Source organism: Papaver somniferum, chromosome 1 (genome assembly GCF_003573695.1).
Source record: "Papaver somniferum cultivar HN1 chromosome 1, ASM357369v1, whole genome shotgun sequence".
Taxonomy (NCBI): Eukaryota; Viridiplantae; Streptophyta; class Magnoliopsida; order Ranunculales; family Papaveraceae; genus Papaver; species Papaver somniferum.
This window is the reverse complement of record NC_039358.1, coordinates 34,692,530-34,836,708: the sequence shown is the minus strand read 5'-3', so window position 1 is coordinate 34,836,708 and position 144,179 is coordinate 34,692,530. Positions and strand designations below refer to the sequence as shown.

The 144,179-nt window shown below is 37.3% G+C and overlaps 7 protein-coding genes, 1 long non-coding RNA gene and 1 pseudogene across 11 annotated transcripts; 4 read left to right on the top strand and 5 right to left on the bottom strand.

Annotated features, from left to right (window-relative positions):
- Positions 1 to 18,172: 18,172 nt before the first annotated feature.
- Positions 18,173 to 21,262, top strand: LOC113283208. Its single transcript, XM_026532429.1, has 7 exons — positions 18,173 to 18,853; positions 19,012 to 19,122; positions 19,405 to 19,801; positions 19,972 to 20,029; positions 20,140 to 20,415; positions 20,492 to 20,597; positions 20,876 to 21,262. Exons 1-7 carry the CDS (start codon positions 18,173 to 18,175, stop codon positions 21,260 to 21,262), a joined length of 2,016 nt encoding a protein of 671 aa, XP_026388214.1.
- Positions 21,263 to 28,031: 6,769 nt separating this feature from the next.
- On the bottom strand, positions 28,032 to 30,937 carry LOC113282988 (GDSL esterase/lipase At5g41890-like). 4 transcript variants are annotated; one of them, XM_026532126.1, is made up of 5 exons: positions 30,799 to 30,937; positions 29,533 to 29,625; positions 29,214 to 29,344; positions 28,517 to 29,108; positions 28,032 to 28,430 (listed from the first exon to the last, which is right to left on the bottom strand). In XM_026532126.1, the coding sequence occupies exons 1-5, from the start codon at positions 30,821 to 30,823 to the stop codon at positions 28,192 to 28,194; spliced, it is 1,080 nt and encodes a 359-aa protein (XP_026387911.1). In that variant the 5' UTR covers positions 30,824 to 30,937; the 3' UTR covers positions 28,032 to 28,191. The 4 variants fall into 4 exon arrangements, with proteins under 4 accessions (XP_026387911.1, XP_026387895.1, XP_026387903.1 ...); XM_026532110.1 differs by having other exon boundaries at positions 29,533 to 29,585; positions 30,799 to 30,926; XM_026532118.1 differs by lacking the exon at positions 30,799 to 30,937 and having other exon boundaries at positions 28,517 to 28,775; positions 28,866 to 29,108; positions 29,533 to 30,559.
- LOC113283005 lies at positions 30,706 to 32,199 on the bottom strand. The gene has a single exon (XM_026532135.1). The coding sequence runs from the start codon at positions 32,119 to 32,121 to the stop codon at positions 31,192 to 31,194; it is 930 nt and encodes a 309-aa protein (XP_026387920.1). The 5' UTR covers positions 32,122 to 32,199; the 3' UTR covers positions 30,706 to 31,191.
- Positions 32,200 to 32,720: 521 nt separating this feature from the next.
- On the bottom strand, positions 32,721 to 33,854 carry LOC113283128 (serine/threonine-protein kinase fray2-like). Its single transcript, XM_026532321.1, has one exon. It carries the CDS (start codon positions 33,852 to 33,854, stop codon positions 32,721 to 32,723), a length of 1,134 nt encoding a protein of 377 aa, XP_026388106.1.
- A 21,260-nt stretch (positions 33,855 to 55,114) lies between these two features.
- On the top strand, positions 55,115 to 65,039 carry LOC113282981 (RNA cytidine acetyltransferase 1-like). Its single transcript, XM_026532089.1, has 26 exons — positions 55,115 to 55,384; positions 55,488 to 55,579; positions 56,289 to 56,460; positions 56,565 to 56,687; positions 57,168 to 57,341; positions 57,991 to 58,101; positions 58,245 to 58,378; positions 58,457 to 58,550; positions 59,244 to 59,342; positions 59,623 to 59,759; positions 59,889 to 59,983; positions 60,606 to 60,729; positions 60,808 to 60,895; positions 60,982 to 61,081; positions 61,181 to 61,233; positions 61,782 to 61,958; positions 62,045 to 62,082; positions 62,452 to 62,548; positions 62,880 to 63,059; positions 63,155 to 63,263; positions 63,342 to 63,411; positions 63,488 to 63,629; positions 63,714 to 63,842; positions 64,005 to 64,130; positions 64,276 to 64,341; positions 64,467 to 65,039. Exons 1-26 carry the CDS (start codon positions 55,280 to 55,282, stop codon positions 64,737 to 64,739), a joined length of 3,108 nt encoding a protein of 1,035 aa, XP_026387874.1. The 5' UTR covers positions 55,115 to 55,279; the 3' UTR covers positions 64,740 to 65,039.
- Positions 65,040 to 77,467: 12,428 nt separating this feature from the next.
- LOC113327572 lies at positions 77,468 to 79,432 on the top strand. Its single transcript, XM_026574753.1, has 2 exons — positions 77,468 to 78,323; positions 78,449 to 79,432. Exons 1-2 carry the CDS (start codon positions 77,555 to 77,557, stop codon positions 79,219 to 79,221), a joined length of 1,542 nt encoding a protein of 513 aa, XP_026430538.1. The 5' UTR covers positions 77,468 to 77,554; the 3' UTR covers positions 79,222 to 79,432.
- Positions 79,433 to 94,087: 14,655 nt separating this feature from the next.
- LOC113282974 lies at positions 94,088 to 97,292 on the bottom strand. The gene is made up of 3 exons (XR_003327271.1): positions 97,114 to 97,292; positions 95,009 to 95,093; positions 94,088 to 94,274 (listed from the first exon to the last, which is right to left on the bottom strand). It is a non-coding gene; the product is annotated as an uncharacterized LOC113282974 (long non-coding RNA).
- A 5,519-nt stretch (positions 97,293 to 102,811) lies between these two features.
- On the top strand, positions 102,812 to 104,595 carry LOC113327567 (annotated as a pseudogene).
- Positions 104,596 to 141,513: 36,918 nt separating this feature from the next.
- LOC113327559 lies at positions 141,514 to 142,733 on the bottom strand. Its single transcript, XM_026574738.1, has 2 exons — positions 142,468 to 142,733; positions 141,514 to 142,172 (listed from the first exon to the last, which is right to left on the bottom strand). The coding sequence occupies exons 1-2, from the start codon at positions 142,640 to 142,642 to the stop codon at positions 141,937 to 141,939; spliced, it is 411 nt and encodes a 136-aa protein (XP_026430523.1). The 5' UTR covers positions 142,643 to 142,733; the 3' UTR covers positions 141,514 to 141,936.
- Between the last annotated feature and the right edge of the window lie 1,446 nt (positions 142,734 to 144,179).

The following is a 144,179-nucleotide window of genomic DNA, read 5'->3' as shown; positions in this document are numbered from 1 at the left end:
CTGAATCGAACAGAAGCCCACTACTGCCCAACCCAGCAAGCCCATTTCCTCCTTACCCACACTGGGCTTATCCGGCTACTCCCTGGAACGTTGCTGCACCTGGCCCATATCCGGCTACTCCCTACTGGGCTTCTCCCTGGAATGCTGCTTCACCTGCCAGCCGCGGACGAGGTCGCCAGAACCGTGGTAGAGGACGGGGTCGTGGTCGCCATCCTACTGCCGGTCGATCACCGCAAGCCTACATTGCTCCGACCACAGACTACCTACAACCGTCAGATATCGCCGAAGCCTACAGCTCTATGAGCATTCGGACACCTGATGATGATTTCTATATGGACACCGGAGCAACCTCTCACATCACCTCGGATCCAGGTACATTACAAAAAGTTTTTAATTCTAGTAATGTTCGTTCTATCTTGGTGGGAAATGGCAATAGCATTCCGGTAACTGCTAGTGGCTCTAAGTACATAAATCTTCCAACTCACACCCTTCACCTCAACGACACCCTTGTCGTCCCTTCCATCATCAAAAACTTAATCTCTGTTCGAAAATTTACCACTGATAATCATGTGTCTGTTGAATTTGATCCTTATGGTTTTTCTGTGAAGGACTTGAGTTCGAGGAAGACTATTCTCCGATGTGATAGTTCTGGGGAGCTCTATCCCATCACCACCTCCGCCGTGCAATCCTCTTTTTCGCCACCACCTCACCAATATTCTCTTGCCGTATGCTCACCTACCGTTTGGCATAGTCGCCTCGGCCACCCTGGCAAAGCTGTCCTCGATACTTTACGCACAAAATCTTTTATTCAATGTAATAAGGATAATTCTCCAAATCTTTGTCACTCTTGTCAAATTAGCAAACATGTTCGTCTTCCCTTTTATGACTCTCAGTCTACTAGTATTGCTCCTTTTGATATTATTCATAGTGATTTATGGACGTCTCCGTTGAATATAGATACGGGATTTCGTTATTATCTTCTATTTCTGGATGATTTCACCAATTATTTATGGGTTTTTCCACTAAAATTAAAATCCCAAGTCTTCACCAAATTTTTGGAATTCCAATCTTTTGTTCAAACTCAATTCGAACGCCATATTAAATCATTCCAATGCGACATGGGTCGCGAATTTGACAATTCCACTTTTCACAACTTTTCTAGTAAAAATGGCATGGTTTTTCGCTTCTCGTGTCCTCACACATCATCTCAAAATGGTAAGGCTGAACGCATGATTCGCCGAATCAATGATATCACTCGTACTCTAATGTCTCATGCCTCCGTTCCTCCCAAATATTGGGTTTATTCTCTCCTTATGGATGTCTACCTCCACAACATTCTTCCTACTAGACTCCTCAATTTCCAATCCCCAATGTCCATCTTATATAGACGCCAACCCACATATACTCATCTTCGCATTTTTGGTTGTCTTTGCTACCCTAATCTCTCCTCCACCACACCACACAAACTTGCTCCTCGCTCCACTAAGTGTGTTTTTCTTGGTTTTCCACCCAATCATCGTGGTTATCGTTGTCTTGACATTTCCACAAACAAAATCATTATTTCGAGACATGTCACGTTTGATGAGAACGTATTTCCCTTCTCTATTTCCTCTTGTCCAAGCTCTTCCCATACTCACGACCCACAAACCCATCCTCTCTATTCATTCCTAGATTCCTCCACCTATCCATCACCTGTGCCTTCAAATTCTGTTGAGCCTGTACCCACGCCCAATTCCGCTCCACCTCCTGAACAAGGCCCATCTCCTTCGACCTTGTACACTCCTCCACACCGCAGGCTAGCTTATCCCTCTCAGCCCATTTCCACCCAGCCCACTTCCACTTCTACTCAGCCCACTTCCACTCAGCCCATTTCCACTCAACCCACTTCTCCTCTGCCCACTTCTATACAGCCCATCTCCCTCGACAGCCCAACAACCTCACAAACTCAGCCCATCTCTGTGCCTGCCTCTTCCAGCCCACTTCACCAAGCCACACCTTCCTGCCCACAGCTTCGAGCGGCATCCCGTCCAACCACCAGGGCCTCCCGGGGCATCTTCCGTCCCATCCAAAAACTCAATCTTCATGTCCAATCCACAATTCCCATTTCCCCTCTTCCCCGTTCTCATCTTTATGCACTTAGGGACCCAAACTGGAATGCTGCCATGAAGAACGAATATAATGCTATGATTATGACCAACACTTGGGAGCTGGTTCCCCGCCCTAGTAACGCTCATATCATTCGGTCAATGTGGCTTTTCCGTCACAAGTTTCACGCTGACGGAACTTTGCAACGTTACAAGGCTCGACTAGTGGCCAATGGCAAATCTCAACAGGTTGGAGTTGATTGTTTTGAGACGTTTAGTCCGGTTGTTAAACCAGCGACTATACGCACTGTACTCAGTATCGCAACATCTCGTTCTTGGGGCATTCGTCAACTAGACGTCAAAAATGCCTTTCTTCACGGTGATCTGGCTGAAACAGTATATATGCATCAACCACCAGGTTTTGTTGATTCCGCTCATCCTGATTATGTTTGTCGCCTCCGTAGGTCTCTTTATGGCCTTAAACAAGCCCCTCGAGCATGGTTTCAAAGGTTTGCACAATTTATTACTGGTTGCGGTTTTCGTGGAAGTGTTTGTGATCCGTCACTTTTTGTCTATCACTCTGGTTCGGACACTGCATACTTATTATTATATGTGGATGATATTGTCTTAACCGCTTCTAATGATGCACTTTTAGAGCGTTTCATTGGGTTGATGAAATGTGAATTTGCTATGACTGACCTTGGCGCGTTACATCAATTTCTGGGTATTACTGTGACTCGCTCAGATTCAGGATTATTTCTATCACAGTCCTCATATGCACAAGATATTATTGCTCGTGCATCAATGACGAACTGCAACCCAGTCACTACTCCTGTTGATACACAACCGAAGCTCAGTACTACATCTGGCCCTCCACTCGAGGATCCGACTTTATACAGAAGCTTGGCCGGGGCTCTTCAATACCTGACGTTCACCCGCCCTGATATTTCATATGCCGTGCAGCAGGTTTGTTTATTTATGCATGATCCCAGGGAGATACACATGCAAGCTATTAAGCGTATTCTCAGGTATCTTCAAGGCACTCTTGATCACGGCTTATTTCTCTCCGCTTCCCCTATCACGGGCTTGACTGCATACTCTGATGCTGACTGGGCGGGTTGCCCGGACTCTCGTCGGTCGACATCTGGCTACTGCATCTTTCTTGGAGACAACCTGATTTCTTGGTCGTCCAAACGACAAGCTACTGTATCTCGTTCCAGTGCGGAAGCCGAATACCGAGGAGTTGCCAATGCCGTTGCTGAAACTACTTGGTTACGCAACTTACTTCTCGAGCTTCACATCCCTCTACGTCGTGCCACAATTGTCTACTGTGATAACACTAGTGCTATTTACATGTCATGGGATCCTGTCCAGCACCAACGCACTAAACATGTGGAGATTGATATTCATTTTGTACGAGAGCGTGTACGTATCGGTGAGATTCATGTTTTGCACGTTCCTTCTGACAGTCAATATGCAGACATCTTCACCAAGGGCCTTCCTCGAGTATTGTTTGTTCGTTTTCGTTCTAGTCTTAACGTGTGCTCCTCTCCCGTTATGACTAAGGGGGTGTAATAGACAATATATTTCTGTTACCTTATTTATCTGGGAGAATATACGATATGCAATAAAGTCTCCCAGATTTTCCTGTAACTCTATTTATATGATTTTATGGAATAAGAATAACCAACGGATTGATTAACATCCGATAGTGAAATCTGCTAAAGATATCAACCCATTGACAGCTCCAAAAACGAATGCATTATAAGAAGCAGCTCCTGATATAGCTACTTCGCTTTCAACAGTTCTCCTTCAGACACTAGTACTTCAGCTGAGGTGAAAACATGAAGGCTAGGCCACCTCAGAAAAAGTGAGACACCACCACCAACAGCAAAATTACACGACGTTTTTGATCGCGTGAAGCGCAAATCAATGAAGCTTCGATCTTTATGAATTAAATACTGCCAAAATTTGCATACACACTTGAACCTCATGAGTGGTTTTACAGGAAGTCTACTCAATATCTCGCAGAGTAATGACTCAATACCCATAACAACGTGACTTCTATCACCGTACTGCTTCGTCATCATTCTTCTTCAGCTTTGTTCCTTCATAGCTGTAGCTTCGGTATTGTATCTAGGGTAAGAGTTTTTCTCAGAGAATAGGGCTTAAAAAACTGTCTTTATCAAGGGCAGTGCCGTCCTTTTATATAGCACTGGAATGTTTGGTTCAAAATAAGAACCGGTTCCATATCCGTCCTTAGTACACAAAATTTGGAAGTACAACTATTTTAGAAGTTACAAAAATTATAAAAGGTTGTTCTTGTTTAGTTTACTGCTGCACGACATACATAACATTGATTCAATTCACATTACCTCCGGCCACTGCTAAACCAAGACATCTTAGGAGGATAGATACACTCAGATAACCAATGAATACCGCTACTGCTATTTCAGAAGTTAATCCTTTTGACATCTCTGATGAAGAATTCTCTACCGGAACTAGTACGATTGATACTTTCCTTGAGAATCTTGGATTGAAACTCAGAACGGAATGGTTGGATTTATGTATTTCTGAGTTGAATAACTCAACTCCTGGTTTTGGTAACTTGAGTGTTGCTCAGAAAGGGAAACTCATCATCCAGAAGTTTATGTTTGGATCTAGTTGATCTTGCAGGTCCATATGTTCTTCAGGTTGATGAGATAAATAATGTGTCTCGTCATCCACAAGATAGGCATCATGAACATGAAGTACCTGCAGGGAAAAATAGGTGTCTTAAGTTGTCTATGACGGATGGTGTTCAACGTGTTTATGGTTATGAGAACAGACCTATCAAAAAAGATCTTCAAGTTTTAGCTCCTGGCGGTTTGAAGGTTATCATTCGTAATGTAAATGTTCGGAGAGGGCATCTAGATCTGGTACCTGAAGTCTTTAAAGTACTTGGTGTAATGGCGGCAGATTTGGAAGCTGAACACAAGAAATTAGTAGAAGAAGCGAATAAGCCTCCCGAGGTTAAAAGAATGCGATCATTTTTTGATCCTCCTTTCGCTTCTTGGGGTGATGATGATGACATTGCTCAAAATTCAATTTTGTATGATGCAATTTTCTCTAGATCATCTATCCAAGTAACTCCTTACGCGCCATCTTTTACCAACACCTTTAGTAGGTCAAGAGAAACAACCGAAAGAGACAATATCTAGAGCTGCTGTTGGGGAAATTGCTATAGACAACTCACACAAAAAAATTGGAAATAAACCTTTGACATACTTGGCCAGTTTGTTGTCAGATTGGGCTGCGAAAAAGGATGATGCACCATTCATGCATAGTTACATCAGGACTGGTATAAGACGATTTAAGTTTGGAAATACTAAGTATGAGCTTATAGTTTTTGTTGATCATGGGAGCCGAATGGCCCGGGTTTGCATCCACCACAATATTGTGCAAAGTCGAATAGGTTATTCTCAAGAGGTCAATGCTGCTCTCTCTTCTCCAGACAAGAACATAGCTAGTCAAATGATGGAGACCGTGACGGCATTTGAGACCATGTTGTCCAAATTCAAGGGTACGTTGCTTATAGAGATGAACAAAAACTCTACTGTCCCTGTTGCTCTTGAGATGGACTGTTCGACATTTGATCCCTCGTGGTTTCGGAGAGGACTGCATGGAAGGAAGCCACAACCAGGATACATCTTCGAGCCTGTGTGAGAAAAACTGCTCATTAGGATATATTTATCTTTCGTAGCAAATCGGTCGCAAGGGTCATGTAATTGTAATCATTTTTCTTTCTTCTTGTTTTGGTTGTCCCTCCTCAAACTAAACGGGAAATTAGGCTTCTGCCCAAAAAAATTATTTTTCTTATTGTCAGCCCCAAAATAATTTTCAGCTTCTATAACTGCATGCTATAGATATTTGAAGTTATGAAAACAGAATAATAAGACGCAAATACTCTTAATATTTCTACTTGTATAACAGAGAAATCTTGGATTTTCTCCCTTTTCATTAAAGTGTTTGCATAACGAGTTATGTGTCCTATTTTTTTAAGGATATAATTGGCAAACAAATTTAAATATAACAATCTAAAAAATCATGTCTTGGAATTTTTACAAATTTTATCTCATTGGAAAGCATTTATGGATTTACCCAACAGAGTACAAACAACAATATCAAATTTAGATTTTTAATGAAATAGTCGGAGATAACTTTTTTTCTAGGCACAAATGTTGAAAGTTGGATACCTAACCATTATGTAGCCACCACAAAGGATGCACAACAAATTATGCAGACCCCACAAAGGATGCACTACAGGAAAAACATACTTTGGCAACCCTCCACAAGTGTCATAGTTGATCTACAACGACACTTATCGATGGGTTGCGGAAGGTCCCCGATTAACTGCAACTTCCAGCTAAGAGTCGTAAACCTAGTTGTGGTTCAAGTTTGGACTACCTTGTGGTTCAGTTGTGATTCTCTCTCGATTTTATTTTGGAAGCCTAATACAACTTCTACAAGAGTTGTCAATCCGTGTTTCACTATACCTATAGGAGTTGTATGACATCCTTTCACAACTCCTATTTATATTGTTATACATGCTTTCACAATATTTGATAAGTGTAGTAAAACCCAATAACACAACCTCTATAAATGCTGTGAATAGCACTATTACTATACTCTTGTTATAATGGTTGAAATTTTTTGTACAACTTTAATATGTGTAGTAGAAGTCTATAACACAACTTCTATAAAAGCTGTGAATAGTAGTATTACTACTCTTGTTGTAATGGTTGAAAATTTTTGTACAACTTCTATTATGTGTAGTGCAAGTCCATAACACAACTTCTATAAAAGCTTTGAATGGTAGTATTACTACTCTTGTTATAATGGTTGAAAATTTTATACATCCATTAATATGTATTGTAAAAGTCCATAACACAACCTGTGCCTTGTGTAGTCATAATTTATGATCCAACAAAGGATTTTAGTAGTTGAATATTGACCTACAACCCTTGTTTGGTGTTGTATGCATAAAAAAATTTTGAAAAAAAAAATCATAGCTGAAACCAAATTGCCGAAAGTAATTCACATTCATATTAAACCTGCCAGTGACCCATTACATTCATTCAAGTTCACCTTCTAGTGTTAAACACACAAATTCAAAAAATGGCAGAGATACAGATGTTTGTTACCAAAAGTTAAAAGTTTCTTAAACACACACCAAGTTAAAGATAAGATAAGTTACAAGTTTCTTGAACACTAATCGAACACTATGCGATCCTTGGGCCATGAGATGACACTTCCAACAGCATCAGCAACAAACTTGAACTCTGAAGTTCTCCTGAAGACGAGAGTACCTTCAACATGAGAAATCAACACACACACACTGTAGGCTCCAAAACCTATTGGGTCCCCGTGTATCTCCTTTGACGGATCTTTTCACTAATTTTAGCATCAGCCACCACCTCTCCTTCTTTGTACCAACTTAGTAACCGGCATGGTGTAAATCTTTCTGGCACTTTCACATCACTTGATCTGCTGACAGGACTAGTAGTGGGAGTTGAGGCATTGCAGGGAGCAACTCTGCTAGTACTAGCCACATTGTTGCTTGCAACTGGACTGTCAGTGTGAATGTGGACTTCAGCGCAGACACACTTTGAGCTCTTCTCCTGTAGAAAAAACAAATAGACAGTATGAGGCAAAATTATGTTTGAATTCATCAACTATAAAAAGAAAACCAAAAACCAAACCATGAACAAAATATATTCTCACGTCTAACATCACAAGACGATCATTCATTGCTCTACAGGTTTCCTGACACTCTTGAATGATCAACTTATAATGACTATTGGCTGCAATCTTTTTACGTGTCGCTCCAAACCCCATGCCTTTAAGTATCACCCTTTTATCTTCACCAAGAGCCCGTGTAAGAACATCGTCTGTCAAGGAAGATCCACTGCCAGAACCATATTGTGCTTGAGCTTCTTCAATTTTTTTCTGTATAAGTGTGAAACATATAAGATATTGTTGCATTATTGAAGCACACATAAATTCAAAGACGGAAGAAGAGAAGATTTCTCACAAAAGCACTTAGAACACTAGGATTTGTTTCCTTTCCTTCACTCGGTTTGTGACCTGTTACCCATAAATCAGCTCTATCAATCTGTTCAGTTGTGTTCATTTTTTTTTTGCTGCAAAGAAAATGTGAATCCCAGTTAGTTAATAACTTCCGCAAATGAAGTCAAGTAAATTTTCTTAATTATTGTTTGGACATGCATCAGTATGCAACACTAATAAGTCAAAATTAGAGCACAAAAGAGCAGGCCATGGAACACACAAAATACTCAATCGAGGGTAGAGCATACCATCTTAGCCTCCAGTCGGGCGTAACCTTCTCGTCCAATCGTGTGAGGGGTGTCATGCTTTGAACGAATATCTTGCATTCTGAGCCTTTTGACCTGCAAAGGGAAATTGAGCAGTCAATAGACAAATTTCAAATTTTCAAGCAGAAAATATAATCACTCATTATATTAGAAACACTTACTCTGAATTCAGACGAGCCTACACGTTTCACAAACGTTTCCCACTCATTGACAGACATGCTCGTGGGCATTAGCTTTGCAAGCCTTTTTTCTCTTTCTTCCCCTTGTAGCTGATCCAAAGCCTGGAGTACCAAACCCGCTTTCTTAGATCGAGATTATTTAAGATATGCTCCCATTTTGGAAAAATAGTAGTCTTGGTAATGTTCAGGCACAATGAACCGTTGCTGCAAATAAATGTAGATCATTTTAGTTAGAATTTGCTATATGAGTTAAAGAGTTGTCGACAAGTGAAAAGAGTTGAAGAGTTAACAATTAATCATTTTAATTACCTCGACTATCTTCCATATGTTGGCATTGGCCTGGGGAGGAACAACTCTCCAATAATTGTATGTTAAGGGAATGTTTCGCCGAACTAACACCCCTAGACAACTTGCCAGCTGCACGGATGGATTACCAACTGGATGATCTTTATAGTTGAAGGGAACTTTGTCTTTTGGATCTGTGTTATCCAACCTCATTGCATGCATCTGCGTTGGTCCACGTGGAACAAATCCCACAACCTCCTCTTCCAGCTTATCATCACTACCATTATCATCATTCTCCAATTCCTTCCCCTCACCAGTCTCATCACCATCATCATTATCTTTCCTTCATCAGAATCAACATCAGGCTCTTCCTCTTGCGCGTCTTGGTTAGTATGTAAAATTTCATCATCTTCTTCATCTTCAAAATCAGAATAAGTGTCAGTTGGATTCCTGAGTTGAATAGTTGGACATGGGCCAGTACTTGTGTCCAATTTCCGCTTTACTGTCTTGCATTTGGAATTTGCATCATCTTCTTTAAACTTTGTAGCTGTCAGCACAGTCTTCGTCTTAGAAACTAATTTCTTTCGAGTGTATGAAGTTGGTTGGTCAGTTTCAGGTTGTGCACTTGACGGAGGAGTACTGCGTGTAGTACTATTAGGGTTGGTTGGTTCTGCATCTACTTTGAACCTTGGTGATGATCTCCTCTAACAAGTGTTGGAATCAGTTGGAGATATAGGATCAGTTGGTTCTGCTGACTTGTTCTTTCTGGGTGTTCGGCACTTCGAAGCAAGTGCAACACTTTTTGATGGAGATGCATTAACAGGTTGGGACTGTTGACTCTTCAGTCCCTTCTTCAGCTGCAAAAACCATATATAACTTAGTTAAAATGAGAAGGTAAAGAAATTTGTTATGTTAATATAATGAAATTGAGATGAAAAGAGTTTACCTTGATTGGAAACTGCTTGACATTATTCTTTATTGTTTACTTCTGCATCATTAAATACAAATGCTTCATTAGTATCTATTGACAACTCAAAGCAAATCATTTACATGAACAAGAGCAACTGAATCATAATGAAATCAGTCTTTACCTTATTCTTTCCCATTGCTGTAAGATTTGTTTTCATTAATGAGCTACAAAAACAAGCATTATATTAAACAGAAGCAACCAAGCATCATGTTCTTCTTTACAAACCTAATAAAAGAACAAACCAAGAATCATGTTCTTCTATGAAATACACTAGCAGTTTGGTAGTAATAAAGAACAACATAATAACAACATAACCACCAAGCAACTATTCAACAGATGGTTGGAATAAGGAAGCCCTGCACATTCTCATTTGAGAATGAACCAGGGGTTCCGTATTCCAACCACCCGCAAATAAATATTAACTTGGTAGCTATCAACCAAGCATCAGCCAATCTACTTATATCATTCTCTAAGAAAAATGTTAATAGCATTTAAGTGCAGAAACAAAGTAATTCATGCTACTAAGTACAAAATCATGCCATTGATTCAAGCTCCAATTTAAAAACAATAAAATTAAAAAGAACCCTATAACAAATCAAATCAAATCAGAATACCAGAACAAACATCATCAATTAATTGCATTTTATAAATTAAAAAAAAAAAACCCTAAAATCAAAATCAATGAAATTAAAAAGAACCCTATAACAAATTAAACCAAATCAGAATGCTAGAACAAACATCATCAACTAATTGCATTTTATAAATTAAAAAAAAAAAAAAAACCTAAAATCAAAATCAGTAAAATTAAAAAGAACCCTATAACAATTCAAAACCAAATGATAAATCCTAGAACAAACATCATCAACAATTGCATGTTATTGAAATTTAAAAAAAAAAAAAAAAAAAAAAAAAAAAAAAAAGACCTAAACTGCACTCTCAGAAAAATTGCATGTTAACAAACCAAACCCTAGAACAAAAATCTAAATTCAACCAAATCAAATAAGAGAAAAGAGGGTTCGAGAGATTATTTTTTAACAATCTTTTGAGGGTTGCAGATAGACCTAGTTTTCCGATGAGGGTTTGCAGAAGAATTATTTTCTTGATTTTAGGTGTTTTGTGGATAGTTGGATTTTCTGATTAGGGTTGCAAATGAGAGGATTTGAAGTTAGATGAGACTATTTTTTGGTTTATTTTTAAGGTTTGAGCGAATTAAAAAAAAAATTGCAAAGGTTTTTCTTTCTCTGAGTGAGAACGGAGAGAGAAATAGTTGAATGGAAATGGAGAAGAAGAAGTAAACGAGGGAGACAAATGAGAATGTGTGGTCTCTGAAATTTTCTCTTTTTTTTCCGAAAATTGGAGAGGTGACACGTTGTTGTTTCTAGAAGGTAAGGGAAATTTTGGGCGGGATGTTGGGGGGGAAAATCCTAAATCCGCATGATAGGGATTACAACTGTTAGATTAGATTTAATGCACTCTGATTGGCTAAAAGAATAGGTTACGGATTGAGCAATGTTTATTTTTGTCAAAACCAAACAAGGAATTTTGACCGTTAGATTGATCCTTGTCTTTGTTTTTGCTTAATTCTAGATCATCGGATTAGAAATAAACCCCAAATTGGTCAAGTTCGAGAATGAAAGATTCCATGTAGAAATTCGCCGATACCGTAACCAAACCCTAAATTTCATCAGCTTCAAGAAAGAATCTTGCTCGGAGATCGAAAACTGGACCAATATAGATAAAATTCCTTCGTATGAACGACGAATCTAACAATATGCGTGTAAGATTGCATGTAGATATTCGCCGATACCGTAACCAAACCCTAAATTTCATCATCTTCGAGAAAGAATCTTGCTCGGAGATCGAAAACTGGACCAATATAGATAAGATTCCTTCGTATGAACGACGAATCCAACAGTATGCGTGTAAGATTCCATGTAGATATTCGCCGATACCATACCCAAACACTAAACTTCATCAGCTTCGAGAAAGAATCTTGCTCGGAGATCGAAAACTGGACCAATATAGATAAGATTCCTTCGTATGAACGACGAATCCAATACTATGCGTGTAAGATTCAATGTAGATATTCGCCGATACCGTAACCAAACCCTAAATTTCATCAGCTTCGAGAAGAATTTCTTTCGCGGAGATCGAAAACTGGACCAACATAGATAAGATTCCTTCGTATGAACGACGAGTCCAACAGTATGCGTGTAAGATTCCATGTAGATATTCAACGATACAGTAACCAAACCTTAAATTTCATCATCTTCGAGAAAGAATCTTGCTCAGAGATCGAAAACTGGACCAATATAGATAAGATTCCTTCGTATGAACGACGAATCCAACAGTATGCGTGTAAGATTCCATGTACATATTCGCCGATACCGTAACCAAACCCTAAATTTCTTCAGCTTCGAGAAAGAATCTTGCTCGAAGATCGAAAACTGGACCAATATAGATAAGATTCCTTCGTATGAACGACGAATCCAACAGTATGTGTGTAAGATTCCATGTAGATATTCGCCGATACTGTAACCAAACCTTAAATTTCATCATCTTCGAGAAAGAATCTTGCTCGGAGATCGAAAACTGGACCAATAAAGATAAGATTCCTTCGTATGAACGACGAATCCAACAGTATGCGTGTAAGATTCCATGTAGATATACCGTAACCAAACCCTAAATTTCATCATCTTCGAGAAAGAATCTTGCTCGGAGATGGAAAACTGGACCAATATAGATAGGATTCCTTCGTATGAACGACGAATCCAACAGTGTGCATGTAAGATTCTATGTAGATATTCGCCGATACCGTAACCAAACCTTAAATTTCATCTGCTCCGAGAAAGAATCTTGCTCGAAGATCGAAAACTGGACCAATGTAGATAAGATTCCTTCGTATGAACGACGAATCCAACAGTATGCGTGTAAGATTCCATGTAGATATTCGCCGATACCGTAACCAAACCCTAAATTTCATCAGCTTCGAGAAAGAATCTTGCTCGGAGATCGAAAACTGGACCAATATAGATAAGATTTCTTCGTAAGAACGACGAATCCAACAGTATGCGTGTAAGATTCCATGTAGATATTCACCGATACTGTAAACAAAACCCTAAATTTCATCATCTTCGAGAAAGAATCTTGCTCGGAGATCGAAAACTGGACAAATATAGATAAGATTCCTTCGTATGAACGACGAATCCAATAGTATGCGTGTAAGATTCCATGTAGATATTCGCCGATACCGTAACCAAACCCTAAATTTCATCAGCTTCGAGATAAAATCTTGCTCGGAGATCAAAAACTGGATAAATATAGATAAGATTCCTTCGTATGAAGGACGAATCCAACAGTATGCTTGTAAGATTCCATGTAGATATCCGCCGATACCGTAACCAAACCCTAAATTTCATCATCTTCGAGAAAGAATCTTGCTCGGAGATCGAAAACTGGACCAATATAGATAAGATTCCTTTGTATGAACGACGAATCCAACAGTATGCGTGTAAGAGTCCATGTAAATATTCGCCGATACCGTAACCAAACCCTAAATTTCATCATTTTCGAGAAAGTATCTTGCTCGGAGATCGAAAACTGGACCAATATAGATAAGATTCCTTCGTATGAACGACGAATCCAACAATATGCGTGTAAGATTGCATGTAGCTATTCGCTGATACCGTAACCAAACCCTAAATTTCATCATATTCGAGAAAGAATCTTGTTCGGAGATCAAAAACTGGACCAATATAGATAAGATTCCTTCGTATGAACGACGAATCCAACAGTATGCGTGTAAGATTCCATGTAGATACTCGCCGATACCGTAACCAAACCCTAAATTTCATCAGCTTCGAGAAAGAATCTTGCTCGGAGATCAAAAACTGGACCAATATTGATAAGATTCCTTCGTATGAACGACGAATCCAACAGTATGTGTGTAATATTCCATGTAGATATTCGCTGATACCGTAACCAAACCCTAAATTTCATCATCTTCGAGAAAGAATCTTGCTCGGAGACCGAAAACTGGACCAATATAGATAAGATTCCTTCGTATGAACGACGAATCCAACATTATGTGTGTAAGATTCCATGTAGATATTCGCCGATACCGTAACCAAACCCTAAATTTCATCATCTTCGAGAAAGAATCTTGCTCGGAGATCGATAAGTGGACCAATATAGATAAGATTCCTTTCTATGAACGACGAATCCAACAGTATGCGTGCAAGATTCCATGTAGATATTCGCCGATACCGTAACCAAACCCTAAATTTCATCAGCTTCGAGAAAGAATCTTGCTCGAAGATCGAAAACTTGACCAATATAGATAAGATTCCATTGTATGAACGATGAATCCAACAGTATGCGTGTAAGATTCCGTATAGATATTCGCCGATACCGTAACCAAACCCTAAATTTCATCATCTTCGAGAAAGAATCTTGCTCGGAGATCGAAAACAAGACCAATATAGATAAGATTCCTTCGTATGAACGACGAATCCGACAGTATGCGTGTAAGATTCCATGTAGATATTCGCCGATACCGTAACCAAACCCTAAATTTCATCATATTCGATAAAGAATCTTGCTCGGAGATCGAAAACTGGACCAATATAGATAAGATTCCTTCGTATGAACGACGAATCCAACAGTATGCGTTTAAGATTCCATGTAGATATTCGCCGATACCATAACCAAACCCTAAATTTCATCAGCTTCGAGAAAGAATCTTGCTCGGAGATCGAAAACTGGACCAATATAGATAAAATTCCTTCGTATGAACGAAGAATCCAACAATACGCGTGTAAGATTGCATGTAGATATTCGCCGATACCGTAACCAAACCCTAAATTTCATCATCTTCGAGAAAGAATCTTGCTCGGAGATCGAAAACTGGACCAATATAGATAAGATTTCTTCGTATGAACGACGAATCCAACAGTATGCGTGTAAGATTCCATGTAGATATTCGCCGATACCGTAACCAAACCCTAAATTTCATCAGCTTCGAGAAAGAATGTTGCTCGGAGATCGAAAACTGGACCAATATAGATAAGATTCCTTCGTATGAACGACGAATCCAACAGTATGCGTGTAAGATTCCATGTATATATTTGCCGATACCGTAACCAAACCCTAAATTTCATCAGCTTCGAGAAAGAATCTTTCTCGGAGATCGAAAACTGAACCAATATAGATAAGATTCCTTCGTATGAACGACGAATCCAACAGTATGCGTGTAAGATTCCATGTAGATATTCGCCAGGAGAGGACTCCTATAAGTAGCAAACTTGGTATGAACGCCATTTTACAAGTTAATATATTCTTCAAAATGCTTAAACACACACAGTTTCCCCAAGTTCGGGAATGAAACTGGCTTCGAGGTCGAAACCGCACCAGAAGAGGACTCCTATAAGTACGGAAAATCTTTTGAGGCATAAAATCACCCTTTTCGTCAAAAAATTAACAGAAGTGAAAAAATTTTAGCATAAGTGAATTTGTTTTAGCAAAATTGAAAAAATTTTAGCAGAACGACAAACGTTTTACGACGACTTCTATAAAGGTTGTGAAAGGGGATGTAGGAAATATTACATCCTAACCATCCATTTCAATCTGTAACCGTCCATTTTTTTTTCATTTTCCCTTAACCTTTCTTATCCACTTCTTTTTTTCATTCTAACATTATCTCATGCTGCTTCCTCCTCCTTCATCACTTTTTTCTCTGTAAAACCACCATCTCCCGCAACCATCAAAACCACCATCTCCCGTAACCATCATCAACAGCTCACCACCATCAAAAACACCCTCATCAACCCAACAAATCGAGGTAGTTGTACGAAGTTTCTACACCAACAGATATAGTTGAAGACTTACAACAATCAACAGATCGAGTTGAAGACTTACAACAATCAACGGATCGACCTAGCTGAAGACTTACCCAGGTCTGTAAATTTGGTTTCTCGATCTCTTTAGGGTTTAATTTTAATTTTGTTTTTGATTCTCGATTTTGGTTTTTAAATTTTTTTCAATCATTGAATTTAATTCGTTTGGATAATTGGGGTCATTTATTTTAGTTAATTTCAATCATTGCATCAAATTCTAGTGGTTGAAATAAAATCAGTTGCATTAATATTTTGAATTAGGGTTTGCATTGAATTCAGGTGAATTAAGTTGCATTTAATTCAAATGATTAGAATTAGGGTTTGCATTGAATTCAGGTGATTTGCATTATATTCATTCAAATTTCAATTCTTTTGCAGGATTTGATTTAATTTTATCATAAGAATTTTGTGTACACATACTTGGCTGAACTGGGAGGGGAATAAAGGTTAATATGAGAGAAGAGTTCAAAGGTATATGTTGTAGATATTTAGAGCATTGTGAACTGATCGTTATACACAGACTTTGGAGCTCTTTGTTTAATGTGTGTGTAGTCAAATGTGGTAGGATTGCATTACTAGCTAGGGACTGAAATTAGCTTCTAATTAGCCATAACACTGAATCAGTCATGGGTGGAGGTGTGAAAGACTCTCCAAGTAGCAGTAATAGTTGCAAAAACAGCAACAGTAAGATGAGAATGAAAAATATACTAACTGAGTGTGCTATGTGTGAACAAGGGAACCATGAAACAAAAGTGTGTCCTTGGCTCTATTCTAGGTGCAAGCATATTCCTTGTAACGGTGTGAGAGCGTTTCTACGATCTAAAACAACTGAAACCTATGGAAAAATGTTCTTCAAGTGCACCATACCTACCTGCACCTATTTTGAATGGTTTAATGATGCTTCTGACCCTTGCAAAGCCAAGGTGTTGTTATTACCATCAGCGAAAAGTTGTAATGCTTGTGGAGAAGATGATCACTCTTTTAAAGATTGTCCACTGCACAATAAGTTTTGTTTCTTTTGAACCTGCAACTGCAAACTCACCCTAAGAATATGCCACAATCAACACAATAAGCACATAACTTACCTTGTATGTGAACAATGTGGAGATTTTACATGGGCTTCAGATGCTATCTTCATTGCTGCAAAAGAAAAAGTTAGAGTTTCTACTAATCAAATAGCTGATCTAGTTACAAAGCTAGGGAAAAGTCTTCATATGTAATAATTTTTAATTTTATGTGTAAGACCATGATTTAAAAGAAATAAAAAGTACTTCGTTTCAGTTACAACTTATAATTTTTATGGTAATTACTTATTAGGATTGTTATAACTTACATGATGAAGTTAATTGCAGGGCTAGATCTCTGTGAGCCTTATTTTAACTCTTCTTTTTTCTGTTGTGCGCAGATTCAAGTTTCATTTTAACATATATATACCGATCGATTGAATTCGTTGTAACTAATGAATAAATATTGGATTCATTGGCCAAGGTTAATATGTTTAACTTAAGGATATATACTAATTATATTATTTACATCAGTTTGCTAGATTTTTTACGTTAATATTACGTACGGTGTTCTGATTTTATCTATCTTTTATGTAGGGGTGATCTTCCATATCAGAATGCATTGAAGAATTTCATAGAGAATGTTTGTCAAAACCTTGGAAATCCTTCTAAGTTCGGTTGTCCTTGTGTTGATTGTAAGAATCTTTCTTTGCTACTTCCTCCGAATATAGTGCATCTTCACTTGCTGAAACGAGGTATGGATCCTACATACACCGAGTGGGTTTTTCATGGGGAACCGGCTATCATTTCTAATGATGTTCACCAAGAGAGAGCGACACATGGTTCAGAACAGATACAAGTAGAGGATAATTTTGAAGGTGATGCACATCAAGATCAGGGCCATGAAATCAGGCAGGACGAGGGGTTGGACAACCAGGTGGATGAGGCGGCTGACATTCCATTATACCCCAATTGTACAACACACACAGTTATCTATCACTGTTGAGTGGTATAGGCACAAGACAGTTAATGGTATATCTAGGAAGGCTCTTGACGAGCTTCTCAAGACAATTGGTTCGCTGTTGCCGCCAAGTCATTGTATTCCTAAAAGCACATATGAAGTGAAGAAGCTGCTGAAATCTTATCAATTGACCTACGAGAAAATACCCATGTGAGAATGATTGTTGCTTGTTTAGAAAATATTTGAAAGATGCAGATGAATGTCCTAAATGTCATTATTTTAGGTGGAAGCAAGACACATCTAACATGGACGACCTCAACGATGCGGACATGATAGACAAGCCCAAAAAGAAGATACCAGTGAAGGTTCTTAGATACTCCCCCTTGTTCCGAGACTGAAGAGATTATATCAATCAACAGAGATGGCTGAGCAGTTGATATGGCACGCGACGAACAAGAGTAAAGATGGGAAAATGCGTCATCCTTCAGATTCTTTGGCTTGGAAGCACATAGACCATAGGTTTCCCGCATTTGCTTCAGATTCGCGTAATTTGCGTCTTGGGCTTGCTGCTGATGGATTCAATCCGTTTGGCGATCTTTCCGCAACCCACAGCTGTTGGCTGGTGATGATCGTGATTTACAATTTGCCTCCCCATGCGTGTATGCAAGCCAAAAACATTATTCTGAGCATGCTGATTCCAGGAAAAAAGCAACCCGGTAAGGACATTGATGTGTACTTGCAGCCATTGATTGATGATCTGATTGAGTTGTGGGAAAACGGCGTGAAAGTGTATGATTCGTTTAGTAAAAAAAAATTTAACTTGAAGGCTTTATTGATGTGGACAATTAATGATTTCCTTGCACATGGAAATCTATCTGGATGTACATATAAAGGGAAGGAAGCCTGTCCTCTTTGTGGTGATAATACTCTTAGCGTCTGGTTGCCATTTAGTCGTAAAACTGTATACATGAATCATAGGAGATTTCTTCGTGATAATCATCCTTTTCGGCAGAAAAAAGACATGTTTAATGGAGAAATTGAGAGGAGAGAAAAACCACCTGTTATGTCTAGTGCTGAGGTGTTTGAACGTCAGAGTAGTATTGTGAATGATTTTGGGAAAGCGGAGAAGAACGAGGAGGAGAAAAGGAAAGAAAAAGAGGAAAAGAAGAAGAAGAATAAGAAGAATAGAAGATGGTAAAGGAAAAGGGTCAGAGTAGTGCGGAAAAACGTGCAAAGTATGGTAATTCTAATTGTGGGAAGCGGAAAAAGGATGTTGTTTCTGATGCGGCTAGATTTGGTGCACCTGACGAGGAAACTGAGTTTCGGGTGTTTAACAAACGGTCGATATTCTTCGACCTGCCTTACTGGAAGGTCAGTTCTAACTTCACATTTACTTGTTAAATAGTTTCGTGCACATGATCATCTATGCTTGAACTCACTATGACCTGATTAGCCCCTGAACTTTCAAATAGCAGTTTTATGAGGTTTTGTCATGTTTGCTTGAACTCAGTATAACTTCATATACATATATATTAGATTGTGAAAATGGCTTTATAGGTAATTATATATGTGTAAAACTTGATTTTCATTGAACATGGACTCATCTTTTTTTTGGGGGAATTACTAATGTTAGGTTTTTTCATGAATTCCTAGGATTTGTTACTACGGCATAATATTGATGTTATGCATACAGAAAAAAATGTTTGTGAGAGCATCATTGGTACTATTTTGAATATAAAGTTCAAAACAAAAGATGGTTTGAATTCCCGTAATGATCTGAAGAGTATGGGAATACGACCAGAATTGCATCCAGAAGTGATAAATGGCAAAACAATTCTTCGAGCAGCACCATACATATTAAGCCACAAGAATAAGGTTATACTTTATAATAGGATGAGGAATATGAAGGTTCCATATAGGTATAGTTTGGATCTTAGGAAGCATTTCTCGAAAGATGGTTGCTTAGGTGTCCTTAAGGCTCATGATTACCATGTTCTTATGCAACAAATATTACCTGTAGCTTTGAGGGGAGTTTTACCTGAGGGGCCAAGTAAGGCGATTTTCAGGTTGTGTTCTTATTTTCACGAAATATGCCAAAGGGTAGTTGATCCGAAAGATTAGTAGAACTTGAAGTAGAAGTTGATGAGACTTTGTGTATGTTGGAGGTGTACTTCCCTCCATCATTTTTTGATGTGATGGTGCACTTGACAATTCACCTAGCTCGAGAAGTGCGTTTATGTGGACCTGTACAATATCGTTGGATGTATCCATTTGAAAGGTGTGTTATGCAACATGTCAGTAGCTTTCCCTTGTAGCTTAGAGTTACTACCTAATATTTAAGTGTTCTAACTGGTATAACTGTTTCATATATATGCTACTTTCGTATAGGTATATAAAGACATTCAAAGAATATGTTAAAAATTACGCACTACCTGAAGCTTGTATAGCAGAGTGTTATCTTGGAATGGAGTGTGTTAGGTGTTGGATTCTCAAGGATCAAGCAGCTGAAATAAGATATAACCCAAGGCCTGATAAAAACGATGGTACCACACCGGCAGCACGTCCTCTTTCTAAAGGTGAACAAGTGTGTATGGATAGTGAAAAGCTAAAGATTGCTCACAGATATGTGTTTTTTAATACAGCAGAAATTGATCCATATTTGACGTAAGTATCACGTTGTTGCTCATTAGAAATGGTTTGTCAGTTAATACGTCATGTTTTGATTTTACTTTTATCTTAGAATGCATATGGATGAGTTAAAATCTTCCGTTGGGAGGTCTGTTACCAATGAAGACCATCTCATTTCCATACAGTCAGAAACATTCGCAGATTGGTTTAAAAAAAATGTACGTTTTTCCCACTTTTAGTCAGATTGTGCACCTTAGTAGCTACTTTAATCACTTATGGCTTTTGAGACTTCAGAAAACACAAATAAAACCATTATCCATGGATGTTCTATATAGATTGTTTGTTTCTGTTTTCATGTATGGGTTCAAGATATTCTGTTTGATTTTGTCACTTAAAACCATCCATTTAGGCACAAAATCGCTATAAATATGTCTTATCATGCTCAGAGATAACCATTTTAGTTATATTTTTATGTTCTGATCGTATGCATTTATAGGTTTATATGCAAATGGAACAAGGCATGTCATTATCAAACACGGTAGAGTGGTTGTCAAAAGGTCCTTTAGAAAACTGCGTGTCATATAAAGGCTTGCTTATGAACGGGTCTAGGTGTCTTACGAAGGATGTTCAAAGAGTCACACAAAACAGTGGTGTCTCAATTGAATCAAAAACTATAGTTGCAGGACGATCAGAAACCACTGGTTTCTATGGTGTTTTAGAAGAAATTCTGGTGTTGGACTACATTACCCTTCAAGTTCCCATATTCAAAAGTGACTCGGCTCACACCTATTTTGGTGTGAAGTTAGAGAAAGGATTCACATTAGTCAACTTAAAGCAGCATAAGAACCAATTTCGTAACGACCCGTTCATTTTAGCATCATAAGCGCGACAAGTTTTTTATTCTTGAGAGTCAGATATATCTAACGGGTATATGATGATAAAACCACCACCTAGGGGTTTCCATGAATTAGAGGTATACAATGAAAATGATGACACAAGTTGCCAACCTGCGGATACTTCAACTCTTGTTTTACAAATGGGTGGCGAGGGCGAGAGCGAGAGTTACGTAAGAGAAGATGTTGAAGCTGTCGTAGAGGTTCCGAGAAAGAAGAAGAACAATAGGAAGAAGAAAAAGAAGTTCATAGGTTAGGTCAGTACGTAGTGTAAGTATTGTGTTTACTGCTATATTTTCTTATTGTCTTCGTCGTTCTCGTTGCTGTCATTGTGTATCTTGTTGTCACAGGATCTTTTGGTTTTCCTTTGCTGATACTATAACTGTTCTTCTGATTGTGATGTTTGATCTTATTATTGTGATTGGGAATGTGATTGTGATGTTTGACCTTAGTTCCGAGTGAACACCCTTTTTTAACTCCGCCAGTGAAAATGATTTTTCATTTCATTGCCGTTCTCAAGCCCGGAAAAAGGAGGTGAGAAGAAGGGAATATGTGATGGTACAGTTATTTACAGTCAGAGAACTAGATATGCACAATTTGTCTTCTTTTTCGTGTTTAGTTACCATTTGGTGCTATGGGTTGTCATTGTTTCTGAAAAATTTCCATTCTTTTTATGTTTTTTGGTGGATTAGAAGAAATTGGGTACTTGAAGTCTTGAACTGTGAAATGAAGTGCCAGGGAACTAGTACATTTGAAATGAGATCCATTATCATGGTAGAATGTATGTGATTGTTTCAGGCAAGGATTGTTTACAGGGAAGGCTTTGCGCTGTTTGCGGCTCAGGCGACTGAGCCTTATTTTTAAACATCATCTTTTGTTTTTGCAACTCTTATAAATGTTGTCAACGGCTGTCATGAAGTTAGTATATATAAAAACCACAGACCTGACAGTGTTGTGACAGTGTATCCATGGTTGATGGTATGGACTTCCACGCATGAGGCTCAGGATCAAATCCCCGCACCCTCTTTTTTTCCAACATCCTATATTTTTGCTTCAACAACACTTATAATGGTTGTTATAAATTTGAATAAAAAAAAGCACTAAAAACCAAAACTTGTGAACTGTAAGGATTGTTGATGGGTTTGAACTAACAAACAGTAGGTTTCAATTTCGAATCCCCTCAACACTATTCCTTTTTTTTCATATTTTGTTTATCTTCAACGACTCTTGCGACTAGTTGTGATAGGATTACGAACTATGTATCTTGAAAACGGTTGTGAATCTAAATGACGTCACAACAGTTTTGCTTAAAGGGTTGTCGTTTGTTTTTTTGTCGCAACCCTTGGGTCTTGGGGATTAGTACTGATGCCCTTCCACGACACTTCCTTTGAAAAAGTTGCAAAACATAGGATATTCTACGACATTTAGCAAAGGGTTGCGAAACTCCAGTTGCGGATGTATATTTTTCCTGTAGTGATGCATATCGCATTATATTCATATTTTGGTTAATGTATCCATTGATTTGGTTATGTAACCACTAAAACGATACTCAAATACATAATTCAATACCACTGCCATTTTTCTCAAACTTTTCTGCTTCCCTCCCTAAGATCAACCTATCTTATTATCCCCGTGACCGAAGCATGACAGAACGGCTGCTATCGTGGTTTAGACATGTCTTGTTCGATTTTAATTTTCGAACCCAAAAAGAAAGTACCACATCGCTGCATTTGTTTTGCCTAAAAGTAACTTTTAGGTACTAACAAAGATGTTTAAGTCAGAAATTATCAGGCTTGCGAAGTACTCGAAGTGGATAGCGAACATTGTGGTAGTTCCGAAGAAAAATAAAGGCATAAGGATTTGTATACATTTTGGTGGCCTAAATAAATCTTTGCCCAAATGATAGTTCTTCATTACCAGACATACCATAGGGTAGAATCAACCATTAATATGGAAAGCATTTTAGGTAGATTTTGGCTTCCTACTTTTTGTGGGACTAATGATTCTTCACTTCAACTGAGATTGAAACCCACTAGTCCAATATTCTTTTTAGTCATGTCAACCAAAAGCAAAGCTTCTAAATTGAACTCAATAGGTCTCTGATGAAAAGGCGGGATCAGCTAGAATATGGAAGGGTTCCAAAAGAAAAAGATCTGCAAATTATAGAAATTAGAATTCTCTATTCAAGAACCACCATAAACCACTGATCTGCCAACTGAACTAATGCAAATAGCAATTGAACTAATGCAAGTATTGTTCTACTGTCTACAAGAAAATCTACCTATTGCTACACTATATATTACCACACCTTCAATATAGGTGTTGCAAAAGCAAATATCTAGTCACAGTACTTTTCAGCTGCGGCTAAAAGCTATAATTTACTACTGTAAAATGAAACTTTTGGCGCACCACTGTGGCAATAATATGAAAAGAGTGTAACGAAAAAGTATAATATCTTGCTGCAGTAACAAAGATTAGATGCTGCAATAGACTTCTTGCTACATCATTGTCTCTACCTTACCGGGTCGTCTCCCCGGTTTTCATGGTGGGAAGTTTTTATCCGAGGCGTATAATACCATTCGCGTTGCTCGTCAGCTCGGTTTTGATCAAGGGGTTCCTTATAATCCCCCTCCCCTTCCTCATCTGAGGAGATGGAGATCCGGGAGAGCTTTAATCGCTTCATTTTTAAAGATATGTCTTCGGATGAGTGATCGTCAGTGTCATTTTGATTTCTGTCAACCTCAATCTCAGCGGCCAGTCAGCGTCACCAGTGAATGGCTCGGGTATCGCAATGGCGCCAATAGGAACGTGATAAACCTTCTTCTCAAGGATCCATACGCTCCTACGGCTCTAATCACGGAGGATTTCAAGGAAATGCATGCATCAGGTCGCTTAAAGATGAGTGATGAGGTCGCCAACAAATACAAACTTTCCTCGGGTAACAAAGGTCGCCCTCTCCATTCGCTCGTTACCAGCTGGGATCCCCTTCCGGGTAATGAGTCTCCTCAGAAGGATGGAAAGGTGGTTCTTTACCTCCTTCTTCGAGTTCTAAGAAAATAAGGCGTCCTCCAGCGGTAAAGCCCTTGGAAATCCCTCTTGTCATGTCTCCTCCTGCTAAGGTATCCTTTCTTTCCTTCTCTTCCTTTGCTTCCAGTCGAATCCTGCCTTAGTTTCTTTTATATTCGTTTGTTTCATATTCTTTTAGAACTCCCCGTCTATTGGCTGGAAGCCTAGGGGCCTCCTCTTTGAAGAATACATTAATCTACCTCTCCACGAATGGAGGGCTGATCGGCTGGCTAAGAAGATGAAGCGAGACGCTGGTGTGCTACCTATTCCGCAGTTACCTTCCATTCGCTATGTTAATACTTCCCCTCCATTTTCTCCGCAGGCTCCGAAAATGGGGTCACCTTCCACGAGTTCATTCATTAAACGTGTTGAACTTCAGCTAGGCCGATCGATCAGTAAAAGCGTTCCTGAAGTGATTTCTCCTCGTATGACTCTACACTCTACCCGCCCTCTAATCGTGATTTCCGGTTCCTAATCACCCTTTTCATACTCCTTCAAATATGCTAGGTTCGGCGAGCAAATCTGGGTCAGATCATTTTGTTCATGATTATTCCCAGGAGGACAGTGAGCCTAAAGGCGGCGCCGAAAATCAGAGCTCTTCCTCTTCTAAGTCTTATGAGTATACTGTACTACCTCTTGTTGGTTTTTATGCACTGACACGTGCCAGTCAAAATATTCTGTTGTTATTATTAAATGCACCTGGTGATCTATATATGCCATGTTTATCAAGGAAAGAATAGTTCGAAACTTATGGAGGAATCAATCAGTGCATTGTCTTCATTCCTTAGAATACAGCACGCCACTGTTGCTGGGAATGCTCGACTTGTACACAATTGTGAAGATATGTTTGAGGCGAGTTAGACACAATATTTTGACGCAATGGATTATATGTGGATCGGCTGAGTGCTTATCGAGTCGATCCTTCAACAGAAAGGGCTATGGCCTCTGCCGAGGCATCCGAAATATTTTTAAATGCTCGTGTCCGGATGGAATATCAAGAAAATGAGACGGATTATTGAGTTACAGAAGGAAAACAACATATTAATATTATAGGTGTACAGTTCACGGATATTAACGGGAGAAACATTACTTTCATCTCCATAGAGAAACCTTTTCGCAATAATTAGATTTGTAGCTTGTGTGGGATGATATGCATCCCGAAATACGTATTTTGGCCGATCCTCGCATAACACTGAGCTCATATTTGCACTATCTATCTACCTCCATTGAAGCAAGTAAATGGTGGAAAATTGCCGCCGCAACATGGATCGTCCACATTTTGGAATCCTCAAAATTCCATTACCGCACAAATAGTAGTACAGTAAATGATTAATCAGGTAAACATTAGGTCTATAGTTACTCATATTACAGGCACAAAAAATCTTCTTTCTCCAATCGTATAAATAGAAAGTCGAACGGCCGTCTCCTTCAGATCTAATGATGAGTAAGTCTGTACCTGGAACAGCTTGAATGGAATCAAACATTAGACGGCTCCAGTCGAAAGGCGGCAGCATGAAGGTCTCTTCAATCCAGTAGAAATCACCACTATTGCTAACAGTACTGCTAGCTGAACTGCTTGTAGATATCACGATATTGTCCTTCGATTTCTTGTCATATAACACACACATCTTCATTGATGCAAGGTTTGTCGTCGTAGCTAAACGTCCATCAATTTGTATCAACTTACAAACATAAGGATGACGAATTTCTTCAGTGATGTAGTTGGGAATTGAAATTACTCTAAACTTTTCGCTCCCAACATTAAATTCCACAATCAGTGGTTCTGTGACAGGACGCAGCCAATAAATGGAACCATTTGTGTGAAGAGAACAAGTGAATTCTGACGGTAAAATTGTTGGCGGGAGCGAGAACTCGTCATCGATCCTTCTCCATGATAGATTGTTGTTGTTGTGTTGTCTGCCGTCAACTGTCATGACCTCACATATGTTTTCAAAACGTACAAATCCTCTAAACCGGTCGTATATTTCCTTTATCCAAAATACAACCACTTTGTGTTCAGGATCATAGCCAAAGTAATACCAATTAGAATTGACATACTGAATCAGATGAGTTCTGCAATCACCATGTTCATCTATCACTTGTATTTCCTCATATACATGTTTAATCATGGATTGTATCCAAGGTGTTGATTGTCGGGTGCTCGGGTTAAATATACACACAGAACGCATCTGGCGGTTTACTAAAGAAATTAACCCATTGACAACTCCGAAAACATCTGCGACAGAAGCTCCAGGTATAGCTACGTCCCTTTGAGGAGCCGCTGCTCCTCCTTCAAAGAGTAGTAATTCAACCGAGGAGAAATCAAGCCTATGCACCTAGGCCGCCTAATAAAAAGTGAGATACCACCAACATTAAAATTACACGAAGTTTTTGATCGCGTGAAGTGCACATCAATGAAGCTTCGATCTCTCTGAATCAAAGACTGCCGTTGTTTGCATACACACTTGAATCTCATGAGTGATTTCACAGGAAGTCTACTCAAAATCTCGCAAAGTAATAACTCAATACCCATAACAACGCCGCCACCACCGCCACTATCACCATCGATGCCACCACCACTATCACCGCCACCACCACCATCACCGCCACCACCACCGCCACTATCACCATCGCTGCCACCACCAATACCGCCGCACCACCACCTGAATCCTGAACCCCAAACCCTGAATTTTAAACACTAAACCTTGAATTATGAAAACGTATCCTGAAAGGACAATTTCGACTACTTAACTCTCTTTAACATAAAATCTAACGTAATGGGATATTCTAATCTTTTCCCTAATGCTCGGGGCATTTTCACAACCTTGGTGTCCATTTTGGAAATTTTATCAACAATCATATTACGGTAGAGAGCGTTGAAAACCCCAAACTCTATGTACGTAGTTAAAAGTAATCACTTCCAATGGGCATGTCCTCTTTTGTAATGCAAAGCCAGCAGCAATTCACTTCGGTAACTTGATCCGAGAACATATTTTTTCTCCATTGTGATAACATGATTCATGTGGGAAGACTTGGCAATGGGTTGGGGCTTTCTTAAGTTCATAAACAAACTCTCAAATTCAGCCCATTACAGTGCGTGATGTTCTCCTCCAGTCCTGTCAAAAGCACGTGCAAAAGAGAAGAATTTAGTCCCACATCACTCAAAAATGAAAAGCATACTTCATATTTAGAGCTCAAGATTGGAGAAATGAGCATCGAGCTTGGTCGCGCGAGCTTGTAACCCGAGTGGGGACATTAAGATGACCGAACACTGGTCGGGGTTACACTCGGTAGATGCTGGTGCGCACGCTGTGTTGACTCGCCTACTCCAAGTTGGGAGTTGGCCCCACTGCCTGCGCGTAGGCTTGGGCTTGGGCTTCACAGAGCAACGAACACCTCCCTTCACAGAGCAACGAACACCTCCCGCTCTCGACAGTGGAAGGATCACGGGGTCGATGTGCCCCAGTACCAGTTGAACAACCATCTTTTTGGACTTTTTCTTCTATGCCACAGCAGCATTTATTCCCCAGGGCCTTATTGCAACTTCCAGCTTCCTCATGGCCTGGGCGAAAAATTGTAGCACAGTTGCTGTTCACATATCAAAACAGCATACTTGATTTTACTACTTTTACTAAATTTCAATGTTTCAGATACAGAAATAAACATACTAGTAACTAGGGAAGACTACAGAAATAAATAAGTTTACTACTTTTACTAAATTTCAATGTTCAGGTACACATTAAAATTTTCATTGATCCTGCATAAACTTGCAGAACTGGGGAATCATAAGTTTGGGTGATTTTAATGACTGATTGATCATTCAATTCAATTACAGAAATAAACATACTAGTAACTAGAGATTATAGTTGTACAGTTCACGGACATTAACGGGAGAAACAATACTTTCATCTCCGTAAAGAAACTTTTTCGCAATAATAAGATTTGCAGCTTCTGTGGGATGATAGGCATCCCAAAACACGTATTTTGACCGATCCTTGCATAACACTGAGCTTATATTTGCACCACCTCTCTTTAAGCAAGTAAATGGTGGAAAATTGCCGCCGCAACATGGATCCTCCACATTTTCGAATCCTGAAATGTAACCAAATGCATTACCACACAAACAATAGTACAGTAACTGATTAATAAATTAGCTAGACATAGGGAATAGTACCAACCATATTTGCGATATCTTTTTACAATCCCCATAACAATGTCATAGGAATTTGCATAGACAAAAATAGTTTCAGGCCCTAAATTTTTATTTAGAGTATCAATCGACTTCTTAAGTTTTCTATTGTATCCCTGAATCAATTCATTTGCTTCTGACGAGCATCTCCCAGCTGGCATTAGCTTGATGGCACGAACAAATGGTATACATCCCAAAGGACCAACATCGATGACTAGAAACTTTCGACCTCCCATTTCATAGAGTCGCTTAGCGAAATAACAAGGATAACGTACGTAATTAGCCATAACCATTCTCAACAAGTGTATTGACAAAAAAAAGATAAGGGTGGCTAATACCTTAAGTTGTAGGGTTAAGTTCGAAACCATAAAATCTTGTAGCATTGCAGGAGAAACTTTGTCTTCTTTGAAAAATGGTATAGAAGGTTGAAGGTAATTCAAGAGATCATTCGAACCGGAGGTAATAGAGAAAACAACCTGCTTGAGAAAATCTGTAGTACCGTTCTCGCCAAGCATACTCGTCATTGTAGCTCGACTCTGCTCGAAATCATTGATTTGTTTTCTTAATGGTACTCTTTCTACCTGCACATGAAGATGGATCTTCCAGAACTTATACAGGTGAAGTCGATATATTCAATAATTAGGAAATAGTTTGGTCAAATTAATTGTTTTGTTATGTGGACTTACGAAAACAGATCCTGTCTTATCCAAGATGCCTGATGATCCAGAGGCATAATTGACGCCTTTGAAAATAGCCTGGCCGCGAGTAGTAGGAGCTAGAAATGGCGGAGGAAATGACTTTGAGCCCAAAGCTTGCACTGATCAAACATGTAAAGATGAATTAACACAATGTTTAAGTATCAATCCAACTCTATCATACACAGTCCTAAAAGCCTGGAAATGAATATGCTTCTGAATTTTGAACAAATTCTTAATAGAATTCTTAGAAAAAGATGTTATAATGAAATTTATTCAACAGCACTAGCAAGAAATTTAATTGGTATACCTATAATATCGGAAACAGTTCGGCCATTTGTAAATCTTCCAGTGGGCTGCCCTCTGGAGGGAATAAAATCGATGCCGTATGGTGGAGAATCAGCTTTAGATAAGGTGATAAGATAATCATTGTTTCCAGCATCAACGAGAGAATCACCAAACAAGAAAGAAGTGTAACAAAAACAGCTCCAAGCATGTATAAATAAGATCAAAATGACAATGCCAACCATGATTATTAACATTGGTATCAACTATCAACTTGCTTCATATGTATAGGAAGCAGCTAGCTAGAACCTAAACTCAGATCCTACAAGCATAGATCTGATTATTCAAGCCATTTACCACCTGTAGTTTCAATATATGTGTGGGATTGACTGATTCAATGTCACTGTACTAGCTAGTATTTGGTAATAGTACTGGTGATGTAGCAGGAATAATGATGATCTTTTTGAATACTTCTCACGGAATTGGTCTACCTAGATTACTTGAGTGGACATTAAATTGAGATCTATGGCCACCAAGAGATACTTCTCATGGATTTTCATATTTAACTAGTGTTTGTGGTCCAGAGACCACAACACTAGACGTCTCCCTGGATCCTGGCATGGACAGACTTGGGAGGAATTGGATCTCTATGCATCACATGTTATAACAAGTCTGAGCTTTCATTGCAAATGGGACATAACTGCATGACAAAAAGACATAGCAGTTGGGAGGTGAAGTAAGATTTATGCACCCAGTGAGCACTGCTGTTTGCAGTGTCCCTATTCTAGATTCGGAAAAATCCTGAATTGTCTGTGGATTCTTGGTGTGCATATGTTAACCCTGAATCAGGCACTGACAATATAGTCTCCTTGCCCCGGGCAATTCTTTTGTGATGAAAGGGACAATAAAATCAAGTCTTTGCCCTAAGCATTTTTTGAAAGAACTGAAGTGACAAGGAGATGCTGAGTAGCACCACCAAATCTCCAATCTCTTGGTTTAAATGTCGTAGTTGGTATAAAAACTATTGTCAGCAGAACTCACTCCTCATATATGTATCTTGCGTTCAATTATGCAATATATTTCAGTCATGGTAGGTCGGTATATGTCTAGTTTCCTAAAAATACATGCACAAATTTGAACTCTAATAACTCTGTGACCAAAGAACAGAAAGTATAAAGGAGTCTTCACAAATTTCTAATCTCTACTTGGTTTTATAACGATATAAATACAAATTCAGCATAGTGAGGGAACAAATCAAGATTCAAATCAACCTAGATACATAAGACATTACCTTCTAGCTGAGTAGGTTCTGGCATTGTGCACCTCGTTTCCACTTCTTATCTCAGTTGTCACTTTGAACCGTCCTCTTTGCTGGACAACCACTTGATCTTTGCCCAGCATAACCCGGAAGGCGTAAAGAGAAAGAACAGAACCAGCTCCATAAATTTTGTAAATAGTGCTTTTGACAAAATAGCTGCACTTCTTTGCAATTCTTTGTGGATGAATTCTACATTTGACTCTTCACTCGCTGGTAAATCAACTATGTCTCCCTTATCCTCTGTAAATCAAGCTTTTGACCAAATAGTTGCACTTTATTTCTTGCCATTAGTTACTGCAATCTCAAATTGGACCTTAAAAATATAGACATCCAATAAAAATTTGGGGTTTACAAACAAGGGATTCTTCACCGTAGTTGCGAAACTGACTTCCTTTTGACAGGGAAAGGACTCAATAACCTCATCTTAAAGCAAAAATCAAGAGCAACAGAAGCAAACACAAATATTAACAAATTCTCAGCTACATTCACCGCACCATCAACAGCATGCGACAAGAAACTCTGTGAATCTAATTCCAAACGCGGTCCTGCCTCCAGTACAGCGAGGCCTTTAACACAGGCAAATGCGGCAGAAATGCCACTCTTAAGATGAGAATCATCCAAGTCTCTTCTTACCGTGTATCGAAATGTAACGCCGAACAATGCACAGCTAACAAATGTGATCCCCAGAGGGAGTATCAATTCAGTAATATCTGTCACTTGAGATAGCGAAATCGGAATCGCTGCAATCGTTCCAATTACGGCCGCAATAGATGCTGCTTTAACAGACTCCAATCTCTCAGTATTCTTATCAACCTCCACCACATTTTTGTCATTCTCCTCAAAAACATCAGCATCAGCCTCGTCAATGTTTCCAGACAGCGACAGCTCAGCCTCGCGAATCATCGCTTTCGCTTCTAGTATTTCCCTCTGGCATTCTTCAATCTCACTAGTTCTGCTTTCAAGCTGATTAACATAATTCTTCATCTGAACATCTTCCAATTGTTTTTTATCAAATTCAGCTAATTCCTTCTTTGCTAATTCAACCCTTTCATTAGCTTTTGTTAACCCATCCAATAATACCTTGTTTTCTTCTTTGTTTAGAAGTTCTTCAACTCTCTGATCTACTAAACCAGATACAACATCCTTCAAACCCCCATTTTCTGAACTGCTGCATTTTACAACTAGGGTTTTTGATTGTCTCCTCTCCCCAGCTGAAATGAAAGAAAAACAGCAGATTGGAGATACATTTTTAGGGTTCATCCATGGAATTAGGTTTGTGTGGATTAGGGTTTTCATGGTTACAGACAGAGATTTCTGGGGAAAGAGAAGGACCGAAAAAGGGGGTCTCTCAATGTAAAATCCTTATCCCCTGAATCCTTGGATAATATCAGCTCTAGAATATCTGGTCCAAGATAGAGCTTGGGTTTATGCTTGGATAAAAATATGTAGAACCAGTTCAGTATTGGCCCCAAAAAATGTCTAACAGTAACATTTCTGACAGCAGGCCAGGTCCTGGCATGGCCAGACAAAGGAGGGACTGGATCTCTATGCATCATCAGATGTTGTAATTGCTTGCAAGTCTGAGCAGGTGGGAAGTGAAGTAGGATTCGTGCAAGTGCACCATGTTGTTTGCATCATACTTGCAATCTGAGTCAGAGTCAACCCTTGACTCGTCGTGAGTCGGTGTTAGTTTTTTCATTTCAGTCAGATCTGACTCGCTAATTAACTCAGATCTAACAGCAGTAAATTCGGTTCACGGTATTTCTAGTTTCATACAAATAAATACACAAATCTGAAATCTAAATTCTCTAATCTCTCATCGGTTTTAAGAAAATTTATTACATACAAATTCAGCATAGCCAGGAAGCAAATCAAAATTCAATCAAACCTTCTTGTCATTGCCGACTAGTTTCTGGCATTGTGCTCTCCTCTATCTCTGGCGTCACTTTGAACCGTCCTCTTTGCTGGACAACCACTGGGTCTTTGCGAGAGGTCGATGCTTCACCATCCAGAAGCTGCTGTGACGCCCACCATGTCTTTAAATCTTCAACTTCCAAATTCCAAGCAATCCCTTGTTTGTATTCATCTTGTGATATTTTTCTTTTCTTCACAACCATGTCTTCTTGCTTTAATACTATCTCGGTAGCTCGGTCCCCAACGGTAGGTAACCCCCTCAAAATTTTCCGTACAATGTAGTCACCGGACCGAGCATTCTTGAAGAAAGAGTGCTTTAATAAACGCTGCGCAGAAGGACATCCACTAGGGTCTTTAACTAGGCACATTGCAATCATTTTCCTGAACGAATTCGAGAACTTTTTATCCGTCTTGTGGTCAAGACCAGGCGATGCAGCTCGTAAAGTCCTATACAAAACTTCCGATGGAAGAAACTCTGAGAAAGGGGCATGACCATGAGCAAGCTCCAAAGCTGTTATACCGAAAGACCATATGTCAGCCTTGTACCCATAATTTTGCTCCATGATAACCTCCGGTGCCATCCAGCATGGTGTTCCTACAAAATCATTTCTTGAACATTTCCTGTCACCTGCATCAAAAAGGCTTGCAGAAACACCAAAATCTGAAAGCTTTATTTCACCATTTGAATCGACTAGAATATTTCCAGCTTTGACATCTCGGTGTATGTCCCCGTGATGGTGCATGTACTCTAATCCTCTCAAAACACCACGTAATATGGTAGCGATCACCGCCTCCTCGTATCCATTTGGAAAATCGGATTTCATTATACGGAGACAACAACCAGCGGCCATGAACGGCATAACTATCCAGAGATACTGATCGGAAATGAACGAACAATGCGCCTTTTGAAGGTTTGGATGGTCAACCAACATCATGGTTTGTGCTTCATAAGCGATGCTACCTAAATCATTTTGGTCGAGATACAGGATCTTAATTGCAACAGTTTCATGGAGAGGTTTGCAAATTGCACGGAAAACAGTAGAACTGGATCCACGACCTATTTCTTCAACCAGATGATAATTTTCGGATCCTACCGGATAGTTCTTCCTTTCCATTTTTGCACAGTATACCCGGAAAGGGTAAAAAGAAAGAATCCATTAGACTTTGTGCATCGTGCTTCTGACTAAATAGTTGCACTCTTTTGCAATTTTTTGTACTTGGTCAAACTGTGTTTTTGTGGATGAATTCCACATTTGGCTCTTCACGCGCTGGTAAATCAGCTATGTAGCCCTTATCCTCTATGAATCGAGATTTGACCAAATAGTTACAAGTCTTGTGCTTGGTCAAATGGTGTTTCTCCGGCGGAATTCTGCATTTGGCTCTTCAGTCTCTGGTAAATCAGCTGTGCAGCTGTTATCCTCTGTAATTCAAGCTTCTGACCAAATAGTTGCACTCCTTTGCAAGTCTTTGTGCTTGGTCAAATGGTGTTTCTGTTATTGACTTCTAACATCATTTCTTCACTAGTGGTAACAGTTAGATCAGCTGTGTAACCCATATCCCCTGAATATACGTTAGATATCATGTTTATATAACCTTAGAATATTTGGTCCAAAATAGCAAGATTGCTAAAAGGGGTACCGGTTTACCTGGGGGTGTACCAGATTTAATATAAGATAAAACATCTTATACCTTTGGAATGGTACATCCCAAGCAAACTGGTATCTCTGTTAGCAGCTTTGCAATTTGCAAAATAGAATTTAGATCTATACTTGCATAAAATCTTTTTAAGTAGAACCAGTTCCACCTCAAAAGAATATCTAACAAGCATTTGTAGCAACTTGCTAAAAGGGGTGCCGGATTATTAGGGAGTGTACTAAAATCCACATAAAACATAAGACTTTCTAGTTTATCTTATATGAAATTTTGTATTCTTCCCATTAAACTGATATCCCTATTAGTAGCCATGCATTTGTAGCAGCGAGCCTGATCCCACGGAGACCAGAGACAAAACTTTTATTTATTTATTTTTGCAACCATATGGAGTCATGTACAGTATTTCAATTACTAACTAATTAGACCAATTTAAATCTAGATTTCATAAAAATATAAGTTAATCATGCATAGTTAAAACATAATCAAAATTAATAACGCGTTATATTGATTCGACAATTTTATCTTATACAACTTCGTCAAATAATTCGAATTCGAAGTAGGATAACGTAAAAGTTAATAACGTCTATAAAAAACAACAAAAATATTAGGGGATAAAGAAAAGAAATTATAATCTTCTTTACCCATGAAAAAAAAACAAAAAACTAATAAGAAAAAGTATGCATTATAACGTGAATATATGGTTGAAAAATAATTTGGATTTTAGATAAATGTCGAAGTATAGTTTATCTATGGACTTAGTGAATCGAAATAACACTAATCATTAACTTATTATTATTTAGTGTATTGAACTTCCAAAATGAATTCAACCGTTGGTATTATATATTAAGGAATATCATAAACATAATCTAAGGAAGTAGACTTGCGGAATTCTATTTCGTAGTCGAAAGGGGATTCAGGACCAGCCCTAAGTTTAGGATTGATGCCTGGAGAGGACCGATCCTTAATGCTAAGAATTGATCCCTAGATCAACCCTTCTCGTTCATTATGACCGAAGCAAGCCTGGAACGGCCATTTCTTGGTTTAGGCCAGGATTGTACAGATTGATCTCTCGAATCTAAAATACTCCTATGCAGTACATTTGTTTAGGGTTTAGATTCGTTTCTCACTGGGATATCCAATTTTCCATTTGTATCCAGGATCAATTTTTACCCTGCTACAAATTGGCGACCACAGTGGGAGATTAATCTCTCTGTTGCAAAATCAATTTCTCGATTCCCTTATCTTTTTACTCTTAGTTTCTCTAAAACTCACAATGGTTGGTCTTAATAAAGACTCAACGGTTACCAACTTTAATCATGTCGACGGCCCTGTCTCTCTGTTATCGATCATGTCTCTCCTGTTATCAGTGATACAAATGACACTGACGAAGACGTTTCTCATATTCTTTCCAACAGTTCAACAAGAGAAGGCAGAACCACGCGGCTCCAAATTACTATGGAAGAATTGATGAGATCACAAGAACAACTGGCAGGAAAGTTGGCATGCTTAGAAAGTACATTGAATGGCATGTTCACATACTTTCAGAGACTGTTGGATGACTTAGGGCATCGTGGCGTTTTCAGAGACCCAAGATCTCTCGTGCAAGGAGCGAATACTTCAACTGACGATTCCGCTCCTTCACAAATTGGAAGCTTTACTACCAACAAGAGGCCAGTGGACCAGGAAGCAGCTTCCCTGGTGGAGAATTTATGTGAGCTTCTACACCTCTCTAACGATCAACGGGCGGAAACATTTGCGGCAATCAATCAAATAGCTTTAGACACAAACTTGAGTCCTTCGTCTCCAAAAGACTCGAAAGCGTCAGATATGTCTATAAACAACGTTACTTTCACCGAAGATGACATGATGGCTGAAGAGGGTCATAACAGATCCCTGCATGTTACTGCATGCATTAAAGGTTCAGAATCGACACGGGAGCAGCTTCAAATGTTATTTCTCTTAAAACTCTCAAAACAACCAGGGTTCGGCAAAATAAGATTGTACGGCAGCCTTCTGTGATGACGGATTTTGAAGGAAACCAAACCAGCATGTATGGTTACATCTATTTGAACCTATCAGTAGGGCTCGTCCAGTCGAAGGTGAAATTAGAGGTGATAGATAAAGAGTCGGACTACCACATGATACTGGGGAGACCATGGCTTAATGATAATAGGATCATCCCCTCAACATATCACCAGTGCCTGAAGACTATGTTGAATGAAGAAGTTGATCTGCATACCCGCATCTCTGTCTCCTTATGCTCCGATTTGCGGCATTGAACTTTTTGAACCAAAAGAATATCCGCAGGACTCATCAAACAAGGTTTATTACACACTGCTCCCTACCTGGACGTCGATCAAGGAGGAAGACAGGTTGTCATCACTGGGACTGAACCCGGAAAGATGCCTTTGCTGACAGGACACGTCAAATCTTCTTCATCGGGTAAAAACTCGATCCACGCCCATACTAAGAGGGAACGAACTTTATAACAAATCGTGATGCCGAAGGAATGACTTTATATCGGCGCAGATGTTAGAAATTAACAGGGGAGACCACTACGGGGTCTCTCCGCCCAGGAGAATGCCACCACAATGACAAGTTACAAGAAGAAGAGGTACCAGCCGCTCCACGACAACTGCAAGGCGGTACTGACTCCAATACAGACGAGCTTGAAACTATCAATATCGGGACTAAAGAAGCTCCAAGGTATGTCTCCATCAGTTCAGTTGTATGTGCAGAGGAACGTGCAAATCTCATGAATCTTCTCAAGGAGTACCAGGATATATTCGCATGGACTTACGAGGAAATGCCCGGCTTAGATGAAAAGTTGGTTACTCATCACCTGCATATAATACCAGGATCCAAACTAGTCAAACAATCTCCAAGACAATTCAGGCACGATGTTGAGGAACAGATCAAAACTGAGATTCAAAAACTGCTAGCTGCCGGCTTTATAAAGCCTATTCAACATCCTACTTGGTTGGCTAATATGGTTCCTGTAAATAAGAAGAACGGTCAGATCAGGTGTTGTGTCGACTTCAGAAATCTAAACAAGTATTGCCCCAAGGACGACTTCCCTCTTCCAAACATCGACATGCTCGTGGATGCTACCAGTGGACGCGGCATGTTCTCATTCATGGATGGATACAGCGGTTACAACCAGATAAAGATGTACGAACACGATGCATGTAAGACAGCATTTCGAACTCCTCTCAGAAACTTTTATTACACTATAATGTCTTTCGGTTTGAAAAATGCTGGTGCTACCTACCAATGTGCCATGGCTGCAATATGTCACGACATGATGCATAAATAAGTTGCAGGCTACGTGGATAACATAGTAGTCAAGTCAAAAACCCGAGCAGCTCACAGATATGTTTTACGAAAAGTATTTGAAAGATGTCGTGAATATAAACTGAAAATGAATCCCTTGAAATGTGCTTTTGGAGTTTCTTCGGCCAAATTCCTAGGATTCCAGGTAATAGCTGATGGAATCAAGGTTGATCCATCCAAGACCCATGCTATCCTCACCATGTCGCCGCAACAAACAGAGAAGGAACTCTAGAGCTTTATGGGTAAGGTAAAATACATTCAGAGTTTTATACCCGGTCTAGTTCAGCTTATTGCTTCATTCACCCCATTGTTGAAAAAGGGAGCAAGCTTCACCTGGACCACGACGCAGTAAGAATCCTTTCGGAAGATTCAACAAATATTGTCATCGCATGCTGTTATGAAGTCTCCTATACCAGGAAGGTCGTTGTTTCTCTATATTGCTTACAGCGATGTTGTTATTGGAGCCCTCCTAGCTTAAGAAGATGATGAAATAATTGAATGCCTCATATATTAATTCAGTTGTACTCTCAGAGATGCTGAACTCAGATATCCTAAGGCGGAAAGAGCATGTCTAGCCTTAGTCCACGCCATTCAGAAATTCAGGCATTAGTTGTTGTCAAATAAAGTGGTGCTGGTAGCCAAAGCTGACCCTGTCAAATTCCTACTCTCAATACCGACCCTGATAGGTAGGCCAACTAAATGGTTACTCCAAGTGTCAGATCTCGACATAACATGCACTCCTCCAAGAGTTATTAAGGGACAAGCAGCAGCAGACTTGCTAGATGCATTCCCATGAGAAGATACTACTACGCTACATGAAAACATTCCTGAAGAGTTTCCAGAAATTTCTTTTGTCAAAGAATGAGCGTGGTTGTTGTATTTCGACGGTTCTCCTACCCCTAGCAGTAATACTGGAGGAGCTGGTGTAGTTCTGGTATCTTCAACCGGTGAGGTCTTTTCGCATTCGTTCAAGCTGGATTTTCAATGCACTAATAATTCAGCAGAATATGAGGCTTTCCTCCTCATAGGGATGTCACTAGCCAAACAAGAAGGACCAACACAACTGGAAGTGAAAGGAGAATCCAAGTTGTTGGTCAATCAACTGAATGGAGTATAATCGCTCGAAGAGGTAACCCTGTCCCTTATAGAGCTGAAGTACAAAGGCTGTTAAACTACTTTGCTGACGCGATTGTTAGATCATAGCTCAGTTGAACTCACCCAGCGTTGGTATGTCAAGTTTGGTTGTCATATTTTAGTGTATCAAAACTCATCTAAAGTCGCTTGATTATATACTAGAGTCAACTTCGTTTAGGTTAGACTAGATAGTCTAGGAATGTTGAGACATACAAGTATTACTCCGAAGACATGAAGAATGTGAAGAAAAAGTGAACTACAATGACAACATCATCCTTCCTCTTGAGGTCAGTAATATTGACTTGAACTGTTTCATTCCTAACGTATCTTTTAAGTCGTGTTATATTAAAAACATAACTGCGAAGATGTATATATTGTACATATTGTATAATGCTCTAGTGATGTGACATGGTCATATTTGTATGATCATAGTATTAGGAAATTAGACTACGAAGTATAACACTTATCTTTTGAACTTCGTAGATACGACATCGACATAATTTTGTATATACTGTTATGATTATGTGAATGTGTTATGGTGAAGATTTCATCCTAGGAATTAACTTTTTACATTTGTTAAAAGAAAGTACATTTATAAACTTGTTTTATGAATCGAAAGGGAAATCATTAGGCTTATTGGAATGGCTATTCATTGCAAATCTTTGGATTACCAATATGTGTGAGATGGTAGAACCGATCGTAACTTTGTTAGGTATCATGGTATACCTAATCACAATGCCTGACTTATGATTTGGTATGACTAGTTTTTATTAATTGGTGTAGCCGATCCTAAGTAATCACCGTGAGATGGTATGATCGATATTTGTAATTGGTGTGACTGATCCTAGTAATTGGTGTGACCGATCACAGAGTGTGTGTAATTGGTCATTGTAATTGGTAACCAGTCCTGGTAGTTGGTATAACCGATCCTGATAATTAGTGTAACTGATCCTGGTAACTGGTGTGACCAATCACAATCAATACCATGAGAATATGGTAACAGTCCTGGTAACTAATGTAACTGATCCTGGTAATTGATGTAATTGGTCCTGGTAAATTGTGTGACCGATCACAAGTATTTCCATATTGAGGTATAACCAATCCTACTGATTGGTAGAACCGATTGAACCCATGTGTGTTATTTGATATTTATCAATCACATAGTTATCTTGGAATACATGTGAACCAATTCTAAACTTGTTGGAAGTGTGGTATAACCGATTCCAAGAATGTAAATCCATGTGATTATGAATAAGGATTTACAGTGAAAAGATGTCAACATACTTTGAACACAGACAGTAATTTTTTTCATCTTTTGTTCAAAGATATTCCTTTGTACTCAAGGAGATCCTGTGCAAAATAAATTGAGAATCTTTTAATTAAGGTTGTTAGTTTTATATACATTAATTACCAGCAATTAATGTGTAGCTCTAGAAAATAAAAGTTAGTAAATGTGCATTTACTAATTGGAGATTTTCTATTGAGAGATTTCAGAAATATTGGATAAGAATTTATTGGAATTGTGAAAACCAAATCTTTCTACTCATTGCATATCTTGAGAATAATTTCAGTTTTGGAAATTCCTTGGTGTCCAAACATTTTTGGTCTATAAATACCTAAGTTTGTATTTCTAGCAAACTATCCTAAGATCCAGGCAAACTTCATTCGTGTTGTTTCTAGTGGAGCCGTCTATTTGGAAAAGAAAGTATCCTAATTAGGTAAAATCTCTTACGACCGCTTGTTTAAAGACTTCCGTGGGATCAAGAAGCTCTACGAGTAACGTTGGTAGGAAACTAGATAATTATAGTGTTATTAGTTTTTAGATTGATTTGATTGACTAACGGTTATTGAACCTTTGATTGCACCTAGTTTGTTTATTCTTGAGAATCTTCTCTTCTGATATAAGATTCACTCAAACTAGATCAAAGTATCGATGGGATCTTTAGAACTGTTTATAGATCTAAAAACATCTTGTGATAATCCATTGTTAATAGACTCTGTTCTGTGTGTGATTGATCACAAGAGATTGAAGTGGTGTTGTGCAGGTGTATATTGAAGATTAAAGAAGATTTGAAGACGAAGAAGATTTCTGATTAATTCTCATATCTTTGTGTGCACAAACCTTGATCGGCTGGGATCCAACTAGAATCAGATTTATTCGATTGATTAGTTGTGTGAGATCGGTATTCTCAATATATCTCTTTGAGATTTATTTTGATTGAGTGCTAATCTAAACTTAACTACTTTGGTAGTTATTGGATAGATTAATCTAACCAGGAAAAGGAGTTTATTAGATTAAACGGAAGAGCCTTTACGTAAGACTTGAGATATCTTTATCTTGAAAGAATCGAAAGAGTTGTTACCAAACAGATTTGTTGTTCCTTTATTGTTTGGAATACGATCCAAAGGAATTGTTCCGGTGCGTATGCACTCATCGAAGTAGGAAACACAGGGATACTGAGGAAACTAAGTGAACTAGGGGTAGTTTCTTGGTCTCAACTATACGAAGTTGGTGTAGATTTTGTATAACGGCTTAATTCTGAGATTATTCAATTTTGGACTTGGTCCCGGGGTTTTTCTGCATTTGCAGTTTTCCTTGTTAACAAAATCTTGCTGTGTGATTTACTTTTGTTTTCCGCAATTTTATTTGTTTATATAATTTAAAGTAAATTACACAAACTTCTTTAACTCCGCATTACTTGATAGTGATCCTATAGAGTTTTGGTTAAGTCCGAACCTATTATCAAGTAACATACTTATTTGTCGTATTGTCTCGATCTTGTATCCATAGTCAATCACACAAGTTATCTTGTTGTTGTATTGCCTCGATCTTGTATCCATAGATAATCACACGAAGTGTGAACCGATTACTTGTATTGTCTCAACTATGTCCATAGACGATCACTTTCGGTAGAGGACTTATAGGTTGAACCTAAAAGATTGTGGTGTATTTGGGTACCCTCGTCTTTTCAATTGGTACCAGAGTAGGCAAACACGAAAATATCTAACAATCTGTGTTTGGTGCGATCCAACCTATAAGAAATGAACTCGAGTTCACATGAATCGTTTTCAGTTAACGTACCGCCAAGATTTGATGGAACAAACTATCTATGGTGAAAATATGCTATGAGATCTTTTCTTCAATCACGAGACTTTAATACTCGGCTATTAGTCGTTGATGGTTATAATCGCCCAAAAATAGAAGGTTCAGAAACTGAGTTTAAACGCTTAGTGGATTATTCAGGCGAAGAAAAGGTTTTTGCAAAGCAGAATTCATATGGTTTAAATGTTATTATACATGCTGTAAGTCGTGATCTACAACATCATGTATCCACATGCCAAACTTCACAAGAAGCTTGGAATAATCTTCAGATCTTATTCGAAGGAAACTCATCGGAAAATGAAGCTAGACTTCAAACTCTTACTTCTGATTGGGAAAACTTTCGAATGGATGACAACGACACCTTTGAAGAGTTCCATATTAAACTTTCTGAGATAGTTAATGCTTCTTTCTCTCTTGGAAAGACTATTTCTGAAAAAGATATAGTGTGATCAAAATTCTCAGGTCGTTGCCATCTAGATACGAATCTAAGAAGCATGCAATCACAGAAGCAAATGATCTTTCGAATCTTTCACGAAGCACACTTGTTGGAAATTTAAAGATTTTTTTATCATGAATCACAATCTATTCAAGCTAAAGGAATTGCTTTTAAAGATGAAAATTTTCCAAAAGCTCATATGGAGAAAAATAGATTGTCAGATTATTCTGATAAATTGATTGTAGAAGATTCTGATGATGATATTGAACAGTCATTATTCATTAATCACTCGACAGTTTCGATATCTCTTAAAGAAGAGAAATAAGAGATTTATAAAAGATGTTCATCGATCTTCTCGACCCCATGATCGAGTTCCTGTCAAGAAAAAAAAAGGATCAAGAAGAAGTTGATGAATATCAGCCTCAATGCTTTAAGTGTAAAGGTTTTGGTCATATGGATAAAGATTGTCCTAATCTTAGGAAATACACCGGAAGCAAGGCATTAGCTTTAACTCTAGACGAGACCTCTGATTCATATGATTCTGAAGAAGAGGAAACAACTAATATTGTACTAGTTATTAATTTGATTCCCTCTTCCTCCATTAGTGATTTAACCATTTTAAAAATGGACATGTCTTCCGACGTTGAAAAATCATCTAATGGTAAACGGAAAAATAAGACAAAGTATGAAACTGTCTCAAGAACAATAATTGCTAAGAAGTGCTTATGCAACTCCAACCAATCTCAAGAAACTTCGTTAATTCGAGGAAACAAGAGAAGATTTTTTCATACGATACTAGATCAATAACACCCTGTTTGTTTAAAATCCATGATGAGATAAAATCTCATACTAATACCACCTAATCAGTATTAGAATTGCATCCTCACCTTGTGTGCCGATTGTGTGTGTGTGAGGAAGCAAAAAATCAAGGCACATTATGTGTAGATTATGGGAATAAAATCTAGTATTGAAAATATATTTTAAGATTTTCGTATTTATAGGAATCTTATATTTTCGGTAATATGAAAAATGTAAAAGGATCTCTCTGTTTCTCGGGTCCATTCCTTGTTTGAACCATGAGTCAGGATTCGATGTCTTCTCTTGCAAAGGTGCTTGATCTGAAAGATTTCTTTAAGAATAAGTATGCACCATCTCTTGATGCTAAGAAGTCTAAGAGGAAGATCAAAAAGAGAGATTGGCTTAGCAAGAAGGAAAGAGAAAATATGCTGAAGAAAAATCAGTGTATTGAGACATTGATACAATTTTGTGTTCAATCAAAGACATAATTACATGTACTTGCAGAATCCTATACGAAAACACTCAACTGCAAGAAATTATGGACAAGCAACAAGGTTATCTTCTTGAATAAATTCACAAACTCAAGTCTGAAAGTAATAACATGCCTTTCTCTAGTGATATGAAGGATTAAGTTGCTCATGGAATAAAGAATAAGATTAGATTCTTATCAAGAAAATAGACATCAATGTTTTGATTTATTTCAATTATTGTATAGCGTCTATTGTTGAATAAAACTACCATTTATGAATAAATTTTTTTTATAATTTTTCTTGTGATAGTTACCGATTACATAGCCTGTGAATGAATGTATATATTATTGTTATATGTATTTGGTCTATGGGATGTCTGATTTCGGTTTTCATTAACCTTAATATTCGATCTCATATGTTTTGACCCTTATGGTTTGTGTGGCTTTTTGATTTAGCGGGATTAAATTCTAGCCCATGTTGGTAGGCTTTATCAAAGGATCATAAGGTGTTCCGATTGAAACTCATATGTGAAAAGTCATAATATGTTGAATCAATTTATGTTTACATGAGTTGGTGTATAGCATAACATATGTGTTTCGGGTTTACAACTTTTGCTATTGGCACGCATTAGTTAAAACCGATTCAACTTTTCTCTGGTAATGGTTGCTTTTGTTGTTGTCTTTTTATTCTTGCGAGAGGATGACAACATACTTGGGGAGAGTTCTTACTTGAACTTGCGCTTAATGATATATCTTTCTTGTGAGAAGAGGATGCGGGATCTGAGGTAACAAATTTGTTAGTTAATCGTTTTCCTTTTTAAGAAAAGCCTGTTTATATTGCATATATTTTGCTTTGGCTTAACAAAATTTTGGCACAATTGATATACTCTATTATTGTGTATGGACGTGTGTGTATTTATGATTCAATTGTTTCCGGTTAAGAATAACTGTATCAATTTACTTGGCTTTTTATTTCTTATCTTCTTTATTGTTGGGTATCAAGTGTTTTTGCTTAAAGAAATTCGGTGCGATTGCGGTGCTATAATGTCTATGTTTGTTTCCATTGCTTCCGGTTAAGAAAATAATTATGCAAGTCAATTTATTTTGGTTTGTATGTATTGTTTAAGGAGACTTTTGTAGTAGGCACGGAAGGCGTTGGTGCATAAAGATGCTTAATCTGCAAATCTGCCAAAGTATTATTAGATAGAGGAGCTACACCACCAGAATTAAGAACCCTGATAGCAGCTGTATAAGAACCTTGGCTTAACTTCCTTCTACAAAGTCTAAGGTTGACATCTACTTGGTTGTCCTTATGTGCTGAAACTATAGGTTTTGTTGAAGTATCATGCTCTGCTAATAAATCTAGAATAAAAGATATATAACCATCAATGTCACGCCATTTAGCTAAAGCTTGATTTATATAAGCAACTTGTAATCTCTTACGCATACCAGACCTCTCTTCAGCCTTACACTTAGGAATATAATTCCTCAAAATGCATATTGGAAAAAGTAATAACTTAATCTAGCAAGAAGTATCTAAAGGATTAAGTATGACTTTGTCAATTGTTTGTTTGAAAGTCCTAGAGAAACTATAAGCCTACATTTGATAGGAATATGTCTAATAGTGTGGAAACAAACTTGAAAGACCTTATCTAGTAAGTCCAAATCAAGGCACTGTACATTATGAACATCATCATTTATATCGTCATCAATACAAAAACTTACCTCCTCAGGTGGTTTAGGGATGGCATGGATAAGAAAATCCGCACCTCTGCCATCGAAAGGAGCATAAATTACATCACCTTCATGTGACCTGCAACACTTCTTCCAAGATTTAGGATGCATACACTTTGTACACAACCACATCTTAAGTTGTGAAAGAGATGCCTCCCATAAAGCATATACTGCGCCATTATTATGAATTATGTCCCCGCATCTATCATATTTTGCACCATTAACAAGATGCTTATCATTGATGTTCTTAAAAAAAGAACTTCTAACTAAACATCTGCCCTTATGCCATTCTTACAACCATCAAAATCCCGGAAAGGACACCGGAGAAAATTATTAACAGTTTGAGAATCAGAAACCAGATATTGCTCTTGACTAGCACTTGTAACTCTAGGCATGATGTAATGCAGAGAAGAAAAGAAGACCAAGGAAAGTTAATTAGAGTTTTAAAGGATGGTAATTTAAGATTTCAGAACCAATGGAAACTTAAAAAACCATACAACAAAATGTAATTAAAACCATACAATGGAGATGTTGAGGCAAAGGACTAAACCTCAACTACTACCACTTCAACTTCTTTGTCTTTCAGAAAACAGATGGTGATGAACTGGAGAAAACGAAATACAAAACCCAAATATTCCTCCATAATCAACGAAATACACAAATTCAAAAACCTCAATCCTGTCGTCAAACAAGAAAACCCCTCCCTCAAATCCCCGATTGAAAACAAAAAGAAACCCCTTTTTGTGTTAATCGTCTTCTACTACAACTGCTTCTCAAAAAGAAATCGCTTCCGCATCCGACGAAATACACAAACTCAACAAACCCTAATCCAATCCTCAGACACATAAACTACTTCCTCAAAATCTTAATTCGATGAGAAAGAAAACCCTTTTATTACCCTCTTCTGCTCGCGAAAAAGAAATACTCAATTACTATTATATCCACTGTTGTTCTTCTCAGAGAAAATAAGATGATTATTAATTGGAGGAATCGATACCCAATTCCCTAATCTCCAACTGCAGACGACAAAATACACAATATAAAAAAAAAAAAAACCTAACTTGAATCTGTAAAACCCACTGTTCCAAAACCCTATTTTTCTCTCCAATCGACGAACCCATCCACAAAACTTTCCACAAAACCCTAATGAAACGATAAAAAAGATTAACAGAGAAGAAAACCCAAAAACTTTGTTTCCACAATCACCACAAACGCTGAAGAATCAAAGAAGAAGAAAAAATCTTAAGAAGTGAAGGGAAGAGAAGAGAAGAGAAGAGAGAGAAGAAAAATAATTTTTTTTTTATAATCGAAGAAGAAAAATAGTAACCCACTATGCATTATAATAAAAATATATTTCGTATTTTAAATTTTACATGATAAATGATGTCAACCCGCATTGTTATTGTAAAATTTGTTTTAGAAAAGACGAGGGTACCAAGTAGACCACTTATTCTTTTGCTTATAACACCTTATGTAATCTTTTCGAAATCGTAAAGGTCAAACAAACAAATTGACCTTCATAATGATATAAGTTCGACATAGAGAAGATAATAAGATCAACCAATGTATGATTAACGTACAAGTGTAGTTACTTTAATTATTATAAATAATTATAATGCGGAAATATAAAGCTGCAACACAAGACTTTGTTAACAAGGAAAACTGTATGGCAAAAAAGTTCCAGGACCTAATTCAGTTTTGAATACTCCCAAAACTAATCCGCTGCACAAATGCGTACTCGCAACCTCGTGTAATTGAGACGAATAAACTACCTCTACAGTTATTTCTAGTATTTATATACATGAAGTTTAACTTTTTATGATAATAATAAAGTTTCTCTAAAGTTATTTGATTAATCGGTCAATTAGTAAGTTGAACCCATTAACACATGAATGGTTTAATATTCAAATAATGCTAATACTGATAATGAATTCAAATTACAACAAAGATATTTCAATAGGTATTGGTAGGGTTCTCTTTAGATACGACAATGGAAATGGCCCAGTGGCTAGTAACTATCAAGTAGATCATAGAAGATGTCAAATAAAAAAAAATCAAATCAAATCCTCTTACATTTTGATTCATTTCAACAGAAAAATTGCCTATCAACAATCATTTTAGGGCACTGTTTACATGATTGGTCGTTTTTAATACAATTAACACATATATTATACATTATACAGAAATGCTTGCTACAGTAAAACTTTGATAAAGTAATCTACGATAAATTAATAGTTTCCTTAAAATAATATATAACCTTGTCTATTATGGGTTATATATTAAGCAATAGTTATAAGTTAATCAAGTAAAATCAAGTTTTAACAAATCCATTGTTTATTTCATTTTCCAGGTTTTGATTCTTTGTTGTTTCCTATTTTCTTATGTAGTTTCATCACTTAAAACAACAACAACATCAGATTAGGCGAAAACCCTATTCAAATAAATTAAAAAAGTCCTAGACTTTTCTTTTTTTCTTTTCAATATTTAAGACAATTTATCATGCTTAGAAAATCATGGACATTAGTATAGTCGAAAATTATAGATTCATGAGTTAGTTTAATATAACCTAGACTTACATGGAGAAACTTGTATACAATAGATGAAACATGTAATCAATAGATGAAAATGAAACGTCCAATCAATAAAGATTCACTATTATTTCCACATTTAACCATTTTGTCAAATCTATAAAACTATGCCCAAATTTTGGTGAAATCTACTGCAAACCTAAACCAATTAGATATATGATTATCATTAAGTAAAGAAAAAGAAAAAGATACGAAGGTTATTACCTCGTCCCATTCTTCAATGTGATTGAAACACCGTCGCAGATTTGATTGAGAAAAAATGGAGACTAAGGCTACTTAGAGGAGAAAAACTTTTAGATTGCTGAGAGAGGAGTTGGAGATTTGTTTCTCTCTCTCTTGTTACTTATTATTAAAAAGAAAAAACTTTATAACCTTGTCCATTATGGGTACCGAATAACTTCTTTAACAACTTCTTTATCCTTTTTTTCCCTTCTATTCATTCAGTTTTCTTCTTATTTCATTACCCAACACCCCTCTAAATACTATTACCAATTCCAAACAACTAACATCTTTAATTGATTGTATACGACGTTAGTATATTGTAATAACAAATACTATGATATATTCAGTTTCATTAATTTAGTAATGTAACATTCTAGGAAACAAAATGATCATGTGATTACACCCAAGTGTATTCATATGTATAATTTGTGTTAGAGCATTGCTCGATTGAATCCACCAACCGTTGCTATGTTAAGTTTAGTTCCAAAACTTGGAGTCGCTTGAGTTGATTACCAAAGTCAACTTCGTTAGGTTAGACTAGGAACATATAAATGTTGAGACTTTTCCTAGTTACTCATGAAAACCTGAAGACATATAGAAAACAACGAAGACATCATCCTTCAATTTGAGGTTGGTAACTACAAACATGACCTGTTCAATTTCTATTTTTTGTTCTTTCAAGTTTGCATTCTCTGAAAATATAACATTCAAAGTTAAGTTTGTTTATAATGACTTTGGTATTGGTGACTTGGTAATTATATTATAATCCAAAGAATCATTAAGGAATGAGATACAATAATTGTTTCTACAACTTAAGTACACAGAGTTATGTAGTATAGTTAAATCTAATCATTTGTTGTTTCGGGTTACGATACATCGGTGAAACAACTCAGGATAGTAGAATTTGTCTTGGGATTCACGTGCATGAGGTAGATTATTTGTAAGCGCGTGTATATCGAATGAATTGAGAAACAAATGAGTGTTTACTTGGTCCCAATTATACGAAGTTACCATAGTTAACTTGTATAGCCACTTAATTCTAAGAGTACTCAAAATTGGACCAGGTCCCATGATTTTCTTCCAGGAAGTTTTCCTCATAACAAATCTTATGCGTTTGTGTTATTTATTTTATGTCTGCATTATAATTATTGCTATAGTTATATTAAAGAACACGAAATTGGGGGATAAAAAAACTAATTGGGGGATAGAGGAAAAAGACAAAAACTGGATCCAAATATCAAATCAGGGTCACTCCTTATCTAAGTATTTTTTAAATCCTAATCTACCCCTCACTAATCAGGTTTAGTGGTTAATAATAATTAGTAAAAATCTTAAGTATTTGTTAAATGATTAGTGTATATTTGTATTTGGGTGAATGCGATGAGAGTAGAAAGATGGAAAAAAATTTTGAGAGGAACTTTTTTTGGTGAAAGTGGAGGACGATTGTGAAGAGAGAATTGCTGCTAGGAGGTTGAAAATTTAATTTTTTTTTTCTTTGAATCCACCATTGTTGCAGCTGAAATAGCTCGGTGTCGGCATTGTATTCAACCGAAAAAACCATGCCGACATTTGTTGGAAATTTTCATAAATGTTTTCCACTATCCGATGGGGGTCCGGGTCTCGTTACAAAATTTTCTGGTTTTGATCTTCAGACCTTTTTTTTTGTTTTAATCAGTCCACTTCCGGCACAGTCAGTTAATTCTCGAGCATGCCGGTATCTATGCCGGCATAGTATGTTGCTTAAATTTCTATGCCGGCACATGATGAAAAGTATCTAGGAAACTTCAAATTTTTTTCACTTGACTACCGACATTGATAGATTTCTATCGAGCATGCCGACACTCAGTCCCGGCATTGAATGTTAAGTATGCCGACACCATTTTCCGGCATGGTCTTCATCAATTCCGGCATGATATTCCTCACTTCCGGCGATGTAATTTTTTTTATTTCCGACAAGGTCTTCATCACTACCGGCATGCTATTCATCTATGCCGGCATGGTCTTCATCACTACCGGCATGGTCTTCATCTATGCCGGCATTGGTTTTCATCACTTCCAGCATGTCTTCATCACTTCCGGCATGGTCTTCATCACTTACGGCATGGTCTTCATCAATACCGACATGGTATTCATCACTACCAACATGATCCTCATCGCTTCCGAATGATAAAAAAAAAAGAAATCGTTTTCAAGGGAATGGGGAAATGGGGAAAATTTAAAAGGGAAGAGAATTTGAAAGAGTGGGGAAAATTTAGAGTTTGAAAGGGAGTGGGGAAAACTCTAATTTGAAAGGGAGTGGGATAAATGGGGGATATGATTTTGTTTTTTTGATTTTTATTTTTAGCAAAGGGTATTTTAGTATTTTCAAACCAAAAAATCACCCCTTAACACACACCATGGGTTGGGAGAAGTAATCTATATCCCCCAATTAGTTTTTTTATCCCACAATTTCGTGTTCATATTAAAGTAAATACTTGTATGTTAATCAACTTTATAAAAGTTCCATGGTTAGCTCGTTTCGAACTCTGACTATTTCCAAGTACACCATTTAAATAATTTTTTGGTCGCATTGTTTCAGCAAGGTTATACAAGGTGTGTTCATATATTATTATCGAAAATATTATGGTGTACTCAATTCAATTTGTAATTTCAATCATATATACATACGCATGAAATTGTATAATCGTATAAATATATGCTAACACGAAAATCATCAGGCATAGACTGAATCACATATATAAATATCAAATCAAAGATCATGTAAACTTTAGGAATACTAAAAAATAATTATCAATGTATGCAACCAAATATTGGACGTATCATTCACGTGTGATCAACCCATTTTTATCATGAACGGATGGATGTGATTTCCTGACTTAAAATTCACTTTGGGGGCAATTTTATTTAGTATTTATTTTGCGACTAATATAGTGGCAATGATGATAATGATAATATTGAAACCAATTGTGGTTGTTGAGATCAGATATAAGAAAGAAGGCAACCAGACTAGGTGACGTTCACCCAAGCTAAATTTGCTTTATAATAAACTTTCAACAAAAATTAAATTATATGATTGAGATTTAGGAAAAACGTCAGTGGTAAATAGGCGAAACCTAATTTATCAGTAATTTAATATTTGGCTAAATTGACAAAATTTATCAGTCCCAAAATTATTAGTTTATCGAAAAGTTTATTATATATCAATAGTTATGAAGGAAGGAGGATCATCACTCGTTCTTATAAACTCTTTCAACCTTATAAGATTCGGTAAAAACAAAAACCATAGACCAAAAAGGACATTCCAAAATGAATCTAAAACTGTATATATGGGCTATGACTAGAGGTGTACATGGTCGGTTTCGGCTCGGTTTCCAGCCAAACCAAAACCATTATTCTCAGTTTCTAAGAATCTTATCATCACCGAGCCATAAACCGTCAACTCGGTTTCTAGCCGGTTTATTCCGGCGGGTTTCAGTTTATTCCGATGGGTTTCGGTTAACCGACCGTTATGTCAATTTCAGGAAACTGATAGTTCAAATTTTAAAAAAAATATCACAGTTTAAAGAATAAAATACATTTACAAAGATTATGGATAACCGATTACTTAGTTTCAAAAATCTGTTCAACAGAGAAAAATTCCAAAATTTGTAATCAAATAAGATTGAAAAAAATATATACAAAGCTCATTATACAAAGAAATAAATTTTTTATTAGTCCAACAATTCATTGAATAATATTAAAAAAATCTTGACCAAAATGACAAAACTTCTGAACTTCATACTTTCGTTTCCTCCCAAATTCACTGTCCATCATGACGAATTCTGAGCTTGAAACATGGTCTTTCAATTTGGTTTCCTGAATCTCCCCCTTCTAGAAACGAGACAGCGGTTTTGATTTGATAAATCTATCTCCCTCTTCTTATTCCTCTTCTCTTATATATCAGTAAGAACCACCACCACCAACTCCACCACTGCTTACAAAATCCACTACTATCAGTAGTCAGCACCACCACCACCACCCCCCCACCACCACCACCTCTTCTCCTTCTGGAAACTTAAAAAGAAAAAAACCCAATCAAAATCAAAATCAAAATCAGTAGTCCATAAATACTTTGGAAAACCCTAAATCTAACCATATTACACAAACATGAGATCTAATTTTTAGACTTGTAACAGATTCAAAATCAAAACTTGAATCAACTTCCTAGGACACCAAAACCGAAACATGAATCAACTGTTGTAATATCTTCTTTATCATAAAATTTACTCCTTTCACAAATATACTGACAAAAATAAAATAAACAAATGAAACAAATACCCAAAAAAGATAAAGCTTAATTTATACCTAACCATCAAACGAAGACACATACTTAAGCTTAACTTACATAGTAGTATTTACAGAGGAAGAATAAGGAAGATAGTGAAGTAGGCAATTCGTAGTCGGGGGTGGGGAGGGGAGGCGTTGAGATTGATCGCTGTCGTATGCGTCAAAAATAATTTCACTTTCCTAAAGTATATGATAAGAAAGAGTTTGTTTCCACAGAGAGACAATTGTAGTTATTATGTATTCAATTTTCTTAAAATAACCAATTGGGGGGATTTCTGATTTTGTAAAAACAATATGAATTAAATCAAAAGCAAAGTAAATAATAGAATGTAATCAATGAGAGAAAGATATTGGTCAAGGAGTTCATCTTCTATCTTAAACAAGTGCTTGCATACATGATTAGAATTACAATTTAATCTCTTTTATTATCAAAAGCCTAGAGAATCAAGAGAGCAAGATAATCTATTAATTTCCTAAGTTCATCAACATACACATTAGAGCTGCGTATGTGAATTCTACCTAAAGAATAACCTAACTCCTTGCGCTAATTAAGTTCAATTCCAAGGAGCATTAAGTTTTGGAAATAGGCTAATCAATGCAATTGTCATACATTGCGCATGGCAATTCGATAAAGGTCAAACTCTACATATGATTACAAGAGTGTATCACTAAAAACCGTAATCATATCATGCTCTTGTATTCGGGGTTATCGCTTGATGAAAAACCCTAAAATAGCTATGGACAAGGATGCAAGTTCAATTAATTGGCCACTTAACTAACCAAACATCTAAGTCCTATCACAATACATCAATCATGTGATTATTAAAACAATAGAGATTTGAACGATAATCAAGAGAGAAAACTAATGCATTAATCAAGCACAAGTTGTAGATATAGGACTACATCCTTAACCAATAATATAAGATTTAGCTACTCATAGCTATGGAGTTCATCATAATCAATAATCAAATAAAGAAGATGAAAGCAAAGCAAACCCTATTAGCGTAAACAAAAGCGGCTCTCTCCTTAGCTCCAAATAGAATACTCGTCTTTTTCTAAAAGTTGTAGAAGTCTTCTCTTTTATAGATCCTCTTGTTCCAAAATTAGGTCCAAGTCTTCAAAGTCCATTAGATAAAAATCCACGTGGCCCAAAAGTGAGAAAACCCATGTAGAAACTCTGCCAAATCGTCGCCGGAAATGGCCGGAAGTTGGACGGAAAAGTGAACGGAGAAGTATCTCAGGTGACCGGCAAAGTCCGCCCGGTCACCGGTCAACGGGTCAGATCGGTCGGGTCAACTGAGTTAACTCGGGTCAAACACCGAGTCAGTCACTGAATCAGAGCTGATTTAGCTGAGTAGGTTTTGGCCAAGGCCATTGCACTAAACTAAGCTTTGTGCTGCACCATGATTGTGCTTCATAGCTCCATCCATCCATGATGGCCCTGCATCTTCAGTGTTGGACCTGGCCATCCAAAATTTGCACAGTTCATCATCTTTAATCTTGTCAGCAGCATCACAGCACCACCACTTCCACCTGTAGCTTTAAATCACTCACTTGAACTGCAGCTGCAACCAATTCCTGTAGTTCAATTCTTGCACTTTTGCATCTCCTGCCACAAATAAAACCACCTGTGATGCTTCCATTAGACTCTCCACTAGCTACATCACAACTTCAGTCCCATGGATATTTCTGCCGCTTCATTACTAGCTCATGCCTGCACAATTCTACACATTCACCAACAACATCCGTCTCTTACTTCTCATATCCACTTCTTCTCTACAATTTCTCTTCATCACTAAAGCAGTCGTGCTTTTCAGACATAAATTTGCATCACTAAAGCCGACATGCTTTTCAGACAAAAAATAAGAAATAGAAGCAAATTATGAGAAATAGTTTGTCTCCAACAACATTTGTATCTTTTTTCCTTGTTCTTCTTCTTTTGTTCCAAATGACTCCAAAGTACCTAAATACTCAAAAACAAACATAAGATACATAATTTACAAGAAAACTCAACAAAGAAAGCATAAATACTAGATATAAAAATTAGGTGTTTTAGACACCTATCAGAGATTGAGAGAGGGAGAAGAGGGGAATGAAACTGGTACTTCGGGTTGAGTGATTTTATACTCTGACTCAATGGCTACAATCCAATGCATCTAAAATCTACGGTGGAAATAAGTATAGAAGGATAGCCGGTTTTGCCATTGGTTTTCAGTTCGATATTCTAGTCAAGTCAAAACCGAAACCGTTAACTCGGTTTTTAAGATTTAAAATCAAAACCAAACCATTGGTAAATGACTCGGTTCGATTCTCCTAATTGGTTTGGTTCGACTCGGTTCCTTCGATTATCCGTTACTATGTACATTCCAGTCTGGGACGTTCATCTGGAATACAAAACTTCCCAAAAGAATGCATCATTTCCTGGATCTGAGGGTGGGGGTGGTTGTCTCTAGCCGCTTCTAATACTTGGATCAAAATAAAACTTAGGTTTGTGCTTCGGATACTTTTAAGTAGAACCAGTTCCATATCGGCCCCCAAAAATATTCCCAAACCAAAAGCCCTAACCAAAACCCTTGTTCTTCTTCTTTAACCACAACAACGAACTGCTGCCTCTTTTTTACTTCTACTTCTCCATCTCTGTGCTCCATTATCTCCACAGCAAACCGCCATATCAAACCCTAAAGCTTCTGAATCAAACGCCGTGAGTTCAAATAGAAGCTCAGAGTTGTGATTGTTCAGAGAAAATGAGGAAGAAAGTAGATGACCGTATTAAGACCTTGATAGAAAATGGCGTTAAAACTAGACATAGATCTATTTTCGTTATTGTTGGTGATAAATCTCGTGAACAGGTATGTTTTCTTTGCTTCAATTTAATCAATTCCTTCACCAAAATCAACTGTTTTGTTGTATTTTGATTTCTAACTAGGTTTTTTCGTTTTTGTGATTAAACAGATAGTTAATCTTCATTACATGCTTTCAAAATCAGTTGTCAAGTCTCGTCCCACTGTTTTATGGTGTTATAAGGATAAACTTGAAATCAGCAGGTATATTTCTTTTTCCAATTTGTATTCAATGTGTCTAGTTTCCCTAGATGTGAAATTTGTATGTGAACAAATCACTATTTCAACGTAATTTTGTCTCCGTGACTGACCTAGATTACCTTGAGTATCTGCTTTAGTCTGTCTGTTTGTATCGCTACATGAAACCAATCAGGAGTTAGGAAGAGTAAAGTATGTGAACAAACCACCATTTTAATGAAAATTTTGTCCCGTGACTGACCTAGACTACTTTGGCTATCTGCTTAGTCTGTCTGTTCGTATCGCTACATGAAACCAATCAGGATTTAGGAGGTTTAAAGAATGAATACATTTGAACTGTGTTGATTATAATATGTAGTATGTAGGTCGTGATTGACTACAAACAGCAGAACATGTTTTTGTAGTAATTTTGCCATACTAGGTTGTAAGTTAGGTTTCTTCATATTTCGTTTATCTGGGATGGGGTTTAAGAATGTCACTGGCTTTGAGACCTGTGCTTCTTGTAAAATTGTTTTCTGTTAGGTCAGAGGTATCATGAAATTCTTGTGAAGGCTAAGAATATTGTTTTCTGTTAAGATTGTTTTACCGACTGGCTCTAGTCTATTATCTATTATAGACGTGTTTAACTATATAACTAGTTTCTGTATTTTTTTGTTTCCTACTCTATCTACAAATGATTGCTAAGAAACAATTATAACGAGTTCTGTTTTTATAGTCACAAGAGAAAACGGGCAAGCCAGATGAAGAAGTTAAAGCGGAGTGGTTTACTTGATCCTGAGAAGGTTGATCCTTTTACACTTTTTGTGGAAAGTAACGACATGACATATTGCATGTACAGAGACTCAGAAAGGGTTCTAGGAAATACATTTGGCATGTGCATTCTCCAGGTATAACACCACGAGTTTATCTTTTGAGTAATACCATTCTATACACTGTGTCCAGGATAGTAGTCTCACCCTGTTCATGTTCTAAATACCGTTTCGTGCTTTAGGATTTCGAGGCACTGACGCCGAATCTTCTTGCAAGGACAATAGAAACAGTAGAAGGTGGTGGATTGGTTATACTGCTTCTCCGTTCTCTATCATCTCTCACTAGCCTCTATACCATGGTTATGGTATGTATCATATTCCTATTTCGGCTGTATAGTTTAAAGTACCTTTCTTTTTATTTTTTGGTTATTTTGTGGACTTAACAGGATATTGTAATGAAGGCACTTACCTTTTGTGATTCCTGTTTGTGCCATGATATAGGGGTTATCTTTTTTCACATTTCTACAGAGAGTATAACTCATTACTTGCATTTGTGGCAACAATAATCTTCATATTTATCTAAGCACTACTTCTATATCATTTGTTTGACGTTGTATTTTAAGTGAGCTAGCCCACAAATTTTAGCATTAGACCCAGAAGGAGTTTGCTTCATTTTTCTATATTACTTTTGGCTATTATCATATAGAAAATACCTATGGACAACCTCTGCCATCTGCTTAACCTCAGCAGACGTGCTCTTTTGAGCTTCACAGTATAAAAGTCGTTTCCTGGAAAGTGGTATATGTATCGCTCGTGGCCAACTAATAAGTCTCCAATGTTTTCAGGATGTTCACGATAGGTATCGAACAGAATCCCATTTTGAGCCGACTGCACGCTTTAATGAGCGCTTCTTACTCTCCCTTGCATCATGTAAAGCCTGTGTAGTTATGGACGATGAGTTGAATATATTGCCGATTTCATCACATATGAGGTCGATCAAGCCAGTTCCGGTGACCGACGTAAGTTTTTGCTTATGGATTAGTGATATGATATTTGACTTCTCCATAAAATTGTTTATGCTGTCTGAAATCCAGGGTAAACCTGTTGACTTTTCTTTTTATAATTTTTTGGTGTGTTTTCAGCACTAATCATTTTCCATAAAGAACTGTAGCACGCGCCAACAGAAATAAGTGTAACAAGCATAAGTTGACAGAAAATACAAATTTTTTGATCCTTGATCTTTTCAGAATGATTTTTTAATATTCCTCAGTGGTTGTGGTTTAGCATATGTTGTGGAAGTTTGCCTTGTGTTTTTGATATGGAAATGGAGGTAACAGTGACAGTTCACTGCACCTCTTCCACACTGAAATAATACTTTTTCAAGTTGCAAATATTTTACGGTTTACAATACTTTCAGTGGAATATTCTAAATACTAAAAACATAAATTACCTGAAATTTGAAAATTGAATTTGATAAGGTTTTTAATTTCCAACTCCGTGCCGTCACCTTTTGAAGTCTAAATAGTTGATCGGCATGGGTGATTATTTGCTTAAAATTAGATGTTAGTTAAGTGATAATAAGATTACTGCATTGGCTGTTCTCGTAAGAATTGTCTGGTTTTCTGACATTGTTACTTTTTTTGTTTTTTTGTTGGTTGGCGGTTTAAGGATTCCGAGGGACTTTCAGAAACACAGCAGGATTTGAAGAATCTTAAGGAACAACTTAATGATGATTTTCCTGTTGGGCCATTAATCAAAAAATGTTGTACGCTGGACCAGGTATGAGTTTTCTTATATTGGTAGGGCCTTGTTTAATTTCAATTTAAAAAAAAAAATATCTTGTTAGAATGCTCATTTGAAGAGAACCTAGAAAGTGGCATTACCTTAGAGCCTCAATTGATAATGATTATGTTTGTGAATAGGGTAAAGCTGTCATAACATTTCTCGATGCAATTCTGGACAAGACTTTAAGGAGTACTGTTGCTCTGCTTGCTGCTCGTGGTCGTGGAAAATCTGCTTCACTTGGTCTAGCAATTGCAGGAGCCATTGCTGCAGGGTTATATGCCTGAACTTAAGAGCCTTCAAATTTCTAAAATTTCTTTCAAGGAAGCTCAATTCTTATTTGTTTTTTCAGCTATTCAAATATTTTCGTGACTGCACCTGGCCCAGAGAACCTGAAGACCTTGTTTGAGTTTGTCTGTAAGGGTTTTGATGCACTTGAATACAAGGTATCTATCTTTTTCATCTCTACATGGCAAATTTGAACATATATTATGGTGGGGGATAGTTGGGTGGTGAGTGTTATAAGTCAATAATATTCTCAAGTAATGGGAAACGTGCTATGTTTTTTTGTCAGAAATTGATTCTGATTTTAGGAATGGGTAGAGACATACTTTGTAAAGGACATGTGGGGGAGAAGTTCGTATATAAGTTCGTATTTGTAGGATATTCATAAATTTGAATCATGGGTGAAATTGGTCCTAAAAGAAGTCTCCTCCTTCAAATTAGAAAATCAATTATGTTTTGATACGTGGTAGGAGTTTGGTGTCGAAGTTCTAAAATATGTGTATCAATTTTCGGAATTTAGATATTAGCTTATTCTTGGTTTGTATTTCGCCATTACTTGTATCCAATGTTGTTAAATATCGGTCCTCCCATTGTTTGTGAATAAGATGTTCTGTACCTAGAGTTTCGTGTTGTTCATCTGAATACTAATTTAACAACTTATGTACTGAAGCCCATCATCTCCTTCAACTAACAAATCAGATTGCCTACTTTCTCTTTGCATTATTTCTCATTCATACAGTTAATACTTATACTTGATAACTCTTATCTGATCACTCAAACTGTGATTCTGCTACAGTTGTGTTATTTAGAAGAATAAATAAATATAATAGCCTAACCAATGCTATCATTTGCAGGAGCATATGGATTATGATTTGGTCAAAAGTACCAATCCAGACTTCAAAAACGCTATTGTGCGAATCAATATCTACAAGCAACACAGACAGACCATACAGGTAGGAGCAATTATGATTAGTTACTTTGTTTGTACATACATAAACCATAAACGAAGCAATAAAAATCTTACTCACATGCGCACGCACCATAGATTAATGCCTTTATATGTCCCCCATCCTCTTGAAGTCATTTCCATTGAGCCCACATTTGGGAAGTTGTCTAATCTCTCTGTCCTCCATCATGTGTTAAATCTTATGCATGGGTTACTTACATTGATCCGGATAACAGGTTTAAAATAATTTGTCTGCTGAGCTGTTTTGTTTTTCCTTGTTGTCTCAGTACATACAACCACAGGAGCATGAAAAACTCTCCCAGGTTGAGCTCTTAGTTATTGACGAAGCAGCAGCTATTCCCCTGCCTGTTGTAAAGTCTTTGTTTGGCCCTTATCTGATCTTCCTTTCTTCTACTGTAACTGGGTAATTTTCTTGAGACAGCTTCCTACTCATGTTAGCATCTGCACAATTCTTTTCCTGGGAAACCCAATAGTCAATCTAACATAGGTATTTCTTGCCCATTAACTTCTGAATTATGTTTTCTGGTCAAAGCTATGAAGGTACTGGACGCTCCTTATCACTCAAACTTATACGGCAGTTGGAAGAGCAGAGCCAGAATAATAAGAGTTTGGAAGGGGCTCTTTCTGGTATAATTTTTCTTTTCTTCAATATTTGCTAGATTAAATTTTCTTGCTAAGTTACGATGAAATAATAATGTAAACGTTTTCTTTTGTATTTGATGGGGTTGCCATTGGCCATTGTATTGTAACAAAGACTTGTCACATTATCAGTGCCTAATGTATTGTTTACTGATCTCTTTTAAAATATATTAGCGCTATCCTCTTCGTGTATCATGGCTTTTATTGGAGAAAAAAGCAGCCATCCTTTCCAGTTAATCAAACTTGAAACTAAGTTGGTTAGCAGAGCTGGAGTTTGTGGTTACCGAAACATTTCAAAAAGTTCAAAGCAAAAAGTAATTTGCTTAGTCATTTTTGAACCTGCGCTCTTAATAACGCGTGTCACAGCATTTGCCCTGAGAATGTCCCAGCTGAGCATCATGTTGGGATTTAGTTGAATATGTTTTTGACTGCATATACTGTTATATGTATTATATAATGGTTTACTATGTTCTCGTGGTAGTATATAAGTTTAACTCCCTTCTTTACTGACAAATTTTTATGTCGTTATAAGTGCCAAGTAGCAAGATTAATATTGTTCCTGTGTATCTTTTTCTTGGATTTTTACCTCTTTTTTCATTTATTTGTGCAGGTAGAGTTTTCAAGAAGGTAGAATTAAGCGAAGCCATTCGATATGCACCTGGTGATCCAATTGAATCATGGCTTCATGGTTTACTTTGCTTGGATGCCACAAATACCGTTCCTAGTATCAATAGGTAAATGCAGAGGTATTTATATATGGCAGAGTCTGTCATCAAATGCATTGTCTTACTACTGCTGTCTTTTGCCTCAAGGTTACCTCCTCCAAATGAGTGCGATCTTTACTATGTCAATCGGGATACTCTTTTCTCTTATCACAAAGACAGTGAATTATTTCTGCAGGTAAAGTTTCGTTTTTGTTGAATCCCCTCGCTTCCTTGTATTTACTTTTGTGCGTATCTCATATCTGTTTAACCTTGTTTGTGCAGCGGATGATGGCTCTTTATGTATCTTCTCACTACAAAAATTCTCCAAATGACTTGCAACTAATGGCTGATGCTCCGGCGCACCATTTGTTTGTTTTGCTCGGTAAAGTTGATCTATTTTGAATTGATTTTAATATTGTCTTTCTGTGGCTGGTGTCTCAGTTTATGTTTAAAGTATAATGTATGATGACTGTATATTCAGGTCCTGTTGATGAGTCCAAGAATCACCTTCCAGATATATTGTGCGTCATCCAGGTCTGTATTTCCTATGTCTATCTTCCAGATTTTTTTTAGTAGATATATTGTGTGTAATCTTGGTCTGTAGTTCCTCTCTATCTTCCAGATTTTTTTTTTTTAAATATTTGGTTTCCACTTAACAATTTGGTTTCCAGCAATCTAACTTATCACTTCATACATAGAGAGGTTTAACTGCGGGTGGTAACACTGATGTGAAATATGTCATTCAAGTTCCGTTACTTTATAGTTTATATCAAACTGTTTTTTGTTGTTGTGCCATATGCTTCAGTTCCTTCGTAAGCTCTTCATTTTTTGCTCTGTAGCTTTTGATCATCTTGTTTTAGTATATGGCTAACTCCAGCACAAATTGCTCTATAGCTTTTGATCATCATGTTTTAGCGATAAAGACACTGGGACAAACACTATCGACTGTTTTTCTTTTACTCGCATATCATAATTTTTTGTTTATCAAATTGCTCAGCTTCATTAATTTCATAACGTATCACCGCTTTCATATTTTTGATCTCATTGCATTGAAACATTTGGCATGGTTGTGTTGTTTACAGGTGTGCCTCGAAGGGCAGATCTCTCAGCGGTCTGCAATGAACAGTTTAAAGGACGGCCGTTCTCCTCATGGAGATCAAATTCCTTGGAAATTTTGTGAACAATTTAGGGATTCTATGTTTCCAAGTCTTTCAGGTGCTCGGATTGTGCGCATTGCTGTCCATCCAAGTGCCATGAAGGTAGGTTTCCTGTTTTGACAGTTTTAATTTGTTTGATCCGACAGTGTGTGTCAAGGTTTGTAAATTGTGCATTTTATTTTTTGTAGCTTGGATATGGTTCAATGGCAGTGGAACTTCTAGCGAGGTAAACTTCTTGGACTTCATTTCTTAATATTGATTATATCACACTTATCGAAAGCAAATCGGTGGATTCCAAGACCTTTAAGAGGTCTCAAACTTCATGTTCTTTAGTTAAACACATGCCATCATTTTGATTACCTGAATTGTTTGTTTCGTTCGGAAATCACATATTTTGAGTTCGGCAAGGAACTGTGACTTCCGAGTATACATTTCACACCATACAGGGCATTCTTTTTTTGTTTTGTTTTTGTATTTTTTGCTGAAAGAAGCTTGTCCAACGAAGCTATAGGAATGTTATTTTGCTTTCATTATAACAAGTATATGGCAGTATAAAAGTTAGTCAAGGTGAAACTTGTACTCTCAATTTCTGCAGGTATTACGAAGGACAACTGACTTCTATTGATGAGACCGATGTTGAGCAGGATGACGAAGAAAAAGCCCCTGTCAAAGTTACAGAAGCAGCTGAAAAGGTCAGTTCTATTAAGTAGAAGTGGATCTTAGATATCAACTAGGCTGGTGACTGCTGTTTTTTGTTTTTGTTTTATTTTCGAAGCTCCATGCTGACTCAAAATGAGGTGAAATTTGGCTTTTATCAGTAGTAACCCCAGGGTTATTGTTAGTTAGTCGATATGCCTATTCTCCACAGGGGAAGTCGTCCATACAGAATAGCAGTTGCATAGTTCCTTTTGCATAACAGCAAGGACCATTTGATTATTAAATCTACTGTGCATAACATTACTTATGTATACTTCAGAGTATTTTTCTGATAACAAATGGTATCTAACTCTCATTTTGACACAGGTTTCCTTGTTAGAAGAAACTATAAAGCCAAGAGCTAATCTTCCACATTTACTAGTGCATCTTCGTGAACGGAAACCAGAAAAGCTCCATTATATTGGTGTCTCATTTGGGCTAACATTGGATCTCTTCCGGTTTTGGAGGAGACACAAATTTGCTCCTTTCTATATCGGTCAAATTCCGGTCAGTGCTTCTTTCTTGTATGTTAAGATGATATTTTGAATTAGAGTTACATAGATATTCTATTGGTTTGTTGACTTCCTTGTTGGGTTCATCAGAATGCTGTGACGGGTGAACATACATGCATGGTTATTAAGCCATTGAATAATGATGATATCGAAGTCAGTGGATCCGATCAATGGGGTTTCTTCTCTCCGTTTTATCAAGGTGAATTCATTTTGTAGCACAATAAGTTTTGCTAGTATTATTGTCTTTCTGGGTCTCACTGTTTCGTGCATGACTCAGATTTCAGAAGACGGTTTGCTAGACTCCTGGGTTCAAGTTTTAGATCAATGGAATGCAAGCTTGCTATGAGGTAAGTTTATAGAATCAATCCCAATCTTCGTCAATCTAGTAGGCATCCAAAACCTAATTCTTCTTCTATTGTTTAGTGTCTTGGACCCCAGGATCAATTTCACAGATAGTGAACCTGCTGCTGAAAATGGCTTTATTACATCACTGAACGGAATATTATCACCCCATGATATAGACCGATTGGAAGCCTATACAAGTCATCTTACAGAATTTCATATGGTGAGATTTCCAAACTTCTCAGAACTGAAGGAACCTTATTTGGTACTACTTATTGCTAATGATATTCTACATATTTTGCGACAGATCCTCGACTTGCTACTAATTATTGCTCATCAATACTTCCAAGAGAAGCTTCCAGTTCCGTTGTCTTACGTGCAGGCCTCTATTCTACTCTGCATGGGCTTACAAAACCAAAATGTCACTTGCATCGCGGTTAGTTAATCCATTTAATGATTGAACTAGTCTTAGATAGTATCTGAGTAAACAACTCTAAATTGACAAAGGCCTTACATTTCTTGCCAGTGCTGTTTGTTCTTTGCAGTTGTCATTATATTGGTGTTGGAATAATGTTTTTCGGCTTGTTATTCCGTGCAGGAACAATTGAAGTTAACAAGGGAACAGATTTTGTCAGATTTTATTAAAACTATGAAAAGGTTTTACAAATATCTGCATAATGTCGCAGCCAAAGAGATTGAGTCCACACTTCCTCGTCTTAAAGAGGTAGTACGCCGCTAGAAAAATCATTCTCTGTTCTCCTTCAGCAGTATATAAATCTTTTATCGGTTTTTGTCAAACATTTTTATGCCCCTTTTGAGTTTGTCACCAGTACTGATATTTTTCCGTTGTATATGTAACTTCGATTCAGGTTGAAATGTTACCCCACGATATATCATTGGATGACGACCTGAATGATGCAGCAAAACAAGTCAAGGTGTGTAAATCTTTTATATGCTCATGTTTCTCACTCATAAATCATCTTCTACACTTAAAAAGAAAGAGCTTGTTTCTTGTTTATGTTTTGTATGAGTTTCAAATCTTCTTTTCAATCATGTACAGGACAAGATGAAAGCAGAAAGTGAGGGCTCTTTGAATCCACAATTTTTACAACAGTATGCAATTGTGGGCAAAGAAGCTGCTTTTGATGAAGCTCTAAAGAAAGGGGCAGGAAAGATTGGCGCAGGAGGTGTCATTAGTCTGAAGTCAACTAAAGAAAAGAAGGAAAAAAAGGAGAAGAAGGATGGGAAGGAGAAAGAAAGTGATGATAAGAGCAGTAAGAAAAGAGGGAAACATGACTCTGGATCACGATCACACAAAAAGAAGAAAAACTAAGATTCTGATGGTTTTGTAATTTTGATAATATATCTCGGTTTTATATCCTTGATGATTTTGATCATCTTTCAGCACAATGACAAGTTGCCAATTTCTAATATATTGAGCAATCTAGCTAATATGAAACTGTAGGGCTCTGCGAAGATAAGTGATGCAGTCTAATTTTGCATATGTGCGGTAGTATTTTTCCATTGTCTAGTTATCTTTTGGGCTCTCCTGTATAAATGGCATGACATGCTAGAAAAGAATCAACTCAATAATTATATATAAGAAATGCAAGAAAATTGTTTGTTTGCCTAATGTAGCAGGCATACATGGAAAGAAATTCTTATTTCACAAAATAAACATTCAAAAACCACCAAAACTAAAGCAAAGCAGAAAAAAAAGAGAAGAAAAGAAAAATAAAATCTGTGCTCGAAGCTTACTAAGTAGGAGTGAAGGAGTCTCTATAGCAAGAGTGACGAAACCAGTTGCTGATTATCATTTCTCCCATATAACTAACCAAAATCACTAATAAACACATTTTGATCCCAAAACTGCTACGCCTCCGGGCTCTTCTGTCAGTATAAACTACTGCCGGTGAAGGGATGGTCTTTCGACTCCGAACTCTTCCACCATCATCACAAACTACCGCCGGTGAAGGGATGGTCTTTGGATTTCGAACTCTTCTGCCATGATCATAATCTACCGCCGGTGATGGGATGGTCTTTCGACTCCGAACTCTTCTGCCATCATTACAAGCTTCTGCCGGTGATTGGATGGTCTTTCGACTTCGAAATCTTCTGCCATCATCACAAACTTCTGCCGGGAAATGAACGGTCTTTCGATTTTGAACTCTTCTGCAACTACAATATAACGCCGGTGAAGGGATGGTCTTTGCTATGTCTTTACCCGCGGCTGCTTCCACTTTGGATGCCTCTTGAACTGCACCATTAACTGTCGCTGTCTCATCCGGGTCTGCTTCCAATTCAGATGCCTCACCATTACCAACTACTACTGGTGAAGGGATGGCTGCCGCTAACTCTTCATCAACAACTTCAGATGCCTCGCCATTAGAAACTAGTACTGGTGTAAGGATGGCCGTCGCTATCTTTTCATCTGCCGCTTCATCCACTTCAGATGCCTCATCATTACAATCTACTAAGGGTGAAGGAATAGCCGTTGTCATCTCATCCACAATTTCTGACACCTCTAAACCTAAACCACCATCAAAAACCACCATTTCTGAAGGAGTGGTCACAACTATCTCTTCATCCGCCGCTTCTTTCACTTCAGACGCCTCTAAACCTATACCACCATCACAAACCACCACTGCTGAAGGGGTGGTCACAACTATCTCTTCCTCCGCCGCTGCTTTCACTTCAGACGCCACTAGATCCACACCATACAAAGGACAAACAGTGTCTGTTGCTCCATTTCTCTCGTTATCACCACCATGACCTTCTAATGAGTTTGTGCATGAACACAATAAAGCAACAATATCGGTTTGGCTTACTGGTGAAGAAGTGCTTCCCAAGTCATGGAATGCATGTTCGAGTTTGGCGAGTTGTCGATCTATTTCGTAATAGTGTAATTTTGTACGATCGTCAGAAGTGGATTCTAACTCTCTTGAGAGAAGATTCCGCAGGAATAAAACCTTCCGATAACACTCCCATATTTGATCATGACATGGTGTTTGTGATGCCACTAACTTCTTCATTTCCGTTTCTAATTCTGTGAGTTTTCTCTCCAACACTGCGTTTGTTTTCATCATTCTTTTTTTGATCATCTTCGTCTTCATCGTTCTATCCCTCTCTCTGTGCGGTTTCTTTTTTCTTCTATTTTTGGAGGATGTTTAGAAAGTAACTGAACGGTGTGGCAGGTTTATTAACATTAAACATGTTGCGGTTTCTTCATTTATAGAACACGTTTGTGTGTGTGTGACGGTTGTAACTTGTAAGGGTGTGTTTGTCTCTATGGAGTCTGTTGGGCTTGAGTCCCAAACCGGCAACACTGTTTCATTTTCCAAAATGAAGAGGCGCATTTGTTTTTCTAATCCGTTTTGCTTCAAGACATATATGAAGTGGCTTCTCAAAACATATACAGTTTTTGTCTCTCTTTGTGGCGATCATATTTTTGGAAACGAATTAGTGATCATAGGTTTATCAGGAGAAGTTCTCATACGTTTAGGTTGTGCCAGTGTCCTAGTCCTAATTAATTTCGGCTTCTCTTAAATGTATTAAATGTAGCCCACATTTTTATTAATTATAGCCTAAAAAGTTTAAGTTAAAACGAAAAGCCAAAATTACCGAATATATCTTAATCTTTTTAATAATAATCCTACTTCTTTCCCAAAATCAAAATATAAACCCTAATTTTTCTTTTAAACCCTAACTTTTTCTTTTTTTACATCTAAACTAAATTATACTTCAATTATTTTTTTTGATGCTAAAGATTGAAATTTTATTAACTTGAAACCATTACATTGTCTGATAAAAGTTGGTTTTCAATAATGCTAGGAGGCTTATTAAACCATACTTTAGTAATACCAAATTTTCTGCTAAACTTGGCTAGTTTGTCGGTAGATTTATTGCAAATTCTAGGAATAAAATTACACTCCCAGTTTGTGATAGTTTTTAAAATGCTAATAGCGTCCAAAAAAATGTCCTCATTCTCCCACGCGATTACTGGATTCGATTTGTTGATATAGCCTTCTATTCCCTTAAGATCTGTTTCAATAACTATGCAGTTGGACTGCAACTCTTTGCTCCAGTTTACTGCATCAAAGAACGCCAAACACTCTGCTGCTTCAGAATCCTTTATTCCTGCATAATACTTGGACTTGCATCCCCTCCACTTTCCTGCAGAGTCACGTAAAACAAGTGCAATTCCCGTTAGTCCAGTATTTGAATCATAAGAAGCATCACAGTTGATAGTAGAGTAGGGAAAAATCGGTGGTTTCCAGTGTGGTGTTAATATGCTATCATGTTGTATGCTGGAGCTAACTAGCATTCTAGTACTAAGACTTTCAATATAGTTAGCAAAACTCAGCGCCTTCTTTGCTGTTGCAGTAGGATTAGCTTTTTTGTGCTGGAAGTTAACTTCACATCTTTCATTCCATATCGTCCATGCAACAATCATGGCAGTATTTAACCAACCATCTTGAATAGTTTGTTGTTGGTCATGTAACACCCAGCTTTCAATGTCATCATGATTTCCCGACAGAATACTAGAACTGCCAGGAACTTGCATCCACACTGCTCTAGAGAACGGACAAGAGAATAGAACATGAATTGTGCTTTCGTCAAACTGAGCGTAAAATGGGCATGCCTGATTAATGTATCTGCAAGCTCTCGCAAGTCTTTCCAGGCAATATGTTAGTTAAACATTTCCAGAAGAAATGTTTAACTCTCGGCCAGGTTTGAATGCTCCAGAACTGCTTCCAACTTATATTGGTGTTTTGAATTATACGAGAGACTTGCGTATTACCCAGACTTTGCTCATGCAGCTTGTTATAAGTTGATTTAAGAGAGAAAATCCCGTTTCTAGTTAAACTACATGTAAGTTTATCTTCAGCTGCCACATAAATTCTCATACTTAGTATCATCTCAGCTGTTTCGTTACCAAAAAGGTAATGTATCAACTCTGCATTCCAATGTTTTCTGTCTTGGGTGAAAAGTTCATTAACCCATATATACTATTCACTATCAGCTACACCTTGTCTGGGCAATGATGGGTCATTCATACCTACAATCCAAACATCTAACCAGATTTTTATCTTGTCGCCCTTCCCTACTCTCCACATGCTGTTGCTTTTTATGAAGGAAATCTGTTTTTGTATCCCATTCCACATCCATGAACAATTCTTCCTAGTGCTGATATGTAACAAAGAAGTACATGGAAAATACTTGGCTTGCATTGCCTTCACCCATTGTGCGTCTGGATTATAGCAGATTCTCCATGCAGCTTTGACAAGAAGAGCTTTATTAAGAACTTTCAAATCTCGAAATTCTTGTCCTCCCAAATTTTTGTGTAACCCAAGAAATTTTCAAGATGCAGTATACGTACCTTTTTTCTCTTCAAAGCCCCACCAAAATTTTCTTTGTAATCTATCAATCTGATTAATTGTATCCACTGGAATCTGAAGACAGCTCATCGAATAGGTTGGTATAGTACTGGTGACATTCTTTATCATAAGATATTTACTGCACTGAGACATATTCTTCCCATTCCAACTAGGCAGTCGGTGTTTAACACTGTCTATAACGGGTGAGAAACATTCGATCTTGTTTTTACCAATTAAAAGAGGAATCCCCAAGTAGCATTCATTTGAATTCATCTTGGGTATTTTCAGTCGCCTAGTAAGTATTCTTTGAAATCTCTGAGGAACATGGGTGCTGAAGTATACACTCAATTTGTTAAAATTCACCATTTGCCCAGATGTAGCACCAAAGTCTTCACTGATTTTAAGTAAATTGTTGACATTGTAGAGATCAACATTTATGAATAGTAAACAAGTCGTCTGCGAAGAATAAGTGAGAGATGCATGGTGCATTTTGAGCTATTTTTATGCCTTCAATTCTCTTGTCTTGCTCTGCTTGAATCAGTTGACGAGAGAAAGCTTCCATTACAATAATAAACAAGTAGGGTGATAGAGGGTCACCCTGACGTATTCCTCTAGTTGGTTGGTAAGAGTCACAGGGAGGCCGTTCAAATTGATAGATATCTTTGCAGTGTTGATGCACTGTTCGATAAGATTGCACCACTCCTGACAAAAGCCCATCTGAGCCATAACATCCATGAGAAACGTTATACTTCAATTTATTTTCAATTGTTCTCTCATAATTTTTACAAATTACCCAATTATAAACTTTAATTTTTACTTTTCCCAATACAAACTAAACCCAACTTTTCATATTTTCTCTAAAATGGTGTTATTTTTCCTAATCATGATTACAGTAATATCGATTGAGGTTACATTCTAACTATTCCCTTAAAAATTCTCCACAACAATATCAATCGAAAACCGAATCGTAATCAAATAAGGTTTTGATTCTTTTCCAAAAAAATTAGTTTTCTAAAACTTCATAAACACTATCATCTACTTCCTCTGTTTTAGGAAAAGTGATACTTTCACTTTTTCAATTTGGCCTATTTTTAGGCAAAAATGAAAATGTAAAAGTATCTCTTTTCCTAAAGAGGTAGTATAAAAAATTCTAAGATGATGTTATTTTCTCCCGATCATGACCACATTAAATTGAGTATTCTTAAAAATCATTAATCAATCTTACATAACTTTAATTATGAAAATTATATAATTAGATTTGTTTTATTTTTTTTTTAATTTAGGGATTTGATAATTTATTTTGGGCTATATATAAAAATTGTGTAAAATTTTATGGGTTATGTTAATAATTATAAGAATATGTTTGGATAAATTAATGACTTCTGGGGGATCACTTTTTTCGGAGGGGGAATGAAGGCGATTTGAAAGTGATTCTGGGGGGTTATGGATTTATCTTGATCGATCATATTCTCCTTAATCTTTACTTCTTGCTTCTCTTTCCTTCCCGGTTTCCCGATCTCTAGCTTTCGATTGATACCATATTCTTCTACCTGCGACATCTTTTGACTGCCTTCCACGGCCTAGGGTTTCTGTCATGCCTAGACCTAGAACCGCTTCTTCTAGTCAGGTCTTCTCCGTTGTAGGTTCCGATTCACAGAGTGCTGCACAAAGTGATATCTTATGCCCCTTCCATGGCTTTGACGGCTGTAACAAGAAGAAAGGATATAGCAAACCTGGTTTAATCACTCATCTAGGAAACAAGCACTTTGACAAAGTGGGCAAGGACCTATGTCGTGAAAGAATCAGCTCAAGTCCTGAAGTTCTGAGCAATTGGGAGGATGTTCTTTCTCAATTCGAATGTGGTTGTGTGCTAAGTGTATGCATCTACATGCTTGGAGTAGATCCTGTAGATTGCATCAAGGGAGTATGACGAAAGCACCAGATAATGGGGTTGGTGCAGACTTCCTTATTCACGGCCTATGTGTTCCAGAGTCCAGAGTCCAAAGCTTCTGATAGTGCTGGCACGAGTTCTTCAGAATGCTCACTCCCCACATTTAGCTTAGAACTTATGGATTTAGTTTTTCAGCGCCAAATTCGCACTGTATCCAACATTCCTGCCAAGTGCAAGCTGCACTTTGCCAGAACATTCAAAACTGTGCTGCAGAAAGTCACTACGAACCCTAATGACATCTCTTCATGGATTCGCATGCTCCTTTTTCTAATTTGCATTATCAATACTTACCTTCCCAAGGACGGTGCTGAGGTGAAGGCTAATGCCAGGAAGAAGTGCCGAAATGAGGCCATTAATTCTGCATTATCACAGTGGTGTGAACCAAATGGATGTGTAATGCTTATCAATAGGGTCGTTGAAGAGAACGATGCTTTCCGGAAGCTTATGCTTAAGAAGAAGAAGAAGGAAATTCCAGATAATCAGGAAGCTACGAACCTGAGATTGTGTCGCAACAAACTGAGGAATGGGTTATATACGACTGCAATTCGTACTCTCGTTTCTAATGGGTTGGCTCCACAGAACGATGGCACTCTCAAGGAACTCAGAAGCAAACATCCCCATGCTGCTCCCCCCTTATTCCATCTGAACCCATTTGGAAGGAGGCGTTTATAGCTTCCAAAGAGTTGGTTCATGGCAGATTGAAGAGCTTTCCAAAGGGCACTTCTTGTGGCCGCGATGGACTGAGGGCGCAACACATACTGGATTCGTTAAGTGGAGCTGCAGCTGCAGTTTCCAATGAGTTGATTACTGCACTCACATATGTTGTGAACTTGTAGCTAGCTGGTAAATTCCCTCCTGCTTTAGGGATTTACGTGGCTAGTGATCGCTTACACCTCTTATGAAGCCAGGGGGAGGGTTAATACCCATTGCAATGGGCTCTATTTGGAGAAGATTAGTTTCCAAAGTTGCTGCCACACACATTGGTAAGGTAATGAACTCTTATCTTTCCGATTACCAATTTGGGGTGGGTGTTTCTGGAGGCAGTGAGGCCATTCTACATTCTGTCAACCGCCTGGTTGAAGCTAAGGGTGATCGTGATTCCATGTCCATGATGTTGTATGATTTTTCAAATGCGTTTAATCTTGTGAACCGTACATCCATGATAAAAGAGGTTAGGTCTCAATGCCCCTCAATCTCTCGTTGGGTTGAGTTCTGTTACGTAGAACCGACTCGATTGTATTATCTGGACAACGTCCTTTCATCTGCTCAGGGGGTTCAACAGGGAGATCCATTGGGTCCCCTCTTATTTTCGCTTACTTTACATCCCATGGTTAAGAAGATTTCTGAGAATTGTTCTTTGGAGCTGCAAGCTTGGTACTTGGATGGTGAAACCATCATTGGTGATACATTGCAGGTAGCTATAACTTTCAAGATCATTCGAGAAGATTGAGTGGGACTTGGGCTTCATATGAACATCGACAAAACTGAGCTATTTTGGCCTTCTCCTGACAGTAGGAGCTTGGAGTTGCTTCCTTCACACATTAGTAGACCATCTACTGGTGTTAAACTACTGGGAGGTCCAGACTAATTCAAATTTTTGCATGAACTTGGTTCACCAAAGAGTTCAGAAAACATTCGGTTTGATGGAGGCAGTAAGCAAATTAGAGGACCCTCAATGCGAATTGTTGTTACTCAGAAACTGCACAGGAGTCTCTAGATTGTACTTCACTTTGAGAACTACTATGCCAGGTTTTATGAACTTGGCTTCTGAGGCCTTTGATACTCATATCTTCCAGTTTTTACGTCGCTTAATCACTGATGACGGTCCTGGTTATGGGCCGCTTCAACATAGAATTGTTACCCTCCCTCTTAAGTATGGTGGTATGGGTACCTATTGTATGTCTGACACACGCACATATTGCTACCTTGCCTCCTGTCTTCAGACCATCGCCTTGCAGAGATCCATTTTGAGACACTCAGGTATTGATCCCATTGGTTCTTGCTTTACTTTTTCCTTACATGACTTTAACACAGCTTGTAGTGCTGATTTACCATTACCCGGTTTAGAAGATGTTGCACCAGTCCACTCTATGAGTTCCCCCGCAACCATTTACTTTGATACTGTGGTTAATTCCTTGCCTACCAACTTCGTTATGTCAGAGAGCGATAAAGTATTATGGTAGTGTAATCAGGTCCAACATGCTCAAGATTACCTGATGGCAATCCCCATTGATGGTCTGTATCAGAAAATTGGTCCGAGACATTTCAACGCAATTCTCAAGTACAGGTTGGGGATTCCTTTCTTTGAGGAAGACGGGATTTGTCCTAGTTGTTCAGCCGAGATGGACAAATTTGGGGATCATGCTGTGGATTACAAAAATGACCTTGGTTTGAAGTTCAGAAACAACCTCATTCGTGATACTTTTGTGGATATATGTTATCGAGTGGGTGTTCCAGCAAGGAAAGAAATGGACCTTGGTTTTCTAGCTGATAATGGCACCGGACTAAAGCCTGCGGACATTTTGGTTTTTAAGTCGGATAGAGGCCGTGATGTATGTCTAGATGTTACAGTTGTTTCCCCTTTCACTGGGAATGGTGGTCGCTCCTTTATCCCCGGTCAAGCCATTGAAAAAGCTGTCTCTCTCAAGCGTAAGAAATATCTGGAAAAGTGTAATGCTCATGGTTTTGGTTTTGGCATCTTGGCTTTCACCACTCTTGGTGGACTTGGTGACGAGAGTATCGACTTTCTTAAGAGATTACATAATTATTCGGCTAGTCATGATGCTAACATTAGAGTTGGAAAATTTCTTTTCCATAGGATAGGGGTGGCCCTTCATAGAGGAATTGGTACACAACTTGTTTCTCTTGTACCAACTAATTTTCTGAAAGAGCCTGACTTAGAGTGATGCTTTTCATTATAATTTGCATGGATTTTGTTACCTACAGATAAATAAAATTAATGACTTATTTTATATGTATTATAATTAATAAAAGTATGGGCTATATTTAAAAGAAGCCTCAATTTCATTGAACCGAAGAGTATATCAATGCAAGCTAGGAAGATGATTTGAACGTCGAAGAGTGGAATGCGATGGAAACTCACCTCGAGGACATGAAAAGAAATGTGCGTGCACCAAAAATGTGTGCACCTACAAAAAATCACATACCATCATATACCTACGTGGGGGCTTTTATGACATCTCGTACATCATTTGATGTTTAGAAATATGGTACCAAACCATTTTTCTTTTATTATTATTCAACATCAGTTTTTTTTTTCTTTTATCATTATTTTTTCACATCGAGGCGAGCTAGATAACAACAATTAATTATGAACGCACGATTGGGGGATATTGAAACTAATTGGGGATATAAATTACTTCCCCCAACCAATAGTGTTTACTGAGGGGCGTTTTGTGGGGAAAAAAAATACTAAAATACCCTTCCCTCAAAATAAAAATCTAAAAACTTAAAATCAAAAAACAAAATCATATCCCCCATTTCCATCTTCAGTTCTTATTAATCTCTTTGAGGTTAGGGTTTTGAAACCCAAATATTCCCCACTCCCTTTCAAATTCTAAATTTTACCCACTCCCTTTCAAATTCTCTTCTCCTTCTCTGCCGGCTCCTCACTTTGAAAACAATTTTTTTTTTTACATTCAGAAGTGATGAAGACCATGCCGAAAGTGATGAAGACCATGCCGGTAGTGATAAAGACATGCCGAAAGTGATGAAGACCATGCCGGTAGTGATGAAGACCATGCCGTTTTTTTTTACATCACCGGAAGTGATATGCCGGAATTGATGAAGACCATGCCGGAAAACGACGCCGACATGCTCGATAGAAATCCATCAATGCCGGTAGTCAAGTGAAAAAAATTTAAGTTTCCCGGATACTTTACATCATGTGCCAGCAGAGAAATTTAAGCAACATATTATACCGTTAGCAGTACCGGGATGCTCGAGAATTAATTAACTGTGCCGGAAAAAAATTCAAAACGTAATAGGTTTTGAACTTCAAAACCAAACAAAATTTCTACGAGACGCTGTCTCGCACTGTGCTAGGGGGCGCTGCCCCTAGGTCGAACACATCCGGGAGGGGCTACGCCCCCCCTGGACCCATGCACAGCGTACCAACATAGTTTTTTGGTTGAATACTATGCCGGCTTAAATTTCAAAATGGGGGATAAGATCGGTGCCGGCATGAACGTGGTATGAATACCATGCCGGTATGGCTGCTTCCGGCATCGTAGTCATACCACGTCCATTCCGGCACCGAGTTTTTTCATCTGCAAAAATGGTGGGATTCAAAGAAAAAAAATCAAATTTTCAACCTCTTAGCAGCAATTCTTTCTTCACAGTCATCCTCTATTTTCACCAAAAAAAAAGTTCCATTTCAAATACTTTTTCCCTCCTACTCTCACCTCACTCACCAGAATACAAATTATATACACAATAATCATTTAACTAATACTTAAGATTTTTCCTAATTATAATTAATCACTAAATCTGATTAATGAGGGGTAGATTAGGTATTAGGTAAAATACATAGATAAGGGGTGACCCTGATTTGATATTTGCATCCCAATTTTATCCTTTTCCTCTATCCCAATTAATTTTAATATCCCCGATCACACGATATCAGTTATCTCCATTTATCAATTGGTTCTCCAGCAAGACTATCTAACAATTAAGATGATAATGAATGTTTGGACAATTAAGTGCTTTACACGAAAATAATTAAAAATAGAGAGTGTGAAAGGAGCTGCTGTTGGTATTAATGATGATGCTGATGCTGTGGTGCATGCATTGCAACCCAAGTAACAATGCCCCCTGATAGTTTTGGGCTAGGGATTTGATTTATTTGATCAATATTTGCTTTCCTTTCCTTACCGATGTTATCGTAGTATAGTGATACAATCAGATTTTTTGAAGTCAGTATACATATTGCATTGTCATATTTTTACATTATAGTGAGAGAAAATGATTCCTTGAGAAAATATTCATCTGTAAGAGCAACCGCAGCCTTGTGGCCAAAAACTATATTTGGCAACAAAACGAAGTGTTGGTTGTCAAAAGTTAAATTAGTTGTCAAAATGCCATATTATCAAATTCAGTTTCTATATTTGTAAACTAATTTTAGCAATTCTCAAATGTTATAAAAATCGTCTCACCTGAAACGCTTTTTTAAAGAACGTCCATCACTAAACGGTATTTTTAATTTCGTTTCGAAACTAGAAGGTTCTTATAAACCCGCTCGGTCTATACGGTACCTAAAACTGTGTTTAAGAAAACGATTTTAAAAATTGCGTCTACCACTTGACGCCTTATATAAATACGTGAAGCTGCGACGTCGTTTAAATTTGCAAACATAGTTTTAAAAAGCATTTAATAAAATGCTCTTATAAAAACCGTCTAACCTCTGCACGTAGTATTAAATCACGTCGACTCGTACACGATATTTATAATTGCGTTTCACTATAAACTTTGTTATAAAACGAGTTTTAGTCAGAAGGAATTAAAGATTACTTTTACCGACAAAAATAGTTTTAAACTACTTTATTGGATAGAAATGAGTCTCCCATAAAAGGCATTGGGAGTGGCGAGGTGCAAGCCCATCGCCTCGCCTAAATTAGCGCTCCCTAGGCGCCCAAAAAAAAACTGATCACAGTTTGGCACCTACGCCCCTTTTTTCCCTGAGCGCTGGGCCTGTGTTTAGTAGGCCTTTGGAACTTACGTGGGAAAGGCGCACGCCTTTTACAACATAACGTCACACATAGGGGTGAGCATTTGGCCCGTAATCCGTGGATTTAACCGTTCCTTAATGGATTGGATGCAGATGAAATTTTAGAAATCCAATGGACAACGGACCGGGCCCGGATGCAACCTTGAAAATCCGTTGGACATCCATATCCATCAAATTAAGGGCATTTATATAGTTCTAGAAAATACTATGGATCATTTAGGAATTTTTAAGATGTTTGCTTGGGGTGTTGTACATAGCATATTAATATTTGTATACATATATAATATATGTTGATTTTATAAGGAGTCATTTGTGTCAGCTTATTTTCTTTACTATAAATATTAAGTAAAACAAATCCATTGGATTATCCGCATCCAATCCGTCCATCTTATAAATATTAACTAAAACAAATCCATTGGATTATTCGCATCCAATTTGTCCATCCGTGCATCCATTGGAAACAAATTCGTTGGATATGTATTGAATGCGGATGCCAAATTTGAAATCCGTAATGCAATGGATTGGACGCGGATGAGGCGAAAACCGATCCATACCGGCCTATGCTCACCCCTAGTCACACAACAAAATTTCCAAATAAAAAGCCATATATGGAATTGCAACTTGGGAATATAAAACCTCAGCACTAAAGTTGCTCCAAGTCAGTCTTCTTCTCTGGAGGAAACTCCAAGTAAGGTAGTAGCTAGTCTGTATTCGAAGTATGGTGATATCGCGTTACTTAATGGCTACTACTACAGTTTTTTATTGGTTGACTATATGAGAAGGGAGACGAAGAGAGAAAGTAAGCCTAAACACCAAGTTACTAGCTAATGACATAAAGAGTTTACCTGGATATTTATTTACTATTTTATTATAAAAATAGCCACCCAGAACCTAAATTGCAGTACTGGTAAAGGGCGATGCTTAATATATTTGATACCGTACATATATGAAGGAATTCAGTCCTCCATAAGTAGTTGCAAGAGATTACAGACTTAAATCATCAAACCATTCATAGCATCATTTCTAACTAGAGAAAAAAATCATTTGGTAGATAACTGCGAGGAATCAATATCATGGCTCGTGCTATGGTGCAGCTTTGTGTTGCATCTGTTATGGTCTTGTTGGCCATGGGGTTTATGGCAGAGGCAGCCAGATATCCACCTGGACTCGATAATCCAAGCCAAGCTACTTGCAAGAACAAGGAGTACAAGGAATGTTACAACTTGCCTAAGGTTTGTCCTATGTTCTGCGGCGACAGAGGTTGCCATGTCAATTGTGTTTCATGTAAGCCTGTTTGTGGCCCCGATAATGGGTCATCATCTGAAACTAGTCCGCCACAAGGTGGTGACGATGATAAGGGAAAGGGTGATGATGACAACAAGAGTAAAGGCGACGACGATAAAGAAAAGGATGACGATGACAAGAAAGGTAAGGGGGACGATGATAAGGAAAAGGACGATAACGACAACAAGGGAAAAGGCAAGGGTGATGATGATGATAAAGAAAAGGATGACGATAAAAACAAGGGCAAAGGTAAAGGTGATACTCCTAGCACACCTCCTGTAGCTACACCACCTTCAGAGCCAACTCCATCACCTCCAGTCTATCCTACACCACCTAACGAGCCTACTCCTTCACCTCCTGTGTATCCTACACCACCTTCTACTCCTACTCCTACCCCAACAACTCCATCCGTTCCACCAAGTTCCGAGGTTTCAGCAAAGAGACGATCTAGGTGCAGAAACCCAAAGTACGGGAAGTGCTACAATGCTGAGCATGTTTGTCCTGCTGCTTGCCCAACTGGATGTGTGGTTGATTGTGTCACCTGTAAACCCATGTGCAGTAAGTATACTATTGCCCTAACTAATTAAATTAATTAGTTCGCACTAGTATTATTTAATATACGATCTCATATTTGTAAATATATATGTATGCTAACTGAGGTAAATTTCATGTAATGTGCACAGGCTGTGATCAACCAGGAGCTGTTTGCCAAGATCCAAGATTTATAGGTGGTGATGGGATCACTTTCTACTTCCACGGGAAACAAAACCGCGACTTTTGCCTTCTCTCCGATTCAAACCTCCACATAAATGCCCACTTCATTGGTAAAAGAAACAAAAACTTGAAGAGAGACTTCACTTGGGTTCAAGCCATCGGTATCCTCTTCGGTGACCACCAAATCTATATTGGTGCTCGAAAGACTGCTGTTTGGGACGATTCTGTCGACCGTCTAGGACTCACTTTCGATGGACAACCCATCTACTTGCCTGAATCAGAAGGCGCACAATGGCAATCTGAAGTTGCACCAACTGTCACTGTAACAAGGTCAAGCACAACTAACAAAATCATTGTTGAAGTAGAAGGAAACTTCAAGATAACTGCTAATGTCGTGCCCATTACCGAAGAAGAATCTACGGTTCACAACTATGGAATAACTAAAGATAATTGCTTTGCTCATCTTGACCTTGGCTTCAAATTTTATTCACTCGGTGAGAACGTAAATGGCGTTCTAGGACAGACTTATGCTAATAACTACGTGAGTAAAGTGAACATGGGAGCATCAATGTCTGTCATTGGTGGAGAAGATAAGTTTATCACTTCAAATGTTTTCGCCAAGGATTGTGCTGTTGCTAGATTCACCGGCTCTGCCTCTTCTAGCAGTGGATCTTCTTCAGAGTATGCTAGCCTAACTTGTGGCAGTGGAATTAACGGACGTGGTGTTGTCTGCAAGAAATAGAAATCTACTCTTAACTTATATCTCGCAGCCTTATACAGATGGATGAAGAATAACACTGGCTTTTAACTTGTTTGAATAATAAGACTTCACAAACTTGTGATATTTTTCTGTTTGAAAACAATTCAATTAATTAAGTTATTGTAATTGATTTGTATTTTCATTTTTATGTTCGTTGTAGTTGGAAAATAACCTAAAGATTTATCAGAAATATCAAATTGTGAAAACTACAGACAAATCCATTTTTCAGATTTTTTCCACTGTGAAACCCACGCTCAGAAATCTTCAGACGCGCACCCATTCTAGACAAAAATATTTCTCCCAAGCCCATAGTTTATACAATTAGGTTTCGGTCTTTTCTGTTTTTCTAACCTTCGAATAAATTCACAGACCAGATGTGGAGGAGGAGGAGGACGACGACCAAAACCATCAATCTCTCATATCCCACCAAAAAGGTTGGATATCGTTCTCTTCACCAAACCCTATTAATGAATTTCTCAATCAATTTAACCAAAATTCCAGAAATACAGGAAAGAATCAATTGGAAGCAACGAATCGGCAACAAAACCCTATTAATGGTGAAGAACGACGTTGTGATATGGAGAAGATGGGTGCTGCTCGATCGAACTGACGCAGATGAGTTGCTGCTGTGAATTGTGAACCAGATGAAGAAATTGAAATTTAATCAAAATTCCAGAAATACAAGGAAGAATCAATTGGAAGCAACGATTCGGCATATGTGGGTGCCGTATTAGGTGCACTTGTATCCGTGAACATATTAGCAGGTTCTGTATCTGTATTAGTACGGTCTAATACCTTACATTTTACAGTGTTTAGTAGTTGCCTATCAGTTTTTCAAGACTATGCAGGCAATTGGTCCAAATAGAAGCGTTGGTAATGGCATAATGGGAAGCAAAACTTTTTTCGATGAATTGCGTGTAAAATACATCATATAAATAATAATTGGCTTCCACTACTGTGGATCGATTTAAATCTCTTGGCTTGGGTAATAGGAACAAGGTTTTTGTTAACTTGTATATTCGTATACATGTTAAGGTTTAATAAAGAGTTACTTTATTTCATTGGAAATTGTGTTTTTTTTTGTCTTATTCTATTATAAATTGGCTTTTTTTGCATGAAAAATAACAAATCTTTTTCCCAATGCAAAGAATCATTGTTTTTAATGCAATAAAACAAACAAATCTTGTTTCCAATGCAAAAAATAGTTGTTTTAATGAAACTTAACATGTATACGAGTATACAAGTTAACAAGGCCCTAGGAACAATGGCATTGTTTACTAAAATCGTTTTCACTACTTTGTCTCATTATAGTTTCTTATGTTTGTCTTATTAGTGATTCTAATGGATTTAGGATGTGAAGCTCGATGGGCCAGTTAACTCAAAGGTTGACCTACAACAGCCGGTGCGAGACGAAATTGTGAATGTTCAGAAAGTAATAGACGATATATGGGGCTGTGTTTGGTTGAGATGGCTTGGATTCCTCTTGTTTACAGTTCTGGGGATGATGGGTGATATAATTGCAATGTACTTATGGCAGGGCGGATTTTGTATGCCACTAAATTTATATAAAAAACGATTTGGCGTTGTTGGTTGGGAAGCTACGGATGTGTTGGTGTTGGTCAGAATGGTTGAATAATCTGTTATGCAGCTGTGAAAATGGTTACATAACCTGTTATGCGTCTACAAAAGTTGTTGCATAACTTGTAATGCAGTCCAGAAAATGGTTGCATAACACGTTATGCAGCTACTTTTTTCTTAATATTGAAACCAACAAAAAATAAGGATGCATAACTTGTCATGCACCTACAATAATATCTACATAACATGTTATGCAGTCGTGAAAATGTTACTGCATAATGCATTATGCATCGAGAAGATTGTTGCACAATCTTTTATGCATCAAGAAAATAGATGCATAACCTGATATGCATTCGTAAATATGGATGCATACTGCATTATACATCAATTTTTTATGTACACACTAAAATCAACCAAAAAAATGGTTACATTACTTGTTATAGATGCATAACTTTGTTATGCAGATGCATAATTTGTTATGCAATTGAGAAAATGGTTGCATAATTCGTTATGCGTCTGCAGAATGTGTTATGCATCTTTTTTGGTGGCTGCATAATGGTTATGTAGTCAGTTTTCGAAATTTTTCATAAAATGATGATCACCTCTGATTTTTTCGTGAAAAACAAAAAATTGATATTGTTGTTTGTACTCGTTGCGTAGATCTCTTAAAAAGAACTCCAACGATATAAAATTTGTAAAATTCCAAGGCGCGGATTTTTAGATATGTTATATCCAAGTTGTGTTGCCAATTATACCCCTGATGCATAACTTGTCATGCGGATGCATAATCCGTCATGTAGACATTTTTAATAATTTCATATAATTATGGGTGTCATGGAAATATTTATGGATGTCATGGTACCTAAAATTAATTGTGGGCCTGACAATGAGAATATTATTTTTTTGGACCTGCGCGGCTGCGCCTAATTTTCCCAATCAAATTTCGCACTTCTTGCTCTTGGGCCACCATTATGGATGCTCATGCTCTGGAAAATAAATATTATATTGGACTTTTTTCGGGTGCAAGGTCACACACACTAACTTAATCCGAAATTAATTAATGGTGGGTTTGTTTGGAGAATTCACCGTTTCCAGGAATTTATAATCCCATGGGATTACAAGTTCAGGGATTTATGTAAATACCTTGTGTGTTTGGTAACTCAATAAAAATTCCTAGAATTTATAGTGTTTTCTTGTGTTAATGTCTTTGTTCCGTTTGTCATTACCCTCAAATCTTAAAATTGCATATATATGGGATTTAGAGTTAAAAAAAAGTGGGTTCATAAATCCCTTGATAAGTTTCCCAGCAAATCTTAGGGGAGAGGGGTCAGAATCCATATGGAGGATTTGCTAGAAAACTGAATCCCGTAGGAAACGTGATTCCAAGGATTCGGCAGCCAAACATACAAAGGAAACGTAATTTTACCAAATCCCCTGGACCCATAAATTCCACATTTAAAATTCTACATCCAAACTCACCATTAAATTTATCTTGGATGAGAAGCTAAACCCTGCGGCCAACTATAAAGTATTTATATCAACCAGGGTTTTTGGTAACGAACAACTTCAACCCTCACATTCTTCTTCTTAAATCTTCTTCAAACCATCGATACAAAATTATTAGCTGCAACAGGATGCGTACTGAATGCGGCTCAGGATGATACGTTCCGCCAGATTATTGATGATTTGTGGGTTCGTGCTGGGAGATATTTAGCTGATATAAAGAATAAAAATATACCTGTACCTGATGAGGAAGATGAAGATAACACGAGTGAAGAACTTGAAAAAATAAGCCAGAGAACTGATAAAGTGATGAATGTTCGCATTGACCGAGAGAACATAATTGAAGCTAAACGGTTGAGCGCTATGAATGAAGGATTACAAACTGCCAAACAAGATATTGATCGTACTAAGGATAAATTTAATGCACTGGTGGAATCATTCTTCGGGCCGCAAACTGAACATTAGTTCGAGAAATTAGTGGCCGGTTTTGATTTCATGTATTTTATTTTATTTAGGTTTTTTACTTTTTCTTTTGGATAATCACAATACAACCTAATTTTTTGTTTTCGATTCTCATCTCCAATGCAAAGGGTCAAGGTCATCCTACGTGGAGGTCTTATTAAAACATTTTTATGTGTGGGTCATTACTAAATGACAAAAAAATATAAATGTAATTTTTTTAACCTTAAGTTGATCTCCAACCCCCAAAGTATTATCCAACAAACTTTACTTGAATTTAGAGACAAAATGATGATGTGGCTTTAAGACCCAAGGTCATAGAGAAAGTCTTATTTATACTTTCTCCATTACCTCCACTTAGCCATGTCATCTATCTCTATGACCTTGACCCTTGTGTTGGAGATGAAATTTGGTACAAAAAGTCTTAAATCCTATGTGTCATTCAATTTTAAAACCTTTACCTCTTAGTACATAACGAAACAAGATAATTTTTCTCTTGATATCCATGTCATTAATTTTTTTTTCTCTTTATATATATATGTTTTTTAATGTTTTCTTAAGATCTTTACATCCATGTGAGTGACAGGTTTGTTATGAATTTTACTGGATGTTATATTCGGCACTTAAATCAAAAGTTCTTGAAGAACGTCCAAATATCACCTCTCCAGAACTATTCCTCATCAACCTCATCAAAATAAACCGTAAAAATTCGTCACAGCATGAAAACACTTTTGGTGTATCTCATGGTTTTGTGGGGATAAGTAGGCAGGACATCTCTGTAAGACTCTGTTTCAAGACACTACATTATAGTGTGAAAAACTAGATGTAGCACCCTACTTCGTTAAAGGCATCGGCTTGGCTATAACATGCATGGCATATTTAACCTATATATGTTAAAGTTTACAGAATTAGCGTAATAAGTCTCCGGTAATAAATTTTGTGCTCAAAAATTATTATGTTGGGAAAGCAACTTTGGAAGTGACTTCCAACTGCAATAATGTGGGAAATATGGAAATCTCGCAATCGTTCACTTTTAATGGTGGGAGTTGCAAGGCGTAAGATGTTAATAGGTATATAAAAATTGACGGATTCATGCTTTAAAGGGATTAACACTTCGTATATAATAGTGGGATGGGAAATTTCTTTCTGACTTCGCATATTAGTCTTATACATGGTTGAGCCTGTTGTGTTTTGGGTTGTCATTTGTTGATTTTGTTTGTTTTCTTCTCTTTTGGTTTGTAAGCTTCTGTAGCCTATTAGTTGTCTGGTTCTTATAAGCTTCTGTAGCCTATTGTATTCTTCATTCTTTCAATCTAATTATTTTCTTTGCCGAGCCGAAAAAAGAATAAAAATATTATGCTGGGATTACAGGTGTGAAGGTATCCACGTGAAAATATGCACAAATAGAGGATGCACCCTTATCACGAACCAACTTATAAGTCCTACGGGAGCTTTTAATTTCTTAATGACAAACTCGTGAGTCGTGACGGATTATTACCGGGTTTTTTCGAACCAACAAAGAGCAGGTGAATGAGGCCCTTTCAAAAGATTTTCTTGGATAAAAAGTTAAACCCTTCCGGAAGAAACGTAAGATTCGTAACCATAAAATATTTTTCTCAAATAGGGTTTAGGTATTGAATAGCTTCGACCCCTTCTTCAAACAACCACTAGTGAAAAGAATTAGCAGTCATGGGTCGTGGTAATCTTCTTCTTGCCTTACCTATGACATGTTGGATACTGTATTGGGCTCTTGATGATGACGATGTATGCAAGTATGTTGGTGATTTATGGAAACGGGCTAGTAGATATTGTGCTGGTACGAAGAAAAAAGTTACACCTGATCGGTCTTTTCTATTCTTCTAACCTTCGATTAAATTCACAGACCAGATGAGGAGGAGGACGACGACCAAAACCATCAATCTCTCATATCCCACCAAAAAGGTTGGATATCTACGTAATGGTAGCGAACAAATAAAACAACTGTCAGGATTTTCTTATGGAAACACTGACAACAGCGGAATAACGGATCTTGAGATATTATGACGAATAATAAGTAAACCAAGCACAAGCAATTATAATAATACGAGAAAGATAAATCAACTCTTAAGACACAAGATTTATAGTGGTTCGACCAATACATACAACTTGTATATATTGTCTACGTCCACTTTGAGCCGCACCAACTCAAATCCACTATGAAGAAAAACGATTACAACGTCGTGTGAATCCCAACAAACTCTTGGTTACACCGAAATAATTACCCGAAACGATAACCTTGTCTCTTGTTCCTCACCAATATGCTCTCACAACGAAACCCTAGCTTTAGCCCTAAAAGCTATACAAGAATCTCTCACCGATCTCTTAATCGTTTTCTACACAATACAATTCTACAAGGCTTAATTACCTATTTATATAGGTTACAAACTTGGCCACCAAGAATCCTAGCTGGTTTAGGAAACCCCTTCTCTAAATAACCACGACTAACTTTAGGAAATAATTAATTAGTCTTCAATTAACTAACAATCTCCCACTTTGAAGACTCATTTATTGTCTTCGATTCTCCTTTTCTTCAACTTTGGATTTGACGGTGCTAAAACTTCTTCTTTTTCAGTACGGCTCCCCTCCCAGATCCTCATTCTGAGAGACCAACTAAAGATTTGCAGAGATTTAGCTTGTCTGATGTAACTCCCTTGGTAAACATATCCGCCGGATTCTTCGAACTAAGAATCTTCTCGAGCTTCAACTCTCCTTATTCTAAGATATCCCGAATAAAATGATAACATATATCTATATTCTTCGTCCTAGCATGATAGGCTGAGTTCTTGGCTAAATGTATAGCACTTTGACTGTCGCTAAACAGAACACTATCTCCTTGTTCCTTTCCCAACTCAGATAATAATCCTTGTAACCAAATCATCTCCTTTCTCGCTTCTGTCACTGCTACGTACTCCGCTTCCGTAGTAGACAATGCCACCAACTTCTGTAAACGTGAGTTCCAACTCACTGCAGCTGACCCCGTAGTATAAACATAACCGGTCGTACTTCGCCTTTTATCTACATCACCTGCGAAGTCTACATCCACATAACCCCTCAAGATAGAACCACCTCTTCCATAACACAATGGTATGTTTGTGTTACCTCTCAAATACCTGAGAATCCACTTCACAGCTTCCCAATGTTGTTTTCCTGGGTTGCTTGCATATCTACTCACTAATCCCACTGCATGTGCAATATCCGGTCTCGTGCAGACCATAACATACATTAGACTCCCAATAGCCGAAAAATATAATACGTTAGACATGTACTCCTTTTCTTCATCTGTCTTCGCACACTGCATACTTGAAAGACGAATTTGACTTCCAAGTGGAGAACTAACTGGTTTAGCATTCTCCATATTGAACCTTTTGAACACTCATTCAATATATTCAGTCTGACTAAGCATAAGTACACCCTTAACTCTGTCTCTTATGATCCTCATACCAAGAATCTGCTTTGCTTCACCAAGATCTTTCATAGCAAACTCACTTCCTAATTGTTTCTTCAAATTCTCAACTTCTTGTAGAGATGTTTCGGCAACCAACATATCATCCACATACAGTAATAATATGATGTAGTCAGAACCGCACCTTTTGAAGTAACAACAATGATCTGCATTACACCATGAGTAACCAACTCTATGAATGAAGTTATCAAACTTCTTGTACCACTGTCTCGAGGCTTGTTTTAAACCATACAAACTCTACTTTAGCTTGCACACCATCTCTTCCTTGCCTTTTACTATGAATCCTTCTGGATTCTTCATGTAAATTTCTTCATCTAGGTCACCATGAAGAAAAGATGTCTTTACATCCAACTGTTAAAGGTAGAGATCTTCAGAAGCCACTAGAATTAACACTACTCTGACAGTAGTCATCTTTACAACTGGAGAAAATATCTCGTTGTAGTCAACACCAGGTTTCTGCTGAAAACCTTTCACAACCAACCTCTCCTTGTAGCGAATTTCTCTATTTGCTTCAGATTTCATCCGATTAACCCACTTGTTATGCAACGCCTTCTTACCTCTTGGTAATTTTGCTAACACCCATGTGCCATTCTCATCAAGTGAATTCATCTCATCCTCCATAGCAAGTTGCCACTTGCCTGAATCATCAGCCGCTAGTGCTTATTTAATATCTTCCGTTTCACCTCCATCCGTAAGTAATAGATAATTCATAGCATACCTTGGGTTTGGTTTTGGAGTTCTTGATGATCTGCGTACTTCTTGTGGAACTATAAGAGTAACTCCCACTGCAGCAGAAGTCTCTTCACCTTGTACTTCTCTGCCATCAGCAACACCGTTCCCTTCTTGTACCAAACGTTTTCCAGAAACATCATCAATATCGATATACAACTCCTTATCGACGTTGCTTGATCCGACATCTTCAACTTGTGTTTTATTCCTGTCCTTGTACAGCTCATTCTCATTAAAAGTGACATCTACTTCTAATAAATTTGTGACCCTCGTAGTCCCAAAGTTTATACCCAAAAGAGTCATTTCCGTAACCAAGAAATATACACTTCTTTGCTTGAGCACCTATCTTAGACCTCTCACCGGGACTAAGATGAACATAACCAACACAACCAAAAACTTTCAAATATGAAAGATTTACCTTTTTTCCGTTCCAAACCTCCTCTGGTATCTTCATATCTAATGGACAACTAGGTGTCCTGTTAATTAGATAAGCAACCGTCTCTGTTGCGTGTGCCCAGAAGGTCTCGGGAAAACCAGACTGCAACCTCATGCACCTTGCACGTGCATTCAATGTCCAATTTATACGTTCTTCTACTCAATTCTCTTGTGGCGTCCTTGGAACTGTCCTCTCCAAACTAATTCCATTTGTAGCACATAACTGTAAGAATTCTATTTTTTCATACTCACCACCGTTGTCTGACCCTAGACACTTCAACTTCAGACCAGTTTCTGTTTCAACCAAAGCTTTACACTTCTTAAACACTTCATACACCTCGAACTTATTCTTCATGAAGTAAAGCCACACCTTCCTTGAGTGATCATCAATAAAGGTGACATAATAATGGAATCTTCTGTGAGATGCAACATCAATTGGTCCCCATACATCGGTATGAACCAAATCAAGTATCGTGCTTCTCAAGTCTCTTCCTCCTCTGCTGAATCTAACCCGTTTTTGCTTTCCAAGAACACAGTCTTCACAAAAACTCATATCAACAGACTTCACCTTTGGTAGATATCCTCCCGAACATAGAATCTTCATGTTCTTTTCACTCATGTGCCCTAATCTTCTATGCCACAAGTTAGTGTCTTCACCACTACAAGCCACTGCTAAAGTAGTTGCATCTGAAGTCCGGTATAGAGTATTGACTCTAACTCCTCGAGATAACACCATATCCCCTTTCTTTACTTTCCAATTGTGTTTCGTTAACACATCTTCACAGTCATCATCACAAACTTGGCCCACAGACACCAAGTTCTTCTTCAAATTTGGAACGTGTCGTACATCCTTCAATTTCCATGTCGAACCGTTGACTTTCAAGATCACATAATCCAAACCAATGATGTCGCATGATTCTCCGTCACCTAAGAATACTTGGCCATAGTATCCTACTTTATAAGATAATACTCTTATCACCCGTTGCATGGAAAGAAGCTCCCGAGTCTATAATCCAAGACTCATCTTGCTTGTCCTCAGAGAGTAGTAGAAAACCTTCCGTAATCACCTTCTTGTTATCAACAAGGACCTTCACCGGTTCCGCAGCTGCAACTAGGTTGACCTCTTCTTGATTACCTTTATTTCCACCATATTAGCACCTTTGTTTTCCGGATAATCGCGCTTGAAGTGTCCTACTTTCTTACACGCCCAACACTCAACAACACCTCTAGGACTGGATTGAGATCTCCCCTAGATTTACCTCTAGACTCCCATCTAGTCTTGTTGTTGTTCCTATTTGAACTCCTTCCTCTATCTTCTTCATGCATACTTAAGGCCGAGCTTGAAGAACTAGAAAGATAACCTTGTTCTATTCTTCTCTCCTCTTCAGCAATTAACCTTTGTTGCACATCATCAAGCTTCAACTTCTCGCTCCCTGCAGAATTGCTAATGGTTGTCCTTGCAGTCTCCCAACTTTTTGGTAATGACGACAACAACCGTAAAGCTTGAACTTCATCATCAAAAGTAATACTAACTTTTGAAAGATGAGAAATAATTGATTTAAACTTCCCAAGATGTGCTGAAATCGCTTCGCCTTCTTGCATCTTCAGATTAAATAATTGTTCACATAACATAATCTTTCGCGAAGATGGTGACTTTTGATACAACTTTTCAAGTTTATCCATAAGATCCTTCGTACTAGTTTCCTCTTGTACGTTATTGTAGACTTCCTCCGTTAGACATCTACGGATCACGACTACACACTTGCGATCAAGAGTTGTCCATTCATCGTCTTTGCGTGCTCCCTTTTTCGCAACTCCACCCAATGGATCAACAATGTCTTTCTCATATAGGTAGTCTTCCATCTGAGACTTCCAAAACGCAAAGTTCTTCCCATTAAAAACTTTAACCCTAGCTACCGTACTTTCGTTACTATCACCCATAAATCCCACTCCAATCGTACTACTATAAACCCTAAAGCTCTAACCCGAGCTCTGATACCAGTTGTCAGGATTTTCTTAGGGAATCACTGACAACCGCGGAATAACGGATCTTGAGATATTATGATGAATAATAAGTAAACCAAGCACAAGCAACTATAATAATACGAGAAAGACAAATCAAATCACAAGACACGAGATTTATAGTGGTTCGACCAATACATACAACTTCTATATATTGTCTACGTCCACTTTGAGCCGCATCAACTCAAATCCACTATGAAGAAAAACGATTACAACGTTGTGTGAATCCCAGCAAACCCTTGGTTACACTGCAAAAATTACCCGAGACGATAACCTTGTCTCTTGTTCCTCACCAATATGCTCTCACAAGGAAACCCTAGCTTTAGCCCTAAAAGCTATACAAGAAATTTCTCACCGATCTCTTAATCGTTTTCTACACAATACAATTATACAAGGCCTAATTACCTATTTATATAGGTTACAAACTTGGCACCAAGAATCCTAGCCGGTTTAGGAAACCCCTTCCATAAATAACCACAACTAACTTTAGGAAATAATTAATTAGTCTTCAATTTACTAACAACAACCTCCGTTGCTATTGACTTTTTGGCTGAAACTGTAGAAAATCTGGTATCAAAGACTTAATGAAAGAACACAAAACTAAACTCAAATAATACTTCTCTTAATTGATGTGTTTAAAACTCACGGCTTAACAGCCTATTTATATGTTTACAAACTTGACTCTCAAGTAATAAACACTTTGTTAACTTAATCAAACTCTAACAAAGACTCTTGTAGAATATTCTTACGTAAACAAACTCTAAAACCAATAATACTTGCAACCCAAGCTAACTTCTAAATACCGTACTACGTGTCAACAATACTTGTTGATCCATTCACATCGTGTCAACTCTACCAGTTGATCCAACCAAATTCTGTCAACTCTCGTAGTTGATCCATACTACTGTATCAACAACGCTTGTTGATCCCTTTTGTCTTCTTCATAGTATCTTGGTTTATTCTTCAACATCCTCCCTTAAACCAAGATACTCTTTGTTAATCATTCCCAATTTTCCACGTAAATAAATGAATGTGGTAGACTCCAAAGACTTGGTGAAAATATCTGCCACTTGCTCTTGACTTTCACAAAACTCCACAACTATCTCCTAATTACTTACAAGCTCTCTGATGTAGTGAAACTTAATATCAATGTGCTTACTTCTTCCTTGAAGCACAGGGTTCTTAGTTTATGAAATTGTAGACTTGTTATCACAAACTATTGTTGTTGGTGTCCTCTACTCTTGAAACAGTGCCTTTAGCATCATTCTTAACCATACAACTTGTGTAACACAGTTGCTAGTAGCTATATATTCAGCTTTTGTTGTAGATAAATCAACAACTTGTTGCTTCTTTGATGACCAAGAGAAAAAACAAGTTCCTAATTGAAATCCATAACCTGATGTGCTCTTTCTTCCTTCTGTATCACCAGACCAATCACTATCAGTAAATCCAACTAATTTTGGATCTTCTAAAACATTATAGAGAATTCCCAAACTAGTTGTTCCTCTAACATATCTCAGAATACGTTTTGCAACTTGTAAATGTGATTGTATGGGTTTTTCCATAAATCTACTAACCAAACCAACTGCATACATAATGTCAGGTCTTGTAGCAGTCAGATATCTAAGACATCCAACAAGACCTTTAAAGTCTGTTGAATTCACAAGTTCTCCCGACCCTTCTCTTGTCAACTTCAGTATCTCCTTTATTGATGTTAAGTTTGGATTGCAATTATCCATCTTGAAACGCTTTAGTATACCTTCTTCATATCTTTGTTGATTAATAAAAAATCCTTTTTCAGTTTGTTGTACTTCAATACCAAGAAAATATGACATTAAACCAAGATCTGTCATCTCAAACTCCTTCACCATATCCTCCCTGAATTCCTTAATCATCTCAGAACTATTTCCAGTAAAGATAAGATCATCCACATACAAACATACTATAATATGATTGCCAAGAGTATCAGCTTTCAAATATAAAGTATGCTCATGTGGACATCTTGTAAATCCTTTTTGTAATGAAATAAGAATCTATTCTTGTATACCAAGCACTTGGTGCTTGTTTCAAACCATACAAAGCTTTGTTTATCTTGTAAACTTCATTCTCCTTCCCCTCCATAATGTAACCTGCTGATTGTTCAATATAAACTTCTTTTTCCAAAACTCCATTCAAGAATGCTGACTTAACATCCTTATGAAAAATCTTCCAATGCTTCTGTGCAGCTAAAGCAATTATTATTCTTACTGTATCAAGTCTTGCAACTGGTGAAAATACTTCTGAGTAATCTACTCATTTTCTTTGTCTATATCCCTTAGCAACTAACCTTGCTTTCAGTCTATCTACTTCACCATTTGACTTGTATTTTGTTTTATAAACCCACTTAACACCAATGGGTTTCTTTCCTGGTGGAAGTTTTGTTAATTCCCATGTGTTATTCTTCTCAATTGACTTCAGTTCTTCATTCATGGCTTCAATCCAACCTTGTTCTTTAGATACTTATTCATAAGCTACAGGATCACAATCTCCAAACAATACAAAGTTCACCACATCATCATCAATATCTTCATCATCTTTTGTTAAAACATAATCATTTAACCTAGCAGGTATGACATATTTTCTTCTTGGTCTTGTAGTTTCTTGTTGTGGTACCGATTCTGTTCTTGCTTCATCATGGTGTTCTTCAATATTATCTTGAATCTGCACTTCTTCTTCAACTACAATTGCAACTGTTCTGACAGCAACAGGTGGATCAACATTCCTTGTTGACCCAGAATTTGGATCAACATTGTTTGTTGACCCAGTATTCCAATTCCATTGTGAGTCTTCATGAAAGATCACATCTCTACTTGTAATTAATTTTCCTGTCTCTGGATTAAACAATTAATATCCTTTGGTTACTGAGTTATAACCAACAATAATACATTTTTCACTCTTGTCATCCAACTTCTTTCTAAGTTATTTAGGTACATGTGCATATGCAATACACCCAAAAACTCTCAGATGTCTTACACTTGGTCTTACACCTCTCCAAGCTTCTTCTGGTGTCATATTATTCACACTATTTGTTGGACATATGTTAAGTAAGTAAACTGTTGTGTCTACTGCATAACCCCAAAAATTGTTTGGTAAATCTTTTGTTCTTCTTATAGTTCTTGCCATCTCCATTATGGTTCTATTCTTCCTCTCTGCAACTCCATTCTGTTGTGGTGTATATCTTGCAGTTAATTGATGTTGAATGCCATGTTCTTCCATAAAACTGTCAACAATAGTATACTCTTTGCCTCTAGTAGTAATTAAAATCTTGATGCTCTTACCAATTTATTTCTCAGCATAAGCTTTAAAACTTCTAAAAGATTGAAAAGCATCACTCTTTTGTCTAAGTAGATATACCCATGCTTTTTTACTAAAATCATCAATGAAAGTTATAAAATAATTATTACCTCCATGTGATTTTACTTCAATAGGACCACATAAGTCACTATGAAAAATCTCCAGTTGTTGTTCAGCTCTTCTTGCTTTATTCACTGGGAATGGATCTCTATGTTGTTTGCCAAAGATGCAATTCTCACATCTTGATTCAGAAAGCTCAATAAAAGGTAAACCAGATACCATCTCTTTCTTTGCTAAAACTTGTAAACTTTTAAAGTTGACATGACCCATTCTCTTGTGCCATAACCAAGAATCAGTGTGAACATAACTATCGTAACATCTTTCCTTTTGATACTGAATGTTCAAAGGAAACAATCTATTCATAGTCATCTGTACTCTTGTAATAAGTCTTCTAAATCGATCACGAGTTGTACAAACACCACTGAAAAATTCTTCATCAGGGTATTCATGAATCTCTCATGGATAGAGTTATCTATATTGAAGGTATCCATCCCATGCTCTTTTAACGTCTTTAATATAGATAACTCTATCCATGAGAGATTCATGAATACCCTGATGAAGAATTGTATCATCAACTCCAATTAATTGTTTTTCACAACTTTCTTTATCAACAGTTTGACGTACAGTTTTAGCCTCAATGGGTTTTGTTTCTTCTGTTGGTATGGGACCTTGTATAAGAACTACCTTGGCCTTCCCCCAAATAAACTTATAAGCGTTGTCTCCTCGGCTGCGATATCACATAAATCCATGTCGACAACCTCGCAAACAATCGAGTCAAAATATTTCTTACAGATGGACAACAAAAACCTGCAAACATTGACACAAGTAATCGACCCATTTTTGACACATTCAATCTGATCCGGATGCGGGTACCAATCCAATTAGTCCAGCAGGGTGCGTAACCACGTACGTCTTTAGGTGATTGGGAATGATTAATGTGTACTGGTAAACAAGGGTGAATAAATGGCTCCCAAAAGTGTAAGGTGAGATGGTTGGTCTCGGTGTGGTATATGGATTAATTGAGTAAAGTAGCTAGTGGGCTTTTGGATTATACCAATGAGTATATAATGGAGAAATAAATACACCCACCAAATTAGTTTAACCGAACAAGACTGTCACGCCCATAATTTTAAACCTGCTTAGCCAATAGGATTATAGCCTAATCCTGAAGTAACAACATCTAGATAATTGGTTTTAAGGAACATAATTATATAAAGTAAAACAAAATTAATTCCGAAGCTCTCTGATACTTTATAGATGAAACTCCCAAAGATATTAGTATATATGTGTATTGTTTTACAAAACAACAAAAATTCATATATATGAAAGATATAAGAAACGTTCTTAATCGAATATCGGTTTAAACTACTGAAGCGGATGTCTTCAACTACACCATCTCTTCGAAAAACTGAAACTGAAGTGGGAACAAGTGAGCACATCATCCCAAAGGGGTTCCCAATGGAAACGTCTAACTCTCAAGTAATCACTAACATGCTCTCCACAGTACTAAAGAATATAAATTGAAAGAAAACAAGAATTAACTAATCATACAACAATTTATGCATTACGAAGCAAGTGTCACTCCAACCTCGCCGAACTCATTGGAGAAGACGACGCGAAAGAAACCCTAATCAATAATAATAACATCTTCCACACAGAGTGCTCATAGAAACCATGATTCAAAATATTACCATCAAGATCAGAAAGTTAGACAAACAAGTATAATAAGCACACGAGTGATTTCCCTCAAATAAAATAGTATATATAATATCATAACGGATGAATTACCGCCCTACTATTGTAATATTCAAACGGATGAGTTACCACCCTACTATATTAATAAGCATAATATTATAACAGAAGAATTACCGCCCTACTAATGAAATACTTATAATAATATTTAAACGAATGAATTACCGCCCTACTAAATAATATTGTCGACGGATGAATTAGTGATTTCTCATAGTGCATATCAACACAACACATTATAACAACACCGTACATACAGATGCAACATATACGTCATACTCAAGATACAAGAAATAGAACACCACATTATACACTATCATGCACTCAAATAGTATAGATTCATCATGCTCGTAGATAAAAGAAAGCTTAATGATTACAAGAAGGTTACAGAGTTCCCACCTGTTTAGATGACTAGCCATGCCTACCTCGAAATCCACCATCCACTGGTTTATCCTTTGAATCGATCGTTGTTAATAAAGAGTAACTGTTATCACACAAGCAGTCTAAGAAATTAGCTAAAAGGCTCACACAAGGCTCATATCATAATCTTATGCAAATCTCTGGTTATAGGCTAAGTGAACTATTTAATGGTGTCCATTTATGTTTTTACACCTTTCATTATCTATCTTTAGCACATATAAAGGTTTACTAATCCAATTAGGTTGGTTCTACAGTCCAATAGATATGTCTTATGAATATCTACAACTTTGTAGAAGGAAAGAAAGGCAATTCGGACCATAAGGGTCCAATTCATGTTCAATAATCCAATGCCTGGTTCAGCTGGGTCAACAGACAGTCTCTAACAGTCGACATCAGGTCGGAGAGGTCAACTAATAGTCAATGCCTAAGTCCAGGTCAAAGGTCAACTGGTCAGGTCTCTGAGTCGATCAACTGAGTCAATTCAAGACAAGTCAGGGAAACTCGGTGAGTTAACACCGATCCAACTCGATCAGATAATCTAAGTCAGGTAGAACAAATCAGATAAACATCTGACTGAAAAGAAAAGAAACTCAAAACTATAAACAAATCAATTACACACAATACATCATTTCTAACTTCAATTTCAACTCTACAGCTTAACCAAGACTACTCCCATCTCTCAATCAAAACCATTACTGCTCCATCAGATACAACCACCAATTCTACATTTACAAACATCTCAGCTCATATCTCCCACCTGCATTGACATACGAACCCAACACCATCACTCACAGCTGCAGTCTAAACCTAACTCTATACTGCATATCGAATCCATTCTCAACATCAATGTTATTTTCATTACAAATTGTCCCTCGACATTCAACACTCCACATCAACCTGTAATTACAACAACTCCCCCACACTTCATCTGCACCTAAACACACATCTAACTATCACCAGATTACTCTTGTAGTTCTAGTTCCAAGCAATAAATCCACTTCTTATCTATACTCATCTCAATCTCAGTTCAGCAGCACCACTTGGAGTTCAGCTCCAAGTTGTATCAAATTCATGCAAAGATACATCAGTTCCAATCTCTCCACTGGATCAATGTAACTTATCTTCATCACTTCATCAACCAGGAGCTGCTACCACCCAATTCTATTCAACACCATCATCTTCCTTCATTGTGCTAGTCATCAGCAATTGATCTCCAATTCACTCCATAATATAAATCTTCACCTTCAGTTCAAAATGGAACTTCTCATCCCCTGTATCTCAACGTGACCTAAACTACAGCCATAAATCTCTTCAATTCCATCTTTATTTCTCCATCTCTGCATTAATAACACCAACAACTTCTCCATGATCTTAACCCAAGCATAACCCTTGTTCCGGGTTTTCTATGATAATCTAAACCTCCCTAGTTCCAGCAATTCAACCACACCCAATATTAAACCCACCTGCACCACCTCCACAACAACATTATTCACTTCTTGCTTCAACAACACAGACCATCTATAATTCTTCAACACAGTTGTTCATTATTCACCATAACCATCTTATCTTGCTTCCATTCAGCAACATTATTCACTTCATCAACACCTGCAATATCAGCACCCAGTAATACTTCCTTGTTCTTCTACAATCTTCAAACTCAGATTCAATCACTTACCCTAGCTTGTAACAGCATCAACTACTCTGGCATGTCCTCCATCATCAACTAATCTAATATCAACACCATCAGAACTAACACAACCAACACTATTCCTTCTACTGCTTAAGTCTCCATGAGATTCCAAATCTCAAATTTGCAGATGTCAAAATAACACACAAACCTCATTCATCCGAATCTCAAATCATTCACCACAAACTCAAACCCAACACAAACAACCCTAATTAGAATGAATCCTAATTTCCGGATTAGTTTAGGGAAGAACAAAAACCCTAATTCTCTACAAACTCAAAATTAAACCTCACACAACCTCTAACTAAAAATTTACAGATAACCCATCATTAATATATCAACACAAAGTAATTTCATGAAAAGAAATCAATCAAATCGGAACCCTAAATTATCTTACCCTTTTCCGCTTCTTCCACAACTCAGTCGATAGCAACATCATCACCTTCTCCTTTGATTCATCAATCTACTAAACTCCCTACTTACTCAGACAATTTCAAGATCAAATTACTCGAATTGAAAATCAACAGAGGAAAAGAGATAGAACAGAAGAAGAGAGAGAAAGAAAGAAGAAGAAGAATGAAGAAGAAGAAGAATAAAAATAAGCTGAAGTTTATCTTCTCAATTTACTCCCGATAAGACCAAGGGAAAACTGTGGAACATCCAATAAATTTGATAAGGGCAGCCCCAGTCGGTTAAATGACAAAAAGACCACTCTGATGAAATAAACTTCGTCTGACATCCAAATGACACGTTCGAGTACTCAATTCCACGTAACTTTTCGAGATCTATTCAACGATACTATTTTCGAATCTAAATTATTGTTAGATTAATTTCTATTAATTAAAATTTATGTTAACTAATCGAGTCATTAGCGGTTAATTCGTTTCTTGAATGGTCTAATAGCGTTGACGTGCTTGAGGGTCCTTATAAAGACCTTCTCAGTTCTCACTTATCAGCATGTAATTAATCTTGATTTCAAAAACCCGAATAATCAACATAAGAGTTAAACATCGTACCGAATAGTGAAGTAATTAAGCGGCTGCGATGATGAGCGCACAACCAAATAAGACGATGAAAAGAAACCAAACTTCGACGACCTCCTTTCTCTCTCTCTTTCTGTATTCTTTTTTTTGATATTTGATTTTTTTTTTTAATTTATAAAATAACCTAGATATCACGAGACTCCTCGATCGATCCTTCTAGGCGACCACCTGATATGACACAACGGAAACAATTTGAAATAAACCGACACACGGAGAATCCATTCCGGTAAATAGGACCCAAATATGATAATCAACTCCAATCAAGGAGCAAAAGTAACGATACACGATCAAAATGATCAAATCTCTCAAAGAGGTTAAACAGGTTTTAAACCAAACAATAGATTTCATTAACGAGCTCGCAAGCTAAATTACAATGATAATGTAATTGTAGTCTCCAAAAGTAAAATCCTAAAGTCTAGAACTTTCTTAACAAGATAAACTTAATAAAGAAACTAATTATCCTAATTAATAAAATGGCAAACTAATTAAAATTTTGATAAATATCAATAAATATGATACTAAAACTAACAGATACCCAAGATATTAGCCATATCTTGGAATGCACGCGAATTCTCAGGATATGTCCCATATCAGTTCGGCTATTGGGTTCCGAGATAGGTAACCGAATTTTTATTCTAGAGCATACAGAGTAATGTTCGGTTTCCAATATAAATTTTCGACTAAACCGAACTCAACACAAGACTTCTCAGAGTGAAGTTCAGTTAGGAGAAAAAATTCTCGAATAAACCGAACTCAACATATGTGTTTGCAGAGTAGCGTTCGGTTAGGGTAAAAAATTTCCAACTAACCTAACCAAGCGAACTCAACATATTGGTTTTCATATAAGGGTTCGGTTAGCAAAAATAATTTAGCGAACCAACCGAACTCACTATTTGTTGTTTTTTATAAGAGTTCGGTTAAGGGACAAAATTTTCCAACTAACCTAACCAACCAAACACAATATACAGGTTTTCAGAGAGGAGTTCAGTTAGAATTTTTTTCTTTTTGCGAACCAACCGAACTCCGCATTTGTTGTTTTATACAAGAGTTAGATTACAAAAAGAATATGTAATAGCCGAAGTGTTCTTCGTGTTCTTGGTTTCAGAATGTTTGGTTAGCAAACTAGGTTTTTTTTACATAACTCATAACCGAACAACTACTGTAACCTCCATTTAAACCATATTTTGATGCATTATACTCAATTTTTTCAATCAAAAACGAATTACAAGTGATGAGCTTTTGAATCGAACGAGGAACGCCACGAAAAGAGGGAAGAAGAAGAGAATATTTTTTTTTTCAAAATAAAAAATTTCCGTTGCCTCTCCTCTCTCACGTTTTTTTTTTTAATTAATGAAATATTTAAATTGGATATATATGATTTATTTAGATTAGAATATATTACAAATATATTATTGGGGCTCCAAGGATTTGGTTTTGAGGGCTCCTATGGATTCAACTATCCCAAATGTGGATGTGGGGAGACCTATTTTGTTATCAAAAAATACAAAAATATCCTTTAAAAACCTAAATAATTACCAAACTAAATCTAATTAAATCAAAAACAAAACCTAAACAAAACGCGATCGGGAAAAAAAAAACTAAACCTAAACCCACCTATTTCTTCTTCTTCTTCCCTACTTCTCCTCCATCACCATTATTTGTTTTTACTTCAACAACGATTAATCATCAATTCTCAGCCAGTAATAATTTTAATTGGGTAAGAATCGAAAACCCAATCCTTTTTAAATACTTTTGATCTGATGAATAAGTTAGATTTGATCAAATTAGAGATTGAAAAATTAGTTTCAGAACTGGATACGGTTGGAAAATCAATATTTTCCAACCGTAGGATTGATTTAGGTGGGAAAATATTGATTTTCTCACCGTATAAATTTTCTACGGTTGGGAAAATATGAACTCCAAACCGTAAAAGCTTTACTAACTTTTGTATACGGTGGGAAAACCCAACCGAAAGTTGCCCCGGTTTTGTATACGGTTGGGAAAATATGAACACTCAACCGTAAGTGCTTAACAAACTTTTGTATACGGTTGGTTTCCTAACCGTAAGTTACCTTGATTTGGTATACGATTGGAAAACCCAACCGTAACTCCAGTTTTGAAAAGAAAAAGAAATCCCATGATTTTGATTTCAAATATAAACTATAAATCAAATGATTAGTCTAATCTTATTACTAATTTATCACCAATATTACTTAATTTAGTTAACCTACTCATTAACATTAATTAACTATTGGGATAAGGGGTTTTAGATTTACTATTTCATGACCCGCTTTTTTGTCATTTTGTGAGCCCTCAAAACCAGAATATTGGAGCCCCTATAATAGGTGTCTACAAATATATGATTAGGTATAGATGGTTATTAGGTTAGTTATAATTTAAATTATGATAAAGGGTAAATTAGTATTTTCCTAACTTAGGAAAGTTGGCCGAATCAAATCATGTTCTCTCAATAAAAAAAGAAAAAAAAGAAGCATAGTCTCAAAAAATGAGCGCGCGATTGGGGATACTTATATTAATTGGGGGATATGAATTACTAACCCCATCCAATAGTGTCCGCTAAGGGGTGTTTTTTTGGGGGCAGAAATACTAAAATACCATTCCATCTAAATTAAAATTTAAAATTTAAAACTGAAAATCAAAATCAAATCCTAACAAATTCTTAAAGATATGTTAAATTGAATTGTTGTTGAGCAAGAAGAAGAAGAAGAAGAAGAAGAAATGGCTTCATTGAGACATGATATCCAATCATATTTAAAGTGTTGTTGTTGTTTTAAAACTTCGATTGGGTTAGAATCATAAATTGAAAATTTTCATTGTCCAAAATGAAGAGGCACGTTTGTTTATCGAATCGGTTTTGCTTCAAGACAGAAAAAAATATGAAGAGGCTTCTCAAAACATATATCTATATGTACAGTTTTTGTCTCTCTTTGTGTCGATCATATTTTTGGAAACGAATTAGTGATCATGGGTTATATTGGAAGTTCTCATACTTTTAGGTTTTACCAGTGTGCTAATTAATTTCATTGAGCCTAAAAGAGTATATCAGTGCAAGCCAGAGGCTGATTTGAGCGTCGAAAAGTAGAATGCCATGGAAACTGTCACACCTGCAAATGTTCCTGACAAATTTTTGTGCAACTGTAATCCGGAAATACGGTGGTTCAGTGATCTCTTATCACCCACTCGTATTTTCATCCTTATAAGTTTGCACCTATGCAAACAACCAACTTCACTGAGTTCTGCAACAGAAGACTTAACTTAGATTTTCTCTACCAGCAATGTAGCCCATACTACAAAGAGGTTCCTGCCATGTTTACGCTTCACAGAATTTAGGGAGTATTATCGAATCAACAAGATACTAAGGAAAAACGCATAAGACAACAAACTCTCTTTTATTGGCTTAAGGGGAAGATACAAAACTCGTCCAACTAATGGACTTACAAGCTTATTCTCTAAGCCTAACGCAGAATTCACTCTTTACTGCAATGTGGTTCCTAAAAATTTGAACTATCAAACCACTCCCATCTGCAAGGGTTCTCTGGCTATTTATAATGCCAAGAACCAGGGCCAATCTGTATGCAACTCTGTTGCACGCCCTATGAACATGCGTCTGTCCATAGGCAGTTCCCCTAACCGCCAGACTTACTTTTTAACTGCTAACTTTAGTGCTGGCGTATAGAATGTCACCACACTTGTCCCAAACAGTTAGGCTATGCCAAACTCGGTTATAAATCAACTTTATAACTGTCTCTAACTTGCTCTTTCACTTTGGCATGCGTGTGATGCACACACACTCGCAAATGACAACTTGAACTCAAATCCGACAATCATTATGCATCACTGAATTTGGCCCATGCCAATGTTCGACAATGATTGTGCTTTACTCAACTTTGGCCTCTGCCAAGTCTTCGGAAATGGTTGTGCTTCATTCACTTGCACTTCTGCCAAGTATCTGGCAATTGTTGCGCCCGATCGTGCACTTAGCTCATTTGGATGCCAACACCCAAATATCATGCCAACTGAGTCTTGACTTGAGCTAAATTCAACTTCATGCTTCATATGCATTACTTGCATCTCTTTTGGCGAGCAATAATCACCAATAATCGCCATTGTTGCATATGCATTGTCCATGCCTTGGCCAAAGCTTAGGACAATGCCAAAGTCACTCCCATGACTTGCAACTCATCCTTTATTCCTTCCTTGAACTGGGCCAACTCTGAATAAGGATATACAAGACTATCACATAGTTGTTGCATGTGCTAAGTAGCCTTTCTGGTCTCAGCCATGTTGGCGCTACATCATCGGATTGTGCAGCTCCATCTCCTAGGCTACAACTTCAGTAATGCGCAATAATTGTGCGCCACTGGTTGGACTAGTCATAGAAACCTACCTCGAAGACATGAAAAGAAATGTGCATCCACCAAAGAAAATGTGTGCACGTACGACATATGACATGTCATATGTACCTACGTGGAGGCTTTTAATGACATATCACACATTATTTGATCCTTAGAATCTTCAATGCAAAAAAAGATTATCTCTTTTATTTTTTAATTGTTTTTGCACTTTTCCGATGCAATGATTGGGTGTTATCTTGTGCATGAATGCACAAGATAACAAAACCCAAAGAAATATGGTACCAAATCATTTGTCTTTTATTATTATTCAACATCAGTTTTTTTCTTTTAATGATTGTTTTTTCACATCGAGGCGAGCTAGATAGCAACAATTAATTATCTCTATTTGTCTTTTATTATCTCTACAATTAATGAGAAGGGAGACGAAAAGAGAAAGTAAGCCTAAACACCAAGTTACTATCTAATGACATAAAGAGTTTACCTGGATATTTATTTACTATTTTATTATAAAAATAGCCACCCAGAACCTAAATTGCAGTACTGGTAAAGGGCGATGCTTAATATATTTGATGCCGTACATATATGAAGGAATTCAGTCCTCCATAAGTAGTTGCAAGAGATTACAAACTTAAATCATCAAACCATTCATAGCATCATTTCTAACTAGAGAAAAAAAATCATTTGGTAGATAACTGCGAGGAATCAATATCATGGCTCGTGCTATGGTGCAGCTTTGTGTTGCATCTGTTATGGTCTTGTTGGCCATGGGGTTTATGGCAGAGGCAGCCAGATATCCACCTGGACTCGATAATCCAAGCCAAGCTACTTGCAAGAACAAGGAGTACAAGGAATGTTACAACTTGCCTAAGGTTTGTCCTATGTTCTGCGGCGACAGAGGTTGCCATGTCAATTGTGTTTCATGTAAGCCTGTTTGTGGCCCCGATAATGGGTCATCATCTGAAACTAGTCCGCCACAAGGTGGTGACGATGATAAGGGAAAGGGTGATGATGACAACAAGAGTAAAGGCGACGACGATAAAGAAAAGGATGACGATGACAAGAAAGGTAAGGGGGACGATGATAAGGAAAAGGACGATAACGACAACAAGGGAAAAGGCAAGGGTGATGATGATGATAAAGAAAAGGATGACGATAAAAACAAGGGCAAAGGTAAAGGTGATACTCCTAGCACACCTCCTGTAGCTACACCACCTTCAGAGCCAACTCCATCACCTCCAGTCTATCCTACACCACCTAACGAGCCTACTCCTTCACCTCCTGTGTATCCTACACCACCTTCTACTCCTACTCCTACCCCAACAACTCCATCCGTTCCACCAAGTTCCGAGGTTTCAGCAAAGAGACGATCTAGGTGCAGAAACCCAAAGTACGGGAAGTGCTACAATGCTGAGCATGTTTGTCCTGCTGCTTGCCCAACTGGATGTGTGGTTGATTGTGTCACCTGTAAACCCATGTGCAGTAAGTATACTATTGCCCTAACTAATTAAATTAATTAGTTCGCACTAGTATTATTTAATATACGATCTCATATTTGTAAATATATATGTATGCTAACTGAGGTAAATTTCATGTAATGTGCACAGGCTGTGATCAACCAGGAGCTGTTTGCCAAGATCCAAGATTTATAGGTGGTGATGGGATCACTTTCTACTTCCACGGGAAACAAAACCGCGACTTTTGCCTTCTCTCCGATTCAAACCTCCACATAAATGCCCACTTCATTGGTAAAAGAAACAAAAACTTGAAGAGAGACTTCACTTGGGTTCAAGCCATCGGTATCCTCTTCGGTGACCACCAAATCTATATTGGTGCTCGAAAGACTGCTGTTTGGGACGATTCTGTCGACCGTCTAGGACTCACTTTCGATGGACAACCCATCTACTTGCCTGAATCAGAAGGCGCACATGGCAATCTGAAGTTGCACCAACTGTCACTGTAACAAGGTCAAGCACAACTAACAAAATCATTGTTGAAGTAGAAGGAAACTTCAAGATAACTGCTAATGTCGTGCCCATTACCGAAGAAGACTCTACGGTTCACAACTATGGAATAACTAAAGATAATTGCTTTGCTCATCTTGACCTTGGCTTCAAATTTTATTCACTCGGTGAGAACATAAATGGCGTTCTAGGACAGACTTATGCTAATAACTACGTGAGTAAAGTGAACATGGGAGCATCAATGTCTGTCATTGGTGGAGAAGATAAGTTTATCACTTCAAATGTTTTCGCCAAGGATTGTGCTGTTGCTAGATTCACCGGCTCTGCCTCTTCTAGCAGTGGATCTTCTTCAGAGTATGCTAGCCTAACTTGTGGCAGTGGAATTAACGGACGTGGTGTTGTCTGCAAGAAATAGAAATCTACTCTTAACTTATATCTCGCAGCCTTATACAGATGGATGAAGAATAACACTGGCTTTTAACTTGTTTGAATAATAAGACTTCACAAACTTGTGATATTTTTCTGTTTGAAAACAATTCAATTAATTAAGTTATTGTAATTGATTTGTATTTTCATTTTTATGTTTGTTGTAGTTGGAAAATAACCTACAGATTTATCTGAAATATCAAATTGTGAAAACTACAGACAAATCCATTTTTCAGATTTTTTCCACTGTGAAATCCATGCTCAGAAATCTTCAGGCGCGCACCCATTCTAGGAAAAAATATTTCTCCCAAACCCATAGTTTATACAATTAGGTTTCGTTCTTTTCTGTTCTTCTAACCTTCGAATAAATTCACAGACCAGATGTGGAGGAGGAGGACGACGACCAAAACCATCAATCTCTCATATCCCACCAAAAAGTTTGGATATCTCTCTCTTCACCAAACCCTATTAATGAATTTCTCAATCAATTTAACCAAAATTCCAGAAATACAGGAAAGAATCAATTGGAAGCAACGAATCGGCAACAAAACCCTATTAATGGTGAAGAACGACGTTGTGATATGGAGAAGATGGGTGCTGCTCGGTCGAACTGACGCAGATGAGTTGCTGCTGTGAATTGTGAACCAGATGAAGAAATTGAAATTTAATCAAAATTCCAGAAATACAAGGAAGAATCAATTGGAAGCAACGATTCGGCATATGTGGGTGCCGTATTAGGTGCACTTGTATCCGTGAACATATTAGCAGGTTCTGTATCTGTATTAGTACGGTCTAATACCTTACATTTTACAGTGTTTAGTAGTTGCCTATCAGTTTTTCAAGACTATGCAGGCAATTGGTCCAAATAGAAGCGTTGGTAATGGCATAATGGGAAGCAAAACTTTTTTCGATGAATTGCGTGTAAAATACATCATATAAATAATAATTGGCTTCCACTACTGTGGATCGATTTAAATCTCTTGGCTTGGGTAATAGGAACAAGGATTTTGTTAACTTGTATATTCGTATACATGTTAAGGTTTAATAAAGAGTTACTTTATTTCATCGGAAATTGTGTTTTTTTTTATCTTATTCTATTAGAAATTGGCTTTTTTTGCATGAAAAATAACAAATCTTTTTCCCAATGCAAAGAATCATTGTTTTTAATGCAATAAAACAAACAAATCTTGTTTCCAATGCAAAAAATAGTTGTTTTAATGAAACTTAACATGTATACGAGTATACAAGTTAACAAGGCCCTAGGAACAATGGCGTTGTTTACTAAAATCGTTTTCACTACTTTGTCTCATTATAGTTTCTTATGTTTGTCTTATTAGTGATTCTAATGGATTTAGGATGTGAAGCTCGATGGGCCAGTTAACTCAAAGGTTGACCTACAACAGCCGGTGCGAGACGAAATTGTGAATGTTCAGAAAGTAATAGACGATATATGGGGCTGTGTTTGGTTGAGATGGCTTGGATTCCTCTTGTTTACAGTTCTGGGGATGATGGGTGATATAATTGCAATGTACTTATGGCAGGGCGGATTTTGTATGCCACTAAATTTATATAAAAAACGATTTGGCGTTGTTGGTTGGGAAGCTACGGATGTGTTGGTGTTGGTCAGAATGGTTGAATAATTTGTTATGCAGCTGTAAAAATGGTTACATAACCTGTTATGCGTCTACAAAAGTTGTTGCATAACTTGTTATGCAGTCCAGAAAATGGTTGCATAACACGTTATGCAGCTACTTTTTTCTTACTATTGAAACCAACAAAAAATAAGGGTGCATAACTTGTCATTCACCTACAATAATATCTACATAACATGTTATGCAGTCGTGAAAATGTTACTGCATAATGCATTATGCATCGAGAAGATTGTTGCACAATCTTTTATGCATCGAGAAAATAGATGCATAACCTGATATGCATTCGTAAATATGGATGCATACTGCATTATACATCAATTTTTTATGTACACACTAAAATCAACCAAAAAAATGGTTACATAACTTGTTATAGATGCATAACTTTGTTATGCAGATGCATAATTTGTTATGCAGTTGAGAAAATGGTTGCATAATTCGTTATGCGTCTGTAGAATGTGTTATGCATCTTTTTTGGTGGCTGCATAATAGTTATGTAGTCAGTTTTCGAAATTTTTCATAAAATGATGATCACCTTTGATTTTTTCGTGAAAAAAAAAAATTTGATACTGTTGTTTGTACTCGTTGCGTAGATCTCTTAAAAAGAACTCCAACGATATAAAATTTGTAAAATTCCAAGGCGCGGATTTTTAGATATGTTATATCCAAGTTGCGTTGCCAATTATACCCCTGATGCATAACTTGTCATGCGGATGCATAATCCGTCATGTAGACATTTTTAATAATTTCATATAATTATGGGTGTCATGGAAATATTTATGGATGTCATGGTACCTAAAATTAATTGTGGGCCTGACAATGAGAATATTATTTTTTTGAGCCTGCGCGGCTGCGCCTAATTTTCCCAATCAAATTTCGCATTTCTTGCTCTTGGGCCACCATTATGGATGCTCATGCTCTGGAAAATAAATATTATGTTGGACTTTTTTCGGGTGCAAGGCCACACACACTAACTTAATCCGAAATTAATTAATGGTGGGTTTGTTTGCAGAATTCACCGTTTCCAGGAATTTATAATCCCATGGGATTACAAGTTCAGGGATTTATGTAAATACCTTGTGTGTTTGGTAACTCAATAAAAATTCCTAGAATTTATAGTGTTTTCTTGTGTTAATGTCTTTGTTCCGTTTGTCATTACCCTCAAATCTTAAAATTGCATATATATGGGATTTAGAGTTAAAAAAAAGTGGGTTCATAAATCCCTTGATAAGTTTCCCAGCAAATCTTAGGGGGGAGGGGTCAGAATCCATATGGAGGATTTGCTAGAAAACTGAATCCCGTAGGAAACGTGATTCCAAGGATTCGGGCAGCCAAACATACAAAGGAAACGTAATTCTACCAAATCCCCTGGACCCATAAATTCCACATTTAAAATTCTACATCCAATCTCACCATTAAATTTATCTTGGATGAGAAGCTAAACCCTGCGGCCAACTATAAAGTATTTATATCAACCAGGGTTTTTGGTAACGAACAACTTCAACCCTCACATTCTTCTTCTTAAATCTTCTTCAAACCATCGATACAAAATTATTAGCTAGTCATGGGTTACAATAATTTGGGTATATCTATTGTTGCCTTAGCTGCAACAGGATGGGTACTGAACGCGGCTCAGGATGATACGTTCCGCCAGATTATTGATGATTTGTGGGTTCGTGCCGGGAGATATTTAGCTGATATAAAGAATAAAAATATACCTGTACCTGATGAGGAAGATGAAGATAACACGAGTGAAGAACTTGAAAAAATAAGCCAGAGAATTGATAAAGTGATGAATGCTCGCATTGACCGAGAGAACAGAATTGAAGCTAAACGGTTGAGCGCTATGAATGAAGGATTACAAACTGCCAAACAAGATATTGATCGTACTAAGGATAAATTTAATGCACTGGTGGAATCATTCTTCGGGCCGCAAACTAAACATTAGTTCGAGAAATTAGTGGCCGGTTTTGATTTCATGTATTTTATTTTATTTAGGTTTTTTACTTTTTCTTTTGGATAATCAAAATACAACCTAATTTTTTGTTTTTGATTCTCATCTCCAATGCAAAGGGTCAAGGTCATCCTACGTGGAGGTCTAATTAATACATTTTTATGTGTGGGTCATTACTAAATGACAAAAAAACATAAATGTAATTTCTTAACCTTAAGTTGATCCCCAACCCCCAAAGTATTATCCAACAAACTTTACTTGAATTTAGAGACAAAATGATGACGTGGCTTTAAGACCCAAGATCATAAAGAAAGTCTTATTTAGACTTTCTCCATTACCTCCACTTAGCCATGTCATCTATCTCTATGACCTTGACCCTTGTGTTGGAGATGGAAATTTGGTACAAAAAGTCTTAAATCCTATGTGTCATTCAATTTTAAAACCTTTACCTCTTGCATTGGAGATGCTCTTAGTACATAACGAAACAAGATAATTTTTCTCTTGATATCCATGTCATTAATTTTTTTTCTCTTTATATATATATATTTTTTAATGTTTTCTTAAGATCTTTACATCCATGTGAGTGACAGGTTTTTTATGAATTTTACTGGATGTTATATTCGACACTTAAATCAAAAGTTCTTGAAGAACGTCCAAATATCACCTCTCCAAAACTATTCCTCATCAACCTCATCAAAATAAACCGTAAAAATTCGTCACAGCATAAAAACACTTTTGGTGTATCTCATGGTTTTGTGGGGATAAGTAGGCAGGACATCTCTGTAAGACTCTGTTTCAAGACACTACATTATAGTGTGAAAAACTAGATGTAGCACCCTACTTCATCAAAGGCATCGGCTTGGCTATAACATGCATGGCATATTTAACCTATATATGTTAACGTTTACAGAATTACCATAATAAGTCTCCGGTAATAAATTTTGTGCTCAAAAATTATTATGCTGGGAAAGCAACTTTGGAAGTGACTTCCAGCTGCAATAATGTGGGGAATATGGAAATCTCGCAATCGCTCACTTTTAATGGTGGGAGTTGCAAGGCGTAAGATGTTAATAGGGATATAAAAATTGACGCATTCATGCTTTAAAGGGATTAAAACTTCGTATATAATAGTGGGATGGAAAAAATTTTTCTGACTTCTCATTAGAGTCTTATATATGGTTGAGCCTGTTGTGTTTTGGGTTGTCATTTGTTGATTTTGTTTGTTTTCTTCTCTTTTGGTTTGTAAGCTTCTGTATCCTATTAGTTGTCTGGTTCTTGTAAGCTTCTATAGCCTATTGTATTCTTCATTCTTTCAATCTAATTCTTTTCTTTGCCGAGCCGAAAAAAAGAATAAAAATATTATGCTGGGATTACAGGTGTGACGGTATCCACGTGAAAATATGCACAAATAGAGGATGCGCCCTTATCACGAACCAATTCATAAGTCCTACGGGAGATTTTAATTTTTTAATGACAACTCGTGAGTCGTGACGGATTATTACCGGTTTTTTCGAACCAACAAAGAGCAGATGAATAAGGCCCTTTCAAAAGCTTTTCTTGGATAAAAAGTTAAACCCTTCCGGAAGACACGTAAGGTTCGTAACCATAAAATATTTTTCTCTACTAGGGTTTAGGTATTGAATAGTTTCAATCCCTTCTTCAAACAACCACTAGTGAAAAGAATTAGCAGTCATGGGTCATGGTAATCTTCTTCTTGCATTACCTATGACATGTTGGATACTGTATTGGGCTCTTGATGATGACGATGTATGCAAGTATGTTGGTGATTTATGGAAACGGGCTTGCAGATATTGTGCTGGTACGAAGAAAAAAGTTACACCTGATCGGGGAGGTGTGTATGAACGACTAGAAGATTTAAGCCAAAAAATTGATGAATGCAAGAATGCTGAGAAAGACCGAAGCAAGAGAATCCAGAAAATTAAAGATGAACGGAGGAATGCTTTGCATGAAGGTTCAGAAAATTTCAAGAACGATATTGTGAAGATTAAAGATAACGTTGATGCACTAATGAAATCTTTATCATTGGGGAAAAGGGAAGATCTTTAGAAAGTCGGAGATTTAGTTTCTTTTATGTGTTTATTTTTAGGTTTTATTGATTGTCTAATTATATTCACAATGGATTCACAATACTAGAAAGTCAGGGTTCGGTTTTACTTATTATTGTGTTTTATTATTATTTTTTGGAGCAACGGTTATAGTTATATTTACAAAAACTAGGAATTTTCATTTTATTAATTGAAAATAATTAGACTTTTATATTAAATGTTAATGTTTGATTGTTCTATATCCTGAGCATGCAAGCACCTTTGATATTCCCAAAATCCATCGAATTCGACTATACCAAATGTTTCACTTCTTTTTATTCTCAACTAACTGATTAGGTGAAATTACAAGGTTGAATCAAGATTTTATTTTTTTTAATAACATAAAAGCGATATATTAAGTTGAAGACAAGATTACAGAGTTTAAGATGGGAACATAGTTCCCTCTTAGTCTATCCAAAAATATGGCCTTTGTATAACATAAAACCTCTTGCTTCCCTCTTGCTTCTTTGTAGAGAAAGAGAGATCATTAAAACCTCTTGTTTCTATTGTTAGTCTATCTAAAGAAAACATTAACTTCCTATTTCTATGACGGAAGCAAACACTATTAAACGATTTAAAAAGCTTGAGGCACTTAACGATATTATTTACATCTCTCCAATGAGGTTCATAAGTGTCATCTCCATTGATAGCAGCAACCAGGTTTTTGCAATCATTTAAGAAAATGCATGATTCAATCTTCAGATCTTTCACCCATTGAAAAGTATGAAGAAATGCCTTTGCTTCAGCATCTAAGAAGCTGGATGCCCATCCTGACCCCGCTCTTTGCTCATTATAGCTTCCTGAAACATTGTTGATTGAAACAACAAACCTCATTGAGAAATCATCAACTTTAAAAGATGCATCAAATTTCACAACCCATTCAAAACTATCTTCTTCCATCATGCTCAAATTTTGTTGAAAGGTCTTAGTCACCTTAGCTGACTTAGTTCTAGGAATGCTTACAAAATCTTTTTGAATGCAAGAAACCAATTGAACAGGATCTGGCGTAATATATTTAAAAGCGACATCATTTATGTGATTCCAGATGGACCAAAGAGTGAAAACTAATTTAACAATATCTTTCTTAAAAGTAATGTCAAACATACAGTTTCTAAAACAGTCTTTAAAATCATGAGATTGATTTAAATTACTGATGCTCGTAAAAGATAAAGCTATCCATACATATTTAGCAAATTTACAGTCCAGAAATAAATGAGTTTCATCTTCAATTTGACAGTCAGTACAAAGACTACAACTACGATAAGCATGCTTGTTACGATAATACATTCTATCACCAAGAGGTAAGACTTTTTAGACACTAATTTCCAGCAGAAAAGTTTAATTCTAGGTATGCAATCAATCTTCCAAAGAGATTTCCAAAAACTTTTTTCAGATTTAGATATATCATTGTTACAGAGGAAATAGTACACGGATATATTTAATAATACATTCCCCTGAAACAGTAGACTTCCAACGAATTCTATCACGCATATTAACATTCAGAGTAATGGAATTAATCCTATTATGCAACAAGGAGTTAACATATTTTTCAATGATATCTTTGTTCCAGTTTCCATTGTCATCAGTAAATTGGTTCACAGTAATGGGTAGATTATCATTAATGACAGTAGGCGTAAAAGTAGAAGTTTGGTTTGGAAGCCAAAAACCAGACCATATGTTTATGTTAGTGCCACAATTAACCTGCCATTCATAATTGGATTTTATGATTTCTAATCCTTTTTTAATACTACTCCAGATCCAAGAGATTTTATACTTTGTAGAGTGAAACATAGGGTTAGTTTTAGGAAAATACTTATGTTGTAAAATTTGGACCCAAAGGCGATTACGATTATTCAAAAGCCTCCATGCAAGTCTGGTAAGCATAGAAATATTATTCTTGTGAGGATTACGAATTCCAAGACCACCAGAATCAATACTAGAGCAAAAACTAACCCGAGATTTATTGTAAATTCCTTTAGCATCATCCTTCTTGTTCCACCATAGTTCCCTTTGCATTTTCTTAATATTGTCCAGAGTGGTTTTGGGAAAAGATAGACATTGCATCCAACAGATAGGATAAGCACTAAGCACAGATCGAATTGATAAGAACAGTTCTGCTATCTTGGGAGAGAAGCTTATATTTCCAACCGTGAAGAGCAGCATAACATTTGGTAAGAAGAGGTTCAAAACTAGTAGTTCTCTTCCTATCAAAAAATAAAGGAGTTCCTAGGTATTTATCATTTTTAGAAATTTGTTTAATGTTAAATATTTTACTTATAATTTTGCAATGCGTATTGTGAATTTTCGGAGACAAGTATACTCCAGATTTTTGTAAGTTAATGACCTGTCCAGAGGTCTCACCGAAAATGTTAAGAATATCCATTATGTTTCTTGCTTCATGTATTCCTTCTTTTGAAAACAGGAAAAAGTCATCAACAAAGAATAAGTGAGAAATAGGGGGAGCAGATTTAGAGACTTTAGTCCCAACTAACTTGTTTAAAATTTTATCACATGGAAGCACATGAAAACAAACAAACAAGATAGTACTCCGGCATTCTTGATCTAGTAGCATCACAAACACTTAATAAATTAAACAATTAAACACTTGTCTTGATAAGATGATTCATAACAAGTAATCGACTAAATTTACCGAACAACCTAGTCGATCATGGAACATAACACCATAATAGGTGCTTTGGTTCATAACCTTTGGAACCTAGCACCATAATCAACTAAATTTTATTGAAATGCAACTAAGATAATTAAAATATCCTGTTAACAATTGTTAAATTTTCTAGCTATAAGATTTAGCCAAAAATCTCACTCCAAATATTGATCGGTAATCTAACATGGTGTATTGAATCAACATTAGTATCTTAACAGAATCTTAAACTCTATAGATTCCTTACAAATCCTAATCGAATACCTAGGAGTTTCGAGGTCTTTTAATCAACAAGGATAATATGAATACTTATGAAAATGTCGGGATAAAAACGAGTATGTATCTCAAAAATTATTTATTTCGGTTTGTTTATGCATTTGTTGATGGGTAAAAACGATTGGCTGGATTTTGAGGAAAAATGGAGAGTTGTGCAGTAGGTGGATCCTTAATTGAGAAAATTGCCTAAACCTTTAACAGATGTGTTGCACGGGTTTACTTTGAGTTTGAGAGATCAATATGTATGACTTTGGTCTAAACGAAGAAAACGGTCGTTCCAGAGTCAATTCGGTTAAAAAAAGGGATGAGGGTCGATCTGCAGGAGGGAAGCTCAGACTTATGTGAGATCAATGGTAATTGATGGATTGTGTATGTGTTGAGTTCTCCATGTTGGACACTTCTGCAAATTTGGTGGACTATCGATAAATCCTGATCATATTGATTGAGTTATGTTCAGTTAAATTCGATTGATTTAAGTTAATTTATCAAATAATCGATTGCTGAACCTATTTATATTGCATAGGTAGTTAACATATTGATGTCCAGTAAGTGTGACAGTTGAAGAGGAGCGGAAGAATGGGCAAGTGGGAAATCGTGGTCAAACCAGTTCCACATTGCAGGGGAGACTTGGTTGATTATCCATCCACTAATTTGCTTACCCCTTCAACTTCCAGCACGATTTACTCACATTTCTCATTGACGATGTACTGTTACACCGAACGTGATGTAGGCCGCCAGACCAAAAACCTAACGAATATCCCCCTATGTGACATGATTGATTTCTCATGTATGCGACAGACGTGCATTTAGTTGGTCAATTGTTGAGTTGGCTAGACCGTGAGTCTTAGCCTTGATAAGTCGAGCATAATTGTCGAATATGATATGCTATGATGAATTGAACATATGGTGTCTGCTAGGATAACAATAATGCATTGACGCCGAGTCTGATGAATTATGACATATCATTGTGCCAGCTGAGGCATCAATGATACTCAGATGTTTTGGATTGATGAACATCGGTCTGATGAGATTACTGGATCATGACCTACCCTGATATGTCAAGTATTTGATAGGAAGTCAGATGTTGCTGAGTTATTATATAAGACCTATTCTTGATCCACCATGTCATGAGTTGTCGAAAAACAAAGTAAGAATTAGGGTATTAAAAAAATTGGATGATCGATAACCGTTCAATGAAATATTGGATGATTGAGTAACAAAAATGTTTATAGCAGGATCGAACATTAAAGTATTGATAGCCGGATCAATATGAAATTTATTGATGTTCATCAAAATTATCATAGGTCTGAAACCCTAATTATAGGGAGCCTTGGATCCAAGAGATGAAGGACTACCAACCAATGGGTATGAGGACCGACCATTGGTGGTGGAGAGACCAGATGGGAGGTGTATGAAGGATTGTCCAACTAGGTGGAAAGAGGATTCACCGAAATATGAAGGGTTATCCATATGGATTAAGGAAAGTGGGATCGGACGACCATGGTGGTGCACGGGCCACCATGTCGACGTCCGTTCTTCTTGAGCATGTAAGTATTTTTTTTTTGACATTTGTGCAATATTTTTTATTTTCAGAAGAGTTTGATCTTGACTGAAACTCTCAATTTTGCATGAATGAGCAAGTAGGATTCTTGCTTGAACATCTAATATTATTAAAATATTAAAATAATAATATTTTAATTTTTATTGATGAAAAAGACCTAATGGTCGTGGGATCATTTGATTTGTAGGTTTTTTTTTTTGGGGAGAATTGAGCAATATTTGACAAAATATGGAGAACCTAATTGCTCGAATGAGGGAGTCAAGAATTATGGAAACCAAAGAATAATAATATAAAATAAAAGAAGCGGAGAAGTGTGGGACCGGCCACGGCTGCGGCATTGCCTGCCGGCCGGTGGGCCCGATCCCACTTCTTTTTTCCTTTCTTCAAAAAAAATATTTTAGTGCCCTTTTTTGCATTATTATTAAGTACACCCACACCATTTTCACGGGGCTTACTCGTTTGTGGCCCATATGCCCGGAAGGTGAATATTCATTACTAATCTATGAGATTCAGCTGGGAAAAGCCGTGAATTGAAGCAATAAAATATTGTGGTGAAAATAAAATATTTTTTAGGAATTCAATTGATGAGTATTGTACTAGAATTAATTAATTGATGGCCTTATACTAGCAGGAAATTGGTGTAGGAGTATTATATTTATTTGAGAATCGAGGTATGAGATGTAGGCGTCATACTCGTTTTAAACATTTATTTGCATAGTCAGGAAACATTTGCGACATCCTGGAGACGTTATTGGTTTATACTAAAAGTCTAGGAGCCGTTCATTCATTCTCGATTGTATACAGAAGTATATATTGGAATCGGTCAGTCTAAATGATGAAATATGCAGAATATTGAAACCTCAGCGGAGAGATTTTAATAACTACATATTCATGCATGTTCTGAAGAGGCTACACACTCAGTTAGAGATCATCGCAACATGAGTCATGTCTAAATTAGAGATCGCAACATGAGTCATGTCTAAATTAGAGACCCCTGAATTTCATATATTCAGTCAGAGATCATCGCAACATGAGTCATGTCTAAATTAGAGACCCCTGAATTTCATATATTCATATATGAAGCTTAGATCATAAATGTACAAAACTATAATAGTACGATTTAGCCTTCGTCAAAAATACCATCAACAACCGATCGTGAGTAGGATGAACGGAGGATGAAATTAACATGAAGTAATATTCGAAGAGAAAGGAAGCGAACACAAACATGATTTGATTGAAAAATTACTTGAACTTTTGTCATGAAATTCTCACAATGAATCTATAAAAAAAGGTGAATAGAATTATTTTTATCTAAAAGGAAGAAATTAAAATTTTCTTTAAAAGAAAAAAAGAGGAAAAAAATAAGTAGCGCCTAAGCGTGTCACGGGAGAGGGTACACAACCAACTCTAACCTCCAAACTTGCAACAGTAAGACGAAGAATAAGTGCTACAACAACTTGCCTCCAAAACACAAAAAGACAAGTATGAAAATACAAGAGAAACACAAAAAATAACAAGTCAGTCAAACATTTAAATGTATTCTAGAATGTGGATGTTTTCCCTCTCTCCTAACTCTCTTTACCATTGTTCTTGTTTTTCCAATTCCTTTTAAGTATAAAGAGCTCTCTCTCAGTTTTCTTGAAGGCCTAATATATCCTCGTGCATGACATGTTTTTGATGTTCCTCTCAAATTCGATATCCGCCTAATCATCACTATCCTCCTCACAGGGATGACTAGAATCAAGATGAGTAGTCATCTTACAATAAGGATGACTAGAATTTAAGAGTGAAGTTCCAGGTATTATTTGCGAAATGGACTTTGGGGAAGCATTTGATACTGTCTTGTGGGATTTTGTTGACAAAGTTCTGCAAAAAATGGGGTTTCAAGTGAAGTAGAAGAACTGGATACAAGGACGCATCCGCAACACTCCCTTTTTTGTTCTTATTAACGGATCATATCATACCAAGGTCATTTATGGTAATGATTTAAGACGGGTAGACCACCTTCCTCCATTCTTATTTCTTGTCTTTCCTGTAGCTCTAAATTTAATGTTTCAGAAAGCCGTAAAGTTGGGTCGCATTGGTAGGTTTCAACATGGTGAGAGTGGTATCGAAGGAAATCTTGAATTTGAAGACAATATATGATGATCGTCGTTTACTCAACAAAATAATAAGATGTTTCTCACTAATTAACAAGTAATAAAGCGGTAGTAAGGATCGTTCCCACGAAGAGTAATGCAATTGATATGTTATCTAAATTAGCGAAAATATAAAAGAAGGATAAAAGGATAATAAAAAAAGATGATGATAATTAAGAAATCCTTCGCCGTTACTAACCGTTAACTCAACATTGTACCCGTTTATCTCTTGTTAGAATCAATTGTCACCAACCGTAGAATAGCAGGTACACTTAGCTATGCCCAAAACTCCTTGTATCACCGGATACGGAAGCTCTCGACTACTGGATTCTATTCAACTGAGCCGCCCTGAGGTACGCTTACAAGGTGTAACTCAACTGAATGCTTTAAGGTTTGTGAGTTTAGGTTTGATCCCAGCAGTTAAACTCGGTACGCTCGGTCCACTTACTGGTGTTGTCTTTACTCGCAATTACTCCACAGAATCCCTCCGCAAGGTCTTGAGATTTCTACTTGTGTAGGAGATAAGAGACAATTAGGGATCACCCAAATCTCTAGTAGCATTAGAATGATTAATAGACTAATCTAGTTGCACACCAAACCAATCTAAGAATCAATCATAAACCTTCGATATAGTAAACAAAATCAACAATGATTAACTTTAAAACTCAAAATAAACTTGTAAATAATTGAACTTCACAATTAGAATTTTGAATTCATCCTTAACAATAAAAAGAATATAGAAAAGAGATAGTTCTCCCCCCTAAGGGGGACAAAAACGGTGAGTACAAGGTATCCCAAATTGTAACTAAGATTCATTATACATAGAGTTTTGTAACCTCTTCTTGAAGAAACTAGGAAACCTACATAGGATAGGAAGGTGCACCTCCTTAAAAATTGTGTCCCGTGCATAAACACCCCGGTCGAAATAGGTTGCAAACTCCTGCCAAAATTCCAAGTATCGTTCACATCCCATTCTTGGCCATACAAAGAAGTCGCCTACGTACTGCCTATTGAGCTCGTGCAGAAGCCGTAGAAGCCCAGCCCATGTCTTCATTGGCCTGTCGATTCAACTGTCAATTCCATGGAACTGAAAGCACTTTCTTCTTTTCTCGCACACTCACGACTCCGTGAAGACTCAGTTCTTCTGAGTTTGTTAAAACCTCAGCCAAAACTCTCTTTTTTCCTCCTTTTCAAACTCTGTTCACAGCTCCAACTCCTTCTCTGAGTTCCCGACATAAGTTCCATCTTCTCTCGCAACCACGGACTGTATTCTTCCATTTTCTCGGCTAAACGCATCCCCGACTTCACCAGCAACAACAATAAAGTTCCGGCAGTCTTCATCATCAACAGCGCACACAGCTCGACTCCACCATTCTCTGTTTCTATTACTCTCAGTTGCAGACTCCAAACTCGAGCTTCTCCCTCGGTCTTCTCAGCACAATTCCATCTCGTCAGCCAACCATAACTGCCATGCAGTCCCATAAACTCGATCTAAACTCATTATACTCTCGACCGTTCTCCATCTTTCTATCGACCATCATCGGCATCATCCGCAACAGCTCAATCTCGTCATCACTCAGCAGCAGCGGGCCATACTCGTCTTCATATTTAACTGCATCTTCTTCAAACTCGTATGTAACTCAACTCTTCTACACAACAGCGATCATAGCCTCCAACTCGTTCGAGCCTTTCTCAATCAGCGAACTCCATATCGATCCATCTCTGATCCCTCTAAACCATACAACTCCATTATTGGCAGCAGACTAAAGCTCCATCTCCTCCATCATCAATATCACCCACTGCAACGACATTCAAACAGTACAACTCCACCATTCAACACCGCCGAGTTTATACTTTTTCACACTGGCAGCAAGAACTCGATCTCCTTACAGCCAAACCCGTTAACTGCAAATTCCTTATCAACCACCATACCAAATCATATCTTCCAGCTCAGATATTCTTCCACCAGTCACGACTCCATAACTACTTCCTCATCTTCACCGGAAATGGCAGCAGGGACCCTTCCTTCTCTGTTCAACTCATGCTCGACTAGTTCTCCCTATATATCTCCTTACACAACCACGGTTGGCACAATGCGGAAGTGTGATGGGTTTATGGAAATGATTTAGGAAATGAGTTTTAAAAATAGGTTGGTTTAACTGAAAAGTGAGGCTTTGATTAATTTGGAAATGAAAATGTTACAAGGGAATTTTGGTGTAGCTCTTTGGCTCACTCTACTTACAGTAGCAGTCACTTGGCTTGCTTACTAACTAGCTCTCACTCTTACTGATACTCACTTGAGTTTTCGATGCTTACAAATGAACCCAATGTTGCCTATTTATAGACTAACTCAACTGACTAACTAGGACAGTCTAGATACTTCTTTACATGAGACGTACTAACACCGATCAAGAAGGAGAAATCTAGAGAAAGAATTCTCTAGAGATTGTGGACCGACTAGGCTAGGAATAGTCTAGAGAGAATTCTCTAGAATAACTCGTGATGAAAAGAAGCCAGAGACTCTGGCCTGTACTGGGCTTTGTAGATGGTTATTAGGCTTTACTTAGTCCATGAGACTAAGCCTCTCCAAGATTATCCTAGAGTAATCACAAATTAACTTATGTTTTTAATGCCCCCTCTTAATTTGTGATAAGCTTTTATCTAAAATGATTGAACTTGTCCACTGTGACTGCTTTTGTGAAAATGTCCGCATTTTGTTCTTGTGTCAGACAGAATTAGAGCTCGATTTCTTTATTTTCCACTAATTCTCTGATGAAGTAGTGTCGTAGCTCTATGTGCTTCGTCCTTTCGTGGAATATTGGGTTTTTTGTCATTGCAATTGTAGACATGTTGTCATAGTAGATAGTTGTCGGCTGCTTTTGCCTTTGTTGTAGGTCGGTCATTATTCTTCTCAACCATACTGCTTCACATGCTGCACTTTTTGATGCTATGTACTCTGCTTCGGCTGACGATAGTGCCACCGTACTTTGTTTTTTAGAACTCCAAGAGATAACTTTTGTTCCCATACAAAAAACATAGCCTGATGTGCTCTTTCGGTCTTCAATAGAACCTGCCCAATCGCTATCTGTGAAGCCAATTAAATCATTATATTTTTCTCTTGTATACGTGATGCCAAAATCCTTCGTTCCCTTGATATACCGAAGAATTCTCTTTGCGGCTGCATAGTGTAACTTGCTTGGCTCGCTCATAAACCGAGAAACAATACTGGTTACATTGACGATGTCTGGCCTTGTATTTGTTAAGTAGATCAGTGAGCCGACTAGACTTCTGAATAAGGTTGGATCAACTTTTGTCGCTCCATCATTTTTTACCAATTTCTCATTGGTACCCATTGGAGTTGCAATTGGTTTGCAATCCATCATGTTGAACCTTTTCAGTAAGTCTTCTGCATATTTTTCTTGGGAAATGAATATTTCTTCTGGAGATTGTTTTACTTGAATCCCAAGAAAATATCGCATAAGTCCTAAGTCTGTCATCTCATATTCTTTCATCATCTGCTTCTTAAATTTTTCTGCCATCTCTTGTTTTGTACTGGCATAAATTAAATCATCGACGTAGAGACAGACGATTAAAAAATCTGTACCTTGTTTTTTGATGTAGAGTGATGGATCACTTGGACTTTTCTCAAATCCATTATCTCGAAAATACTTGTTGATTTTGTTGTTCCATGCACGCGGTGCTTGCTTGAGACCATATAGTGCTTCGCGGAGACGATATACCATTTTTTCTTTTCCTTTGCGGACATATCCTTGAGGATGTTCGACGTACACCTCTTCTTCAAGTTCTCTGTTTAGAAACGCTGAATTTACATCCAATGGGTAGACCTTCATTTTTAGTTGAGATGCCAAAGCTAAAACCATTCGGATTGTTTCCATGCGAGCGACTGGGGCGAATGTCTCGTAGTAGTCAATTCCTGGTTACTGGGAATATCCTTTTGCAACTAGCCTTGCCTTATGCTTTTGAATTGAACCATCTTCATTATACTTTGTCTTGTAGACCCATTTCAGACCAATTATTTCTTTATCAATTGGCTGATTGACAAGCTCCCATGTCTTATTTTTCTCGATCACTCGCATTTCTTCGTCCATGGCATGTCTCCATTTTTCTTCTTTTGCCGCTTCCTCATATTTTTGAGGTTCTACTGCTATAAATGCACAATTAGATGTATCATAAATATCTCTTAGGGAACGCACCTTTCTAGGTGGGGCACTTGCTTCCGATGAACTTGGACTTTGTTGTGTTGGACTAGGAGATCGCGGGCTTGCTGGTGGAGTACTTTCTTCTTGACGTGGCTGATCTGGCTCGTCTTCAATGAGTAGTGGCAACTCGTAGTTGTCTTCTTCATCATTCCAATCCCATGATTTGAATTCATCAGAAATGACATCTCTTGAAATTACCAGTTCCTTTGTATCTGGATTTAGAAGTCTATATGCTTTAGACTCTTCGCTGTATCCGATGAATATTAGCTTTTCTCTTTTTTCATCGAAATTTTTTCTATGTTGGGATGGAATATGTGAGTATGCTACGCAACCAAAAATTCTGAAAGAAGTTACCTCGGGCTTTTTCTTATGCCAAGCTTCATATGGAGTTTTGTTGAGAACTGCTTTTGTTGGCGAACAATTAAGGATGTAGACCGCCGTGTTGACTGCTTCTGCCCAGTAACTGTTGGGTAGCTTCCTTGCTTTCAACATGCTGCGAGCCATTTCTACGATCGTACGATTTTTTCTTTCCGCGACGCCGTTTTGTTGTGGAGTGTATCGGACGGTAAGCTCCTTCTTAATACCGTTTTCTTTGCAGTAGTTGATAAACTCATTTGAGGTTAATTCTCCAGCACGGTCTGTACGGAAAACCTTTAGTTGGTGACCACTTTGTTTCTATGCCAACGCCTTGAACTCTAGGAATTTAGGGAATGCCTCGGGCTTTTGCTCGAGAATATACACCCACATCATCCTGGTATAATCATCCACGAATAGGAGAAAATATCTTCTGTATTTGAGTGAAGTTGTTCTTGTCGGACCGCAGATATCGGCTTTCACCAATTCGACGGGCCTTTTTGCTCTCCACGATTTTTTTGTGAATGGAAATCTATGGAACTTCCCAAGAATACAACCTTCACATATTTTATCTACACCGTTGATATTAGGAAGACCAATTACCATGTTCTTTGATTTTGAAACCTTCAAGGATCTGTAGTTGAGATCCCCGTATCTCATATGCCATAGCTTGCATTCATCTATATGATTGGTACTCATTGCACAATTTTCAATTGATGGCATAAATAAAGGAAAGACAAAATTTCCTGACATTTTTATTTTTGCCACCAATTGTTTATTAATTTTATCATAAATTTTGCATTCTCCGTCTTCGAAATGTAGTGAGTACCCTTTTCTTATAAGTTGTCCAACACTTAATAAATTTTGAGTTAGGCCAGGAACATAAAGAACATCAGATATGTATCGAGTTTTACCTGACCTTGTACGTACGGATATGACTCCTCTTCCTTCAACATTCTAGAACTTTCCATCTCCGAGCTTGACCGGTGGAATCTCTTGCTCCTCCAATTTTACGAAATATTCTTTGTTTCCTGTCATATGGATGATGCATCCGCTGTCGACATACCATATACCTTGCGCTTCTTGTTGCGAGGTGAGGCAGGAATAAAATACTTGATTTTGAGAATCATTTTTCTCGGAATAGTTGGCTTCATTATTTTTAAGCCAACAATCTTTTTCCATGTGATTTAAGTTATCACATTTGGTGCACTTGTACTTGCAATTTTCAGTTGCATGGACAAACTTTTTGCAAACACTGCATCGTAGATTTGAGGAGTAATTTTTTCCGTACCTTTGGTTGTTGTTTCTATAACCTCCTTTTCCTATTCCACGTCCGCGGTAGAAATTTTTGGGCCCTTGATTTGATTTCGACCCTTTCTCGTGAGGTGATGTTGATGACGATCCCCCTCTGGAGCTTTCTTTTCTGGCTTCCGTATTTTTCTTTTCACTGAAATTTATTTTTGATTGAAACGCCTGCTCCAACGGTTTCTCCGCGAACCTATTTATCCTTTTCTCGTGCGCCTCGAGTGAACCCATTAATTCGTGTACCGAGAGAGTCGATAAATTTTTGGACTCTTCAATGGCAGCGACGATGTGATCGAATTTGAACGGTAAGCTCCTTAAAATATTTTCTACAACTCTTTTATTTTCTATGGTATCTCCATAACTACTAATTTGATTTACTATACCAGTAACTCTTGAAAATAAATTCTGGATAGTTTAATTTTCTTTCATAAGTAGATTATCAAAATCTCGCCATAAGTTTTGTAGTTTAATGGAGATTACCTTTTCTGATCCTTGGAATGCTACTTTGAGAATATTTCAGGCCTCCTTCGAAGTTTTCGCCACCGAAATTCGAGGAAAAATAGTTTTGTTTACCCCTCGTTGTAGAAATAGTAGTGATTTAGCATCCTTCTTCTTGTTTTCCTTGTACTCCTTTTTCTCTGCATCCGTCCATGACGATAGAGCTTCTGTCGACTCGGGTACCTTATAACCATCTTCTACAAAATCTCATAAGTCTTGTGAAATGAATAATGTTTTCATTTGTAAACTCCAATAATCATAACTCTCACCATCAAAAATTGGAATTAAACTTTGGGCATAATTGAAACCTTGAATACTTTGGTTAATTGCCATGGGTAGAGTTTTAGGATTACTGGGTTAGGTTTGCTCTATTACCAAATTTGTTGGCACAATGCGGAAGTGTGATGGGTTTATGGAAATGATTTAGGAAATGAGTTTTGAAAATAGGTTGGTTTAACTGAAAAGTGAGGCTTTGATTAATTTGGAAATGAAAATGTTACAAGGGAATTTTGGTGTAGCTCTTTGGATCACTCTACTTACAGTAGCAGTCACTTGACTTGCTTACTAACTATCTCTCACTCTTACTGATACTCACTTGAGTTTTCGATGCTTACAAATGAACCCAGTGTTTCTTATTTATAGGCTAACTCAACTGACTAACTAGGACAGTCTAGATACTTTTTTACATGAGACGTACTAACACCGACCAAGAAGGAGAAATCTAGAGAAAGAATTCTCTAGAGATTGTGGACCGACTAGGCTAGGAATAGTCTAGAGAGAATTCTCTAGAATAACTCGTGATGAAAAGAAGCCAGAGACTCTGGCCTGTACTGGGCTTTGTAGATGGTTATTGGGCTTTACTTAGTCCAGGAGACTAAGCCTCTCCAAGATTATCCTAGAGTAATCACAAATTAACTTATGTTTTTAACAACCACATCTCCATTCCCATAAATCCATAACCATAAACGTCACTCGAAACTAACGGAGCTTCCCTGTATATTTTTCGTGTGTTAAAGAAAATGAGGTGTCCTGAGTAATTAAGGCGGGTGCCTTTAGTAATTCCGATCAGAACCATATGGTTGCGCTGGTTTCTTCTTGACACCGGCACAACTGCCCGTATAGTAGTTTCTCATGCATGATAATTCCGCCGCTCTTTTGAAAAATTGGACGATTTCTTGTTATTTTCGGGAATAAGCTCCAAAATTCCCATAAAATATAAAAGATAGCTAATAATACAATTTCACGAGAAAACTAGCTAACAAAGCATAGTCAGTTGATACTTAGAGAGGTGTTTTTAAACACCTATCATTATACTCTTCTCTTCTTTGATGATTCAAGGTATCAAGTTAATGCACTTTGATACTTATAACTAATAGCATGTGTATGTGACTGAGTGTATGTGACGTGTAAGTGAATCAGGTTATGAGAGTGTGCCATGTGCACGTGTGCTGTATAAGAGAGGAAAAGTGAATGAGTCGAGTATATGTACTCAGGTCCATTGTAACAGACAATTAATCTTTTCTAATCAATATCAAACCCTTCATCAATGTAGATATACGATTGTCATTATGGTATCAAAGTCAGAAATTCAATTTCCGAGGGTAATCGATCCTTCCCTGTGATTTCTTCATCACTACCACCATTATTTCTCCACCACCACCACCACCACAACCACATCATATATTTTCATATAGTTCACCACAATCGTCGAATCTTTTCATCACCTTCTGCTGTTGCAGAAATCGGAGACTCGAATTATGCTTTCAAAGGTAAAATCATCACAAATTTGTGCTCAATTTGCTCCGATCTCTTCTCTTATAACACAAATTTAAAAATCTGCGATTTCTGGTTCTGCATCAACAGTTGGTACTCATCTTCATCTCCTTCTACTTAATGGTGTTTTTGGTAGAAATTAGGGTTTTGTTTTCGATCTGATACTTCTACAACAATACAATCAAGCATGCTTCTCAGATCTGTATTTTTGTTTGCCTAGTTGACTGGTAAATCGAAACTCTGACGGTAATATCTCGATTTAAATTTTTTAGATTACTTCATATCTGATTTTCATGTGTTCAATTCCTAATCAATTCATCTTCCAAAATTAAATTTCAACTTCGTCTTAGTTTCTCATCATCAATTAGTTATGCCGATGCTGCCTAAGGGGTTAGATGAAGCATTTTATGTTTATTTTGAATTGAAGATCACTCTTGCTGAAAATTGGTAAATGCTATGTTGTTCGTGTTAGTTTCTACTACGAAAGAGATAGGGGAACTTCCTTAAATTGATCAGTTGAACATCCTAGGCCTGTATTGCTGAGTACTGCTGCACTTTGGATGCTTAATTTGCTTTATTCAGTTTCCTTCATATTCTTTACTTCATCTCAGTCCTCACTGAATGGATGGTGTTGATTTCTTCTGAACGTGTGAGATGATAGAGCTAAGTATGAATTTTTGAAATTGAGTTTTTGTTTATGGATATAATCTACGGATTTTGATTTTGGATTGAAGTTGTGTTTGTTGAGTTTGCTTATGAGTTTGTATGCGACCTGTTGCTAAGCTTGCATATAGTTAAATATGCAACCTGTAGTTATTCTTTCTTATTGTTGTTAATTTTTTATCTTCCTTCAATTTTGGAAGAATTTGAATAATCCAAGGTGCTTTACTAAGTACTTGTGTGCTACATACTGCAAGCCTATTACTCTTTCTACTATGTTTCGAATAATGCTTTCATAAGTGCTTTGAATAATATTGAGGATCCTTTACAAGTTGATGATTATATTGTAAAGAGCAGACATGTTTATAGTTGGTGATTGCTAGATATTCTGGAAAAGTTTATATAGTTTGAAGAATGTTGCGGAGATCTCCCCGAGTAGTTATACTGGAAATATTATTTCTTCCATGTTGAATGGTTAGATAACAAGAGCAGACAATTTTGCACCTCCAAGTTGGTGATTGATAGAGTTGAGAGTTGATATCAACATTTATGGCCACATCAATTAATGTCTGGCAATTTTACATTGATGAAGAATCTGATACCATAATTAAAATCGTATGTCTACATTGATGAAGGGTTTGGTATTGATTAGAAAAGATTAATTGTCTGTTACAATGGACCTGAGTACATATACTCGACTCATTCACTTTTCCTATCTTATACATCACACGTGCACATGGCACACTCTCATAACCTGATTCACTTACACGTCACATACACTCAGTCACATACACATGCTATTAATTATAAGTATCGAAGTGCATTAACTTGATACCTTGAATCATCAAAGAAGAGAAGAGTATAATGATAGATGTTTAAAAACACCTCTCTAAGTATCAATTGACTATGCTTTCTTAGCTAATTTTCTTGTGAAATTGTATTATTAGCTATCTTTTATATTTTATGGGAATTTTGGAGCTTATTCCCGAAAAGAACAAGAAATCGTCCAATTTTTCAAAAGAGAGGCGGAATTATCATTGCATGAGAAACTACCATACGGGCAGTTGTGACGGTGTCAAGAAGAAACCAGCGCAACCATATGGTTCTGATCAGAATTACTAAAGGCACCCTCCTTAATTGCTCAGGACACCTCATCTTCTTTAACACTTTTTTTTACTCGGTCAACAAAAATAAAATAAAAAAGCGAAACTGGTTTAAGCTAAATTAGCGCTAAGCCAAAAGGCTGCACGCCAATAAAACCTATTTAAAACGAAAATAAACCTCTCCAGGCCATTCAACAAAATGAATAAATCCTGGCCTACCCTCATAAAACTCATAATTTTCCTCAGCCAACAAACAAGCTTGTTAGGCCGATGCATCAGCTGAAAAATTATCCTTTCTGTAGCTATGAACATAATTAATATTGTTGTAAAAACTCTTCGCCATTCTCCACTTCTGTATTAGCTTCCACGGCAACTCTCATTTTTGGAGAGCAAAAATGCAACTCATCGAATCCGATCTGACGCATAGATTTTTGACATTCCATCTTTGAGCAACAACTGCACCATAGATAACCGCACAAACTTCAGTATAGAAGTTGGTATGCCAGCCCAGTCCAACGCACAAAACTCCCAAAACTTCCGAGTTAGAATCACGAAAAACTACACCAGAACCAGCTTGGCCCGGGTTGCCAAGTGATGCACCATCACAACAGATCATAAGCTCACCTGGATTAGGTGGCGTCCAAGTAACTTCAATTGGAACAGAGTGCTTGCAAGATCTATGCTTCACTCTAAAGAAATTCAAAATTCGCAAATCATCTAAGGCATTATACATGTGGCCCTTCATTATAATTGAGTTATCACGAATCACCTGATGAACGCGTCCCTTAAATTCAAGCCATCGAACTCGCATGTTCTCATAATAAGCCTTATCACGCAACTTCCATAATTCCGTAACTATTGCAAGATTTGCAACAAGCCACAGATCCTTTATCATCATACTCAGCCCTTTTGCAACCTTGTAAGAGGCCACAAGATCTTCATTCGGTTTCAGATTAAAAATATCATCTACCCAATTCCAAATCTTCTTAGCAATTTTGCAATGCCAAGTAATATGACTGACATCTTCGCAATCCTCCCTGCACAAGCGGCACATAGAAGGCATCTCCCTACCTGTCTTTTTCATGATACTATCATCAGTAGCGCAACATTTCTTATTAAATAACTTCCATTATTGAACACTTAAAGTAGGATGCACAACACTTCTCGAGAATAGAGCTGCAGATGGAGAAATTTCTACAGGTGCCCTGATGGCAGCCTTAGCCGACTTGACAGAGAACACACCCTTGTTGTCCAAGTCCCAAATTTTGTAATCATCATCCCCACCAATTAGAGGCAAATTATCAACATCAATATTGCATCGTAACATCAATTCCTTAGTCTTTGGAGGAATAACCCAAGAGCCATCAACAATAATATCACTAACTTTGGCCTTAAAATCATTAGGACCGTTTTAGTGATGCCAAGTCTTTGCGCAATTGAAACATTAGCACACCAATTATCAAAACATAAGGAAGTATTAGCACCATTACCTATAATTTAACGCGTATGCCTTTGCACAAAATTATGCACCAATCTGATTCCTGGAAAAACCGAAGAACCCAACTTATAATCGATCAAGTTGCCATTTATCTTGAAATACTTCGCCTTCAAGAATCTGTCCCAAGTCTTATCAGAGTCACGAATCGAAACCCACAACTTCATAAGCATGGCCCTATTAACATCAATCAATTTCTTAAGACCAAGCCCACCTTCACGCCTAGAACGGCATAAATCATCATAAAGAACCGTAAAGTATTTACGCTTCTCAACATCTCCATACCACAAGAAATTTCGAATGGCCCTCTCAACTGATTTGATAGCCGTGCATGGCCATTTATACACAACCATGGAATGAAGCAAATAACTAGAAATCACTGATTTAATCAAAACTAGCCGAGCCTGAAAAGACAAGAGCTTACCCTTCCAACCTGCCAGTTTATCCATAATCTTCTCCATTAATTGTCGAACATGAATATGACGCACAATACCAGGTTTTAATAGCAACAGCACGAGAATGTCTGTCGCCACCATAATAGAATTTGCTTTTGGCATAACTAACGTATTGACCAGAAGCAAGTTGATACATACCAAGCATCTCCTTCAAATGCTGCAAACTGTGAAGATTACCTTTACAGAAAATAAGAATATCATCCGCAAAGAGTAAGTGAGTTGGCGCCATACCTTTCTTTCTCACCATATGGTGCATACTTTTCGCTGCAAACAACTTAGAGAGATTGCGGCTCAAGACATCTTCAATAAGAACAAAAATCAAAGGTGAAAGAGGATCACCTTGACGCAGACCTCTAGTGATACTGAAAAAACCTTCAGGACTATCATTAATCATAATAGAAATCCGAGAAGAGTTAAGAATATTAAGCAGCCACGAACACCATGCATCAGAAAAACCATATCGACGAAAAACCTCAACAACAAATTCCCAACTAACCGTGTCAAAAGCTTGATCTATATCCAGTTTGAGGCCAACATTACCATGCTTCCTTTCCACACTAATCTCATTGATCAGTTCCGACGCCAAAGCTATCTTTTCATGAATGTTTCTTCCCTTCATAAACGCCACTTGCTCCTCAGAAATCAATTTATTCAGCACTGTACCAAGTCTGGTAGCCATAATCTTTGTAATGATTTTGAAGAAGAAGTTGCTTAAACCAATTGACCTATAGTCCTTAATAGCATCGGATTTATTATTTTTGGGGATTAGAACAATAAAACTAGAGTTAATGTCGTTAGGAATTTTCCGCATCGCCCAACAGTTTGTAATGTGGAACAAGGTAAAAGAAAGCAATACTAGATTGCTATAAGCAAGAAGAGAAGAGAATTCAAGCAAGAAGAGAAAGAAAGTTTTGTGTTTAATAATTTGATTGAGTAATAGATAGCTCTTACAAGACTTAATCTAGCCTTTATATAGTCTTGAAGAATAACTAAACTAGGAAACAGAAAACTAAAAGGAAATCTAAAAGAATCTTAAAAATAAGAAAGACTGAAACTAGGAAACCATGGAAGCCAAACCTCTAAGAGGAATCTTCTGGAATTGTAGTATGCCCTGCATCAGTCCCCCCTTCTAGAGTAAAGCTCGTCCTCGAGTTGTCTAAAAAAACCAGAAGTTCATTGTCACCATGAAACGTAAAAATCTCTTGAACATTAAATGTGTTGGAGATATTCCAATCATTTGGTAGATCAATAACATAAGAATTATCATTGATCTTCTTTAAAACCTTGAAAGGACCATATTTCTTCATCTTGGTTTTGTTATAAGTACCCACTGGAAATCTCTCTTTTCTTAGATGTATCATCACGAGATCCCCTTCCTTGAAGGTTTTAAACCTCTTGTTTTTATTAGCATCCTCTTTATATTTAGAATTGGACTTCTCCAGTTTAGATTTTACTTCATTATGTAATTCAGTTGCTTTGTCTACAAAAGAGTCGGCTGCAGTGTTTGTACTCTGTGTGGTGGGTAAGGCTACCAAATCAAGAGTATGATTAGGTACTTTAGAGTACACAATCTCAAATGGAGTTTTCCCAGTAGAACGATTCACAGAAGTGTTGAAAGCGAATTCCATATGTGGCAATAACACATCCCACTGCTTACTATTATCCAGGCACTTAGCTCTAATCAAATTCCCAAGTGATCTATTAACAACCTCAGTCTGTCCATCAGTTTGCGGATGTGAAGTTGTGCTGAATTGTAAAACTGTGCCTAAGCGGATCCATAAACTTTTCCAGAATTAACTCAAAAATTTTGTATCTCTGTCAGAAGTGATAGACTTTGGAACCCCATGCAATCTTACTACTTCTTTAAAGAACAAAGAAGCAACATTAGAAGCGTCAGTTGATTTCTTACAATCTACGAAGTGAGCCATTTTAGAGTAACGATCAACTACGACCATAACATAATCATTACCTCTAGCAGTACGAGGTAAACCAAGTATAAAATTCATACTTATATCAACCCAAGGTGCATCAGGAACTGGTAAAGGAGTATACAACCCGGTATTTTGAATTGTACCCTTTGCTCTCTGACAGACCATGCATTTTTGTACGAACTTTTGTACATCACGTTTCAAAGATGGCCAGAAATATCTTTCTTCAATCAGGGCAATGGTTTTATCTCTCCCAAAATGACCACCAAGACCACTGCCATGTAATTATCGCATAAGATGTAAACGTAAAGACCCTTGAGGAATACATAATCGATTCCCTTTAAAAAGAAAACCTTCTTGTATAAGAAAATCATCAACCCCATGAGTTTGAGAACTGCATTGATCCCATAGTTTGCCAAAATCTTCATCTTCTGGATAAATGTCTTTGATATAGTCAAATGCATAACTCTCATTACGAATTGTTGTTAATAGATGACTTCTTCTACTTAAGGCATCAGCAAATTGATTCAATTTGCCACTTTTATGTCTCACGGAGAAAGTGTATTTGTTGATTGTGGAAAGCCATCGATCATGCATTCTGTTAAATTCCCTATGTATAAGATAAGTATGCCACTGCTTAATAGATTGAACAAGAGCCAATAACTCTAATTCATATGTAGACCATTTCTTTTGTGCATCTGAATTCTTCTCACTGTAATATGCAATTGGATGACCCTCCTGTGATAATACTGCACCAATACCAACAACAGATGCATCACAATCTATTTCAAAAGGCTTGTTGAAATTCGGAAGTGCAAGAATTGGTGCCGTACAAAGCTTTTATTTAAGAAGAATAAAGCTTTTATCCATTGCTTCCGTCCACTCAAACTTCTCCTTCTTGAGACAGTCAGTCAAAGGTGCAGAAATAGAGCTAAAGTTCTTCACAAATCTACGATAGAAAGAAGCCAAACCATGAAAACTACGAACATCACGAATAGAAGTAGGAACTGGCCAATCTTCAATTGCTTGAAATTTAGAAGGATCGACATGAATACCATCAGTAGAAATCACATATCCCAAAAATGTTACTGAAGAAGCCATGAAGGTACACTTCTTCAAATTAACATATAAAGAGTTTTCAGCAAGAACTTGAAACACTTGTGAAAGATGTTGGATGTGTTCTGGCTCATTGCGACTAAAAATTAGTATGTCATCAAAATAGACAACAAAAAATTTACTGAGAAAGGGTTGGAGAACCTGATTCATTAGTCTCATAAAAGTACTAGGTGCATTAGATAACCCAAATGGCATGACCAGCCATTCATATAAACCTTCACGTGTCTTGAATGCTGTTTTCCACTCATTTCCACCTCGAATGCGTATTTGGTGGTAACCAATGCGTAAATCCAACTTAGTAAAAATAATAGAGCCCGACAGTAAATCAATCATATCATCAATACGCGGGATTGGAAATCTATAAGGAATGGTGATGCGATTTAATGCTCTGCAATCGATACACATCCTCCATCCATTGTCTTTTTTACTAACCAAGAAGGCAGGACTGGCACAAGGACTATTGCTAGGTCGTATCAAACCCTTTGTAAGCAAATCATTTACCTGTCCCTGTAATATCTCATGCTCAGCAGGACTCAAGCGATAGTGTGCTTGGTTTGGTAAAGAGGCTCCATGAATAAAATCGATGCAGTGTTGAATATTCCGTAAAGGAGGTAATGCAGTTGGTAGTTCATCTGGAAATAAAACATTATATTGAAATAATAAGGGCTTCACCTTTGCAGGCAACTCAATCATAGGCTTAGAATCTTCATGGGAATGTAAAGAATGTTGTAGGTGCAAAGAACGAATAACAGTGGCTACGACAGCATCAGTCTGCGCACAAGAGTTTGAAGTGGAATTGGATGGACGAAGAACCTTGGTTTTCCCATTATGAACAAAAGTGTAAGTATTCTCGAATCCATTGTGAACCGCGTGAAGATCATATTTCCAAGGTCTGCCAAGAAGAAGATGGGTTGCCGTCATATTAATGACATCACATAGAACTGTGTCTTCATAACCCTCAAAAGAGAATGACACATAACACTGAAGAGTAATCTTATGTGTGCTAGAGGAATTAACCCATCCTACAGTGTAAGGTTCTGGATGAGAAGTTACTGGTAGTTCAAGTTTCTTAACTACGTGATCAGCAATATAATTATCCACACTGCCACTATCAATTATCATCTTGCAGATTTTACCCCCAATATAACATCTGGATTTAAAGATACTGTGTCTCTGAGACTTGCATTGTTGAGTAAGAAATAATGGACGAATCATCCCAACAAACTCATCGTCATCACCAGGTGAGTCTTCATCTTCGAACTCATTAAGCGCACCAGTGACTTCATTAATGAACTGAGGTTCACCAATCAAAGCATTGAATTTCCGATAATCACTAGACGTGTGCCCCGATTGCTGGCATTTATTGCATTTATCTCCACGAAATTTTGCATAAGTATTAGTAGTTCTCTGTTGCGGTGGAAATTGTTGTTGCCTGTTATGAAACCGATTCCCTGTAGTAGGAGGAGTTGGTTGCAGAGAGTGAGACTGCTGACCCGGCTGAAGATCAACTGGATTGGCTAAGATAGTTGTAGCCAGAGGTGGAGTATAAGGCACAATATGGCTAGGTTGTCGATGTGAATGGCTAACATCATCATAAGGAGGCCTGGGAATAGTCAAAACAGTATCTGGAGAAAAGTTTTGAGATGAATTGGTACCCCTGGAATTATTTTGATAACGCCCTTGTTTGGATGGATAAGTCCTAGAAGAACGAAGAAGGCGATTTTCTATCTTAATAGCTTGCTGCACCGCTTCGACCATAGTAAAAACTGAAAGAGTCATACCATTTTGTATTAATCTATTCATCCCCTCAATGAATCTTGCAACTAACTGTTCTTCAGATTCTTTGAGTTGAGTTCGTGCCACCAAATTATAAAAATCGGACACATATTCTTCAACAGTGTGTGCCCCCTGCTGAATGTTCTGCAATTTGATGAAAAGTTGTTGCATAAAGTCTCTAGGTAAGAACGTATCCCTGATCAAAGTTTTCATACGTGTCCAAGTACGTATTTTCGGTTTGTTAGCGTTTCTACGATCATCACAGATCTTATCCCACCAGGCTGCAGCTCCTCCTTTGAGCTTGTAAGTCACAAGTTTGACCTTAGAATCTTCAGGGACTTCCATAAATTCAAAAAAAACTTCTACGTCAAAGAACTAATCAGTTAGTTCTTCAATACGAAAATTTCCAGAGAAGTTGGGAATATCAGCTTTTAGCTTATATTCAGGTAAAAAACTGTAAGGGTTGTGACCAGTTTTTAAACGTCGTTCTTCAATCCAATTCTTCTCTAGATCGTTCTCACGTTCATCTTCATCATTACTGTCGAGTGTAGGAGAAACTAGCTTCTTCTTTGAATGACCTATGAACCCTTCATACGGTTTCTTAATGTTTAAAGTACGCAATACATGTTTAGGTACTTCATCATTCTGTAAAAACTGAAGTGTATTGTTTTTAGTTTTGTCTTCTAAGTATACAAGCTCAGGCATATCCAAATCTATATTTATGTGTTTTGCAACCTTGAAAAGCTGATTCTGCATTGCTTCAAGCTTGTTATCTCTTAATCCTAATTTTTCCTCCATGGACTTCTCAAGAGTTTCAGTAATGGTTTTTGCCAAAATCTCGGTATGAGATTTGATGAGAGCTTCGATTGCTGCTAGAGTAACTGGTTGAGCAGTCATTTTTTTTTTTGTGTACTTAAAAGGAAAGAAAAGGTGTTGCGGAAGCGAAGTAAAGGATCAAGTGATAGGATGAAAAACCTAAAACTAAGCGGGTGATACCAACTAATGTGGAACAAGGTAAAAGAAAGCAATACTAGATTGCTATAAGCAAGAAGAGAAGAGAATTCAAGCAAGAAGAGAAAGATAAGTTTTGTGTTTAATAATTTGATTGAGTAATAGATAGCTCTTACAAGACTTAATCTAGCCTTTATATAGGCTTTAAGAATAACTAAACTAGGAAACAGAAAACTAAAAGGAAATCTAAAAGAATCCTAGAAATAAGAAAGACTGAAACTAGGAAACCTTGGAAGCCAAACCTCTAAGCGGAATCTTCTGGAATTGTAGTATGCCCTGCATCAATTTGCAATAGCATTAAAAAAATCTCTAGAAATAATGTTCCAACAGATTCTAAAGAAAGAACCTGTAAAACCATCAGGGCCAGGAGCAGAATCAGCGCCCAGATCAAAAAAAGATTCCTTAACTTCATCCAAAGACGGAATAGCATCCATAAAAGCACTTTCAGCAGCTGAGATGCTTTCATGCTCATAATCAAACAACTTTGGATCTATATGCACAGCTCCACCATTGAATTTTGCACGGTAGTAGAAATCTTCACTTCAGAGATTGTGTTTTGGCTTCTCCTCACACGAATGGTGTTGTGGAAAAACCGAGTATTTTGATCACCATCTTCCAACCAACTAGTTCTCGATTTTTGCTTAAGCATAACTGCCAATTCAGTCCGCACCTCATCAACAGCTTTCCTAGCATCGACAACCTTCAAAAATTGCAGCTCACACCTAACATTTTGATCCAGAATATCATTCTCCTTATCAAGATTCAATTCCGCTTGTTCTAAGCGAAATTGAACATCCCTAAACACAGTTCTATTCCAAATCTTCAAAGCATCCTTCAGTCTATTCAACTTAGACGTGAAAACAAAAGGAGGCGCACCATCCAGCCTGGCACTCCAATTTTCCTTTACAAAATCCAAAAAAGATGGGTGAGAAAGCCACATTTTCTGAATTTTAAAAGGAACCTTATTTGGCCTTGGACTATCAAAAGCAAAACCAAAAAGAGGGGAATGATCATAGCAAATTCTTGGCATAGCTTTGCACCTCCAGTTAGCATACTTATCATGCCAAGCATCGTTAATAACAACCCTATCATGTTTAGAAACGATTCTATGAATCCACTCCGACAATTAGACCAAGTATATTTCTTCCCAATAGCATCTGCTTCCACCAAACCATTGTCAGAGATCCAACTTCGAAATTCATTCATAAATATTTCTTTGATCGGCCTTCCACCCTTCTTTTCATCTAAATGCAAAACACAATTAAAATCACCCAACACCAACCACGGAATAGAAATAAATCCCAACCCCAATTGACGCTAAAGATACCTCCTTTCCACCGCATCAGAAGAAGCATGCACAACCGTGATATAATTACCAGAAAAATCCAAAGTGATAGCCTGTTTTGAAGAATATAGAAAATTCGTCCTTGCCAGAGAATCCCTCCAAAAGACCCAAATGTTACCTCTCTGACCATTCACCTCATTAGTGATAACATCTTCACAAAAATCAAGCAAATTTAAATTCCTAACAAAATGTGTAGTGCAACGAACCTGCGGCTCCGCAATACAAATTACATCAGGATTGTGCAAGCGATAAAGCTCACTCAACTTGGCCCTTGCACCATCTTTATCCAAGCCTTGAACATTCCAATAAAAGACACGCATTAATTAACTCCGTTCTTCGAAGGGCTTGCCGAACCCTGTCTGGAAAATTTACCACCTCGTGTTTGAACTTGACTAACATTTGCCACAGTAATAGTCTTCTTTTTAGTGACTTTTGGTTTTTTCTTTTTGTCAACCAATTCCTTCTTCTCACGCTCATTCAGATATTTGTTAGCAAGTAACTCCAAATTTCTTGCATCCTCTTCAACTACCTTGGAAGTATTTGTTACTACCGTGTCCACCGCATCTGCAACTTCGTCATCAGTTTCAATAACTACCTTATCAATTTCTTCGGTCCCGGTTTCAAATCTATTAGAAAGCGTTAAGTTCTCTAAAGATTTAGCCGGAGTAGATCTTCTTGAAGTTTTAGTGGCTTCACTAAAACTAGCTTCATCATGATCATCCATAGGAGTCAGACTAGTAACCGGGGAATGCTGAAAATCTAAAACCTTCTTCCTCAAATTCTCTAGCCTTGTATTAGCAATCTCTTGTTGAATTCTAGCGACTTCAGCATCAACCTCACGCTTCCGGGCTGTCTCTTTCATGGCCTCATAAGTCTTATAAGCTTCCGTCTCTTGCATCTCCAGATTGGTATCATCCTCCTTGCACAAATTATCGTGCACGGTTTCCGCAAGTTCTGCGCCATCACTGGGCAAAATTGATTCAGCATCATCATTGCGTAAAACAGATTCTGCATCATCATTGTGCATCCCAGGATGAGCCCCACCACCATCGTTGGCATCATCTCTGCGTTGTATGGAATGAACAACACCATCATTGTGCTGCACAGATTGGACCGCACTTTCATTGCGAACCCCAGATAATGACGTACCATCATTGTGCGGCACTGACGATGCTGCACCATCATTATGCATCTCTGATTCAGTACCATCTTCACCCAGTTTTCCACCAGAACTAGCACTATGCTCGGGGAAAATTGTGTGTTTTCCAGTAGCCATCTCAAGAATTGAATTCTTCATAGTTTTGGGATCATCTCCAGGCTTGTTAGTTTGATCTTTTTCCAAGATTGGAGGATCTTCTGGCATGTTCTTCTTTAGGAATTCGTTCTTTTTGCCAGAAATTCTTAAGATCATCCATATCAGCTTCAATTGATTTTTTGATCTCAGGATCAGTTTCTTCATCAGCCTTGTCCTTCAAATCATCAAACTTTTTTGTTCTACAATCAGATTTTTTATGACCAATAGATTTGCAATAATCACAAAAAATTGGCCTGTTTAAAATTTCATAATCTTGAACAAAGATTTCTTCATTCTCTTCACCATCAATCAAAATCCTTCCTAAAGGTTGAGAGAAATCTATGTCGATCAAAGCAGCAGCAAAGTAACCATATTCATGATGCAAAGTACGCGGATCAACAGAAACCGGCTTACCAAGCCCTCTTGCCATTCGAAAAATCGTCTCTTCATCCCAAAACTCCATTGGCAGAGCCGTGAAACAAACCCAAACTGCAGCTCTAGTAATCTTATCCTTCCCAGGATCAAACATAGGCGTCCATGGATGAATTTTAAGCTGTTGGAACCCTGTTTCAGATTTAATCTTCCACGGACCATCATAGCTTACACGTTTTCGATCATCTTCATTGTCTAGCTTAATAACAAAATATCCTTTTTTCCATGAATTGAACCGAACATGATAGCTTCCATTGATTCAATAAATCTTTTTTAACATCTTCGAATTTTAGGGTTTTGAAAAATATCAAACGCGCAACCAAACTAAATCTCCACACAGCCTTAATCCTTGCGTGAGTCTCTCGTGGAATTTTAATCAAAACATCATTGTTTGTTGTAGAACGAATTGGAGGATGAGAGAGTGTTTCAGCATCAATCCTTGACAAAACATGTGTTCTCTTCTTTAATATAGCCGCATAAGAGCCTTCCTTATGCACGCCTTGATTGCCATCTTCATGCAGATTCCTAAACGCATTAGGATTGACGTCTTCATGCAGATTCCTAAACGCGTTAGGATTGCCATCTTCGTGCTGCTTCCCAAACTCGGTCGAATTAGGGTTCATAGCATTAGGGTTTGCAGCGTTAGTCCTTGGGATATAGATACTTTTTGTTCGAGATTGATTCAATATCCTTTTAGGTTGATTATCTTGATGATTGCTTAAAACAGGCGGATTATTATCTTGATTTTGCGCCATTAGAGCGCAAAATCAAAATAAACCCTAAAGAACGCAAAAGAGAAAAGGGAGGGAGAAAAAAACGGAGCTTCCTCTCGTGAAACCCTAGAGTTTGCTTTTTTTTTCCTCATCTTCTTTAATACACGACAAATATACAGGGAAGCTCCGGTAGTTTCAAGTGACTTTCATAGTTATGGATTTATGGGAATGGAGATGTGGTTGTGTAAGGAGATATACAGGGAGAACTAGTCGAGCGTGAGTTGAACAGAGAAGGAAGGGTCCCTGCTGCCATTTCCGGTGAAGATGAGGAAGTAGTTATGGAGTCGTGACTGGTGGAAAAATATCTGAGCTGGAAGATATGATTTGGTATGGTGGTTGATAAGGAATTTGCAGTTAACGGGTTTGGCTGTAAGGAGATCGAGTTCTTGCTGCCAGTGTGAAAAAGTATAAACTCGGCGGTGTTGAATGGTGGAGTTGTACTGTTTGAATGTCGTTGCAGTGGGTGATATCGATGATGGAGGAGATGGAGCTTTAGTCTGCTGCCAATAATGGAGTTGTATGGTTTAGAGGGATCAGAGATGGGTCGATATGGAGTTCGTTGATTGAGAAAGGCTCGAACGAGTTGGAGGCTATGATCGCTGTTGTGTAGAAGAGTTGAGTTACATACAAGTTTGAAGAAGATGCAGTTAAATATGAAGACGAGTATGGCCCGCTGCTGCTGAGTGATGACGAGATTGATCTGTTGCGGACGATGGCGATGATGGTCGATAGAAAGATGGAGAACGGTCGAGAGTATAATGAGTTTAGATCGAGTTTATGGGACTGCATGGCAGTTATGGTTGGCTGACGAGATGGAATTGTGCTGAGAAGACCGAGGGAGAAGCTTGAGTTTGGAGTCTGCAGCTGAGAGTAATAGAAACAGAGAATGGTGGAGTCGAGCTGTGGGCGCTGTTGATGATGAAGACTGCTGGAACTTGATTGTTGTTGCTGGTGAAGTCGGGGATGCGTTTAGCCGAGAAAATGGAAGAATACAGTCCGTGGTTGCGAGAGAAGATGGAACTTATGTTGGGAACTCAGAGAAGGAGTTGGAGCTGTGAACAGAGTTTGAAAAGGAGGAGATGAGATCCAGCATTGCGAAAGCCGTAAGCTCACTCTTGTAAATAGTGTGCTTTCTTGTGTCTCTATTTATATGTTTTCACTTTTTGCTCCACTGATGAAAGTTATTGAAGCTTTAGAGAAAGTTTTCCAAGAATATCTTTTGGACGATAATGAAGTAAAAAGGAACATCATCTAATTGCTAGGGAGATCGATGAACGCCGCTCAATAACGATGGATTATGGTTAACTCTCTTAGAAGCGTGAACAAGCTCTTTTCTCCAAATAGTTGTAGAGATTCAATCATGAAAAAGATGTTCTTCAGAGAAAAGCAGCAACTTCGGAATATGGGTCGATGGATTCTAATAGATAAACCAAGGCTCCAAATGGTGCTGCTGGTTTGGGTTTGGAAGGGCATTTACAAGCACTTGAATTCTTCAAAGCCAACTGTATCCTACAAGTCAGAAAAGGAAATTCAGTTATGTTTTCTGGGGATCAATGAGTAGGTATGGCTCAATTCTCTTATCATTTCCCTAATATTTATTCCATAACCATTACAAAGCATTGGACAATCGCTGAATGTGTTTAGGCTCCAACAAGGAGGAGATGAATTTGGGATGACAAAGGCAGTTATCTCAACTTCAGATTACTGAGGTATGTTCTCTCACCTCAAATCTTGAAGGACTTCAATTGGGGTTGGATCCAGATACATCTAATGGGGCATTGATAGTTCAAGTCCTTTCTTGGTTAAATCTTACTTAATATGCCAAACTAGAAGACGAAGCTAATTTACTTAACTTACATCTCAGTATCTGGTCTAGGTCATGGCCTCATAAAATAGGTTTCTTTCTTTGTATTGTATTTCGCAAGAGATTAACTATTATGGACACTCTCTATAATAACAGAAAACTAATTGTGAACGGGTGCTTGTTATCCAAAATATGGAGAATCAGTGGAATACCTAATGTTCAATTGTAGTTTCTCTTTCGGAATTTGGAGGCATTTTATGGATGTTGTGGTCTTCACTCTTCATTGGCCCAATGCCTAACTATATTGACCAAATCATGAAGGAGTAGAAAACTTGTATGCCGTATCCGTTAGGAAATTGTTGTGGCCAGCCATTCATGCCTTCGTCTGCTGGTCAATTTGGAAATGCCGAAATAACATCATTTTTGAACATGGTTCTTCACATACTCATTGTGTAATTCAACAAGTCAAAGTTCAAGCTTATACCTGGAGAAGAAACGTAGATAATTCCTTTGTAATTTAGTTTCCTAGTGGCCATTGGATCTGTTTGTGGTGGGTATTCAGCTCGGGTTTTTCCAAGTTGCTACGGAGGTTGTAGGCACTTTGAGTTCTTCTTTGCTTACTTCTTGGTATGTCTGCAATATATTTATAGTTTTGGTGATAGAAAAAAAAAAGGATGAAAAATTGACAATGGGCAAGGTTGAAGTGCCACAAGAGATAAAGATATATGAGGAACAACAAAATATGCTATCAATGGGAAGTAGGTCGATTTGAAGAGAAATATTAAATCTTATGAGGGTTGATATTGATGATGCTATGAATGCAGTAAATGAGTTAGCTCGATAAGTATCTATGGTTCTTGGTGTTCTTAATTAGTTTGATATATAGGTTGATTGTTTTCTTTTTAATATGCTTGATTTTTTATTTTAACCTCTTTCAGTCAATATATATCTCATTTTTTATGTTGGATTTTTATTACGTCAGATTCTGATATACCCAATTTAAACAATCTAAACAACTTCGAAAATATTTTGTGCCACATTTTTTATCGCACCCAATGCACCCAATCTTAGGTGGTACTTATGTAGATTTTTTCTTTAAGAAAAAAATTAAGACCCAAAATATCACATCACCGATAAAAAATGAACGTTTCAAAAAATTTGTCCAGCGTATTATGAAAGGTGTGTTTATTACAGTTGAGATTAGATGTCTTATATGATTAAATTATATTTGTAGAAACACCTGAGAAATCAATGGTACAGATAGAATTGTATTTAATTGTTATAAAAATATTACAGGACTCGGACTTGTTTAGACATATTTAAAGACTTAGCAGATACACTGTTAGTCACATACATCCGACAACACAAACAAGACTTCTGTCAAACACAATTGACTATTATTTAACCAAGACTCTCTTATACTCTAACATCCCCACTCAAACCTTTAGTGACAACCACTATAAGTTTGGCAAAAATAGTAAACACTTACTCCTGCAAAATCTTGACAGCAAACTCATACAAAGTTGCAGACAACACAAACAAGACTTCACATAAGAAAACTAAACATAAATGTTGTGTTCAGTAACACATCAGCAGTAGTAGCAGTATTAGAATTTGCAGCATCACTGGATGCAGTAATAGAAGTGTTAGTTGGTGAAGAAATAGCAGCACCCATTGCCACAAGCCCACCATCGGTAGAAACAAAAAAACTGTAATTGCAGCATCACTTATACACAAATCGACGAAGTAACAACACCAGTTGTTAAAAGTTGAAGCCTCAAGCAATGTTGGTAGCAACAAAAAATTAAGAATTCTGAAAATTTTGGAGAAGCAAAAGATGTACAGGTGAAAGAAGTAGTTGTTGAAGTAGAAGCACCACCATGCCTTGTTGTAGTAGAAACATCTTCAGTAGTGGAACCAATAGTAATAGGACAAGTAGTAATTGTGAACCTTCTTATCAAACCTTAGAACCAGAAGCATCACAAGTTGATTAGCAGCAGAAATCGTAACTTCCAGTATTTGTTTTGTAGTTCTCTGTTGGTTGATGATTTTGTTGATGAGAAAGATTTAAACTTTGGGTTTTGACGAATTGAAGAAAGAAACAACTACAGAGAAGGGTCGGGGTTCAAAATATTGACAAATCTTTCTAAAGAAAGCAATTATATATTAACCAGCAATTTCAAGAACCCAACGCTAAAAAAAAAAACCCTAATTTGGAATTGAGAACTGATAATATTTGTAATTGTAACTAAAATTACCTCTATCAAATAGGAATTCATCATCGTTGTAGCAAGAAAATCCCAAATTTCTGATCATTATAGCAGCGGAAGTAGAAGCTTCTTCAATATCATAATTTGATTTCTTCTTCTTCTTCTTGTAACCTTTTAATGATGACGATGATAATGCAGCGGAAACTAAAGATTGATTATCCATTAAAGAAAAGTATGGAGATGAAAATCTAGGATCGAAAAAGAATTTTAACGGTTGTTTTTCCCGATTGATACCATGAGAAATCAATGCTACAGATAGAATTGTATTCAATTGTTATAAAAACATTATAGGACTCGGACTTGTTTAGACATATTTACAGACTTAGCAGATACACTGTTAGTCGCAGACATCCGACAAGACAAACAAGACTTATGTCAAACACAGTTGACTATTATTTAACCAAGACTCTCTTATACTCTAAAAACACCATCTTTTGCAACTCGAGTTTTGGAAGGAAAGTAATCCAGTAAAGCATCTAAATTAAAACATTAGAAGAAAAGCTTATTTAGAGTTTAGACTCTATTAGTCTTAGATCGGGTCTTATGGAGACTCACAGGTCACCTGACAGGGAAAAAAATCCAATAAAGTCAAGATTCAAGCAAAAAATCCAATAAAGTCAAGATTCAAACTGTGATTCCACACCTAGTTAGTAAGTTCGCGAATCATTCGCGAATTTTTCCGTATCACGAATTTTACCGTCTTATTCGTGTACGTTTGCAACTCCGAACCCAAGTCACGTATTATGTGGCATTCCCGGATTATTCGCGAACCGTTCACGAATTTTACGTATTCCGAATGATACGTCCGCTTAATTCGCCATAAATTCTTTAGCTTTTACTTTTCAAAGACTCCACTTTTTGGGCTTTACTGCCTTCCGAGCATACACGACCGAATATTAGACGTGTTGTAATTTTTATGAAACAAAAACGACTGAAGAGATTTGAAGGTGAAGGTGAGAGAGATCTCAAACTCACTAACCAAGCATCTAAACCACCATACGACGTCCTCTTGGATAACTAATGTTGTATATATTATTAATATCATCATATTAAGTTTATTTTTTCTTTAAATAACTCACACATATGCATAAAAATTGGTCTATGACCTTATAAATACAAATTATTTGTTATATATAGATACCGAATTTTCAGAACCGAACTCACATTTATAAATCGAATTATACACGTACGTATGCCGTTCCGAATTACTGACGAATCACGTCCCGTTGACCGAATTTTGGACCGAATCTGGATTTTACAAAACCGTATAATACTCGTACGTTTGCCGTTCCGTACGTTTGCCGAATCCCGAATTGCTAACTAGGATTCCACCATTTGCTTGAATTAAGATGTAGATCAAATTTCGGACTCGTAACTGTTATATTGCAGTGAAAGCACGTAAACGTCATGTGTTTCCAACCAAAATAAAAGTATAAACATTATAAATTTTCAATTATCCATTTATTATTATGTAATATAAAGAATGACACATGGTAGATTTGGAGGGTCGGCAGCCTAACAACAAGATGAGCACCAACACCCCTCTAAATAACGATTCCTAATCTATGAAATAGAAAACTATTCTGACCACTACATGCATCAAGATTAGCTAAACAATTCTTAATCCTTTTCAGAAACACAACAAAATACTCACCAGGCCAGAACCCCTAAGCTGTACCCATGAGCTGCACATTTTAATT

Coding starts and splice junctions, on each gene's coding strand:
- LOC113283208 (XM_026532429.1), top strand. CDS start 18,173: ATGGCTGAGCAGTTGATATGGCACGCGACGAACAAGAGTAAAGATGGG. Junction 18,854..19,011: donor TTGAACGTCAGAGTAGTATT/GTGAATGATTTT, acceptor AATTGTGGGAAG/CGGAAAAAGGATGTTGTTTC. Junction 19,123..19,404: donor TCGACCTGCCTTACTGGAAG/GTCAGTTCTAAC, acceptor ATGAATTCCTAG/GATTTGTTACTACGGCATAA.
- LOC113327572 (XM_026574753.1), top strand. CDS start 77,555: ATGGCTCGTGCTATGGTGCAGCTTTGTGTTGCATCTGTTATGGTCTTG. Junction 78,324..78,448: donor CACCTGTAAACCCATGTGCA/GTAAGTATACTA, acceptor TAATGTGCACAG/GCTGTGATCAACCAGGAGCT.
- LOC113327559 (XM_026574738.1), bottom strand. CDS start 142,642: ATGGATAATCAATCTTTAGTTTCCGCTGCATTATCATCGTCATCATTA. Junction 142,173..142,467: donor TGAATTCCTATTTGATAGAG/GTAATTTTAGTT, acceptor TCTGGTTCTAAG/GTTTGATAAGAAGGTTCACA.
- LOC113283005 (XM_026532135.1), bottom strand. CDS start 32,121: ATGAAAACCCTAATCCACACAAACCTAATTCCATGGATGAACCCTAAA.
- LOC113282981 (XM_026532089.1), top strand. CDS start 55,280: ATGAGGAAGAAAGTAGATGACCGTATTAAGACCTTGATAGAAAATGGC. Junction 55,580..56,288: donor GATAAACTTGAAATCAGCAG/GTATATTTCTTT, acceptor CTGTTTTTATAG/TCACAAGAGAAAACGGGCAA. Junction 63,264..63,341: donor CTTCTCTCCGTTTTATCAAG/GTGAATTCATTT, acceptor TGCATGACTCAG/ATTTCAGAAGACGGTTTGCT.
- LOC113282988 (XM_026532102.1), bottom strand. CDS start 29,764: ATGTTAATAATCATGGTTGGCATTGTCATTTTGATCTTATTTATACAT. Junction 29,345..29,532: donor AACTGTTTCCGATATTATAG/GTATACCAATTA, acceptor ATGTTTGATCAG/TGCAAGCTTTGGGCTCAAAG. Junction 29,109..29,213: donor ATAAGACAGGATCTGTTTTC/GTAAGTCCACAT, acceptor CTTCATGTGCAG/GTAGAAAGAGTACCATTAAG.
- LOC113283128 (XM_026532321.1), bottom strand. CDS start 33,854: ATGGAAAGGAAGAACTATCCGGTAGGATCCGAAAATTATCATCTGGTT.